Source organism: Nymphaea colorata, chromosome 6 (assembly GCF_008831285.2).
Source record: "Nymphaea colorata isolate Beijing-Zhang1983 chromosome 6, ASM883128v2, whole genome shotgun sequence".
Classification (NCBI taxonomy): domain Eukaryota; kingdom Viridiplantae; phylum Streptophyta; class Magnoliopsida; order Nymphaeales; family Nymphaeaceae; genus Nymphaea; species Nymphaea colorata.
The window spans coordinates 1913649-2027701 of NC_045143.1; the positions used below are offsets into that span (position 1 = coordinate 1913649).

General features: G+C 40.1%; 13 protein-coding genes across 27 annotated transcripts in view; 8 read left to right on the forward strand and 5 right to left on the reverse strand.

The window, feature by feature from the left end:
• Window positions 1-302, forward strand: part of LOC116256835 (protein NRT1/ PTR FAMILY 4.6-like) — a 5111-nt gene extending 4809 nt beyond the window's left edge. The window contains exon 5 of the mRNA XM_031633344.2: window positions 1-302. This exon is cut by the window's left edge and continues 914 nt beyond it. Within this exon, the coding sequence (XP_031489204.1) occupies window positions 1-76 (76 nt within the window). The 3' untranslated portion in view covers window positions 77-302.
• An 8999-nt stretch (window positions 303-9301) lies between these two features.
• Window positions 9302-13857, reverse strand: LOC116255501 (putative pentatricopeptide repeat-containing protein At5g40405). Of its 9 annotated transcripts, XM_050078151.1 has the most exons (5): window positions 13795-13857; window positions 10297-12947; window positions 9978-10137; window positions 9761-9872; window positions 9302-9656 (listed from the first exon to the last, which is right to left on the reverse strand). In XM_050078151.1, the coding sequence occupies exons 1-2, from the start codon at window positions 13816-13818 to the stop codon at window positions 11040-11042; spliced, it is 1932 nt and encodes a 643-aa protein (XP_049934108.1). In that variant the 5' UTR covers window positions 13819-13857; the 3' UTR covers window positions 9302-9656; window positions 9761-9872; window positions 9978-10137; window positions 10297-11039. The 9 variants fall into 9 exon arrangements, with proteins under 9 accessions (XP_049934108.1, XP_049934109.1, XP_049934107.1 ...); XM_050078152.1 differs by having other exon boundaries at window positions 9302-9900; XM_050078150.1 differs by having other exon boundaries at window positions 9761-10137.
• Window positions 13858-20525: 6668 nt separating this feature from the next.
• LOC116256065 (serine/threonine-protein kinase PBL34-like) lies at window positions 20526-26658 on the forward strand. The gene is made up of 6 exons (XM_031632219.2): window positions 20526-21712; window positions 22351-22688; window positions 22781-22916; window positions 23655-23791; window positions 24996-25119; window positions 25913-26658. Exons 1-6 carry the CDS (start codon window positions 21526-21528, stop codon window positions 26398-26400), a joined length of 1410 nt encoding a protein of 469 aa, XP_031488079.1. The 5' UTR covers window positions 20526-21525; the 3' UTR covers window positions 26401-26658.
• A 305-nt stretch (window positions 26659-26963) lies between these two features.
• Window positions 26964-32877, reverse strand: LOC116256066 (uncharacterized). Its single transcript, XM_031632220.2, has 7 exons — window positions 32379-32877; window positions 30978-31127; window positions 30630-30845; window positions 29231-29352; window positions 28885-29048; window positions 27767-27921; window positions 26964-27474 (listed from the first exon to the last, which is right to left on the reverse strand). The coding sequence occupies exons 1-7, from the start codon at window positions 32595-32597 to the stop codon at window positions 27376-27378; spliced, it is 1125 nt and encodes a 374-aa protein (XP_031488080.1). The 5' UTR covers window positions 32598-32877; the 3' UTR covers window positions 26964-27375.
• A 1830-nt stretch (window positions 32878-34707) lies between these two features.
• Window positions 34708-39749, forward strand: LOC116256192 (hypersensitive-induced response protein 1-like). 4 transcript variants are annotated; one of them, XM_031632470.2, is made up of 7 exons: window positions 35052-35295; window positions 35372-35592; window positions 37058-37280; window positions 37657-37777; window positions 38458-38549; window positions 38639-38735; window positions 39076-39749. In XM_031632470.2, the coding sequence occupies exons 3-7, from the start codon at window positions 37092-37094 to the stop codon at window positions 39429-39431; spliced, it is 855 nt and encodes a 284-aa protein (XP_031488330.1). In that variant the 5' UTR covers window positions 35052-35295; window positions 35372-35592; window positions 37058-37091; the 3' UTR covers window positions 39432-39749. The 4 variants fall into 4 exon arrangements, with proteins under 4 accessions (XP_031488331.1, XP_031488332.1, XP_031488330.1 ...); XM_031632471.2 differs by lacking the exons at window positions 35052-35295; window positions 35372-35592 and adding an exon at window positions 34708-34838; XM_031632472.2 differs by lacking the exon at window positions 35372-35592 and having other exon boundaries at window positions 35046-35125.
• A 3459-nt stretch (window positions 39750-43208) lies between these two features.
• Window positions 43209-47471, forward strand: LOC116256499 (mitochondrial outer membrane protein porin of 36 kDa-like). The gene is made up of 6 exons (XM_031632881.2): window positions 43209-43367; window positions 43443-43510; window positions 45025-45135; window positions 45495-45581; window positions 45774-45982; window positions 46845-47471. The coding sequence occupies exons 1-6, from the start codon at window positions 43319-43321 to the stop codon at window positions 47149-47151; spliced, it is 831 nt and encodes a 276-aa protein (XP_031488741.1). The 5' UTR covers window positions 43209-43318; the 3' UTR covers window positions 47152-47471.
• A 6053-nt stretch (window positions 47472-53524) lies between these two features.
• On the reverse strand, window positions 53525-57305 carry LOC116256368 (protein QUIRKY). The gene has a single exon (XM_031632721.2). The coding sequence runs from the start codon at window positions 57124-57126 to the stop codon at window positions 54166-54168; it is 2961 nt and encodes a 986-aa protein (XP_031488581.1). The 5' UTR covers window positions 57127-57305; the 3' UTR covers window positions 53525-54165.
• A 6441-nt stretch (window positions 57306-63746) lies between these two features.
• LOC116256236 (pectate lyase-like) lies at window positions 63747-66686 on the forward strand. The gene is made up of 5 exons (XM_031632534.2): window positions 63747-64233; window positions 64467-65118; window positions 65405-65508; window positions 65737-65875; window positions 66020-66686. Exons 1-5 carry the CDS (start codon window positions 64037-64039, stop codon window positions 66239-66241), a joined length of 1314 nt encoding a protein of 437 aa, XP_031488394.1. The 5' UTR covers window positions 63747-64036; the 3' UTR covers window positions 66242-66686.
• Window positions 66687-67996: 1310 nt separating this feature from the next.
• Window positions 67997-78708, reverse strand: LOC116256748 (isochorismate synthase 1, chloroplastic). The gene is made up of 15 exons (XM_031633219.2): window positions 78571-78708; window positions 78263-78469; window positions 73403-73647; window positions 72842-72959; window positions 72606-72725; window positions 72336-72485; window positions 72009-72083; window positions 71847-71915; window positions 70962-71080; window positions 70317-70374; window positions 70119-70229; window positions 69763-69847; window positions 69339-69436; window positions 68526-68618; window positions 67997-68403 (listed from the first exon to the last, which is right to left on the reverse strand). The coding sequence occupies exons 1-15, from the start codon at window positions 78676-78678 to the stop codon at window positions 68329-68331; spliced, it is 1731 nt and encodes a 576-aa protein (XP_031489079.1). The 5' UTR covers window positions 78679-78708; the 3' UTR covers window positions 67997-68328.
• A 704-nt stretch (window positions 78709-79412) lies between these two features.
• LOC116256685 (uncharacterized) lies at window positions 79413-81523 on the forward strand. The gene is made up of 4 exons (XM_031633097.2): window positions 79413-79521; window positions 79939-80242; window positions 80533-80685; window positions 81144-81523. The coding sequence occupies exons 1-4, from the start codon at window positions 79462-79464 to the stop codon at window positions 81353-81355; spliced, it is 729 nt and encodes a 242-aa protein (XP_031488957.1). The 5' UTR covers window positions 79413-79461; the 3' UTR covers window positions 81356-81523.
• A 3358-nt stretch (window positions 81524-84881) lies between these two features.
• On the forward strand, window positions 84882-91119 carry LOC116256057 (zinc finger BED domain-containing protein RICESLEEPER 2-like). 3 transcript variants are annotated; one of them, XR_004173035.2, is made up of 4 exons: window positions 84882-85035; window positions 86900-88830; window positions 88942-89027; window positions 90387-91119. XR_004173035.2 is itself a non-coding variant. In XM_031632208.2 (3 exons), the coding sequence occupies exons 2-3, from the start codon at window positions 86904-86906 to the stop codon at window positions 88968-88970; spliced, it is 1956 nt and encodes a 651-aa protein (XP_031488068.1). In that variant the 5' UTR covers window positions 84882-85035; window positions 86900-86903; the 3' UTR covers window positions 88971-89301. The 3 variants fall into 3 exon arrangements, 1 of the variants encoding a protein (XP_031488068.1); XR_004173036.2 differs by lacking the exon at window positions 90387-91119 and adding an exon at window positions 89119-89301; XM_031632208.2 differs by lacking the exon at window positions 90387-91119 and having other exon boundaries at window positions 88942-89301.
• A 3962-nt stretch (window positions 91120-95081) lies between these two features.
• LOC116256820 (zinc finger BED domain-containing protein RICESLEEPER 2-like) lies at window positions 95082-99141 on the forward strand. The gene is made up of 4 exons (XM_031633316.2): window positions 95082-95260; window positions 96449-98575; window positions 98655-98713; window positions 98809-99141. The coding sequence occupies exons 2-3, from the start codon at window positions 96613-96615 to the stop codon at window positions 98711-98713; spliced, it is 2022 nt and encodes a 673-aa protein (XP_031489176.1). The 5' UTR covers window positions 95082-95260; window positions 96449-96612; the 3' UTR covers window positions 98809-99141.
• Window positions 99142-101328: 2187 nt separating this feature from the next.
• On the reverse strand, window positions 101329-113194 carry LOC116256245 (FACT complex subunit SSRP1-like). Of its 2 annotated transcripts, none has more exons than XM_031632545.2 (16): window positions 113066-113194; window positions 112162-112347; window positions 110962-111067; window positions 109390-109526; window positions 106656-106739; window positions 106405-106499; window positions 106102-106210; window positions 105869-105955; window positions 105657-105749; window positions 104123-104320; window positions 103877-104028; window positions 103643-103796; window positions 103459-103557; window positions 103103-103288; window positions 102769-102847; window positions 101329-101745 (listed from the first exon to the last, which is right to left on the reverse strand). In XM_031632545.2, the coding sequence occupies exons 1-16, from the start codon at window positions 113117-113119 to the stop codon at window positions 101621-101623; spliced, it is 1944 nt and encodes a 647-aa protein (XP_031488405.1). In that variant the 5' UTR covers window positions 113120-113194; the 3' UTR covers window positions 101329-101620. The 2 variants fall into 2 exon arrangements, with proteins under 2 accessions (XP_031488405.1, XP_031488406.1); XM_031632546.2 differs by lacking the exon at window positions 113066-113194 and adding an exon at window positions 112460-112603.
• Window positions 113195-114053: the final 859 nt, after the last annotated feature.

A 114053-nucleotide genomic window follows, 5' to 3' on the forward strand; every position in this document is an offset into this window, starting at 1 on the left:
CCTGCACTTCCTCTTCTGGGCAGTCCGCTACAGATACAAGCGCGCGATTCATCAGCGTAGTGGAGGAGGCAAATAAAATCAAAACTCATGAGTAAAGAGATCCAGAACTCCATGGAAATGGAAGCCGTTGGTGCTGTAGCTTCTGAACTTTGTTGCTTGGGGGAGGTTGCTTATTTTGTGATTTGTGGATCCTCTCAATGGGGTGAAGGCACCACATTCTCATGCTACATAGCAGCAGCAACTTATTAGCTAGTTTTGTAAAATTATTGATTTTATTAGAAATGATAATGGTTTTCGTACTACATAGCAGCAGCTAACAAGTTGAAATTTCTCTCTTTTGTTGTTTCTTGTTGCTTTGTGACTTCTTGTCACAATTTTTGCTATTGATTTTCTTAGTTGTTCTTTTTTTCTATTCACACTTTTTATTGTGGGTATTGTATATTTTGTCTTTTTGTTTTTGTTTTTGCGGCTTATTTTTGTATCTAGGAGACTTTTTGTTTTCAAATTTTGTTATATATTTTCTATTTTATCGGCTATATATATATATATATATATATATATATATATATGTGTGTGGAGTGCGTGTTAGAGAGAGAGCACGTACGAGTGCATCTGATGAGTGATGAGGCCAAGGTGCTCGACTAATTTGGTATGATATTAGAGGTGCTGTCGAAATGCAGGACCCTTGCGCTTTTGGGACCATTAACATGTGAACTTTCCATGTTAAAAAGCTGCTCACGCGTTGAAAGCAAGCCACTAATTGTTGAAAATTTTATAAGAATGAACGGCGTAGATCACATCTGCATAGATGAATTTACTGAAAAAACGACGGGAGAGAGAGAGCCCATCAAATGGGAATATGTATTAAGCCAAAAAGTTGGGTGACAAGTTGTCACCAATTTTACAAAATCTGTCCAAGGAAACATAAAAAGAAGAGGATAAAGAAAGGTTAGTCGGCAGCGGGGGGCATTCAATCTTGAGGGCAAGGTAGACATCGTCTCTGTGTCATAAAAGAGAGAGAGAGAGAGATGGTAGCTCTAGGATGAGATTTTTATCAGCTTTTTCTACTTTTGCTAGTTGCAAAAGACAATTTGGTTAATTAGGTGTGTACTTTGGTACACGAAAGTGAGAGTTCCATAGCTCCCATCTTTTACCAGGGAAGCCTACATAGTTGCCACCTACCTGCCGATATTAATGGATTAAATACATTTGACTACAACCCCAATATGAAATGGTTGATCCGCATGCGTCTGGTACGGTAACTAAATCTCATTACCTGTAGAATTCAGATCAAATATGCAATTTCACAAGCGAGTTGAGATTCAAGTCTAATAACCGACTGGATATATGTACGTCAGATGTGTTGTTAGGCAAATGTCAATTTTATTTTAAAGAATCTGAATTTGAGTTTGAATCTGATTATGATTAAGTTAAATTCATTAATTGTTGGTTGGGCTGGAAGAATATTTGATTTTACTGCCTCGAAACCCCCACTCTTTTCCTCATCTTTCAAGGTATCAAACTGCTTTCAGTGTCTTAAGGTGACACCCTGTTATGTTATTTAAATTGATGCTTGCTGCATTGCACCAACCTCCTTGAAGATAAAGCCAGTAATTATTGAACCCATACTCAAAAACAAGCCATTGCATCCCCAACTTCATGACAAATGAAATCAACTTTATGACATATAAGTCACTCCTGCCAGACTAGCCAAAACCATGGCAGACATCAATAAATAGCCATTTGAGAAGTTTTGACGCATGGATCACAAACCCCCAACTGTTCATCTACTTATGTCAAAAACAGTATCCCAATTATATATATAAATGGCCCTCACTTTCAGCACCATATATGCTCCCCACTCCCACCATGTCCAACATAATCCCATTCATGCACCAAGTTAAGGCTTCCACCTGCCTCCTTACAATGAGTATGGTCGCCACAAACAGTGTTTGAATTCAATGTACGCCAAAAAGGAAATGATCAACAGAATCTTCCTGCTCAATCAATCTCTCTTTTATTTGAGATTCGAGATCTGATGCGCCATACCGGCGGTCCACGCCCCAACAATGTAAAACTGCACAGGCGGCCTCCTCGACCGCCATGGAAAGCAACAGGCTCCTTTGCCTGTTCATAGATTAATGACGAATCAAAGTTATGAAAGATCAGTTGGGGTGCCAATTCGATGATTTCGATCAATTATATATCCTGAAAGAGAGAACGCACCAATGGCCGAACCAGAATCGCTCGGTGACGGGAAAACTTTTCTGCTTTAAACAAAAGAAAAAGTGAGAGTTTAAGCTAAGAACGAAAGGTGTGATAAGAACTGCGAGAAAGGAGCAAGGAAATCGTTTTATGCCACTAATTCATGAAAAGTCGCAACTTTTGATCCTAGGAAACTAGTGATGTTACCTTAAAGACCGACTATAGTACCATTTGCTTTGGCCAATTATTGGGCTTCGGGCAACCGCATTTTTTTGTTGCTGAATCAACTGATCACATGTAGGCAATGCCCATTGTGCAATCAGCTGGAATGGAACCTTTCAATTACAGGTAACATGTCTCTTGGCTAGCTCAGCTCCTCAAGTGGATGCTTACATACATACATGCATGCATATATACATAAGTATGTGGCAAATGCATGCCTAGCTACACAAGCATATGCACACTTGCTTGCATTTCAGCACATGTAAAAGGAACTGCAACAGTTTGTGCCTGTTGGGAGGACGCATGGGTGGTTTTCTGAGTTGAGGTCGCCTGATATTTTATGAAACTTCATATATGGATTCTATTTAAGCACTTACCCAACATTAGTGTTGTGGTAATCGATATCCTGACAAAGAAATGAATGGTATATGCCCTTGTATCAATGAAAAATGAAGGCGTTAAGAACGACCGGACCTACAATCCTTGTATCTTCCATATAGTGATAGGTCGCGTCCAAGTACAGAGTTTTGATGACAAGGTTTCCACCGACGACTGGATCGAACACTTTGTCAAAGATACAAGAGATATGGGGCATAAAGTGGCATAGTCCTTTGTGCTGAAAAGGAACCATCGATGTGGAAATGATCGAGGATTGAAATTGTTTTTTATATGGTTTTTCTAACATTTACCAATTTTTGTGTATGTGTATGTGTGTGGAGAATTGCGGCTCTCATCACCCAACTTACTTTGATGAGGGTCATTTGGTCCATCTTAATGGGTGGTTGAGAGAGGAGGAAAAGATGATGGATGTTTTTGTCATTTAATATTAATTCATATCTTTTTTTCATTGTTTTTTTCATTGCTCCTCCTTATGAATGAACGGGTGATTGTAGATAGCAAGAATCACCATTCAATCACTTGCATATATATATATATATATATATATATATATATATATATATATATATATATATATATATATATATATATAGCAATGGTTATATGTCAAATCAACAAACGCTGGATGCTGGAGATGCCATGGCGTAACATTTAAGAGCTTATGTATCATTCTCTAGTTAATAGTGAAAAGGACAAGAATCGACTCTTCTATTAAGGTACCCCTCTGCGTGAGGGTATCTGCAGACCAGGGTTAGAAGGTTGCGTCTTGGACCTGCGCACCTAAGGCATATGTGTAGCTAAATGGCACCGAGAAGGGAAAACCTGGTCGCTGGAAACGTCATCTTCATGAGGGAAACTGCTTCCTGGAAAAGTATGTCGTAGACCGGAACCTGTTTCTCATCACTTAAGAAACTTCATTTCCACATTCGTTAAGAAGGTTTTACTTGCAATAACGGTATTCTGATAAGTTTTGCAAAAGTGGTAACATTGTTCTTTTCCCAAGTTTTCCAATGTGAATGTGCTGCTTTGTTTGTCGCATCTACTTTGCTTAGAGTCATCAACCGCAGAGTCCACCAGTTTGTGACTCTCTAGCATACGTATTCAAGGGATCTTCAAGGCATACGTATTCAAGGGATCTTCAAGGAATGAAGTTAATCTTCTTTAGTTAAATTTGCATTTTTCTGTTTAGTTTTCCTGGTTTCTGCAAAGGTAATAGATTTCGGATTCTAAAACGTGCCGCATCATCGGCCTATATTATACACTATAAAGAAAAGGTTTAAGAGACAGAAAACTAAAGCCATTTATTATTACTATTTCATTTCACAACGTGTGGGTGACACATGGGCCAATACTCCTAAGAGGCTACTTAGTAGTTTCCTGTATGAGAGCCGAAGCCCGTATCGGGCCGACTAGGGAGACTATATCTTTGACTCGGTACTGCACTCCCCACCCTTAACTCAAGAGCATAATGACCATTGGAATCAAAGTGGCAATGCGGGTACGACTCCCCGCCAATCTGCTGAGCCCCTTAATGGGGCTAAGAGGCTACTTAATAAGAAGAATATTGTGTTCTGAGAAGAAGACATGTTCTTAAGTAACACGCATTCAAAGGACACAATGTTTTTGTTTTAGAAGAAAACATGGTACGCTTATGTTAATTGTTTTACTGGCTTATGTTAATTGTTTTACTGGTAAATCTAAAAGTAACAATTGTAATATTAACATTATGCAATTGTAATATTAACATTATGCTTTACATTATAAGAACATAGGATTATTGGATTGTATGTTCTAAGAACACAGAGCACTTCCTTATCAAATGTTTTCCAACAAAAATATGCATATCAGCCATCTCATACTTCGTTGGTGACACAATGGGATTGGAGGAAAGCCAGAACCTTCATGTCTTTTTAAAATTTGTGAACTAATACGAACTGCTGCCATTAAAATTTGTGAAGAGCGTAATCTTTTTTTCTCCTCCGCAGCTATATACAACTGATACGGCCGATAGACATTAGCTCTCTAAGCCACAAAAAATGAACGGACTGCAAGTTGGCAAGTTGGTAGCGTCAGCTTCTACTTCAACGGTGATCATATGACCAAACAAATGATATCTCTTCAACTTGGTAGCGTTTACGAGTGGCTTCTTCCAGATAAATAGAGGCAATATTGTGGAAAAGGAAGAGACTTAACCTAGATAATAATATCAGCCTACCTTTTTGGTGAATTACCTTTATTCGCGTATCGAAACCCGCACCTGCTCCATTTGCTGCTCCATGCAGCATTAGGATTTTGATGCCTCCCTATGGGCATGTGCCTTGTGGCGCAGAGTCACGCTGATGATCATGATCATGATGTGAACCACTAAAGATTAACATGGACATGAATCAACGGTGGGCTTGAGAAAGTCAGTTTATGATGACATGGACATGAAAAAGGTGAGATGGACCCATTGCAGTAGATGCATGCATGAAGGACAGCAGACTGTGTAGCATCACATCCCATAGGTAGGAGTGGGGTTAGGGTGTGTGTACCTTGTAAAGGGTATCATTTTGATTGTGCCCCTTGATACTTTGGAAGCCAAAAGTAACAGAGCCACTGTAGATAGGTATATACTTTTCTGACTAGTGCTCCAGCATCTGTCACTTTCATAACTAGTGATGAGTTACTAACTTCCAGGATTTGACATATTTTCTACATGCGGTATAGTTAAATCTATGTCAAAAAGATACGGGTATGATTTGATGTACAATTTGAGTTCGACATGCAGCATAAGTCCTTTTTCTCAAGAAATGACTATGTTTAGGTTTCTGCGCCAATCAAATGGTTTTTTTTTCCCTATGGCAAGATTGATGGGGTAGTTATTTCTTGTATTCTTCATTCTGAGATAGTGAAAACCCTATGGGACCGTAGATGTAAGAGGACCTTGGTTTCCAAACTACATAAAAATCCTTCGTGTACTTTTTCTTTTTCTTCTTCGTATCTCTTTATATCGTGAAGAGAGAGATGGGGCTTCATTTGTAACAGAGATGTGTACCAATATGATTAATCTAAAAAGTAAGTATTTCAGTAAACTAATTATCTGCAACGCGTGAAAATTGTGAGTATAGTTTCTTCGCACAAAATTTTGAGTATAGTTTCTTCGCACAGTTCTTCATGGTCCTCAAGAAAAGATTATCTCGCAATGATAATGTCCATGTTTCGCTCGTAAGTACTCCATGATGCGCTTCTTTTCCTGGTAATCAATTGTAGAAAGTATAGAGAGCTTGGTGACTGAATACAATGACAACTAGTCCAAAGTTGCAGTTACAATAGGCAATTTGAAGCAGAGCGAAAGTTTGCCGGAATAAAGAAACTTGTCACTGAAGAGATGACTCTCATCTTTCGATCTTAAGAGCTTCTACTCCAGAAATCCAGTTTTTAGTTTTCTGTTTTGCGTAAGTTATACCAAATTGTCCACACAAAACAACAACAACAAAAAAAGCTTCTTAGCTAAAATAATTGCTACAAAAACTGCATTAGTGAGAAACCTTTTTCGCTGAAAAAGATATCTGAACTATCAATGGCTGCCTCTCCTCGGGTCAGGACGAGGTTTTGTGGCTATGAGTTAACTGATCATCAAAAGGCGGTGGTGAGATGAAGGAAATTAAATAAATCACTTTCTTAAGATCAATCACTTGACAGCCTCATGATGTCCCACCTTGGCCTGGAATCACAAGATTTTAAGTGGCATTATAAAGTTTGTTGCTTATCTTGCTTTAGTAATGAAACAGACTCATCGACAAATGAACTTGTGTTGTATATGTAGCCATCTAGCTTGGTTTTGGCCTCAAAACTGCATTTAAGTGGACTAATTTTCCATTACGGGACAATTGGTGCAAATCAATCACAAGACTAAACTTCATACCAGCTTGAGCTGCTTAGGTAATTGAGAACCAGGATGATTGGTGGTATAGAAGAAATCGAACTTGAATCACCTTGGAAACTGCGCTCTCACAGGTTGGTCTACCGTGTTTGCCACTAAAAATATCAGGGTAATAAGATCGTAAAAATTCATTTAGCAAAACCTGGACATCTATGTAACTCCTCCCCTTAGGAATTTTTTTGGCAGGCTGTCATTATCAAATCGTATGTAATTTTGATGTTGTACAAACAAAAGTGAAGAAGGGGACCATGCACAACTACTGTGGCGCCCATAGTACACCATGAAAGAGGTGAGGCCAACAGCTTAATTGAGCTGGAGGCCCACGTTCTATAATTTCGGATCTACAGCATGTAAGTAGCAAAAGTTTCTCGCCAGTTGGGCTGAGATATTTTCTGCATATGTATTTGAAAATGACTCTCTATTCTGTTGTGAAGCTGTTGTATATAGCTATGGTTCCAAAACCTCCACCTTGCTCTGAACCTGTGAAGTAATGAATGGCCGCTCTGGTGTCATTATACAAACAATAATAACTTGATCAGGAACAAAGATTCTCTATGTCGAAGCGCTCGGTAGGAGGCAAAGCAGAAACATGTCACAGATACGGACAAGAAATGTGAACCAATATGGTTTTAAGATGTGAGCTTGCAAATAGTTTTTGGAAAATAATGAAAGTTTTACTAAATTATAAAACTTACTAAAGAGAAAACAATGCAACCAAGTGCAGCTTTCAAGGACAGGTCACGCATTGTCCGCTTTGCTGTGTGCTGCTAGTGGACATAGTCCAAACTCAAAGAAATGCGACTCTATGGCATGCCAAAAAACTTCTGCTGCACTCTTCATTAAGATTCCTTTCAAAGTTGTTTTGTGTATGTAAAAGAGTAAAAGAAACCATTTCATTTCATTAGTAAGGTTTTGAAGTTCTAAAAGAGAAAAATGTAATAAGCATCTTTGCTCTCTCAACTAGTGGATGTCTATAAATGGGGTGACATAATCACCAAAATAGTCTTCACATGGGAGCACCTTCTGTATCATGAACACAAAAACGATTCTGTTCGCACATGATGAAATGAGGTCAAGAATTGATGACTTCAATTCCTTTTCCTCTTGGCTTTCACTGATCTGGTGGAGGAACCTTAATCTAAGGGAGAAAGAGGAGTTATACCATCTTAGTAAAGCGATGCTTGGGCAAGTTGTGTAGAAGCCCTCCATCCACATCACTGTGCATGACACTGCAAGTACCGTGAGTGACTTCCAACAAGGCAATCCAATAAAAACTTCATCAAAGACTAGCCACTCTACTCCCACTTGCACAACTGGACTGTGCAGCATGTGGAAGATGCTGAAACAAATAGAATCAAGCTTTCACAGAATCCCCTTAACTTGCTGTTCTTTATATTGTGATCAGCTTGATCTTCTTTTCCTTTTTGTTTTTTGGGAAAGGAGACAAGGAGAAGCCTACATGCAGTTAACTGCACATTGGTATGTCTTTGTTCGATAACCCTTGGGTGTTGCGTCTCCTGAGCCCACCAAAGAGTAGTCAGTTTTCATGCTTTAGGAAAGGCAAGCTATCCTGATCACTTTGCCCTTCAAAACCATGGCCATATTGTAGGGCATGAAAAAAAAAAAGAGCAGCTAACTGATTTGCTAGATTTATTTAACTCGTATAGGACTTGATTGTCGTTGGCTCATCTTAAGGAACTGAGCATGAGTTTATCCACATGAGAAAATAAGTCAAGTCTGAACATAAGATCTCCACATAGCTTGTATGAGCCTAAATCTGTATGTGTATGTGTGCCTGTTATCCACTCGATGCAAGTTCAGATTATCATTTGAGATCTATATTTTACTTGAAGTAAAGTTTGGTGAATGAGAAAGTGGTTTTCTTTCATGTGACACGCACTATTCTAAAGGAAATGGGAACGGGTTCTTGTTAAAGACAAATAAAAGAGGGTTAGTAGTTCACGTGATGTATGTCCAAGTCCGACGAAAGAATTAATCATTTGGGTAGAACAACTTTCGCTGAATACAAAATACCAACATGATTTCAGTTGCTCTGATTGGCTCTTTCGCATGTATTCAGTTTCACATGGTAAAGAAACGAATTTCACATACCTTCTAGAAGCTAAGTTGTAGGCACACCCTTAAAAGAATAGCGGTAAAAGCTTGATTTACACCCAGCTTCGGCTTAAGCAGCGAGGAGCACCCCGTAGAAATCAAACCCTGGTCTAAGGATGTTGAATGAGTCGAGTGCCGAGATCGAGCTGGCTCAACTCAACTCGAACTCCATCACTAACTCGGGTCATGTACAATCCTACCCTGGTCTGCTTGCCTTGACACCACGTAAAACGTCTTTTAGGTGTAAACATATTCAACAGAACCTTTTTCCCAGACTAATTTAAGAAGAAGTGTTACTAAATGCTTAGCCAAACATGGTACATTCTTACTCGTGCTTTCATCGTAACAAATTTTTCAAACTTAAAAGGCAGAAGCGGTGCCTGCCAGGAAATTGTTGGGCTCTTAGACAGATAGATATTAGTTACATCTCTCAAATGAAAACCCAAAAAGAGAATTTGATTCAACTCGTGTCATAATATTTGAATGAAACAACTACTACTTGGCCATAGAAGATAATGAAATTTCACTTCCCTATTTCCGTATGTGCTGACGCATCAGTTGTCAAGATCACTTTCACTGGCTTCAATTCTTTCTTGATGCGCAGTTTGAACCCTGACTGCACTTGGGCATGGATTCTTCAAGCCAGTTCCAGCCTTCTACTAAACAAGGATGCCAACGAACAGGATTCAGATCAGCTATCTGACTTGCCAACCACGATCTATCAGAACTAGTGGTGTCAATGCATGTACCATCAGCAGACCCTACTCAGTTTCATGATTTACGTCTGTATCTGCATGCGACCAGTTCAAATCGTCGTACGTTTGATTCAGTAAAGCCAACATCTTGAACACCCCATACTAGAAAGCAAAAAAAAAAAAAAGGAAAGAAAAAAACCAGAGAACACCGGGAGCAAGCCGGTCTGGTGTCATTCTACAAACAATTACTTGATCAGGAACAAAGATTATCCATGTTGAAAGCAGCGATTGGTAGGAGGCAAAGCCGAAACCTATGTCACAGATAACAAGAAGCGTGACCTAATAAGGTGCTAAGACGTGAGCTTGCATATATTTTTCGGAAAATAATGAAAGTTTTACTAAAGTGTAAAACATACTAAAGAGAAAACAATGCAACCAAGTGTAGCTTTCATGGACAGGTCATTGTCTCCCTTGCCGTGTCCTGCTAGTGGACATAGTCCAAAGAAATGCGGCTCCATGACATGCCAAGAAAACTTCTGCTGCACTCTTCGTTAAGATTCCTTCGGCAGTTGTTTCCTGTATGTAAAAGAGTAAAAGAAATCATTCCATTTCATTAGCAAGGTTTTGAAGTTCCAAAAGAGAAAATGCAATAAGCATCTTTGCTCTCCCAACTAGTGGATGTCTGTCCATAAATGGGCTGACATAATCACCAAAATGATCTTCATATGGGAGTACCTTCTGTATCATGAACACGGAAAGATCCTGCTCCCATATGATGCAATGAGATCAAGAATTGATGAGTTCCAATCCCTTTTCCTCTTGGCTGTCACTGATCTAGTCAAGGAACCTAATATTTGGCTGACCCACTCAAGAGGCACGGTAACGACTTGAGAAGGTGTACATCTCGAAGGCAGTTTTTGCTACCATTGACTCACGATTTTATCTACGCTTAAAGTGACGATGGTAAAGGATCATGAACCACTGACGGAATGCCCTTGTGCTTAACTCTTGTATATGATCACTGAATCACTAATAGCACAAATTTTCTGAATGGTTGTTTAAATTGAGTAGGTGGAAGTACTAGGGTGCAAAATCTCCCGAAGAAGCTGCGCTTCTGCAATTCCATTTTTTCATAACGATTGCTGTCCAGATTTTGTTTTTAAGCATACTTGTTCCCGCTAGTTCCAGTTGGTCTTTTCCTTTACGAACCAATAGCCTTGCAGGAGTCCCCCTCTCATTTCAATTTGTCGTAACCAGACAGAGGAAAAATAAGTTCAAACAGGAGATCACATGATCAAGTTTTCAGCACCAACAGTTACCAAACTAGTGTTCAAGCTTTTCCCCTGCTGGATCCTCAGAAAATATGGAAGAGGATAGTTTGAGGTTAGGATTTTTTTTCTTTCTCTGTAGCACTGCTACCATTGCATTCTTGCAGATACGTGTTCACATTGGATTATTGGCTCTTCCAGTAGCCACTATCACCAGTAATCCATGCAAGAACATGATCCATCCTTGAAATGGTGAAACCTGTTTCGATCCCTCACAATTATTTCCCTACTGAACACCTTAGAGATAAGCTTAAAGACATCGTGACAATCATTACATATTCTAAGATTCTTCACAATCCTTATGGGCATACCCTCTTTCAAACTAATAAAGCCAAATGCTATGGCCAACCTTTCACTGTGTCTACACAACGCATTTTGCTTCTCTTCCTCCTCGATATCAAAGAGCACTTCTTCTGTGTTCGGCACATAGCCCTCTAACGTCAGTCTGCTGGAAATCTCTTCCAACTTCATCTCAATCTCCAAGTGTTTGGGGTGTAACTTGTCACCAACAAAAAATTCATGAACAACTCCATCGACCTCAATGACACTACAACCAGGCACCTTTTTTACACCATTTCTCTTCATCAGCTCCCTCACATTACCAACTCCATCCCATGTATTCGTTGATGCATATGTATTAGACAAAAGCACATACGCTCCGTCGTTCTTCGCTTCCAGTTCTACTATTTTTCTCAGTGCATACTGTGCGACGTCTGTTCTTTTATAGAGCCTGCAAGCGTTGAGCAGTGCACCCCACACACCAACATGAGGTACCACAGGCATGCTGTTTATGAAATCAATGGCCTCATCCAAGCGTCCGGCTCGACCAAGTATATCAACCATGCATCCATAATGCTCTGCTATGGGCTCTAGGCCATCTGTATGTATCATAGATTGAAAATGCAGCTGCCCCTTCTCTACCAAACCAGCTACACTGCATGCACGCAAAACAGCAACGTAGGTGATCTCGTTTGGCACAAGCCCAGACCAACGCATTGAATCAAACAGCTCAAGACATTCCCTGCCAAGACCGTGCATTGCAAGTCCGTTCATTGCCGTTGTCCAAGTCAAGACATTCTTCTCACTCATCTTGTTAAAGACTTCCATAGCTCTTGTTATTTCCCCGCACTTTGCATACATGTCAATCAAAGAGGTTCCAAGATTCACGTTCAATCTCAACTTGTTCTTCTCAATGTAAACGTGAACCCACTTGCCCTGATCCAATGCGCCAAGATGCCCACATGCTGACAGCACTGAAACCATTGTCGCTTCATTAGCTTTCACCCCAGCCATCTGCATCTCATGAAACATACTTAGAGCAGCAATGGAAGATCCACCCTGCGCATACCCGGTAATCATGGCATTCCACGCCACAACATCCCTCTCGGGCATATGATCAAACAAATTCCTCGCATAATCCAATTCTCCAGCCTTAGCCCATGCCCCAACCAACGCCGTCCAAGCAACAACATCTGGCTGAAGACTTTTGATGAACAGTTGGTGCGCGGCGCCAACACAGCCAAACGAGGAGTACATATGAATCAATGCCGATTCGACATGGCTATCTGACTCAAACCCACGTAAAAAAGCAGCAGAGTGGGCAGATTCTCCGAGCTCTAGAGAGTGAAGCTGCGTGCAGGAGCGGACCAAGAAGGTGAACGTGAAGTTGTCGGGTTCGAGGAGCCGGTGGAGGGCGTGCCTGAACAAAAGCAAGCCTTGGTCGGGCTGGTGGCTCTTAGAGTATGCCCTGATCATCGTGTTGACAGCAAAAATCGTGGGGTTCTCAGAATGGTCGAGGATCAACCGGGCGTAATTCACGTCGGAGGTGCCGTCGGCAGAGAGGGCGGACAAGGAGATAAGCTTGCCGAGGAAGCGAGGGTGGTGGGAGAGGCCACTGGTGATCATCTGGGCGTGAATCTGCATCACTTCATTCATGGAGGAAGGGTTGATGGAGGAATCGAAGAGCGCCAGGGCAGTGGGAGTTGGGTGCTTCGTCAGTGACCTCAACGCATTCAGCATGCTGTAAGAACCCGTCCAGAGAGAGAGACGGCCGATAAACTGGAACATAATACAATGACAAGCAAACCATAGATAAACAAACAATCAAAACGTAAAGAAAAACAAAGAACAAAAACGCGCGCGAGAGAGATGGGGATGCAGCTAGTTAGGTGCATATCCAAATCAATGAATTGTAAAGTGTCCAATGAATCTACTCTATTCTCTATTTTTTAAGGCAGATTTATAAGATAGTAAGATCGCCAAACATCCTCAAAGAACTATTTTCTTAACATAATGGTCCTCAAACAAACTTTAAACCCTGGGGTTAAGAGGAGAGGGGGGCTAAGACCTCTTGTGGTGGGCAGGCTTAAAAACTCTCAGTTCACACAAAAAAGAAAAGAAAAAGATTCACATTGGCAATTGCTCGCATAAGCTTACTTCTGCCTCTTCGAATGCCGAAGAAAAATACACTTTCTTCCACTTATTATATGTAAGCTGCAAATGAACCAATACTTTGTTCAGCTGTCATGCTCAAAGATGATGCAAGTAAACTCGTTCCAATCGGCCTAAACCAAGCCTGTCCATACAAAAATACAATACTAAAATACTTTTTTTTTTCAGAAAACTTTCATCTTATCCAAGTTGCCAACAAACATTGGAAAAGAAAATTTAGTTCAAATGTAGAAACTGAACATATTCCATGCTATCCCCCAAAAGATAGCTGATGCCCAATCTTTTTCTACACCAACCCTGCTTTGCACAGGCATTTTTGAATAGCATGGAAGAATGTGTCATTCAACCCTTCACTCTCACCTGTATCATGTCAGCGTTCTTCTGAGCTGAGAAAAGGAAAGAACATTCTTTTCCCTTTAGACGAGAAAAAAGGAGAGATTAAAGCAGGAGTTACCAGAAAAATGTGTAGTTCCTTCATACTTCCCTAAGCCTATGATGATTCCCTTGCAGCTTTTACTCAATCTCATGATTATGGCATCTACCTTGCGTGCTACTTAAAAAAGAGAAGGCCTTGGACTCTCCGATTTCTGAGCAGAGATCATTTTATCGAACCTTCTTGTTGATCCGCTGATGCAAGAAAAGAGACACTGGTTTTTGAACTGCCTCGAAGAGACCGATCGTATTCATTTTTTAAGGTCCTTTCTTCGTGTTCTTCCCCGTGAAAAGACAATGACTTGGAATCGAAGGCAATGTAGAACGTGTAGTCATGGATTTGCACATCAACACGTACACTTTTCGTAGTCGCTGTACGTCGATATCTGCCTCCTCGGGACCGAGAAATTTCATTTGACCAGTTGATTTTAAGACCATGTATCAATGTTCCATGTATATGTATTCTTGCCTTTTGGGTTTTTTTTTATAATTGTTATATATATATATATATATATATAAGCAATCTATCTAAATGTTGGAGGCTTTCACCCACTTATATCATATCATTGTTTATATCATATCATTGTGGCCAATACATGCCTAAATTTTTATATGCTAAATCAATGAAAGTGCACATTGGTTGGGCCAGTACTGATATTGACAACATTGATATCTTCCCATATTTTCTACATCCGATGAGGTCCAAGTATTCATGCGGCTTTCATGGAAGAGAATTCATACCGAAGAATGAGTCATATATTTGAAAACATTGTTCAATATACAAAGAAGGCATTAAATTACGTTAGGAATTAAGGTAGCTGTATTCGACTAGCCATCAAGCTAGTCGACAAGACTTTCCTTTCTGGTAGGCATGAAGAAAAATGAAGACTTCCTTTTATTGTTAGGGACAGCCGACTGGCGATGTGGGAGGGGATGAAAGAAAGGAAGTGATGAAAAATCTCATCCCGTCTCTCACAGGGGTTAGTCAATCGGGCTGAGTGTCATGAAGGTGCGATTTGATCACTCTACATCCCTGAGATCTACAAACACGAGACCAAGCGACCTCTGCCCCTTCGTTTCACTTCCATTCAAACGAAAGGTGTTGGCGATCAGGGATTCCTCATTTGAGGCTCAAAGATTTGAAATCCATAACACCAACAATCCTGAGTTTTTTCGTGGAAGAATGCCTGGTCAAGATCCGAGGAATTCAAAGTTCAAAACCAAACTGTGATTTCTTTTCAATGCCAAGTTTGACCGCCTTTCTACACAAAATTTTAAAAAAAAAACGGTGAGCTATAAAGATCCACCACAATCAAGCAAGCTTTAAATAATCTAGAAGGTAGCTGCTAGGATACCTAATATCAAGACTTCTTTCTACATGAGCATCGAGACATTGTGGACATGGCATTAGGTGTCTCAATTTTAAGAAATGGATGATTTCTTCATCAATCGTATCATAAATAAGTTAACACTTGGTGTCACATTGGCCCTTGGTCTCTGATCCTGCATTTTCAAACTGATTTACATAATATCATCATTGGAGAATTTTCCTGCCAACACCAAAAAACACTCCCAGTTGGAAATGCACTTTCAATTTGGTGTTTATCTAAATCTATTCAATTTTCTTATTTTGAGTGAGCAGAAGGATTAATCCTACCACCCAGGTGAAAGCCGAAACTCTTCTTTCTTTCCGAATGATTAATCCTACCACCCACGTGAAAGCCGAACCTCTCCTTTCTTTCCCTTGCCCTCGAAGTCCGGTGAGACATGTACTTCAATACTCTTATGCTACATATACAGGAACATAGCCCCTCATAAGTCGAACCAGAGACATACAATATGCCCTAAATTTGCCCATTTGAACTATGCTCCTCGAAGGAGTTGAGTTTACTTATTTCTAAGACCAAATTTTTGAGCATGTTATTAGTCTTCCTCTAAATTTACCATGAGCAAAATTAGCGTTTGAATGGATGGGATGCCTCAAGATGTACTGTTGAGACATTCAATCTTGAAAGTACACCAACACAAACACAAGACCAAGATAAGCACCGGTCCTTTTATTTCTAAGTAACACCTAAAGCAATCACACCCCTACGCGTATGGCTTAGAGGAAGAGGGAGAGAGAGAGAGCCTACTCAGTGCTCACGACTGGCATGTCCAAAATAAGTAGCATCAAACACAATGTCAATTATAAGGGCTCAAACCCGGCCAGAAAGGTAGAAGTAAAGTTTCACGTGTTTGATTAAGACTTTTTTAAGGCGAAAACCACCGAATGTGGTGTGAAACTTATCGGAAAGACTTTTTTTCACCTATTCAAACGGCTACACTTTGATGACATCGACCCCAAATCAACCGATCCAATGTGGCAGCGTGTTGCTCAGGTGCTGCGAAATCATGGGTTGGATCAGATTTCAGGTCTGACAACATCCGATACTTCAGCTCTTGTCTCTTTGTGAAGGGTCTGATTCAGAGAGAGTTAAGACTTAATGTCAGATCCTGAGGGCCCGACCCCAAATACTCCGATTTCAGATCCCGGGAATTCAAACGCCCTCATAAATTCTCAGCAAATTAAGCGTCAGGTTAGAGATTTGAACGCCGCTGAAGACACCCCAAGTCAATAATGTGATGTAATGTCTACAAACAGGTCAAGCAAGCACCACATTAACTAGCCAACCTACTATCTAGAATCATATGTCATATTCATTATATGTTCCACAGCCAATCAATATTGAATTCCCCACTTAGCACACCATTTTTCTTTTCTATAGGCCATGCTAAAGTTAGGCAGATCATTATTAGGTATTCAACTCTTCGCTCACCCTAGTCCCCTTTGTCTACTTGTCATCACTTTTGCTTCTACATCTCCCTCTTCTATCTTTTTCATCTTCTCTATGCATATTCTTTCATTTTCTCACTTGGTTTATATATATATATATATATATATATATATATGTGTGTGCGCGCGCATTGGAATTTAGAGATGAATATTTTTATGAAACTAGCAGCCTGTAATTGGTAGGCCCATCTCATCATTTAATGTTCAAGCACATCTTTTGCTGGGCCTAGTGGTAGAGCGTGAGGGTTAGGTGAAGCCTATCTTGAATGATCTTTTGGCAGCACACCGGGTCATGGGCTGCCGTATGAAATTAACATGAACTTGAGCTGACAATATAAATTTGGCACATGCAAACGGCTCGCTTGATTTGGTAAGTAAATAATGCACTTACGTGTACAATATCATGCCTAACCATATACGTTTTTATCTGCTTGACAGCGCTTCGATTACTTCAAATCAAGCATAATGTGGATCATAGACTTAATCTTGAGGGGGAAAACTGCCTAAGCTAGAATGCGAAGCAGGTGTAATCCTCTGCACACACAGTTAGAATTGGAAACACTTTGAATTAGGGGTGGTTTAAGTATCGAGAGGATTGGCGCAATGAATAAGATGAGAGCTGACACGCGAGCAGCTTTTGTTTAATCTATTCAAATGGAACATAAGCTTTCAACCCGAATCTAAAAATATGTATTGTGGCAACCAGAGGAGTAAGTGTTGGGAGACCAGGTGAAGATGAAGTATTTCAGTCTACCGTCCAACAAGAAGGTCAAAACCCTCCACTCAACCCCACATCCTTCAAAGGTCCACGCTTGCTTTTGATGCTTTAAGAAAAGCACTCTCGTATGCTTTAATTTGCACATCAATGTCATTCTTTTGTAGCTCAGATATCAATGATTCAAAATGAAAATTGGCCGCCTACAGCTTCGCCCCACTGAATGTGCCAACGTCCATGAGGATTGCTGGAACATGTGGCAATAACCAACAAGAACGGCGCAGTTCTGGTTAGGCAAATTACATGAAATAATGTGTTTTATTGCCGTGTTTATGTATGGATCTGGTTTTTGACCCAATATCAATGGTCCACCTATGGCTATGACCCCAGAAAAGGGGGACGACGGCGCGGGATTCAATTGACCAACTTGAGGTCGCAACTCCTAAGCGATAAGGCCTGGGACCCACAACTGCCACCTTTCGTAGACCAACATAGCTTCGGATGGAACTCAAAAGAGAAAGCTAAATAATTTCACTTGCAAGTGTAAGTTATAACTTAAAAAGAAAATTTAATTGTAAATTGATTTTTAGGTTTCCAAATATAAAAATCTTGTTAAGGCACTTGGATTTGTGAAAAAAAAAAAAAGGCAACTTGTTAGAAAAGAGACTTAGAAGAGTGTATTGCACACAAAGCGTATCAAATCACTTTCCAATGACATGTACATGCTTCAAAACAACAACTAAACACATGGAGAGAGAGACACATTGGGACGTAATCATCATGGTAGTTTATCATGTTCATTGATTTTGGGTAACTAATTAACACACATATATACACACACACAAAGAAAGAGGGAGAGGTGGCAAAAGCCCTGCCAAGTAGCCCGGCAATCCTCAACTCAAATCAACACTCCTGTGTTCCTCAATGTTATAAAGATTATGTGCTCCAAACTGAGGATGTGGGTTTACATTCCATTAGTTCGACCAATTACACTACTTATCATGTGTGGGGATGAGAGAGAGAGAGAGAGAGAAAGCTGATAAAATCCGAATGCATAATACTCAGACTTAATGTCACACACGCGGACACCTATGCTTTAAGGAGGGTAGATTTTAACACCCAAAAAAATTAGAGAGAGAAAGAGAGTCCAGTAAACTAATAAAATCTCATGTACCCAATTATAGCTTCTAAAAAGCAGCAAAATGTCATGCAGCTAAAATAAATGCAGAATACATAAGAAAAAACATTGAGTTATTGACATTTTTTTTAGACGTTTATTTACGGAAAACCACTTGTAGCATAAAACTCTCAAGTTCATACCCAAATGACTCTAAGATTTTAACTTGCTTTGGGCCTTATGTGGACCTATGATACACCTTTCAACTTCAATGTCGCACAATGCTACCATTTACAACTTAGAGGAATAATACACCAAAACATGACAAGGATTACGATATTCAAACCGCAGATCCCTGCAATGTGAACAGTTTTACTGCTCAGCTGCACTCTATGCCCTATGATGCGAGCTACCAACATTTGTTTCTCTTTCTTTCTTTTGCTTCGAGTTCAGAAGTCATAACTTTTTTTGTTTTTGGAACTCTTTTCTAAGAAAAGGAAACTGAATAAGTCATGGCACAAATTCATGATTGCCAAACGAAATCGAATTTTTATGCGAAAACCATCGAACCTAAAGTGCATAAACCAGACAACTTCAAAGTAGGTCTGTCCTTATATGGCCTATGTGCCATTGCTTTTTGGATCATGATCAAGGTAGATGACACTGGAGAGGCCAACGCTAGTCTCGCATGGATTTTGCTAGATAACCATTGCCTTCGTCCAGTCCCAATCTCACTCAGCACGCCGCTATAGTGATTTGACTTCAGTGGTGGAGCTAGAAATTTAAATAAGAGCGAACAGTAAGGACAGACACTGCACACCATGGGTTGGCCAAGTGGCTATATGTCAAAAGCCGAGCATGTCTCATTCTGACTGACTGCCAGTGACACAGTTAGAAATTTTTTGTTGTGGGGCACTAAATGACGACTTAAGAAAGAGCAGCAAAGTTTATCTTCAGCGGCCAAAGACGTGGCCAAAATGCTCACAATCAATGTTTGATTGAACAAGAACTCGGAGGCATAGGATCTTAGATTCTTGAATTTAAGGTCGGACCCTCCTCCCTAAAATCTGACGTTAAATCTATGTTTTTTAACATGTAGATTAAAGATCCACAACGGAGGATCTCCCAAAGCACAACTTTTAATGGAGGATCAGATCTAAAATCCAAAGCTATCGAATGCAATCCTTAAGGGTGTGTTCTGATGGTTGAATCTAAATGAAAAACAAAACACAAGCCATCCAAATTTAGATTGTTTTTAAAGCTTAATTGACCAAATAAGATGAAATTTGTTGCAGTTAAAAGAACAAAACCCGAGGAAGACCGACAAGTTTACCCTCATTATTTCTTTCCGTTTTTAAGAGAGTCTTAAACAGCCATAAACCCTAAATAAAGAGAAAGATGCATTTTCTCCTCAGTAAGTGGCAGGAAGAGCGTATGCATTTTCTTATGAATCCGCAAGCGAAATTAGAGAAGGATGAAAGTGAGGGAGCCGGTGAGACGAGTTTGTGAGGAAAAAAGAAGAAAGAGAAGATCACGCATCATCTGCGTGGGGCTCCACCTGTAAGAGAGACCCCACAGTCATGTTCAGTCAAAATTTGGTCAGTCAAAAAAAAAAAACTGCAAGGAGTCCAACACTAATCATGAATCATGATTGGCAGCAATCGGATACACAGCGCAAATGGCCAAGTTTTTATATATAAATATATATATATATATATAAAGAGAGAGAGAGAGAGAGAATAAATGGTGAAAAAGAATCTGTGAAGTAAAGTTGTTTAAGACAATCAGAATAAGCAAAATGACAAGACGTTCCAGACAATTGTGACAGTTGAAAGTCACACAAATTCCTAAAGTCACTAACAAGATGAAGACCAAACCACCCGAAGCACACTGATATTGGATGTAGATATACACGAGAGAGAGAAGAGAGAACCAAATGGAAAGAAGAGAGAGAGGGAGGAGTCTTCCGGATCATAAATACTTGTACACAAGTGTAGATGGAGAAACATTAAAAATTGAAGTGATAAGAAGTATGTCTGCGTGTTTCTCTTTTTTTAAAGATCGAGCAAAAAGTAGAGAGGGAGAGAGAGGGAGAATAAAAAAGAAAAGGATCGAAAGAAGGAAGAGAGAAAAAAAGGGGAGCGCTCTCTTCCCGCACCCGACCCCGCTGGTCCATGGTCCCCCTGCCAGAGATCCGGTCTGCTAATTCTCCTTTTTTCTGCCCTTACTGCCCGACCCTTCTCCTGCTCGTAGTCTCTCTCCTTCTCTCTCACTTGCCCGCTGCCTGTTTTGCTCACTCCACCACCTTCCCCCTCTCTCTCTCATGGTGTGAGCTCTTCAATGGAAGAAGAGATGAAGGGTGGCGCTGTGGGGTCTGTGGGAAGATAAAAAAAAAAAAAACTCACTTGCACCCGTGGTCCTTCTCCTTCCCCCGTTTCCCCCGGGCAGATTCATCTCTGTCTCTCTCTCCTGTGACTCACTGACCCTTTGAAGAGTCTGAGTCTGACTAATCTTCTTCTTCTTTTTCAGTTGATTGGTGAATGTGGGGACGACACAAAGACGTCTCCGGTGGAGGGGGAGAGAGAAGAGAGAGAAACGGAGTGAAGGGCTCTTCTTCTCCTTATCTTTGAGAAAAAGTTAGGGATTTCCTGGTCCATCGTTTTCTTTCCTTCCTCCGGTTTGTTGGGCGTGCTGTCTCCCTCCTCTTTCGTCTTCTTCTTTTTCCCTTCTTTCCATGATCTTCTTGGATTGAGAAATCTCAGTGGTGGATTTGGAGATTGGCCTTGATTTGCAGGCTTGGTTTGGAAGAGGCTTGGAGGCTTAAGATTTCTGGATGCATTTTTGCCTGCTCCACTTTTCTTGAGACTCCGTCTCACCTGACTCTGTAGGGGGATCATCTACTTGTAGGATTTTGTTGGCTACATGCATTGTCTTCATTGAGGAATTTTTTTCCCTTTTTCTATTTGTCCTTTAAGGATTTTTCCATTTTCATCAAATAACGACCACGTGGAGTTTGTGAAAGGGGAGTTCTGTAGAATGGTGGTATTCCTGTTGTTCTTTTAGCATCCAGATTGTCAAAAAGGGGATGGGTCTGGGACCTGGAACTGTTCAGGTGGAGGCGTGGGAGCATGTGGGGAAGTCAAGAGGAAGGAAGAAGAAGGATGGTGTGGAGGATCCTGGATGCTGGAATTTTAAGATTAGGTTTATGGGTAGTTGCATCTCTTCTAGATCTAAGGTGGATAGCTCTATCAGCAGCACCAGCACTTATTACGGTAACCCGTCATTTTCTTTTTTGCCTTGCATTTTTTTTTTCATTCTTTAGAACTTGTCTCTTGAAGTTGTTTTTCCGCCATTCCCTTATGTTTTTCTTTGAGTAAGTAGCTAATGGCACTTCTTTATTTATTTCCGATCTTAGCGATCGATGAATAATGTTATTTATTTTATTTTCATGATTAATAGTCTTTTGCGAATTTCACGAGGGTAGAATAGTTCTGTTTTGCTGCTTATAAAGGGTTTTATCTTCTCATCACTGGTCACTTTGCTGAGCGTGAAAGATTTGCTATCCTGTTTGTTGTCTATGCAAGATAAAGGTAGTGAGGTAATAGTTATGAGCGGAAAAAGCTGTTGAACTTGGGAAAAAAGATATACAATTGTGGGCAGACTTGGCGCATTGATGTTTTCTGTTAGTGTTACATATCTTTGTCGCCATGAATCTTTTGATATGTATTTTTGGTTTTTCACTAAAACTTATGTAGCTATCACCATGTGGTTGGAATACGACTTTTGTGAAAGTACTAAATTGAGCTATTGAAGCTTGACCTGGTGATATTCGTTAACTTTCTTTTAGGGCTTGTCTTAACGCATCTTTAATTTCTTTAAGGCTAACTATTTCTGTTGGTCCTTGATTCAGCGGAAAGTAAATCAACAAATGAAGGTAGTAGAGACCAGCCTACTGTGCCTGCTGGGTCCTCCACAACCACCAGCAATCCCGAAAGCAGTATATCAACACCCAATGTTGGTGAAGATTTTAAAGTTGCTTCGCAGCTTAGGAAGTTTGCCTTTAATGATCTCAAATATGCAACAAGAAACTTCAGACCAGAAAGTTTACTTGGTGAAGGAGGATTTGGTTGTGTCTTTAAAGGTTGGATTGAAGAGAATGGGACGGCACCCATGAAGCCAGGAACTGGACTTACAGTTGCTGTTAAGACGCTCAATCATGATGGGCTTCAGGGTCACAAAGAGTGGCTGGTAATTGTTGTCATTTACTTAAAATAACATACTCGTGTTTTAAATGTTTGTACTCATGGATGCTTGAGCATATCTGTTTGTTCATTTTGCAGGCTGAAGTCAACTTTTTAGGTGACTTAGTCCATCCTAATTTGGTCAAGCTAATTGGATACTGCATTGAAGATGATCAAAGGTTGCTCGTATATGAGTTTATGCCCCGAGGAAGCTTGGAAAATCATCTTTTCAGAAGTATGTGATTCTTGCTTTTCTAACCTCTAGGAACTTGGCACTTCTATTTCAGTTATTTAGGGAACTCTGCTGGAAATTTCCTTTTCCATGAAAGGGATGGGCTGGAGAACAAGCTGAGCCACTTTGGTCTGGCTTGTATTTGGTTATTAAGAGCTCGTTCAATTTTTTGAACAGATTTTGCAAATGAAACACAAAGATAGGTGGTTTGGCTCGTTAAGCTTGCTGAAATTAGTGTATGTGTTCTCAACATAATTGACATGGCATAGGTAAATACGAGACAGATGGTTGAAGTAGTTTGTCCTTATCAGAACACTCTTAGGGTTACAGTTTTCTTGCTTCTATTTCAAAAATACACGCCTTTTTTGTCTTTCCTTTCTGGTGTCTGTGTTTTTTCATGTCACACATATTTAGGTGCCATTGTAGTTTACATGCTAAACCTTTTTCCATTTTTTTTATTGCACTTGAGTAGGAAAAATACGTATTAAGCCTGTAGTAATGCATTAGTTTTTCTTTCACCTTTTTTATTTCTTCTAAGCTCGTAGTAAATATGCTAGTTTCTGTTGCTCCGTTCTGTTTCTGGGGAAACAAGAAATAAAAATATTTGGATCTTTAATGCACCATTATCATTATTAATTACAGATGTCATGATTTTGTTGTTTTCACTTTCTTTCCTCTTCCAGTTTTGTTATGCAGCCCTCTATTCCAAAAGATACTGATAACCAGTTCTGCTTTTGTTAGGGTCTCTGCCACTTCCGTGGAACATCAGAATGAAGATTGCCCTTGGTGCTGCCAAAGGCCTTGCTTTTCTTCATGAAGAAGCTGAAAGGCCAGTAATCTATCGGGACTTCAAGACGTCGAACATCCTGTTAGATGCGGTATGTCTAACATACTAGTAGATTCTGATTCTATTCATTGGATGCATTGTACCTATAAAAACCCATATGGTTTTAGTTCACTATTCTTCTTTTGATGTTAAGTTATTTGACTCCTTTAGTAATTGCAACCCTGACATGGACTTAACAATGAAGAGGTGCTTATGTCTTTACATTACTGGTGTTAGTCTGCTATCAAATGACATAATAGTCTATGCATATTTATTTTTGTATGAACACGATAAGGATTAATCTCTATTTTCACTTTCATTTTCATTTTTATTTTCTTTGTTTGTAGCCTTTAGATAAAGGTTGCACTAGCAGCACTACCTGCTTTTATTTTTTCACCAATTCTTTTGATATGTAAAATTGTCTTTAGTTGAAGGACAAAGAAATTGAACATTTTTTCCTCTAGTGCAGTCCATTTCTAGATTCAACTTCCCCTTTTGTTCCTATTTCTCATGTAACATCTAAATGAGGCTTAGCTGCATATGAGAAAAAAAGTCATTCTTTCACCCTTATTTTTGAAAAAGCTAGCTGGCAGCTTTGATGTTTTCAAGTAACAAGGAAGTATGAATCTAACACCATTTCATTGTCTTATTTAAATGTCCAAAATAGACAAACGGAAAATATTTCATATACACATAATGAAAAACATTATATATATATATATATATATATGTATGTATGTATATGTGTATATATATATACAGAGAGAGCGAGTGTGGTAGGTGCTGGACAGTTAGATGTTAGATGGATGAGGAACAGGTAGCTATCAGACCTTTATATATCAGATTTGATAGGAATAATCTGGACCCTTGATTTCAAGAAAACCCGACAGTAGAGATTAAATTGCAAATGTGGAAGTCAAGTTGTTTTTGAAGAGTCCGAAATGCCCCTCAAAAGTGATAAAGGGTTTCGTTTAAGGAAACTCATTTGTTTCCTTCTTATTTTCTCTCTTTCCTCATTTTCAGGGTATTTTGGACTCTTGTAAAAAGTTAGCTCCTGTATTTGCAACTTAATCTCCACCATTTGATCTCTTTGTAATCGATGGTGTAGAATATTCCTATCAAAGTCTGGTATACGACAGACTGGTAGCTACTTGTTTCCCTATATTGCAACTTCTGTGTGAACACTCTTTTGTGGTTGTCTTTATTTGCTGTTGGCTTTCCGGTTCACAACTCATTTGCAAAATACCTTCCTTTAGGAATACAATGCCAAGCTCTCTGATTTTGGTCTGGCGAAAGATGGTCCTGAAGGTGATAAGACTCATGTTTCAACTCGAGTCATGGGAACTTATGGCTATGCAGCCCCTGAATATGTAATGACTGGTGAGTTTTAACCTTTTGTGCTTTCATGCTTCGACTTTATATTGCCCTTTTCTTTCTTTTGCCTACTTATTGTTTTCTAGAAACATATCTAAGCTTCTATTTCTATTTAAATTATTTGCTTTTAAGGTTGTTATCCTGCTTGGTGTTTGTTTCTTCTTGATGCTTGAAAATTCTGCTGCTAGGTTAATTTCTGAGCATCTAGAATTTTGTACGAACATGCTTAAACTTTTCACTATCCAGCTGGTTGCTGCTTAGCATTGACTGCAGTCACATTTAAAGTGGTCTTTGAGGGTCAAGGTTATTAGATAGGAGCTCATCATAGTTACCAATGTAGAATATTTTCTTATTTGTAGTTGAAGTCTTGAAATGAGTTATTAAATTCTTAGTTTGTATCCTCAAATTTCATTTGTTATATGGATATTGTGGTTTCCTTTGTACATATGATCATAATGATTTTTACCTTTCATTAAGAGGTTAATCGAGACTTGCAAACATCATGTAAAAATCAAGTTAGGAATCAATGGACAGACAATCCCAATGTCTATTCTTCGTGGACAAGGAGATAATTCATATGAAATTATGAGTTCCTCTTCAAAGTAATAATTTAGAGTTTGGGATTTGATTATCCATCCATTTCTTTGATTGGTGGTATTCCGGGAATTCAATTCTAGCTGATGGTCTATGTTCAAGTTTTCAACTCATGGTGAATTTGTTCATGTTCTGTTTGTCATGATAAGTCTGAAGCTAAGCCCTTTCCAATTTTTAAACCTTCTGATCGGATCTTCCTCTGCAGGGCATTTGACGTCCAAGAGTGATGTCTACAGTTTTGGTGTTGTCCTTCTGGAGATGTTAACTGGCCGAAGATCTATGGACAAGAGCAGACCCAATGGCGAACACAATCTTGTGGAGTGGGCACGGCCTTACCTTGGTGAAAGGCGCCGTTTTTATCGCCTCGTGGACCCCCGGTTGGAAGGTCATTTCTCCATTAAAGGTGCACAAAAAGCAGCACAACTAGCAGCTCACTGCCTTAGTCGAGATCCGAAAGCTAGGCCGCTGATGAGTGAAGTCGTCGACTCCCTCAAACCCCTTATAAACCTCAAGGACATGGCCAGTTCCTCCTACAACTTCCAAGCATTCCAAGCAGAGCGTATTAGTGCTCATCTGCATGCAAGAAGCTCTAAAGGCCAAACTCATGCTTCAAGGAATGGTCCAGTAAGGACTCTGTCGAATGGAGCCCATGCTTCTCCGCACATGCGCTCACCGAAGGGTAAACAGCAATAGAATCCTCCTTTTCTTCTTACAGGATCATATCTGTAGGCTTTGAGATTGAATGGTCTATGCCATAGAGTTATGCGAGCGTTGGACGGCGGCATTAGTTTTGCCCTTTAATGTGGTTTTAGTTGTCAATCTTTTCATGGAGGAGGAAGTCAAGGAGGGGAATTGGCATAGCCTTGTACGCGTTATTGTTTGTTCTAACTGTGAAAATCTGCTAGTGCTTCAACGGTCCTTTGTCCTAAAGCGAGTAATTGTTTGCATCTTGGTCCTGCGTCCATGCGTGTGGTCATGTTAATGAATGCCTGAGAGAGAGATGGGGGCAGAGGCTGGAAAAGATCATGATAAATTCTCAATGCGCTGGAAAGATCATGATAGATTCTCGGTAATGTATCCTGCAATTGATGTTGCATTGCTGGCGAGTTTTCTGCTATGATATACTATAAAATCCAGAAGAAGGTAAACCTCTCTCTGAATCTGCATATTATACAAAATCAAGCCTACCACTGGATCTTCTAACGTCTAAGATTGAAAGGGATCAGAATTAAACTTTTTATCTTTCGAGAAGCAACTTCGAAGAACTGAGATGACTTGAATAACAATATCCAACATGTAACATCGAAATCCACTGGAAACATCTGTTTTTATAGCAATGGCAGTTGGCACTGCCCTAGTGCGTGCGGTAATGTCTTTTGATATGCTATACAGCATAGCCTTTTCAATTATTCCTAAATTGCTGAGAGCAACTAGTCTTCTCCTGCATACCCCCTGTGCTGCTTCTGAAGATCCTTGCTGTTTCAAACGGCACGGTCGGGGCAACGATCATATAATTGGTTTACTTTTGCATATCGGAGAGGGGGCACACACTCAGCTTAGCTCCGGCAACATCTCTTGCTAGTTTGTCATGAAGTCTTTATTTCTCAAGGAGAATATACGAAGTCGTTGGAATTTTCAGCTTCATTTCAATCACAGATCAGTTGCCTTTTATACAGATTTTCGACTAAGCTGGCCCTTTGACGTGCTTTCAAAAATCTTGTCTGCATTGCCGACCTCAAAGCCATCGCGCCGGTGGAACTCCTTGATCTGTGTTAAAATACCATAAACACAACCATTAGATGAATCATGTCTGCAACTAATTGAAGCGCCTGTGGCCCCTATGTTGGTGAATAAGGACAAAATTAACGGTTGTATTATACTTTTATGCAAATCTGAAAGTAAATCTGGTAAGATAACTGTGGGACGAGTAGAAAAGAGAGGATGAAGAATTTCTCTGCATAACTTCTCAGCCTTCTTACCTCGAACAGAGGCATCTTATTTTAGCATAACCTTTGACAAATTTATGGGTGTTTTGACAACATGAAAAAAATGTACTGACCTCATCTTCAGGCAAGTCGCTGTACTGTGGAAGCACCAGACGTTCTGCAAATTCGATGTATGAACATGGAACAGATTCCATGATATTGTCAGCAAAATGGAAGGATGTCGAATCTGCTACTGTAGAACTTTGCAACAGAAGCCCATCGGGGCTCACTGCTTCCAATAACAGAACACGCGCCAGAAGTTGACAGTCAGAACTTGCATGCGAACATCAGTTGGTTCAAGAAATTAATTTTCACTAAGAGGCAAACAAGCCATTTCTACACTTCCATCCAGCAATTAGGTATCGAACCAAGAAAAAGTGAGCACTTGTAGCCAAGTACTGACAATATAAGAAGTTCAACGAAATTAAATACTAGTACTGGATTATTTCTGGATTCTAGTAGTTTTCCAATGTTTAAGTGACAGATGTCCACAATGGCTGACACATCCACAACATGAATAAAGAACTAATAAATCAAACAATGAAACCATGAACAGATGAGACCAGGGGTCCAACAAAAAAATGTATAATCAATCACATTCTGCAAAGTCATGCAGAATATTTTATTCGTATGTACCCCACAATGCTTAAAGCACAGCACTGTAAATGGAGATTTTGACAATGTCCAAAGTTTCCTGCAATCTCCCTTCTAAATTGGAAGCAATTTCAAGAGGCTTCGGTGCAGGGGTGAGGCTGGCGCATAAGTTGCTCCTTAGATAATGTGATTGTGTGGGGACTTTGTCGAAGCCTGCTTCCATGTCCAGAAGTGTACAGACAGGCACATCAGCAATTTAGGCTAGTTTAGGTGCTAGAGTTATAACAAAGAAACTGTTTGCTGAGCCTATCTCATCCATCTTCTCTCTTAGTTGTATCACAATGCAATGTCATTGCAAGAAGGATATAGATTGGTAAGCACTAGAATCATGTGGTTACAGAAACAGAATGATGTACCGTCACAAGCTAAAATATGGACAACAAGAAAAGGCAGACATTCCAAAAGATGTACGATATAAAAGCAAAATAGTCCTCATTGAAGTCAATTTTCGTACCGGTACAACATAAATATATGAACTCAAGCACTTGACTAGACATAAACAAAAAACAGCATACAGGGGAAAAAGTTGATGTACAACCTTTTAGAAGGCCACCCTCAGAGTTTAATTTGAATCCACTCTCTTCAATGAACTTGTTGAGGTTTGCAATGTCCCTAATACTTGATTTAAGTTGATGAGTAGAAACTGTGACGTGATTGAGTGCATAGCCATTGACGAGTGTCCATGCAGCATATTCACTTTCCCTGGGTACCATCAAGAAGTTGGTGATTGCATGCAGAAAGCCAACACATAAGCCTGTAAATAGGAAAGCTTACACTAGAAACAAGGAAAAGTACATAGCTCTTACAGAAAAGGGGAGACGAAGGTTTGGAGTTAATCTACAACTATTGGTGATGTACAACAATGTTATTGACATAAAGTGTACCTAGATAGTTGTTGATAGTCAGCATATGTGGGCTTCCCCCATGTCAAAGACCCAATGGAACTTGCGGTGGCTGCATATCTGTTTCCACAAGAGGATGCACTGGTGTATTTTCTTATTATATTCTGCACTTATCAAGGAAATATTGTTCAACAATTCCATTTTGATATGGGGCTCCAATATCACAACTACAATTGTCAAAAGATGAAGTGAGATGATTGTATGTAATGATTTGACAATATTGCTAAATGGAAACATAAGAATTGTAAAAAAGAAATCAGCAAGCTGAGGAATGTAGCGGCTTCAACAATCAGATCTTGACATGATTCTCAATATGTGAAAAACAATCAGACAACATGATTTCAAATTTAAGGTTTCAAAATGGGAAATGTAATGAATCCTGTACAAAAAATAGCAATGCATTTAAGACAACCATTTGCTTTCAAACCCAGGCATCATTTTCCACCTTTGTGTCCAAAAAGTTCAATGAGGAAAATGCTCGGTTAAATGCAATTAGATAAACTTTCACTATCCTCGAAATATCTAGCAAGATGCAATGACTATTCTGCTGAAAATGTGCGACCAAACTAGGAACCCAACCAACATGATCACAACATGCCTGGGCTACATGCTGAGATGATTGAATAATCCATTAATTCTACAGACCTGAGATGCATCTATGCTGTTAGGCAGAGATTTTGCACCATGACAGTCTAGAAGATAATGACATCATATCATCAGGGGATACTTCAAATGGCTATCAACCAGCAAAATCAGGAGCAGCAAACATAGTTTTGCCATGTAAGCATTTTCTTTCCTCTCCCTTTGTCACCCAAAAATGCATAGTGATCTTGTCACACTCGGATTTTCCAACACATGTGAAGGCACTCACAAGCATGTTTTAAAGCCATATATTAGGAAAATTTTCAGACTCGTAGCATATATGGACTACTGGCACAAATAAGTTTAGTTTCTGAACTGATACCTTTTGCACACTCAAATTATCAAGATTGGACAACGCAAGGATATTTTGGGACATAAAGAAACATGAAATCCATCTTCTTCATGATACCTTCATGCTATCCATGGCGCTAGCAGGAAACTGAAGCAGAACACACTTAAAACAGCCTATAATATATTCATCCCACAGTGTCCTCAAAATTAAATGACAGTGTTCATACTCATAACCTATGGCATGTGGTTCCTTTATGGAAGTTCGAATGATGGAGTTCAGAAGATAACCAAGTGAAGTTCTCCTTCACCGAAGATACTTGACAAAGGGAAACTTCAGAGCAATCCTCATTTACATCCATGAACGACAATTAGATAGTTCATCAGCAAATGAAAAAATAACTCGATCACATCATAATCCTTACACGGAATATATGCTTGTTAACCATACCTGAGCCTCCGAACTCATCTCGTCTACAAGAAGCTCTGAAATGAAGATTCTTGGCAATGGCCCCTCCACTCCATGAGTGTTAGGACGAACTGATGTATCAGGTGGAGAAAACCACAGTGCTCTCAACTTCTTTACGGGAAATTTCAATTCCTCACGGGGTTTGTAACCAAAATCAAGGAACAACCTTGCCATAGAATCAATGCCGTGGCCATCTACCTTCAAAGTGATAGGATATTCAAGCATTAAAAACATCACCCACTAATGGCGATGATAAAAGGTAAAGCCATGAAATGTAAGAACCAAAAAGTAGGAAGATAAACCTATGAAAGAGCAGAAACTAGTTCATACCCCAAAAGTCCTAAAAGCAAAGTGGTCATAACAAATGTTGTCACCAGAATATGAATGAACAAGTTCAAGAATAGCTTTTGCTGATGGATTCCGATTCAAGTAAACTCCCTCCATGCCTGCTAATACACTCCTAAAAAAGGGTTCGGAAATCTGCAATGTCAGACAGTTTAATTATTAGTATTCCATGAACTTCTAATCAAACCGTGCACCCAGATAACCTATAACGAAGCAGCTCTTGCTTCTAATGTATTTTCAACTATATGCAACCTGCTCCCCTTGTGCATGAACCACATTTACGTATATGGTGCTGTTCGCAGATATAAAAACTCATGACACTTGATAGTGAGGATAAGGAAGTAGAAAGGAAAAAGAGAAGTTATCCTTTGAACTAACAGCTGCATGTTGACTAGATGAAGGCCTATTTGGAGTTATGCAATTTTCCAAGCAAGATCCTCAGCATCCTGCGTTGGACCTGTGGTTCGCAATAGGGAAAAAAACATGTCATGTAAAAAAGGCTGGAATAGGATCTTTGAGGTCGTGTTTAGTAGGACAGGAACCTCCCTTGCTGCACATTTCATGCATGTTTTCTGCAAGGCATTTCAACTGTGGATAGCAAGTACAGACTGGATAAACTGATCTTTCTAATTGGTATAAGCGAAGTCGTACAACTACGTGTAGCAAGTGGGCACAGTTGACCTGTTGAAGCTGAGATGCACTACCCACTTACCGTTACTGCCTTCGCCTAAGGCTTTGTTTCAGAAGTTCTTACCCTTAACAAAGTGATACAAATAAATGCATAAGCATATAAATCTCAAAGCCTTAGTACTGTCCATATGTCCCAAGTGAATTAAAGCCTGGAGTAAGTGTCCTTCTTGCAAATGGTTGTTCAGGTCAACCACTTATCCAGAAAACCCCACCCTGTTAGGAACTTGCTCGGGTACAACATAATATCCCAATGTATGCCGATTTTCTGGATAATTAACCACCTTCCAAAATTCCGACAAGCTCACCAAATATACGACCGGGACGCAAATAAGCACAAAAGGGGCTTTACACGTGAGATAAGCTCATATAGCCGCACAATCCGAACAGAGTATATCTTCAGTACAGATTTGTAATGTACGTCACGAGTTCCAAGTGATGAACGGACCTCAATAATCTCATCTTTAATTCACATGATTTATACTAAATACCAACAATCTAATTAACCACTACCCTTTAGAAGGGGACGAAATCATTGAGATACTGCGAAAGACAGAAGACAGAACGATGACGGATTCACGGTACGATCAAACTTAAACTCAAAAAGTAGCCGAGCCGATGGAAGTAAGACGGGATGAACAAAAGGCAATCGCTGGCCCGGCCACTTGCTTGCGACGAGGGAGGTGATACCGTTCGCACCTTCTCGGAAGGAGGCGGAGACCGACCCGTCTCGGAGACGATCGAGAGGTTTCTCCTGCTCGCAGTCGCAGAGATCGAGGCCCGGGGTTTCTGAAGGAGGAGGAGTGATCTCGCGTCTCGGGAGGCAAGCGAGAGGGTCGGAGGAGTAGCCAGGACGCCCGTTTGCTTCCTGAGGCACGAACACAGAGAGAGGATCGTCGAAATCCTGGCCGACTCCATCGTAGACACAGAGATGGAGAGGTCGCGTCTTTCTTATTCTCGTCTTCTGCAGAGCGATGGATCCCTTCGTCCTCCTTCCGTCGTTTCACGAGGACGTCGCAGGCGAAGGCGCGAGAAGCAGAGCGCGCTGCGTTGGGAGTATAATGACAAAAAGGGTCGCCGAGATGGCCGGGCGTCCGAGCCGTGTGGATCTTTCTAACAGAAGTACAACAAATCCTCGACCGTCAGCGTCCGACACAGCAAAAGCATCGTTTTTGCCATGAAAAGATCGAGACGAGCGACGAAGCTGGAAAGCAGGCCCTCGTTGCCAAGTCTCGAGGAACAACACAACAAATCACAAAAAAGACGCCCAATGTTTTGCGTATTTACAATACGCTGTCTAAACTTTATAATTTTACGAAAGGCCCCTCATTCAATTTTAAAATGCGGGCTATTAGTATATCATAATGTGGTGTGGTTTAGATTCAGTTGTGCATGTAAAATGTTGTTTAGATTTGGTTGAGCATGTACAAGTCAGATTCAAATTGAGTAGGAGGCTCTCCCAGCAGGTTTGATGCGGAAGTCAGATTCAAATTGATACTTAAAAAATGAAATTTGGTCCTGATTAGATTTAGAAAATCGGATTTTGAATATGGTATTAGACTTTTTCTTTACTTGTGTTTGAATCTGACTTTAACGTAAATTAGCTCCGGGAAGCATAACTCAAACTAGCGAACTTTAGGTATTTCATGTGGGACTTCTTTAGTTCGACATATGGGAAACTATGTTCATGAACGGTATATGCAAGTTGAAACACTAAGAAATCTCACCACTTAACACGAAGACAACTCTAAACCTTAGAAGCAAGGAGAAAGAGGAGAATTCGGCTCTTACCAGATGGTGGGGATTAATCTTCCAACTTGAGTTGAGCCTCTATGAAATTTAATGTCAAAATGTATAAGTATATGGTAATCCAAACATTAAAAGAGCACCTCCACATCCCATTCAAGTCGGATCCATTGGAAGTACTGCTCTCATAACTGGGGAGAGAATGTCTAAGACAAGTACTTTCATTTCTGCATGCACCCGGGCCAAGCTGTTTCAAGATGCTTTGTCATGTGTAACAGATATGCTTTAAGAACATTTATGTGTTTGAATGAATGGATGGGGCGTCCCAGAATGTTCACTCTCTATCTCACGCACTTGAGGCAGAAAACGAACGCAGCGTTGAGCTTCATTTATCTCAAAGGAAATCCCGATAAATTTTGTGGCAACCATAGAATTCAACGGGAGAAAGGGGCGATGGCCAACCTCAAGACTAAGATTTGAGATAAGGCGTCTCACCACTCAAACACGCTATTAACCTTGTAGACGGCCAATCGACTTTTGACATGTTTTTTTAGTTAATTTAACTTCATAGACTAGACTAAGGCTGGGCACTGGCCAAGCCGCCAGCGAGTACCCAGTACCCGGCTCGACTCGGGTGTGAGTCCAAGCCTAGAAAAAAGGGCACAGGGCCAGATAAGCGATTTGATGAGAAAAGAGTAGACCCATCTATTTGATGGGGTTTTCTCAAGGGGAACATTATGTTTTTGAAATACATTCCGATTATAAATATTGTTTATAGATCCCACAATTTCCTAAAATAAGAAACATCTTTATGAAGCGTTTCTTATATAAGAATGAGCATTTTAATAACGCAATGTTCTTCTTACAAAACAACCTTTAAGAGATAAACTCCCATATTCAGAGAGAGTGAGCTCTGTTTACACCATAGTTCAAGAAAGCAAAAGGAGAAGAAAGAAAAACTTGAGCATGTTTTTTAACATTTCACTAATTTTCAAGATGTTTCATTTAACTACATAAAAATTTCCATTTAATCACATTTAATACAAAATAAAAAAAATATTATAGGATGACATCCGAACCGTTCACATCCCTACTAATGGCGCCCTCTTTCTCGTTCATTTTTTCAATATGAGGTGAGTTGTTGCTGTCTGACTTCATTAGACTCCGCTTTTTTTTAAGTGGAATAGTGTCACCATCTAACTTTTACAAATAAAAAAGGGGCATTGTTTTGGGGAAAAAACTCATTCATTTAATGTCTGAGACAACTTTTTTAAAATATTTATGCAAGATTTCTACAACTTTCAAGTCTGAGAAAATTTAACCTTATAAAATCCTTTTCGCATCTCCTGATCTAGGAGTGAATTTCTAGGTTTTAGATGATGGGGATCGGTGATCAGATTTGTGCGGCAACAGGTTTGGAATAACGTTTACATATTTGATTTTCCTTTTTATGTCTAATAGATAAGTTCTTTACATAAGAATTTGTACCTTACAAGTTGGAGATATTTTGTGGAATCCTACTCGGACGTCGTAATCTATGGATGTGACTCTTCTAAGGGTTTAATTTTAGAGTAATTGCACCAATTTTGAGCATTTATATTGCGCTGCTTTCTTGTTGGTGGGAAGGTTCATGGAGATTTTCTGCACGGTGGGTGCTGTCTTCCCTTCGAGATTGACGAAGTCCACTCCCCCTGCACTAGGTCGACTTCTTTTGTCCTTCTTCATAAGATCTTTCCGGGAAGGTCGATAAAAGAGAGCAATGAACTCCTTATCCGGTGCTTGACCTCGATTATTTTGTCGATAGATTCAACTGCTTTGCGGCTTCAAATATATCCACCCACTTCGGCGGTTTCTTGTTTATTGCTGACAGGTTCTTAAATTCCGTGACTTATCCAGCCTGTATCCACTGATCTTTCTCTAGTTCTTAAATTCCATCACTGATCCAGCCAGTGTCTACCGATCTTTCTCCATCCATCGTCAATCGAAGACAAAGACTGGAATGCTAATATTTTCGCTTCAGACACAAGATGGGGAGGGAACTTTCGTGGTCCTTTGTGTAGTCCGTGATTTGAAGCTTTCTATTACTAGGAAGGCGTTGCGCATATTGTGCCTACGAGACCCCCTTGCTTGAGTTCTTTCTTCAAGGGTCAGAAGCTTCAAGCTCAAGGTAGGTCTGAGTCTGGACTCTGGAAGGTCCAACAAATGCAGATTGCCTGCTTGATTTCTTTCTCAGTTTATTTGTTCATTGTTGGTATTCCTGCGGTACAAAATATCTGCCTCAATTTGTGAAATAAATCGCATCCTTTCATCCAACCCTCCTAACTTTCCGTTGTTTCAGCCTCGCATCTTTTCCTCTAATTTAGTTGCTTGTCTAGTTACTTTTCATCAGTTAAGTCCATCTTCAGTCATGATACAGTCATCCGCTCATCTATTATGAGTTCTATGGGCATCCATGTCCGACAGTTTTCCCGAGGGGCAGCTGCTTTGATTAAGGGAAGTGCAGTAGTTAGTGTGTCATTTTACGAGCAAAACTCTGCATTTTTGTAAAATGATAGTTTCTCCATACCTGCCTATTGAAAAAGGAAAAGACTTTCTCTGCATTTGATCTTTCATTTCCTTGTAAAGATTGGTTTAAGTTTACTTGGTAAAGTTTTCTCTTGATTCACTTTAGATGCAAAGCCACCAAGCCTTCCGAACGGTGACTATTTTACAATTATAAACATCGAGACGAACCAGAGGGGAAAGCCTTCATGCTAGCAACTATAATCGAAGCACTTTCTATATTCGTTTATTTTTTTCTGTTTTTCCGGCTTTTCAGTATTTCTCTCTTGCTTCTGTATAGTGGTGGACTTTCGAGCTCTGTTACTGCAGAGTAGAATTTTTAGATCTGAACTGGATTATGCTGGATGCTTAGTGTTTTTTATGTGATAATAAGAGAAAAGGTCGGGTTTTAACATGAATCCAGGGGAGAGTTTCTGGCTGCAATTCATGGTGTGTTTCCTGAACATCTCATATACTAATCTATTTCCTCTTGGCCCTTGGCCGCCAAACCAATCCACTCACTCCCCAACATATACACACTTCCATGAACGTACTTGCTCAAAAAAAAATTTATTCATATATTTCTCTTGCTGACCAAGAAGGACATGTATAATCACATATTTGCCTTGCTGACCATGATGTACATGGAATCTATTAGTTCTCTAGTAGTAGTTAATCTATTTCTCCTTTATTTCTTGGACAATATTTTTCCTAGAGTCTCTAGGCAACCCACTAGTTTCTTCCAGACGCTCATTAATCTCTTAGTAGTGAGTAGAAACCTTTAATAGGTAACTGAAAGGAGTTATAATTTCAAACCTTTTAGTTGATCAAGGTATCCGTAATTATTGCTCATACCGCACTTCAGATCTGCAAATAGACTGGAAAACACTGTTAATATTAGGCTGGAGGCCTGACATTTGCACTTTAGCACTCGATATTACTTACTTTCTATCTTTACGCCATTGAGGCTTAACATCTTTGGTGCTGCTGGACAATTTTACTTGCTCCAAATCGTGGAATCTCGTGCTGATGACTTCCTACTTGCTAAAGCAGGTATTATGCGTTACTTATTCTAGATGTGTTTCTTTCAGGTTGATTGCATCAATCACGTTTGACTAGGTAATCATGGGGCAATCACTTTGCTGTGTGCAAGTCGACCAGTCAAACGTCGCCATAAAAGAGACCTTTGGGAAGTTTCATGACGTGCTCAGCCCAGGATGTCATTGCCTTCCTTGGTGTTTCGGAAGCAAAATAGCAGGACATCTTTCCTTGCGAGTGCAGCAACTAGATGTTCATTGTGAAACAAAAACTAAGGTTCATCAGTTCTTTACAACTTATGTCTGTATCAGATTTTGCCCATCTTCTCTGTCCACGCCAAATTTGCCAAAAAAGTTATTATGATCATATATTACCTCTGCAGCATCTTCTTGCAAGAATGGTTGAAATTTATTTTTCCAATAAGGCAATGAAATTTCACTTCCAACTGTAATCCATTGTTGCCATGTTTACCACCAAATGGCTACCCCTTGGACATTGGTGCATGAATTATGCAATCCCCTGTTCAGATGAGATTGATTATTAGTCCAACTTGTGTTGTCCTCTGGGCCCAAAAGTTGGATCAGCTGTTTTAAGTCAATCTAATTAAAAACGTTTAGTAATTCAAGGTGATGTTTCTTTCTTCTTTTTGCAGGATAATGTGTTTGTTACGGTTGTTGCATCTGTGCAGTATCGTGCCCTGGCAGAAAAGGCAGCTGATGCCTTCTACAAGCTTAGCAACACAAGGGCACAGATACAAGCTTATGTTTTTGATGGTACATCAAACTATAAAGCCCATTGTATTTGAGATCGATGTGTCTAATTATGATCTTACTTTCTCTGGGTGGCTTGTCACCATGACTGTGGACTACCTAGATCCATGCACTGTTGGCCTCATTTTGTTTTATCAGCTTTCTAGAGAGAATATCTGTAGACAATTTCCTTTTATTATATTGCTTTCTGTTCCACATTGCTCGGAAGTAGAAAATTGTGTCTGGCTTGTTCGAATTTTTCCCTCTGCTACCATCAACTCATTTTCTTCACCTTCTCCGTAGAAGTTATGATTTACTGGTTTTGTGTGCAACATCTGAATTACTTTCATGGTCGCAGAAAGTTATAGTTCAAACTTTTGGGGTAAAGCATGAACATCCTATTTTTATCTCAACACTGAACGTGGTAAATGGCAATCCATGATGGTGATTGTTTATCCCCATTCATCAGAGCATGCATTAAGCAGAGCCGTAGTAACATCAGTAGGAACATGCGTCCTTACAAGGTGAGGCAACCTGTTGGGTGCAATCACTGTGATGCTACATGAGCATATTGGAACATGTTCATGGACCAAAAAGGAGAATATGCCTATCATTTGAATTACTGGGAGAAAAGGTTGACATTGAATAAGGAAAATATTGTTTGAAAAGGAAAATAATGAGTTGTCTTTTCCTTCTCATTGCAGTCATAAGAGCTAGTGTTCCAAAGCTGAACTTGGATGATGTGTTTGAGCAAAAGAATGAGATTGCAAAGTCAGTTGAAGATGAACTTGAGAAGGTAAGTTTTCATCCATCTACTGCTGGTCAGTCATTGTGCCATAATGATAATTCAGTTCAAACTGTATTTGTTTCTTTCCATATATGCAGGCCATGTCAGCATATGGATATGAAATTGTTCAGACACTAATAGTTGATATCCACCCAGATGAGCACGTTAAGAGGGCAATGAATGAAATAAATGCTGGTAAGCATTTAACCAGTATTGGGATGTTGTATACGTTTAACAAATGTTCCCTCACTATGTTAAAGAGTCCAAGAAATCTTTGAGAATTTGAACCTCTCAAGACAATGAATCATTCAACAGGAGACTATTACTACCTATGATGATATTTGGTTAACAATATTCACGAAACTCTTTCTTTGGTCGATCACAAGTAACTAAGTTTAATGTGCTAATCTGTACCTTCAACGTTATTCCTGTAATCCTGAAAACAACGGGGCTTTGAGCCTTTAAGTAGTACTTGGAAGTAATCTTTGAAACTGCATGAGTTTCTTACATGTACATCTTGCATGAATTTCTGCAGCTTCAAGACTAAGGGTTGCTGCTAATGAAAAGGCAGAAGCGGAGAAGATTTTGCAGATCAAGCGAGCTGAGGGAGAAGCTGAGGCAAAATACTTGGCAGGGCTTGGTATAGCCCGTCAGCGGCAGGCCATAGTTGATGGTCTGAGGGACAGTGTGCTTGCGTTCTCTGGTAATGTTCCTGGCACCAGTGCAAAGGATGTGATGGATATGGTGCTTGTCACTCAATACTTTGACACCATGAAGGAGATCGGTGCATCCTCCAAGTCATCTTCTGTCTTTATCCCACACGGTCCAGGTGTTGTAGCAGATATCGCTTCTCAGATTAGGGATGGCAGGCTTCAGGCTACACCTCCATAGCAAAGCTTGCAACTGGGCCAACTACTTGAATCATAAGTTGTCTCTGGTATTTGTTTTGATTCTTGCCTACGGGGCTTGTGTCCAGTGTGTTGCTTGTTAATAATCAAATGTACTCACTTGTGTAATTTGCATATTTATGGAAGTAGATATAGGAAATGGATATTCAAAGATCATTTCATTCCTATGTTCAGTACTTAGGGGTCAGCCTCTACTTCCCTATGGGCATTTCTTGTAACCCTCGACGGAAACTATTTGTATGTTCTGAGATGTGCTGGACTGGAAGAGGTACAAGTTGGTTGTTGATGTTCTTAGTGTTCATCAGTGTTTTCCCATTTATTGTTTTATGAACCGGCTTAAGAGAAATCTGAACTTGCACCCTCTTGGGAGCAGGGATACATCTTTTTTCGATCTTTGCAAACGGCTCTGCCCACAGCATTTGAACACGGCTGCTCATTTGACAACCACAGATAGGGCCACTGAAAAAGCTCGATGATTCTCTTTGCCTATCCTTCCTTTGCTCATGACTAAAGCCTCACCTGCACTTCAACTGTTTGATGTCAATGTATATTCGGGGTACCCATGTCAAAGACGCTCAAAATTATACATCATACAGTCATTGCCACAAAAATCGGATTGAATTTGTAGATTGGAATCGGATCGATGTAAGGGTGCTATTTGTAACGTCACGATTTTTTTAGTTACTTGTAGAATCAATTTTCCTTTAACTTAAAAAAGGTGAACACAATATTGCCACATTTTACCGATTGAAATTCCTATATACGTCTTAATTTTGTAAGCCTATAATATTAGCCTTGGATCTCAAATGCTAGGAAATCTTTTGTCTTATACTTTCCCCTTTTGTTTTTTTTTTTTTAAGGGTACGCGATGGATCCGAGTCTCCAACCTTGTGTCGTACATTTTGGATATGTAAATTTCATATATTTTGCATGATATCTGGGTCTCAGACCCATTCATTCGTATCAGTAAAATGAACTATGTTTTGCATCCAATCTTTTCTTTGTACATTCTCCAGTAAATATCTACATGACTTACTTTTAACCTTACCCATCGTGAACTGCTGAATGGCTCATAAGGCCCTAAGAGAACTGCTGATCGTAAAAATGACTCAAGACTAGCATTTCAATGAAAATCTACAAGCCTAGTAAGGAGAAGAATGAGACAGAATATCAACCTGTTCAATTTCAGGAAGCAGAAGAGTTTGATCCTTCAATCCTGGAGCTACCAGAATTTACGTATGCAAAAAAGCAGGACCAATCATGTTCACTGCAAACGATCCTACGAAGGAAATAAACTTTGGAACAAATGGAAGTCCAAAGATTCTACAAGTTGGACATCTCTGAGTGGAGATGAAGAAGCCAAACTTATTCAGTTAGTGAAAGACCATCAAGAGGTTCTTGTCCGGACCTATGAGGACATGCTCCGCCTTGACCCTAAACTGGTACAACACTGTCTAACCTTGAAACCAAATAGCAAACCAATAAAACAAAAGCTAAGGAAACTTAGCCCATTTCTGGAAGACAAGATCAAAGAGGGGTTAGAAAAGTTATTGAAAGCAGGTTTTATCAGATGGCTAGACAATACTGTGGCAGCCATGAAGAGAAATGGAAAAAAAAGTTAGATCTCTATTGATTTCATGGAGTATAATAAAACTATACCAAAAGATGATTTTCAGAGATTGGCCTTTAGTTGTCATGTTCTCTTTCATGGATGGCTACTCTGACTGCAATCATATCAAGGAGTGCCACTAATAATAGAGACATGTTAGTATTTTCCATTATCATATTCACAAGATAATGGATATTTATGTTGATGAAGTTTTGGTTAAATCTAAAACTTGGAAGGACCATATTGGAACTCTAGCCCAAGTCTTTGATAAACTATTTTAAAGACTATGCCAATGCACATTAGCCGATCATGGCACCAATGTAGCTTTAGACATTGGGGTCAGGAAGGGGGGAGGCAGTTATTGGCTGGCATTGAGATAGAATAAAATGCGTCTTATTGAAAAAAGGCGCATCTAATACGCCAAAACATAGTCAGCCATATAATACTCGTACAAAACGCGTTTTTTGTAAATAAAACGCTAGAAAATAAAAAAAAAGTGAAAAAATATGTATTATAGGCATGTTTTTGCTTCCTTTCATATTTTAATGTTTTTTTATAGTTTTCAGGATTTATAAATGTTTTAAATTTTTTAAAAATTTGCTGAGATTTTCTCATTTTATTTTCAAGATACACAAATTTACGGTATTATACTCGAGAAATTCCTCACCGTATAATACATGTACACATTTTTTGTGACAATAGACTTTGAGGTTAGGGAAAGGGGGAGGTTTTTTCGACTCGCATTGAAATAGAATAAAATGCTCCTTGTGTCTGCTCACCCTAGTATGACATGATATATTTGAGCATGTAATAAACTAGTTTTATGACATGATATATTTGAGCATGTAATAAACTAGTTTTATGCAGTTTGTGTTCTTTTCTTGAGTTATGGTTTTCCTAGAGTGACAAGTCCATTTCAAGGATAAAGCTGAGGGCACGTTTGCTAGTTATATCTTCCTCATGAACCTTACCTTTGGTTTATATCTTTCTCATGAACCAAGAAATCTAAAATTCGTTGGACGGCAAGCTCTTCTAGAACAATTTTTTTGGAGTTGGCTGCCTATAATAATTTCTTTTAAGAAACTCCCATGATTTGACTGTTCATTATCATATTCCCAACTTGAAATAATTATGAAAAAAATATGTGAAGCATGTTGGGCAGACAGGAAAGCTTTTATTTATTAAATCTTCATGTCTTTTTTTTTCTTTTTTTTACTGGCATGGGCCAACTCTTTGGGTTCAAAAGATGAGTCATGATGAGAATGACAATATTGGCCTTTTCTTTTCCATGAAAAAATGAAGACAGTACAAGCTTTGGCATCTTTCAAGACAGCGTGATTTTAACACAGGGTCCTTTTCTTCTTTATGTTATGCCCCTAAAAGTAAAGAGTTTATTTGAAAATTCAGATAAGTATAGCTTATATTTGAAAAAGTTAAAAACCGTAAGCCCGTAAACGGGAATGTAATTTTAATTTTCATTTTCATCTGTCCTGAAAAAATGCTCCTGTTAATAAAATAAAATAAATAAACAAACAATGTGACGGGTTGAATGGGAGATTTTAAATATGGATCCGAATTTTAGATTCGATATATTTTTATATCCGATCCGTCTTTTGGCCTTTTACAGTTTCACTTGGCCGCCTGAAAGCGTGTGTTGTAACACGGCACGGCAGCGCCTAGAGGCCGGAGAATATTCATGTATTTATGCCAAACCAAGAAAATGACTAAATTACCCTGCACGTCGTCCAACTTTCCGGTCATTATAAAAACAGGCTTGAAAACAACGCGATATGTTTGCGAACTCTTGGAAAATCTTCTCTTGGTTCAAATTTGTGGAGAATGTGTTTTTTAAAGTTTCTTAAGACAATTTTCACGTTGATTAGTTTGAAGTTATTTTTCTGCAAGTCACCGAAAAGTGCGAAAAGGCCGTGGCATTTTGGTCATTTGGCAAGTCAAACCAAATTTATCGGACGGGGAACAGCCCGTCGTCGTCCTTGACCACATCGCGCTACGCGCGGGAACACTCGCGCGCGGCCGTCGCCGACCCGAGACCCGCACAACGGATCCCTCGATCGACGGTCGGGAACGGAAATCGTGGGTCGGAAGCTCCATCCAACGGTGGAGGCCTCTCCTCTAACTTCTCGGAGCTCCTCACTCCACAGAAGTCTTAAAATAATCCTAGGGTTTGTTCTGTCTCGCTGTGAACCGGAGCTCATCTCTCTCTCTCCCTCTCTCTTGCTCTCTCGCTCTGCACGGCGACAATGGTGAAGGGTCCTGGTCTCTACTCCGATATCGGGAAGAAGGCCAGAGGTAATGTCTAGCTAAATTTTTAATGAAAAGTGTGTTCCATTTTTTCTTACTGTCGTCATTTTTGTTCTGTTTCAGATCTTCTTTACAAGGATTATAATAGCGATCTGAAGTTCACTCTCACTACCTACTCATCGACGGGCGTTGTGAGTTTCTTCTCTGGATTCTTTCCCGTGTTTCATTCGTTCGCGGGGGATATTTTTTGTGTGCCAGGCTTTGGTTCCGGAGTTTTGGGTTTTACGAGCTTCGGACGGTTTGGTTTTTTGGCTGATTGTAGTATTTCGCATGCAATAGATTGTGGCGTAGGATTGCTTCTTCCCCGTCTTTCTGTGAGGTTCGGCTAAGGCGCAGTTCTTTCTCATTCTAGATCGTTGCCTCCACGGATTAGTGTTGGTGCGCTCACGTGTGTTAGTTTCAAGCCTCGGTTTCCTTTTTCGATTCACGCGGTTTGGGTGTCCAACATGTGGAACAATAATTCGTATTAGTGGCTTTGCTCCGTAGGTATGCGGATTTCCCTGTGTTGGGAGTTTTGCTAGGTACTTCCGGTTTTTGTTCTGTTGATCTTTGCTTTCACGTGGTTTCATTTCTACATGCTCAATTCCTCATTTACCCTTTCAAAATCTGATCTGGGCCAAAACATGGTCTTCTTGAACTCGTTTTGTTACTCTTTCTTTCATGTGGTGGATTCATTTGAGTGGCCGATTCTGGTTTAAATGCTGTGGAAACCATTTCGAGGAAGCAGGATGGATATCGGGGTTATATATATTTCGGTTCCTGATTTATTTGTACGGTGATTTCAGCTCCACTAATTTGTAAATTTTTTATGAAGTATGGGTTTTCACGAGGGGTGTACCTTGATATTGTTTTTTTTTCCAATTTTTGGACCTACTTTAGATATTTTTCCATTCCTTTGGCTCCTTTTGTCACATTTCCCAGTCTTCTTGATCCATGCTTTCCGCATTCAGTTCTAGCTATTCCTGCTTCTAGCTACTGGCCTCCTTACAGTTGGCTAAACATTTTCATCCGTATCTTCAGATATGAACTAATTATGGTAGGATTGTTTTTGTGCTCTTGTAGCACGTAGTCCTTGCAGTCCTGTTTTCCTTTTTCCTCTATTTATGGTGCTTCTGTCTAACAATATCTAAATATGGAATTACGTTTGCCTTGTTTACTCATTCTGCAATTAGCGGAAAGTCCCACCTTATATCTGACAAGGTGTACTTAACAAAACATGAATGATCATATTTTAGGAATATGTGGTCGTTGATTTTTTAATATACCTGCGTTTTTATTTCTGTCTTCTAGTTTAGTTTTTGTTCACACTTTCCAAGCCTGAGTTCATTTCTCCCTGCTGTATGAAGTCACAGAATTTCCCTTTATTTTGCATTTTGGAGCTTTTGGGCCAACACCGTGATTCTATAACGGATTCTGATGCATACGGACCACGTTATTATGGTTCATCACACCCTGCAGCACTCAGTGCTATACGTACATTATGTCGCCATGGATGCAGTGGCTGTAAAGGATTCTAGTTTGGAAGTAAATGTGTGCTCTATTATTGCATAATATTTGGCTGTCTGGCGTAATTTTAGCTTATCCATGGCTTCCATTCATTTTTTTTTGTGGTGTGTGTGTACAACCTGATTTTCTCCTCTTGTAGGCAATTGCATCAACAGGGACAAAGAAAGGGGAATTATACTTGGCGGATATCAACACTCAGCTGAAGAATAAGAATGTCACAACTGATATCAAGGTGGATACAAGCTCGAAGGTAAGACAATAATTTAGTTTTTGCATGATACTGGATTTTGTTTCTGTTTGTACCTCTAAATGTGTCTTCCTGCTTGCTTATGCTATTCTTTCTGCATAAATTGAGCCATTTGTGGGATTAATGGTGCAAGGTCAGCCAGATTCAGTCTCATATGTTGAGTTTATGTAGAGTTAGATTTATGGGTTACACCTCTTTATCTCGTTTGTTTCTTCATAATTCATATGTATTGGTTCACATGTTCTGAGTAATTTTACGAAATTCATGATATATGATCATTATCTTATGTGGTCCTTGAAATTTATAGTTAATGGTCAGTTACTGTTATGCACGAACTGATCATGAATAATTCTTATCTTCAGCTTCATACAACTATAACTGTTGATGAACCGGCACCAGGTCTGAAGGCTATTTTTAGCTTTGTCGTTCCAGATCAGAAATCTGGCAAGGTACATAAACCTTTTTTTTTCATGCTTGTCATTTCCTAAGGTGGTGGTGTTCTATAATTTACTTTGTGCTCCAGTTGATGCTTGTTCTACATGAATTAGATTCATAGACAAGCCCAAGAGCATGTCATGCGTATATTGAAAAGCAGGTCTTGTCCGTGACTGATTTTCCTCTTTCAAACTTTGTATATACAGGTTGAACTCCAATACATGCATGAGTATGCAGGGATCAACACGAGCATTGGCTTGACTGCAAGTCCTCTTGTTAACTTTGCAGGAGTCATTGGAACGAATAATGTTGCCCTTGGAGCTGACCTTGCATTTGATAGTGCAACTGGGAACTTCACAAAGTATAATGCTGCGTTGAGCTACTCTAGTTCCGATCTCATTGCATCCTTGACTTTGTAAGTGATTTTGTTCTATTTTTTGTTTCTCTTACATTCCTCAAATCCTCTCCGCTTTATACTTGTGCATGAGAACGTAAATCTAGATGTGCATTAGCTATGAAGAGAATGGTTTCTTGTTATTTTTGGACCGCTATCAATCAAGATGGGAATATCAGTATTCTTTTTTTTGGAAAGATAGGGCATGAAAGCTTGGACATTGTTGGCTGGAAGCACTTATTTTTAGACTGAGAGTCTGAGACCCTGTAGGGATTGAGTGAATGGTGAATCAAACTCACATCAAGGAAAATAATGCTGCGCTATATCTCAAAATCTTTAACCACTATTTGGACCTACAGCCACTGAGCTGCGTATGTTGGTTAGCATGTTGCTAAGCACAAGCAAGCTCAATATATTGTGTGTATAATTGTGTGTACTGTTGAAGAGCAGCATATGGAAGTCAGTGTGTTATGACTTATGGTTCCATTGTAGAAAAATGAGGTAACCATACTTCAGCTTTGCTTTTGTGCCATGGCCATCTGCAGTTAAACATTGGTCGAAGAATGCAGCATACAGAATAAAAGAATAGATGATCTCAAAGTGTTTGGTATTGATTCTATTGAACCTTGCACATAGAATCGTGTATGTTAAACCTTTTTTCCATTTCTCTCATGGTTCACTGTTTCTTAGTGCCCGTCTCTTGTCTGGAGTATAGCACAAATGAGCTGGTTGAATGCCTGAAGATCGCCCGATTGCAGAACTATTTTTTCATGAGTTCGTGCATTATGATCCAGCTATTCCGTATCCTTGCTTTGGTCTTCATTTTTCTCGTTTTACTCAAGTTGGCTGATAACTGCCATGGTGATGGGTGATCATGTTACAGGACTGACAAGGGAGATACCTTGAACGCTTCCTATTGCCACACTGTGAACCCTCTAACAAGCACTGCAGTGGGAGCGGAGCTTTCTCACGTCATCTCCAACAATGTGAACACCCTGACAATCGGTGCTCAGCATGCGGTAGACCCACTAACACTGGTGAAGACCCGGTTGAACAACTATGGCAAAGCTAGCGTACTCGTCCAGCATGAGTGGAGGCCCAAGTCATTTTTCACAGTTTCCGGCGAGGTGGATGCGAGAGACCTTGAAAAGGGCACCAAGGTTGGTCTTTCCCTAGCTCTCAAACCATGAGCAGGAGGGTCACTGCTTGGGTCTCTTGCAGGGTAAAGCCAGAAATAAGGCAGAACTGGAACTCTGGTGTTTTAGCTCTGACGGCATTTTCTGGCAGTCCTATGTGATTTGCTGTTCCATTTCGAGGTTGTAAAAAATAATTCTGGCCATGTCAAGACCGGGGGACCCCAAGGTCTTTTGTTGTTCTTGAAGTCTTACTTTTTGATGTTCTGAGATCTTCATTCTGTGCATTGAGATTCAGAAGGCTCCGTCTGCTGTATGTTTCATTTCTGTAAGATACTCGTAATCAATTTGTGCGAGCGTGCTATTCGTTGCCTCTCTTCCAAGCTTCGGTCTTTACGACCTGTTGCTGCTGGTTTAACGGTTGCGGTGCCGGTATATTTCAAGACGCTCTGGTTTGGCGTATCTTCATTGTCATCGTATAGGCTCCTACACGATTCTGTGTAGGAGAACCCTCCAATACCCATCTGTAAATCCCAGAGCTTGTTTCTAAAAGCTGCGACTGATTTGGACAATTGGGCTCACAGAAGCAGGATCAGGCCACAAAGAACCCCTGTAAGTGCCTCCATTCTCTACACCGCTGGTGTGCAGGATAGACAGTAGACAGAAAAAGTCTTCAGCACCAAGCAGCTTGCTATCCACAACTTAATCTGTAATAGCTATTGGCCGGTACTTGGAATTACGTTGCCCGGCACATTCCTCCTTTGGGTGTTATTCGTACCTGCACAGGGGTAGGATACGCTGAGGAGTTGTCCAAAATTGCTTGCTTGATGGAAAAATTCGAGCGTTCTTCTCTCCGTATCTTGGAACACTTTCGTCCGTCCGACGTCCGTTCGATGGTGCTGTAATGAACGGTTCAGGTTCAGAATGTTACTTGACTAAAACAGTGTGAATATTGATGGAGCGACCTCTATCCCAGGTCCAAGCGTCCCATATGAATTTTGAATGTCAGGCCAAAATGAGCCTTCCAACTCCAGCTTCCCACTGACGACTTGAGAAGAAAATTTTTGTGATCGTTCCACACCATAGCTGGCGCTTCTGAAAGGATGTTGATGCCTTCATGTTTGCAGGTATACCACATTTTCTACATCTACCATATTGCAATGTGCAAACAGCTCTTCCAACATCTCTGAAGAATCTTACTTCTGAAGCTTTTTTGTGGCCACCATTGAACTTCAAAACTAAAGTAGTTCAGGTTCAGTTAAGCTAGAGCTCGTTGGTCTATTTTCAGGTCAAGTTTGTGGAGATGAACAGGTAGAAGGATATACGATGTTGAACCGGGAAAAAAAAAAAGTATCCACGATTTAGAAACCTGTTGTTTCAACTTTTGCACGAAGTGACACTCTCATGACAGTTGAAACAAATACTCGGGCAACGGTATTTAGCACCACCATTGCGTAGGGATGTGATCATAAAGGGCATTTAAAATTGAAATCTAGGATTGAACTCGAACCTCGTTATTTCCCCAACTAAGTTTGCAAGAAGTTATATTCCTAATCCTGGGATTGCCAAGGGTTCACTTCTCCAAAGTCTGATGCGTGAATGTGTCACCGAAAATATTATAAGTTCTTTCAAATAAGTATCCTGTGGCTAAGTCTCATATTTCAGAGTTTTCTGATATAAACTAGTAAAAGCGCATTTTGATGCTATATACCAGAAAGAAGCCTCCAGTTAAAGTATGGTAAGCTGAAAATTTGTGAAATTTGCGCTTCATAATGTTGTATCTTTAATTTTAAAGTGTTTTACGTTTTTCATTATAAAAGGAACAACAACTAAATTTGAAAGGTAGCGATGGCCATAGAATAGTATCAACTATCAAGAAGGTTAAAAGCTAGAGCTTATAACCAGCAGGTGCTCTCCTAAATTTGAAAAAGGGAAAATCCGAGAGAAAATGAATCAAGTAGCTGTTTTGGATTTACATTTTCGTGGACTTCCTGTTGCAGATTCGGTTGTTTCTCAGGTTTGCCAAATTGTCCGCTTTGACGTTCATGATTTCGACACCAACTGTTGACTTGGATCCGAACCGTCTGCATCCTTGGGTGTGCTAGAAACGCGAAGGGGGGCCTACAGAATTTGAAGCCCAATTAGACAAAAAGGAGAACTGCGAGGCAAGGCACACAGAGAGAGACAGACAGACAGAGATGGCCGAAGGCGAGAAAGAAGGGCAGGGTGGTTGGGAATCCGTCGGCTCCCCTCCAGCACTTCAATCCCCGAAGGACGTCATTAATCGCGTCTTCTCCCAGCTCGATTGCATCGATCTCCTCCATTGCTCTCTTGTCTGCAAGTAATCCTTTCTCTCTCTCTCTCTCTCTCGCTTTCTTGGATTTTCTTCCTTGAGTCAAATTAAGCTCTCCTGTATTATTCTCCGCTTAATATATAGTTTTTACGTCGATTTCGAGCTGTACCCCTCTTTTGCTTGCTTGTATATTTCGTTCGCGAAGTGAACCTGTCTGTTTTTTGCTTTGTTATTGCTTCAACCGGACACTGTTTTGCTCTAACCAACGGGTTTTGTGTGCAAATTTGAGTACCATGGATCCATAGGTTTAAGTTGGTTGGTGCTTTTCTTTTTTTCTTACTAGTTAAGTAAAGCTTGCTTTTTGCATTCATGATGGCTTTAATAACTGTTGCCTGTTCTCTTCTCTGTTCAAGTGAGGCCGGATTGTGGGTAGCTTGGGTGGGACTTTAGCTGCTAATATCCTTTAAGTGAAGCCACTATTTTCTCATGGTAATGCTAATTGATGTTGCATTTCAATTTTTATCACGTAGCTACTTGTTTCTTTAGTTGGCCTTCTCTTCCAATATTTTGTTGGGGGGAGAATTGAACTTATACTTTCTTTCATGCGCTTCCAAGAAGTATAAAGTTCCCAGCAGGAATGATGGTTTTGAAGGTTACTAGGGCCTCTGCAATTCTTCGATAGCAGGTTGAAGCTTTTCGCTGATTTGCAGTAAAGGGGAAACGATAATGTAAGAAGAAATCAAAGATGATGACATTTGTGGCAGGGTTTAAGCGAAAGCAACAATTTACACTTAGAGGTCATTTCATATCTCGTATTCCCTATTAGCTTCCCTATTAGCTTGATAGCTAGATGGTCTTAGATGAGCTGATAGACTTCGTTGGCTAAAGTTGACCAGAGAATCTTAAGAGACCTAACGGCAAACACGCGTGGGACTTTTTTTATCTAATGAATCATGATAGCACTGGTTAGTTTCGGTTTCCACTTCATGATTTCATAAGCTTAATATACCTAATTCTGGTCCTGTATAAAATTTTTACCTGAGGTCCTGACCGGAGGGCTAAGTGTTGGGATCATGTTGGATTTGAACTCCACCAGCCTTGACCTCATGATCGAATGTTAGTTTTAATTAGTCTTCCGATGTCATTGTTTTCTTACTCACATCTGCACTTGATTATGTAAGATTGACTAATTCTTTTGGTTGAATGGACCTTGCCTATTTGTGAGAAACATTCTGCCAAGTAGCTTGACATTCCTTATAGAAAGGTTTTCAAGTGACTCACCTGGATCACGTTGGGTATTTCAGCTTAAAACAGTTGCCCTTTTGTTGGTAGGACATCATATCTTGCAAAATTAACTTTCCTACATTTACAGCAAAGCTCATTAGAGGTTGGTGTTCTACACATGAAACCAACTGTGATGGTATATGAATATGCTGCACTACTCATGAATCGTCCCTCATACATCAGCCTCCAGTGCCACCAGGGAGTTCCATAGAGATGATGGACATCCTTATTTTGGCATCCGGATATAGTTCATGTCTCACTCAAATCTCAACCTTTCTGGACTTGTTTGTATTCTCTGGCTTGGCCTAAAATAGCAGTTCATAACTTCATTTGGAATTGAATTGAGATTAATGTACCTGTTCCTACTCACTGTCCTGGCAAACTTATTAATGATAGGTTACGATGTTGAATTGAATCTGAAGCCTATATTTGTTACGATTTTTAGTTTCAGTCCTTAAATGGAATTTTATAAGGTAGACGATGGAATATAATTCTTAGAATTGCATGACAACTGGAAAGTTTTAGATGTTTGAGAAGTATCAATTCAAAACATAGATGTCTATATGCATCATTGCAACAGACTTTCCAGTGTTGAATCTGGAAGACGGAGAAATTTCCAAGTTTCTGGGGATGTTTCTGAACCATCCTAAACTAGTATAAGCCGACCTCGGTTCCTGTTTGTAACAGGGATGAATTTTTGGGTGGTCCTCTGGTGATGGAAGAAAACTTGTCATTCGGTTAACAGTGTGCATCGCCATATCATGCTTCAATTTCTTGTCATGAATACCTGAGACTTGTAGATGTGCCCATGAACATGTAAGAATTGTCTTCATGTTCATGAAGAAACCTTTTTCTATTTATGTTTCAAATTTAGTGGTAATTATCTTCAGGCAAGTTCTTTGTTTTCATTTTTTGTCATAGACTGCTGCCAATGGAAAACCATTGTTTCCCTAATTTGTACATCATTTCCAGACAGTGGTACAGGGACTCAGCAGAGCTTAGGGAGGGCTGGAAGAATGAATATCTTGAAGCTTATATAGCGAGGGGATTGTCCATCAAAAGGGAGACTCATCCACCATCAGCATCATGTTCCATCAAGGGATTGCACAGCTGGTGCTTCTGATTTTTGATGCTGCCATGTTCAGGTTGAAATTACAATACCATTTACACGTTTGTTGGGCGTCAGCAAGTTGACTGGTGAATGACTGTAATATATATGGTTTATGATATCATGTCTGTTGTTTATACAGAAAGGTGATCAAATGTGTATACTGTTTGCTCACATTATTGATTTCTCAATCAGTAAACACTAATTTGCACCACGGTTTGTGAAGTTCCTCAACTGCAAGTGTGTCAAAACCTACAATGTTACTTCTCAGCCGCTACTTTGCTTTCCATGAATTTGTGATGAATTAAGTGTACATTGTTTCCTTTGGCAACATATTGTAAAAGCTGTACTACTATGATATTAGACTTGTGGAGCTAATGAGGATTCTTTTGGAGAACTTTCTACTAGCTATACCATGTCCATTGCTTGTATAATCACGAAACATCTAACGGACAGCAGGGATCTGCTAAGAGGAGTACCTCCGATGTTGATCTTTTGAGGTTCTTCAAACTTAAAGATATTAAGCTGGCCCCTCAACCTGGAGTGGGGACGGAGCTGTTGTAACTGGCTAACGAGAAAGGAAAATGGAGAACAGATCTGCGACACATTTTGCTCTCCCAGGGATGTCTTCACGTTTCCTCTGATTATGGACCTGAAGGTGACCCCTTTACTTGGGAGATATGATTAAAATGGTGCAGGTATTGATTGGCAACTCTATGTCAGATCTAATAATCTCATTGCATGCAGAAATGGATCCACTGCTGATTCGTTCTAAACTAAAATCATGGGTCATGTCCTATTAAGCCAGACTTAATAATGCTTATACCTAGCCTTAGACCAGGCCATCTGCCTTCTTGCCGTCACTATTTTCCCATGTTACATGGGCATGAAGGGCAGGTAAATGCAAAACGAGAATGATCTGTGAAAGGTATGGCACTTCAACTTCCAAGAATATGTGTGTCTGTGTATGTGTGTGTCATGAAATTTGTGAATTAAAAAATATAAGCATTATGTGGGCTGATTATGTAATCTGATAGCTTGATTGGTTGTTTCATATTGGGGCTTGCAAAGTGGTGTTTAGTGAGACGAAATGAATGATCCCTGATTAATGAAAAGAAATGTTTGTTAAGATGCTTCTAAAAAAAAGGGTAGTACTTTTGTGAAATAAAAGAAGCACCTTGAAAATAACGAAACTGTTTGAGCAGATCTCCACCACAAGTCTTTCAAGTAACCCTTAGAGTGGACACAGTCAACACTATTAAAGAGTTAATACAAACTAGATATTATACATGTGTGTGTGTGTGTGTGTATAATATAGGATTCCTCTGGCCATCTGTCCATCTGTGCATCATGCTGCTGTGTGAGAGATCCAGATGGTTGGATAGCCAGAGGATTGCTGCTTAAAATTAATATTTTTACAGAATAATCTATCCACCAAATAGGTTCTCTACTGTGAAGGGTAAGAGGCATGGACTGGTTAACTATAAATAATTATGGAGAACCGTAGCCAAAATTAAAGTTGGTCGAAATTAAAAACTAAAGCCACTCGTTTGAAGTAAAACAACTATTGGATTTTGATAGAGGTGGCCATATTTTAGCAATTGAAATCAAGATCCCACATGTTTGATCTAACAACTTGTACCACAGAAGTTGATTGTGTTAAAATTCTGTGTACTACTAAAAGAACACAACCAGGTGAAAGGGAGGCGACTTATTACAAGGACCTGAACTCTACTCTCATCTTATGCAGGGTGCTCCTTGTGCTGCTGCAAGCAAAGCAAGATTCCAGATTCTCGAATTGATTCTAATCGTCGAACTAAAACAGAGGAAAAGAAGTTTCTACATCAAGGTGTAGTCTCAAATCAAGGCGTAATAAACATGCAACTTCTATGTTGACAAGGTAAATGCATTAGCAAACTTAGAGCAGCCACTAAAACAATTTGAAGAGATTTTGTAAACCAGCTCTTCTGATTATTCGTTCACTCATCCTTCTTTGATTATTACAAAATTTCAGAAATATCCCTCCGTATTTCTCTCAACAGAACAAGTATATGCACTAATCTGAAAAAACAGAAGGCCGACTCTCTCTCTCTCTCTCTCTCTCTCTCTCCAGCTTATTCTTACCAAACGTTGCACTCGGCAGCCTGGTCTTCACACGAACATCAATGGCTTGCTGCTTCCCTTTCCTCATGCCTCGTATGCTCTACTTGTATACATAATCCTCATATTGGACTTCGTTCTGCATTCAATTCTCAAGGCACTACTTAAGATTGATACTGCTACTTCCATCCACCTTCCCAATTACACCACTTTAAGCTAATACGGAATTTAAACGATAAATTCTGTCATGACGATCTTCTTTGTGAACCATTCCCATGCCACCTTCTTACATCAAGCGCTCTGACAAGCTTGGCAACCGCCGGAAGAAGTTCAGGAAGGCTGGCGGCATGGGATCCCTGAACATTGGGTGTCTCAACAAGTAGAACCCTCCAGCTACAGCCACCATCTTTGCAGGGACTACGTAAAGCACAATTGCCACCAGCAGGCATATCCAAATGCAGAGTCTAGTTGCTCTTGGATCTCTCCAACTCAATAATGCCTGGAACCTCTCCCCTTGCGTAGCAAAATCCCCTAATACAGTCTGTATCCTTGCTGCCAATGTCCTGAGTCTATCATACCGGATTCTCACAATCTCCGGTGGCTTTGACGTAGGAACTCCATCAAACTCTTCATCGAGCTCATCAGGGTCGACGGCTTCTGCCTGGGATAGCCGGATATCCATACCGGCCGGAATTTTTGGCCTAAATCTGTAGTACCATGCCCCCATTAGGAAAACATAGAACAGCAATGTCGGTATCAACAGCTCCGGATACCAAACCAACACCAGGAACAAAACATGCACCAGAATGGTGGTCACCCGGTTCCTCCACCGGCAGATATCCTCCACCCACCTCGCCAATCCAACGACCCAGGTAAGCACATTCATGATCCTAAACCAGTTTGCCTTGCTTCTTCTAATACTCCAAACATGTGAATCAGTATCAAGCATGTACTGAACCACCTCTGGCCCCAGTGGTGGCTCTGACCTCCCAAACCACGCCGCCACCATCTTCATTGCTGCTCCTCTGAGCTGATCCTGCTGCGCCACGCCAATGGGGTAGAGATAGTGCATGCGGGGAAGCAGGGGTTGGCCATAAACAGAGCACATATCTATCAGAGATGGGCAGCAAAACCTCACTGCCAACTCTATCTCCCCCATCTTCTTCACTCCAGACCTCAGGAGGACCAACAGAGGATACGAATTGGTGTACACTCTGTTGCTCTCCAGCATGGACAGGCGAATTCGGACCTTGCCCATGCGGTAATCTGGCTTCCCTTCGGCCACCGAGTCGCCGAACATGCGCCAGTTATCGAATACGCCGAGAGTCAGCACCGTGCTAGGATCGTAGACTTCCCATGTGTATTGTTCGTTCCATCTCGGCTCGAAGCTGTCAGTAATCGTCCTAGTCCGAACCCATTTTCTCCCATACTTGGCCACGCAGTAAGCATCTGTCGATCCTTTGCGTCCGCCCTTCGTCTTCATGGGCAGCAGAGCTCGTGCGCCAAGGATCCCAAGTTCTAGCGTGCCGATGGGTGGCTTCCATAGCTGCTTGGCAGTCGGCCGGAAGTCACTGCAGAGGTGAGCGGCCTCGTCGAGCACGTGGTATCCTCCTTCGAGGCACAGGCGGAGATGAATTCGGCCACCAGCACCGTCGCTGCCGCCGTTGCTTTCGAGGTTGAACCATTTTGATGGAACAATCCGAGATTCATCGATCCTTTGCTCAATGGTTGTCAACGGAATACTAATATGGCCAAGAAGAGAAGCTTCTTTGGAGGAGCGATCTTCTACAAGAAGGATTATCGAATCTTCCAGCGGCTCTCCTGCGACCAGCATGAGATCTTCTCTCCACAAAATCGAGCTATGGGTGATCCTTCCCGGTCTGCTTCTCACTGACTGAAAGCCCAATTGGATTTTCACCCGAATTTCTTTTGGTGGTGGTGAAGAAGAAAGATTCAAATCATGAGCTTCAATGATGGCGACTCTGAGGTACCAGAGTTTGGGAGAGTGGTACACCTTTGATCGACTATGGTGAACAAATGGAGCGTCAGATTGCCAGGCTTCCGGAAAGGCGTCGTCGGCCTGCGTTCCGATCCACACGGCGAGCATGAGGTCGCCGGAGACCGTTTCGTTCCCATCTAGGCGGTACCACTGCGGCGCCAATGGACTATCAGGCGGAATGCGCAAGGGAACTTCGGATAAGTCGAAACAGACGCCGCCAAGGAAGACGCCAGCCGAGCTCCATATGGAGATCTCCAGCGTCGCCGCCGCGCTACCGGAGAGATCGAGCCGGTCGCGGTCGAAGGCGAACACCTGGTGCCATTCGGGCTGGCAGGAGACATCCCCTGCTTTGTTTGGCAATGCCCGTCCGATCCGCTCGCAGTGCCCGCCAGCCCTGATCTTTACGTGGGCATCAGCGGAGCCGCCGGCGATCCCACGAGCTTTCACGATTCTTACGAAGAGATACAGCATCGGCTCCACGAGGTCGTACGCCGGCATAAGCTCCTTTTCGGGCGGGAAAGCGGAGGATTTTCGTAGCACCTTTGGCGCGAATTCACCGTTCATCGCCATTGGCGCCCTCGCCGCCCGCATATGTACCGTTGTTGGAACCGGTTGTGGGGCTTCTGGTGCCGGCGGGGGTTGCTGGGGAGGGGGTCCAGGGGGACTTACCTCCCCAGGAGTTGTCTGATCAACTGGAACTGGATTCGGCGGCGGCGGTGCCTCCTCGGGTACCGCGTTCGCACTCGGCACCACATCCGGTTCCGCTGGTGGTGGCGGCGGATCTTGCTTCTCCGTATCCGCCGGTGGTGGTGGTGGGTTGTCAGGAGGTGCCGGCTCCGGATTGGGCTCGTCCACATAGTAAATCCTCAAGCCCAGCTCCCCCTTGATGGAGCTGAATAAACTCTTCCTCTCTAGCGGAAAGTAGACCAACGCCTCCTTCCCCTTCTCAACGAACTGGCTGCCGGGGATCCGGACACGTCCGAGGAAGTGATTTTTCCGCCCATTGCCTGTCTTCTTGTCATTGTAAACCTCGACCTCGAGGTCCTCGGCGGCCATGGAGGCCGGATCAGTGACGATGAACTCGAGGGTCTCATCCCATGTGGGATTGAGGTCGCGGAACTTGGTCTGTGTGCGCCTCCTCTGGCCGTCGAAGTCGGCGACGACGTAGGGGCTGGAGGTGCCGACGCCATCCTTCGGCAGCAGATCGTAGGCGCCGACCACGTCCACGATCAGCTTCCTGGTTGTCATATTCTTGACGTTTTCATGGAGATTGAGATTGAGAGAGAGAAGGCGCAGAGGAAGGTGACGATGCAGATGATGGAAGGGAAAGTGCAGGAGAGGAGAAAGGATCAAAGCCTTTTCTCAAGTGGGAAGTGACGAGATTACGAAGAAGAATCGGGAGGGAAAAAAGCGTCCCTCACTCTCTACTTATTCCTCTACCCCACGGCTACTTTTTGAAATGCGGAATTTACAAAAACGCTAACCAAACTCTTCATAATTCGATTTCATACCAAGAGAAACTATCAGTTCAATTGAATACCAACTTGTCAACCTGTCCATGGTTTGTGGGTGCACCTGTTTCTACTACTTTGCATAGAGGAATTTGCCCTCCAGGTGCATAAATAGTTCCAGGCATCTTATTATTGTTATGTATCTCCCAGGTGCCATGTCTTTGATGAAGATTGTGTTTTATGAGTTTCTCTATAATTAAATAATGACTGTAGCTTTTCATACAGTAATTTAATATAGTAATCTAACCAAGACCGTCTGATTCATTATATAGATAGTTGAAAGAAAAATAAGAAAAAAAAAGTGACAGTCATTTTCTTCATTTAGTCTTAGTCAATGTCTTTTTCTTCTTGTGTTTTCTCACAACCATCTATTTATCTGCTTCAAATAAACACTGACTATGGATAGATAAAATCATCATTCACTCGCTATATATATACACACCCTAAATAATTGTTGGACAACAGATTGGACTTGCCTAATGCTGACCCTGGATCCAACTCAGCTACCTTCTTGAATTTGACAAAGAGAAACATAGCCATGAAATTCAGATTCGAGTTCAGTTCAGGCCTTTGGTAGCTGAATCTTGTAGACATATCTAAAGCCCATTTAAGAACCTGATCGACGTCGAGATGAAGCAAATATTCATATACTTTAACAGTGTTTTCATATCCAAATGGAAAATCTGTGTCTGCCTTCACTTCTGTGGTGACTATGTTGTCCCCCATTTGTGAAGTCCATGGCGGCATTGTTATTCTCCTTGACAATCGGTCCTGTTCGTTATCCAGGAGTTCACTTTTCAGATGACCTCAGAAATGCGTAGCTGACCGCTTTTTTGGAAAAAAACGAAGAAAACCCAACCTGCCTTTGGTTTTCGCACCGACAAAGTCACCAACTATTCCACTTCCACTTTGAAGAAGAGAGCGGAGAGATTGCAAATTTACTTTTCGAACTAATTCGAGCTTAAATTTGGGTTTCAAGAAAACTTTTGCTCTTTCTTCCCTGCTGTAAGATTCCATGCGTGCATCCTACGCAAGCCCATGCATGGATCCAGATGTGCGAGCATCATACACGTGTCCAACGTTGATTCGTGGAAGTCGACATCATGCATACATGCATGCAATGAAATTTTGTTCATAAGGAAACAGTTTAAGTGCATATATAGTAATTGATTGCATGGAAGTGATGTTCATGGTGATCCATGTGTTTTTCATATCTAGATTTTGATAATCTAGATGTCTTTTTAAACATCCTCAATGGTGTTGGTTCTACCCAAAGGGTAGGAGTTGGTAGGCATTTAGTTTTAGTTTTGAATTTCCAATGCGTCAATGACGAGTAAGTTGAAGCATGTTGAGAGCGACACCAAAAGTAGGTCCTATACTGTAGGGGATGAGAGGTTTGAGTGGGAGCTTTATTCTTTGTCCACTTAAAAGTGTTTATTTGGAATTCAAATAAATATTTTAGTTGTTATTTAAAAATTGATAAGAGGTTCAAGAGTATAAAGGCCCTTCAAAAAATAGCAAAAAAATCTTATCCAAGTTAATTTAACATGTAAAATAGTAGACATAATTTGTTATGGGTATGTTTATTTAGACTTTGAATGTTCATAAATCGTCGGCATATGATGGTGGTGCACAAAAAAGGACACGAAAGCACCTTATAGGGTTGAAAGGGATAAAAAGTATGAGGAAAAATGTTGATTGAAGGGCAAATCTAAGTCGGTTGTTTTTTTATTGGTAGAAACATCATGCTCGAGGGGTTGACATAGTGGACGTAGTTAGGAGTGGAGCTAGAAATTTTTCATGAGGCAGATTGAATTAAAGTTTCTAAATTTTGACGCTGGTCGAAATACCATTTTTCAAAACTTTTATGTAAAACAAGTAATTTTTTTTTTTAAATGAGATGGGGTCAGGGCCCATGCGGACTCCCCTTGGTTTTGCCCTAAATGTAGTAGAGTTTGTAGACCACCAATATCCATTTCAAATTTTAAAAAACGGTCATCAACATGTAAGTTAAAGTATGGTAGGGGTCGATGCACTGAAACTCACACCCTACATTATAGGAAGCGAAAGGGTTGGATGAAAACTTTAGCCTTCAGTCGACAGTGCGTCTCCCCTGTTCAGTTCAGAATTGGCAGAAAGATCTCAAATAATGGATTAGAAGGTTGTCAACTACTCAAATACAAAAGCTTATATTCTTGAACACAACTGCATGCAACCGATTGTCCAACATATCTAAAGCCTATGTCTACAATGGCTGCGGAATCTTCCTATTTGAAAAGAGAGGAAAAACAAAAACAAAAACAAAACAGTAGTGTTGCCTCAAACCAATTTTAGTATTTATGCCACAAAATGTTTTTCGGTCTCTCCCTCTATCTCTCTGTACATCTATCTTTCTCACAAGATCTCTCTCCTTTAAGAGGCATAATATAGCTGATCAGACAGGGTTATGAGAAGAGTAATGTCTCTTGTTCAATTCATACGAATTGAGATCTTTTGAGATTGTCACTTTATTATGTGAGTGTTTCATGTATCTGCCCAACTTACGAAACCTTTACATAACGTCGCTAATGTCAAATGCCTTCCTGTGGCATTCAGATGGTGGAGGGAGGTTTCTTCACCCCAAACCATCCCCTAACCTCCTTCCTCTCTCTCTCTCTCACACGCGCGCGCACACTCACACACACAACTTGTACATAACTTTGAAATGGACGTTGTTGTGGCTTTTTTACTTTATCCACCAAAATCTAAATGCCAAGATGGTTGTAAAATGTAACTGAAAATTAAAAAAAAAACATCAAAATTCAACGCCCAAATAGAATTTTACCAGTCGACGAAGTTGAGCTTGTTAGTTCCAACACTATTATAAGATCTAAATAATGCAGCAAAATTTTATTCTCTTGAATATATATAAATCTGAACATTTTCCATTTATCAGCGTATTTAAATTAGCCAAAGACGACCAAAAATTGGTGAGATGGTTGGATCACCTTTGAGATGGTGCATCTCCATCAGTTACCTTCACAAAACAGAAGGCATTTTGAAAGGAAAGGTCAAAAGGGGTTGCCCCAAGTTTCTTCCCTTTTAATTCCCTTCCCACCACCAATGGAATAAAGCATTTATACCACCACTCTTACTCTACCAACTTGGAATAAAACTATACAACTAAGTGTGGATCTGGTTTTTTGCAAATGGGAGGTGACTGTATCAAAAGCAAGTGATGCCGACCCCAAGGCACATTATTCTCCACCTCCTTTTCTAAAGCAACCGCTCTTCATATAGCCAGCTTTTCATAAAAGCTATTTACCTACCTACTTGAATTCTTCTTCTTGAGTTCTTCATTCGTTATGCTCTTGAATTCTTCTTCCTTCTTTAGTTCTTCATTCCTTATGTTCTGAGAGAGTAGTGTACTTGGTTGAACTAGTGAGCCAGTAAAAATCTGATCATGAGTTTCATTTTCATGGGCATTACTCTTCTAATATGCAAATAGTAGAAGCACGACACTCGAATTAATGAGTATCTGCTCCTCGCTAGGCACCCGTAGACTCCGGGTGCAGAGGAAAAGAATAAAGGAACCCGGTATTCGGTCTTTATCTAAATATTCTCAGTGGCGGAGTTAGAAATTTTTTGCTATGAAGCATTGTTATAGAAATTCTTATTTTTTGAATGGACACAACATATATAAATAAATAAATAATTGTAAGGAATATATGTAAAAATAAATAAAAAAATTGTTGCTGGCGTGGCGTGGGCAACTGCCCACGCCAGCCTATATGTGGCTACACTACTGGATCTTCCCTACCCAGACCCGCTTACTACATTGATCAGCAGCTGGTATGGATCCACGCCAAGTTAATTAACAGTTTGTAGTGGCTTTGCTCTCTCCATGAGGCGCGGATCCGGGGAGGACCTAGAATTGGCTCATGATATCCAAACTCAATGCTTATGGATCGGGTGGCCGTCCCGAAACATAAAGCGTGATCCATGTACGATTCGGCATCTAGCGCTGCTTTGTTGCGTAATGTCCTATGGTCACATACGTCACGGCTCGGCCCGAGCAGAACCCTTTTGCTTTTTCCGGCCCACTAAGGATAAGTTGGGTACAGTCAGGCGTAAAAAATACATCTTTATATATATATATATATAGCTAAAAATCAGATTACAAAAACCAGACCTCTTAATTTTGAGCTAAAAATATTTTAAACAAATGTGAACCTCCTAACCTATTTAGAAACAGTAATTTAATGTCAATCATGTTTTAGTTCATGTTATTCTAAAAATTGGTCTTTTTACAATCAAAATTTGATGTTATAAGAGCTATTTTGCTTGCTAAAAAGACACTATTAATATAAAAAAAATTGCTAACTTAATACATATTTCTCACCAAATGATTTTTTTCTTATATTAGATGAGGGTTTCTTTCTTGAAAAGAAGACTTTCCACTTTCAAGCACAAAATAAGCTTTAGAAACGGTCTTTCTCTATAGTCTAGGTTTCAATTTGAACTTGAAATCCTACCTTGTTACATAAAATGTGGGCTACTGTAACCTAGCAAAGATGTGAATGTGTTAAACAATGGGTCTAAATCAAGGTAACAACTCGGTTATATTGACATGAAAGTGTTTGCTGTTTTGGTCGATCCCAACCCATTCTATTGACAGCTTCGTTTTACATTTAAAATTTCTATACACCAGGATTAGTACTGATAATGTAAGTACATAGCACACTGGTATATATAAACTCTTTGAGAAGACCAACTATAAGTTCTCTAGCATGGAACGACCACAAAGCACCCTCCTTAATGAACATGTAGTCTTCCTTGTTGGACGTCGGGTCTAACTGCTAACTTTGAATTCTGTCGTCAACCCAAGTATTTGAGCTTATAAGTCTCAATCCATTCCATGGCTACCTTCAATTCATATCCCAAAGAAGCTACGAACCAGAAGTAGAAATATGACGGCATAAATAGCAGCTATGACAAGTCCCTCAAAGTTTTTTCAGTTTCATTAATATAGTCAATTTCTCTTAGACACATTTGAGAGTATTTGTAAAGCTTCATGTTGAAAGTTTAGTCTCATATTTAAGATTATAAAGAATCTTATGAGACATATAATAAAGTTGTTAAGTGGTGGGTTTAGATTTGCTAAACCAAGGGTCCGAGCCCCCGATGTAAGAGTAGTTTAGGTTGTTACTGTGTTATCAAAGTCGTTTAACCCTCAGACTTGAGGTTCCACATGCATGAACGCATGTGCCTTGAGAAGGGTGGATTGTAATGCCTCACTTTGAAAAGTTTAATGGTGTATCTAAGGTTGTGAAAAAATTTAGAAGGCTTATATAAATGACGCTATTGAATGATTGTTGTCTACTTCTCAATCTTTTTTGGCTAAAACAAAAGCTGCTAAAGAGCAGATTAAGATCCAGTAGACTGGAAACCAAGCCCAATGTAAGAGCGAGTCAGACAACATTTGACAATATTAACAGTTTGCCCAAAAAAAAAATGCAACATTCCTGTTACCGAACACCCTCTATGTGCAAATACTATCAGAAATGGCCCATCACCATGACAGATTCAAATAGAATTGGATTTTAATTGAAACTGAGTGCAAACTTGATGGTTATAGCATTAACTTTTCCTAAAACCATCCATTCTCATTTTCAATTCTACTGCTCAAATATGAGAGAGAGAGAGAGAGAGAGAGAGAGAAAGAGATTTGTAATTGTGGCTGCAGCCTCTCAACTGCCCTTCCGTTTTGCTCTACACTTGCTCCCAATCATCAATGAAGAAAATTGAAATACCAACTCATGGCTGTCCCACTTTTGCCATTTGAATCCCACCACCTACGCCAAAAAAAAAAAATCTTTTTTCTACAATTAGCTAAAAATGGAAAATACGTGAGAATTTCATTTGAAGTCCAATTTCTGTTCCCTAATTCTTCAAACAGGTCTCACTTTTCTGAAATGTCTGAGACCAACCATATATTTTCAAGTAACCGCTAAGCATGCATGAGCCTTCTTAAAATTTTTCCGTCTGCTCCCTTGATACAGCAGAATCAAAAGATAATGGCAACCCACTTTGGTAGCTCTTAACAAAATTACAGTATGTGTCAACAAATTCAGAAAAGTGAGCTCCATTTATAAAATTAGATCTCTCCCTGGATATCTCTCTTCTCTCTCTCTAAACAATAGTAAGTGTTGTGGTAACTATAGAACGAGCTAAATATGAAACAAATTGAATGGTTAGCCTTTCTCCTCGTAGTTGGCTCTTTTTGAGGTGAGTGTTGCAAGAGAGAGAGAGAGACTTGGTCCTCTCTCTCTCTATTTCTTAAACACCAACTCAACTATAAAACCTCACCCTTCCACTGCAACCTTCCCTCCGTACCAGAGCAAGCGAAGGTGCTAGGATGGCCTCTTTGTAAAGTCCTCTAATTTCTTCCATTCGGTTCGGTCTGGATCTGGTCTTGAGCCGGCCTGCTCCTTTATCTTCTCTCCAGCCAGACCTTGCCAGCCCTTCACTGTACCACCATTACTTGTTTTAAAAAATTCCCCAAAAAAATTGTAAGCTTTTGGAGGAAAACCCAAAAAAAAACAAAACAAAGAGGGTGTTTTTTTTTCCAGATTATTTTTTCTCTCTTTTGTAAAATTTAGAGCACTATGGAAGGTTTGGTCCGCCAGATCGCCCTACCACTGATCTTGGTCGCAGTCATCGCGATATCAACAGCCGATGCCCACATCGCTCACCATGACGACTACTGGACCCAGCGAGCCGAGGAGGCCCGGCAAGCCGCGCTTGACACCTACCACGCTGAGCCCTTTAACATCACCGATCAGTTCAACGCGGCCGTCCACGAGTACTTTCTCTCTCTCTCTCTCTTTCTATACATGCAAAAACAAGCTTTAAACTTGGGTAAGAGCTTAGATTGGTAGGATGAAATACTCTTTGGATTGATCTTACAACATTATATATTCAATTTTTTTCTTGTTTTAAAATTGTATACACATTAGGCGTGTTTGTTTGGAATGCATGAAGCAACGATATTTTTTCTCGTGTTTGCGATCATGGGGATCGCGCGTTTGCGAACAGGCATGAGGAAGCTGAGAATAGCACGAGGCGGCACCTGGCAAAGTACACGGGTGAGTGCGTGGCCACGAACCCGATCGACCGGTGCTGGAGGTGCGACAAGTTCTGGCACCTGAACCGGAAGAAGCTCGCCAACTGCGCCCTAGGGTTCGGCCGGAAGGCGTTCGGCGGGAAGCGCGGAAAGATCTACGTCGTCACCGACCCGTCCGACGACGACCTGGTGAACCCCAAGCCCGGCACGCTCCGGTACGCCGCGATCCAAGACCGGCCGCTGTGGATCATTTTTGCCCGCGACATGATCATCCGTCTCAGCGAAGAACTCCTCATCAACAGCAACAAGACCATCGACGGCAGGGGCGCCAACGTGCACATCGCGTACGGCGCCGGCCTCACCATCCAGTTCGTCAAGCATGTCATCATCCATGGCCTCCACATCCATGACATCAAGGCCGGAAATGGCGGGATGATCAGGGACTCCGAGACCCATTTCGGGCTGAGGACGAGGAGCGACGGCGATGGCATCTCCATCTTTGGAGCTAGCAACGTTTGGATCGACCATAACTCCATGTCCAACTGCATGGATGGCCTTGTTGACGCCGTTGAAGGGTCCACGGGCATCACCATCTCCAACAATCACTTCACCAACCATAATGAGGTAATGAATTACCATCTCCCTCGTGATATCATCATGCTCCATGCATGCATCGAAAATATTAGGACCAATCATGTAGACAACTCGCATATTGGTGCTTGTGAATATGCAAAGTGCTGTCTCATGATGATTTTGATGATGATGGCTTTGATATTAATGATGCCCATCGTTGCATTGGAATCATCATGAGAAGAATGGTCGTCATGAAGGCTGAAGATGTAACTTTGTAAGAGTTATGATATAGGGTGTGATACATCATAACATATGAATGATGATGATGATGGTGCAGGTGAGTCTCATGGGTGCAAGTGACAGCTACTCACCAGATTCCATCATGCAAGTAACCTTTGCATTCAACCACTTCGGAAGAGGCCTTGTGCAGCGCATGCCCAGGTGAGCCAACCAGTGCCATCTCTACCATAACTAAGATCCAAAACCTCATCCGGGTTGGATCCAGATTTGCGTTTCTTTTTTTTTTCTAAAAGGATACTTTCAAACCAGAGCAGATTCAGGACTATATTTTGAATTGGATCAATTAATTTCATGTCTGAATAAGATTCAGATCTGATAAAGTCGAGCTTAAGCTCGGATCTAATATACCTAAATTTTGTTGGATGACAGGTGCCGGTGGGGATTCTTTCATGTGGTGAACAATGACTACACCCACTGGCAGATGTATGCAGTTGGTGGAAGCCAGCACCCAACAATCATAAGTGAAGGCAATCGCTACATTGCCCCAGAGCTTGATTATGCCAAGGAGGTAAAAATCCTTTCATGGCCATCTTCATATCAATGAATCTCTTGTGTAATGGCCATCTTCTAGTTGCTGTCTTTGGTTTTGAAATGGAGGAAAAGAACTGAGGGTTTAAAATCTGTTTGGTTTGAATGTGGCGGGTATGTATAGGTGACGAAGAGGGACTATGCTCCAGAGAACGTTTGGAGCAAGTGGATATGGAGCTCGCAGCAGGACTACTTTTTGAACGGAGCGTTCTTTAGGGCTTCAGGGCCGACGTTCAAGAACCGTTACTCCAAGGCTCAAAAGATCACGGCCAAGAACGGCACATTTGTCGGCAGGCTCACACGCTTCGCCGGCGCACTCAACTGCAAACCTATGGTGAAATGTTGATCACCAAAACCCCCTCGATCCGGAGGGGAGAGAGTGAGTGAGTGAGAAAGAGAGACAGCAAGCTGAGAGAGAGGGATAGAGAGAAGCAGAGAAGAGGCTGATTTCTAGAGTTCAGTTCTTTCATTGGTTGGTTGGTCGGTGGTGGTGTATGGTTATCTTAAGAAAATGACAATATTTAATACTTGCCCCATCCTTCTACCTTTTTTCCATTTCTTGTTCCTTCTTTTCCTCTCATTCGCCATAGACAAGTCGTTATATGTGGCATCAATGTTTCTCTCTTTCTCCTTGTAGCAAGTCGCAGTACCACGTATGATGTAGTGAATGGTGTCATGCTTTTCATGTTTATGAAAAGCTACTTGTGAGTCTTGTATGTGTCCAAAAAAGTAGACATGAAAACACTTCGGTTGTTATTGCATTATTTATATGAAAAAGAATTCCATTTTCACTTTTGTGGTTATCATGTTTATTTGTCGATTAAAAAGAACAAAGTTGTGAACCCCATACAGAGAACAAAGTTGTGAACCCCGTACACATTTAAAAGTAAGCATAGCATGCATGAAAAACGCAAAGGACAATTCTTCTCATAGATTGTACCTTGTGTATTATATTGTCCATAAATATAATATTTCAACAGATGTCCAACATTACATATGCATTTCTTTCTTTTCCTGAAAATCTAACCGGGAGGAACCCACGTTGTACGAATGTAGAAATTGAGGGGAAAAAACATGTCTAATGAGAAAATTAAACCTCGTAAGAGTTCAAGACTCAATAGTCACCAATTTTTTGACTCATAAAATATGGACTACATATACGTCTATGCTTTTGATCACATAAAACTCTATCCATATGGCTTGATTTATACAAGAAGGTACCTGTAAATAGATGCGCTCGTGCGATTTGAGTGAGAAATTATATACAGCGAACGTGTAACTAAAAGTGCCAGATGTTGAAATTCCCATGTTTGGGAATCTGACCTCAATCTAATAATTGAAATTCCTAATTCCCAGCAAGCTCTTTCTGGGTCACAAGAAATTGCATACTTTCGCTAAGAACTGGCATATTCACTTCGCCCGTTGTTGTTATACATATGGACATGGTCTATCCTTATAAATGAGCAGAATGCCCACCCTCTCATTTGGTTTCTTCTAGTTGGTTTCTCCAGCAGCACTTTGATCGACCTTTGGAAGATTTTCTTCCAAACCACCTTGACCTTTCTACGCTCTTCCTACTAGAGAGCAGAGCAGACCTCAAACCCATCAGCAAAGTACTATGACAACGACTGTGTATAATGTGTGCTCTGAAGATCCTGATCAATGAACTCCATAAATGCCGCGCTTGCCAGCCACGGTTTTCATGAAATGTTCAACCCAATGACACTTTTTTGAAATGCAGGATATGGCCAAGGCTACATGAATTTATTTCTTTTTGTTCACACCAACCATCGTCTTCAGTCACAGGGAAGGGATAGATCCAAATTCAGCTAGGTAACGCACAAAAGATGTCTAGCCCCCAAACCTCTGGAAGCTACTATTATTAAAAAGGAAAAGGTGAACTTACTATGATAATTCTATTTGCAGTTGTCGTGGACAGGAAAATGGAGATTATGGTCAATGGAATGAGAGTCAGTTGAAGCCACGAAAGGCAATGGAAGTTCATCACTAGGTAGCTACTGAAATCAAGAATATTATTAACATAAATTAACGTATCGATACAAAATTTTTGCACACCCATACGTAAAGTTGTGACACTGCATGGAGAAAAGTTTACACCTAAAGGACAAAATAGACAAGGACATATGATCATACAACCACCAAGCATATAGGAATGTAACTTACAATGTGCCCTTTTTTTGCATATACATAAAGCAGACCTACAGACTTGGTGTTCCTGGCATGCAATCGCAAACCAGTAATAAATGGAATGGCCAAAATGCTTATCACACTAATTTACACATGTGAATGAAGACAATCAGGAAAGCTTTCTGAGCATATCCCTGATTTTTGAGTTGCACGCCGAAACTCTAAATTGTCCATACAATGAAAGACCATCAAAGTACTAGAAGACACCCAAGCATACAAATTCACTTATGCTCTTCTAATGCCAATGTCCATTTTTTGGTAGCTAGTGGTCAAGGTGTTCACCCCAAGAAACTTCAAAAGCTATGAGCACAAAAGGAAAAAACAAATAAGAACACTAGGTGTGTGAGTTTGTGTGTAATGTGTATGCATGTGCTTGTGTGTGTATGTGTGCATGTGTGCGTGTGAAGAAGAGAGACAGACACCTGTGATGCCTTCAGTTCAAGTTCCTCCCACTCCATAGATGGAACTGTCCCTTTAACTATTCCAGCACCTGCATAAATTAATGCTCCCAGACCCTGGGAATTTGATAACAAGCAAATCACTCGGATAAGGTACTGAATGTCTATTCCACAAGTGAAAGACTGAGGTGCTTAAGATGAAGGTAGGCTGGCAGGAAAACCAAAGGCTTCCAGTGGGCTAAATTTTAATTCCTCAGCATAAGCAGAGCCTGCTTGACCAAGTGTGACCACATTCAACCAGCATTTTTTTTTTATACCTCCAAAGCCAAAGCCTTCTTTCACCAAAAGCAACAGTTCATCGATTTACTTGAATATGTGAGCATCATAGAACATGATGGATTAACTGTAATTGCATTATTTGCAATTTAGGACACGTTTATCCTTTTACTCAGACAAGAAGCCTTCTCCTTTATCCATGAAAATAGTGTGCCATTATATCGGAGCAAATCTTCTACACTGTTTTGCTTTTATTGACTGCTCGATAGTTCACCAGAATTTTATTATAAACCAAGAACATTATGGAATGTGGTGACTGAGGAATGTGGACATGCAATTTAATTTTCAAATTGGGGGTCAAACGTCCAGTGGATTTTGTCCAAACAGAACTCATTCCCATTTGCATAGCCAAATGCACTGCCGAAAGTTAAATAAATAAACAGGCACCCAGGAAATAGAAACAATGACGGGAACTGACCAAAACCACAAGATGAAAATCCCCTAAACAAATTAAATCACATACAGAGGCAACCCAGGTCAGAAGCATGAATTTTCACATACCTTGTCCACTAAGCCAGACCTAATTCCAACAGCAAACTCAGTTTCTCTTCCTCCAAACCACCCAACTGGCCCAGCATACATTCCCCGGTCAAATATTTCTAGCATAGAAATAACCACATGGTCAACAAGGTGCATGCATGCACATGCAGTCATGCAACAGACACATGCAAGGAAGCACATGCACAGGCACAACCTCATGCCTACAACACTCATACACACCCTTGCGACATGAAAGGATGCTAAGCATCCCTCCACCCATAAAAGTGCATATATATACAAATACAACTATACATGCTAATGTTTCTGTCTTCCTCACATGTTTATGCATCAATATGAGTGCTTGAACTCCAAGAAACTTGGGAAGATAAACAGTAAAAACTATCAGATAGTCTTGGAAAATGGGATACAAGAATGACAGAACTACCAGTTTCTTCTATAAATTGCCGTGCCTCATCTGTAGGAAATCCACATACAGCTGGAGTAGGATGAAGGTGAGAGAGGACATCAAACTGCAAAAGACATTGAATCCATTTTACTGTGAAAATTTACTTAAATATGATAGTGTAGTAACCATTCAGGTAAATATGTTGCTTGAATATGACAGTATTGTAGGCATTTGAGTAAATATATAGAATGACAGCAACAGTAAAAGTGCATTTGTAGAAAACTAAGAAGTACCAAGGGACAATAGTTTCAAAGTTGCTTGCTTAAATCCAAAAGCATATTAAGAAAGATGCTTGTGAAATGCAAACCGGAGCTTATACTGATGAAGAAACTTACTTCATCTTCTTCACTTCTTAGTTTACCCAGGATACGGGCACATAGATGCTGCACCCTCGGTAGTTTCAAGATCATTTTTTCTGGTTCAACTATGACTTGGTCGCATATCATCTGCATATCAATAAAATGTATTTAACAAGTAACCAGGAGAATAGAGGCACGTAAAAAAAAAGTCAAAGTTTATCACGTGGATTCTACCTCTAGCTTTCTTCTTATGGTCTCTCTGACTATCTCAAACTCGAGATGATCTTTTGGACTGAAAATGTGAGAATATATTAATTTCCGATTGAACCCAATCAGAACTTTGTTAACTCAAACAGAATTTCTTTGCAAAACAATGAAACATAGACAAAAACGAAATTAATTAAGCTGTTTGTGCATTCATCGCATGAAAATTGTTGGATCATGTAAACAATAAGATTGAAAGCATCAATAGAATGCTTAAACATGTCATACAGCACAAGAAAGACGAGTCAAACTCATGTAACCATTGGCTGATAACCTGTTCCCCTGTGTTCAGATATAAAAGTGGAAGTTGAAATTTGGTTTCCTTTTGGTGAAAAAATCGGACCTAGCGTAAATAAGATCAATATTTCCATATATCTTTTAAAGCTACATGTACAAACAAGTGGAAAGTGCTTTGGTGTTTCAGACTCAAATATAACCATCTAACTTGCAACTTGTTAACAAGTTAGACAAAATTTTAGTTTAAGCTTACTATGGGATACTTTTATTATATGGATGGCTCTGTAGAACAAAATACAAGAAGGTTAAAGTGTGAAACTTTCACTAGTAACAACACTATAACACCACCAATATACTTGCTATCAACCGATAGTGTACCTGAGAAGAAAATCATGTTCAATTTGAATGTCCTCTTCCAGAAATTTGCCCCTTGGCCGTGTTCCAGCAACAGCCTCACTTGAAACACTAAGATGAAGTCTGTGAAACAATTGTTCAGGCTGCAACATGATTTACAAAGTAAAGATCTAATCGGTTTACATGAAACATCACAAAATTAATGAGAAATACAAAATTAGAAAGTAACAGTGACAAGCTATTAGAGCCAAACAAAAAGAGGAAGGAACAAGTGTCTAGCTGATTTAAATACTAAAAGTCTAAAAACAATAATTTTCTACAACCTCGAACTTCTACAATTTATATGGGAAAAAAAAACACTTCGATTAAGTGCACAGTGCATTTCTTTTGTCAAGCTTGAGTCTCCTAAAATTGAAGACAAGGGTTTGCACCATGTTTCATATACAAAACACAATTATATATATGATCCTAAAGGAAGTGAGAAGGCTTCTCCTCTAGATTTGCAACAAGACTGAGCTGAGAGGGATGAAGAACAAATAGGCATGGTATTTGTTCACCAGATAAACTGAAAAGGATGCTTTGCCTGCATTCATGCAGCCAAAAATAATGACTAATCCGAGTCAAACAAAAGGATAATGTCATGCAAATTCTAACTTGTGAAATCCACTTTCGACTGTGGATTTACTCTAGACAAAGTCCACTCTTATTTATTTATATGAAATAACGGTTTAAGGAAAAAACCTATGAATAATGGCAGTTGTTATATGGTGAGATTATTGTATTTCCACAGGATTGAGTATAGTAGAAAAGCGAGCAATCCACAATTTTGAAATTCATCCAAGCAATATTGCTTTTAGGATCTGAATAGAAGACAAGTCATAGTTTGGTGCAAGGTCTTATCCAACATACCGTGTTTCCAATAAATGCTGGTGATTGAGGTGGCCGGATGCAGAACTGATAGAAATGTCGACCTTCTTTCTATTAAGATAAATAATGAAACAGCTTAAAAGCAATGCTTTTGGTTGTCGAGGCAAAGGAGGTGAAACAGCTTTTTGAAAAAGATAATAATACCTGCAGGCTAGCTAACAAATGCAAAGGGTCAATAGAAGCATTAGTATGAACCCTGCTACTCCTTGCAAGGACAACCTGCATCACAATTAAGCATTTCAGAACAAGCTCCAAAATTACATTATTGCTATGTAAGAATATCTGTATGCCATGAAGAAAACCATAATAAGACAGAACAGATGGAGAGAAGGAACTAAGAACATATTCCGAGCAGTACAAATGTCTTCCATATTCAATCCGCATAGTGGGTTTCAAAAAATTTACTTGGACACTGAAAAGAGCAATGCTTGCAGATCATATCTGGAGAATAAATTAGAAAGGAAAAAACACCTTATGAAGCTTGGAATTGAAGCCTGTACTGTTTATTGCTTTCAGTGCATTTCTAACAGCCACTTCCCAGGAAGCCTTATCCGGCATGTGATTTACGCCTAGGACAACAGCCGGCTCTTCTTTACCGAATTCTGAAATGGAAGATGAGATCTGCACCACGAGATAATACATATATCACAAGGAGTAGTATGACACCTAGAGCATTTGATTTGAGATATCATAAGTACCTGATACATAGTTTTTTATTTCTCATTTTTACAAGGCTAATACCTGGGACAAGGTTGCTTGAATGGAGCCCATGGCCTTCTCCCAAGACCAAAGAAGGGACTCATCCCATGCGATTGTGGTTGCCAAGATAGAACTGCCTTTGAGTTCATTGATCTCGACCTGCTATTCAGATAGAAATTAGTAGAGCAAAATAAATGACCAGATAAGAATGATGCATTTAAAAGAATTTATCTGTTTAAAGAAAATTGAAATGTAAAAGAACAAAGGATTTTCTGAACCTGTGGAATGATGAAGTAGAATGAACCAAAGGATTGCCACTCAAAAGACACATTCGTGGATGGATCAAACCGCATAGCTCCATAGGCACGAACTAAGGGGCACTCCTTGTAAAGGAACCTGCATCAACAACAGGCAGTAAAAATTACGGCAATAACCTGAACAATGAATACATGAATTCTACAGAGCTGAACAGAATAAAGATGGGAAAAGACAAAAAGCAGTCACATTCTGGAAAAATATTAATGATATTTTTCTAAAACATTTCCCAAAGGGAATAGGGTCCAGCTAGAAAGCAACGTGCAGGGAAAATCACACAAAAATCTGCCTCAAAATGTGCTTGAATGTGATCGTATTGAAAACTTCAATATTCGCTCAGAGAACAAGCCAAGAGTGCCATGAATGGCAAAAGCAAGAGCCAATATTTGTGGAAGATATGACAAGTGACTCTTTGAGAAGATACTAATTCATTTATCCAACAAATGATAAGTCAACAATATCTTTGTTTTACATATTAAAAAAGAAACTAAAAATTCTGCAGAGGAATGAAAGCTCTCAGTTACCTCCGTATGCACCACCAATCTTCCAATGAAAAAGGAGTTGGCTGTTGAAAGTAAACCGCGGAACCTACCCCAGCAACACTAATAATACTCTTTTCTCCAACGTTCTTATATTCACCATTAACTCCATTGTATACATCAAAAGCATTAATTTTATCCCTTGAACTCCTACCGGAGAAGTAAAAACAAGGAACCACAGGTTGTGAATGCAACCAGCTAACGGCATCTACCTGTTGTTGAATAGGCACCTGAGACCATAACCAAGAAAATATCAGAGAATCTCAAACTCAGGGAGCAACTAAGGATGATGAGGAGTCCCCAAAATTGTAGGTGAGGAATAACCAGCATGCGTGCAGGCGCACACCAGAAATAAAAATTGCCATTTTTGTTCCATAACTAAGATAAAGATCAGTCAAGTATCAGGTAAACGACATAACTTTCATTTTTATGCATCCTTTTCCCTTCAAGTATGACAATATTACACAATTCGGATGTTCATATAAGTTGAAGATGCATTCGGTAGATGAAATTACTTGAAGATCAGAAGGAATTCTATGGCGAGAATTTTCCGTCTCACACCTATCCTACTTTTCCAGATAAACTGGATTTCAAGCATCGTATTCATGAGGCGGTTTTTGCAAAACAGACACACCATTTGTCCGTATAAGCCAGGATATTTGCATTATGGTGTAGAACATCCCAACTCGACCTGTTTTTGGATAAGAGATCCAACAGAAAACAGATGATGATTGTAAAGAGGATACTAAGAAACATAAGGGGTATGATCCACTAACTATTCAATGCTTTTCATATGAAGCAGAGACTATATAAGGACGTTTGCCAGCAAATAGTGAACTGGGTACCTCCAGAAAAGCACGGAATTGTGAAAAGGCAAGTGAGGGAAGCCATGGCCTCTCCCTCTCCCTCTCTCGTGTGACTGCTGGCTTGTGTGCACTAGAAAGAATGCCTACTCCGAGGCTGTGCGAATCGGAAAACGCAGCGAGCTGATGTCGAAACTTCTCGGATTAGGCCGATGATCTTGTAAACGAATCGAGTCGAGTAAGACTTTGCGTTTGCGTGTCCCCATATCCGAGTTTACCCAACATATGCCTACCGATCGGCACAGTACAGGTAGATTAAGGTTTTAGGCTTAGGCTGACTCGGATTCAGTCAGACTCCATGAATTGGGAGTTGGCCCGATGTCCCTACGCGATCGGATCGCTTTAAGATCAGCTCTTTGGAACCAAGTCTCAGTGTTAATTTTCGCCAACCCTGCCACGCCACGCGTAGCTCAGAGTTCAAACTTAAGTCTGAAGGAATTGAAGATGGTACAAAGTTCTTTCTTTCCTTTCTCATGAAGAAGGTGAGGACAATGTCATGGAAGAGATAAGACAACGGGATGACAAGGTTAGGATATAGATTAGGACTTCATTCAAGGTCTTTAATTCAACACCCTTCCATTCTCCCTTTATCACCGGCAGCAGTCTAAAGTTGAAGAATCGTCGTCTCACATCGGCAGAATCTGGGCTGGCTAGTTAAGGAGTAATAATAACCATGTTCAAGACTAATGCCCGAGAACCAGAAGGAAGAACACGAGTTAGGTTTGTATTGAACCCACACAACAATCAAAAGTGCTGAAATACTCATACCAGATCTGCCAAAGTCATTTGTTCTCTAGGCATTTTGATTTAAGAAAGTGGAGTGCGTGTTCGCTATGTGTGTTCTAACAGGTCTACTTCATTGAGTTCACCCTTTTAGAACAATACATACATGTGCATGCCAAGTACCGAACTTTTGTATGCTTGGAGTGGTTCAGAGTTTAATCACATATTAAAAATTGTAAGAAATCTTAAAGGACTTAAAAAGATGGCTTTTAAGTGATTGGTTGTTTTGTCTCTTAATTTTTTTTGCGGTGAAACTGAAACTGGTAGAAGGCAAGTTGAAATCGACTAGCTAGGTCCTTACATGAAGAGCCTTCATCTGAAAATTTTAGTATCGATAAGGTGGCTAAAACTATGGCAGGTTAACAAGAAAGTCCACGCAGCATTTTCTACTTCAGTGGTTCAAAAAAATTGTTCGGGAATATATCTCAGAAGGGTTTCACACAGTTGACTAGGCATGTTAGCTTAAGGCCTTCAACTTGAAGCAAAACCAAGTTAGTGGGGAGTTCAACCTGGTGGAGAAAGGACGGATATCCGAGGGTTTCTGCAAGCAAAGCATAGACACATGAAACCAGTGATCTGCCGAAAAAACTTCAATTCCTATCCCAGCTTTGGAGTGCTAATAATCCGTGTACGCATGAACTATTTGCACGTTTTCATCATAAATTCAGTTCATTCTGTTCTACTTGGTGGCTAAAAAACTCGCTGATTCTTTTGCAACAAGGAAAAGAAAAAGACCATGGATTTTTGTGAGCAATGCAAAGTCATAAGTCAGGAAACTAGAGGTCATGAGTAAGATCACCTTGAGAATAGTACAAGAAGTTGTTTCGATTAGAACCGTCCACCGTGGTCATAGATCAAGACCGATAAACGTGTTTTGGCATATGCTCTGGGTATCACATACACTAAGCCTTCAAAGCGGATCCAAATTTTTTCCCTTCACCCTCTGAGAAATTTCCTTCACCAACATAAGCACTCATGCTTGTCTGTCCCGCAAGTTAAAGGTCCAAATATCTCAAAAATTTTCCTTCTCAAAATCCGGACCATACCAAAAGATGTCTCAATCCAGCCAAACAATTTTGCCTAATCAAGCAGGCAAGACCATGCTGCATGACATAGATCACTGAATTCACAGCTGAACTAAGTGTTTCTGCACAAAGAAAGATCAAAACCAAGCCTCAATATTTTGTTCCTATGCATGTAGTAAACGTACCTGCTAAAAATAGTTTATCTTCCCTTTGCAAGCACCTTAAGGAAGCTAAAGAAATCCTATCAGCAATAAGAAAAATTTATGTTGCATTCTCATGTTTGGCAGCTTTCAATTGGAGGCGCATTGTGTGTTTCCCTAGGTCCTTTGCTGTTTAGGAGCAACCTGCTGCAAATTTTCCCAGCATTCTGTTGTTTGAGAAAAGTAATGTTGCCCAAACACAAGTTCGGGATGGAGGGGCGACTCCATTACCATTACTGCGTTGAACACCAGGCAATAAAAGGATGCTGTTCACAGTCTCATTCCCAGTCCCTTCTCTATCCAGAAAACTTGCATTTGAATAGAAGCAAAGTTTTCATGTGTTTGTCAAGCTATATCTTTTCCAACGTTGTTGGGGGAAGCTATGATTACAAGGAAGTTGCTACAAGGCATTTTTTGAGGCTGAATACCAATTTTGGTATTGCGAACTCCATTCTCAACCTTGCATTCGAGCAATAAACTCTCGTTTGAACAATCGAATGCGGGAAAAATTGCAACAGGTTGCTCCCAGACAGCAAAGATTGCTAGGGAAACCACAACACACCTCCATCTCAAGGCTCCCAAACAAAGGCTTTGATGGTAATGTGCTCATTGTTCAGCAATTAGTAAACTGCACACGCAACTCCAACAATGAAAGAAACAGGCCCTATTCTACTCACAGAAATATGCCGCTCATGGGGTGTCAAACTGAATTAATTAGAACAGAAAGATATGACGTACATGACATATTGACGAAGGATCAAATTTTTATGTAAAAACATGAGCCTAGAAATCGTCAGGATCTTGTAAGAAAGAACGTGCGTCACCCTTTCTATATAGTGGCTTCTTAGTGCTCACACTGACTTTGGAAATACTTATTTGGTGGGTTCATGGAATATCAGTTACTAAAAATGCGACATCATCATAAGCCACATGATCTAATAGCGCACGAGTTATGACGTCCAAAACTACTATAATTGACGACAATTACCACTTTCAGCTAACAATCTTCATGATCGGATTTAAAAAAAAAAAAATCGCCAGATTTTTTTCAGTTAGCAATCCCTTTAATCATCTGATCTAATAAGATTGAATGTCTGGCATTATGTAAATAATTGATGGCCAAGATTGCATGGCTGGCATTATGTAAATAATTGATGGCCCCCAAACTGTTTCGAACATCCACTTAATTTTGTTTTAACAAAGTTCTAAACGAGACCGTAGTTGCTGCTTGTTACCGTTCTTTAGTTTCAAATGATTCTATAGTAAAAAGTACACTGGACCAAGCATGAGTCTTAAAATTCGTCGACATTTTTTCTTTTACTAAAGTAACTGTAACAATCATGTAATAAACTAACCAAAAAATGTATACTTTTTTGGATTAAACTTATTTCAGTATCCTTTTCACGAATGGAGATACCAATTTTGAGTCGGTTCCATAAGGAGGCATGCATGAAAATTTTTCTGCAGCTGAAACCAGGGCCAAGTTTATAGATCTATAAGAAGATTTCACCCCTCAAAGCTAGTAAAACGGGTGAAATTATTTCACGGTAAATTTCCCCTGCTTTTTATTCCACAGGTGGCCAAGTTTCATCAGGGGTGGAGCCAATGGTGACAAAGGCAGGATAGTGTCGCTTGAGATATCTCACCGCATACATTATTACATTGGTCTCAAGCAAGGGTGAACGGAGGTATGGTATCCATGGGGCCATTAAGGAAAATGTTAATTTGGTGTTGAAACTTAAGTGAACTTGTGTCCAGTTATATAGAGTAGTCTCACTAGATCCAGGTCACTGCCCCCATACTCAATTGAAAATTTGTTAACCATAGCCCCTGATCTCAAGTTGCCAACACAGCCCATGTTTTGAATGACACACTAGTCGCTTAGCCTCTTATGCGCCATTAACAGCGGTTTCTCATGTAACTTATTGATAAAAAAAGATTAATTGAAAATGAAGGAGTAGAAAACGAATGTACCTCGAGCCGGATGACGCCGGAAGGGGAGGACGGAGGATTGGAGCTCAGCTCCAGAACCACCGCTCTCAGCTGCTCCAGGGCCTCTGCTGGAGTGCGCACCGCCCGAAAGGTGCGAGTCTGCCGTATGTCTACCGGAATTCTGCAATCCCTGCCGGACCCTGCCGCCTTCGAGCCGTTCATACAGAGGGACCACCGGGAGAAACTCCTCTGAAATCCCATCAATGTAAAAACAAGGAGAAAAAGCGATGAGGCCGGTTGTATCAGTTGAAACAGACTGACATTCTTGAGCGGTAAAGGATCGTGCTTACTATCGTAGTTGGAATGGAATTCCGGCGAAGGGCCGCGGCCGGCGAGGCATGGAGGCGGCGGGAGCCGGGGCGGGGAATCGCAGGAGATGAAATTTGGCGCGTGGCCATTGGACGAGAAGAGCGCTGAGAGTCGAAAGCGATAAGAGAGCTCGAATGGGATTTTATAACGGGAAACCGATTTATTAAAACGCTGCAAATTGACTCAGCGGGTAACTGGACCTTTGGGAAGGCATCGCGCCGACCCGCGATCCGACCCGACCCGTTTCGATAGGCCCCGCTGCCCGGCTACCTAAGTTCTTGTGCCGTGCCTGTTAATTTCGGCACGATTACTGACGGATGTTCACATATTCGGATTCAAATAAGGATTAAGAAACTTATATATTATATTTGAATATAATTTTCAAATTCACAGTGTTAATGCAATATCACATTTGAATATTAATTCGGCTTATAAATGAACAATTGAATTTGAACCGCATTATGATATTAAAAAGCTGACTTTCACAACATCATGTAAATGATGCAAGCCTATCATATACAATCTAACAACTACCATTACAACTTCTTGGAAACAAGCTCACGAATTAGACCATGAGCAGTTTCAATGCAAGCTGAGATAAGCTTAGAACTAGAACAAGTTGTTCTCCATCCATATCAAACATGGATGATACCAAATTACATTTAAAATGGATTTGGTCCAAGTGCGATCTGAATATCGGAAATATTCTCTCCGGGTACGATTTCAAAGAGCTCTTAGTTTGGCGGGAAATTTGAAAATGAAAGAGACCGCCAAAAAGATTTCCGGGAAACGAAAACCGCCGGAAATGACGCCAAATTCAGTGGTAACTCCTCTTTCTCTCTCATTCGCTCTCTCTCTCTCTCTAGACAGCCATGTCGCGTGGGCCTGCTGCTTTCATAGCCGTGCAGTGCTACCAATGCTCAACTATGCAGGTCAGTGAACAATCACCCCCTTGCTTTCTATTTATTTACTTTAGCGCCCATCATGTCTCCGCTTTTCGAAAATATAAAAATCGATTTCATAACGGCGAAACCCACAGATACTTTTCCGGGCGATAATTCATTGTTTCCAGTTATTCTTGCGAACAAAATATCGGCGTAGACAAGCATGCAATTGAAGTAGAATGGATCATATATGGGAACGTTACGAGAACATTTGTTTCATCTATAAATACAGACGGGTTGTGAAAATATCGTTACTGAAAGTATCGTCGTATTAAACTTTGTAGCCTGCCACCGAAATGTGGATTGCGTTTCTCCCCGGTAGTGGTCATATTTGACAATGGGAAGGGTAATTGCGACATTTTCTTTATTTTCCGATGGCGTTCCGGCGGGTTTTTCTGCTCACAGGTGAAGCAGGAGAAGAAGAGCAGCAACAAGTGGAGGTGCGTGATCTGCAACGAGAGGCAGTCGGTTAGGAAGGTCTTCGCGCGGTCGTTCCTCGCGAAGGACGTCCGAGGGTTCGTGCAGGTGGCGAACGCGGCTAGGCAGCGGTCGGAATCCGCATCCTTCTGGCCGGAAAGCGACTCTCAGGCTTCTGCTGTAGTTGGTGAGCGCATCTCTCTGGAGCGTACTTTGCCGGGGAAGACGAGGAAGCGGAATGACTGGTCTGAGTACCTTGAACCCGAAGAAGATGACGACGACGCCAACGGAGGTTTGTTCCCGTCGTCACGTCTCCGTGTATCGGTATTTTCTCCGCCTTAAATTATTCTTCCTGGAAAAAAGTGGGCACATTCAGAAAATTCAAAAGGTTCAATAACTAACATTATCAAGAAAATATCTGATAATGGAGAAACATGAATCGCGGATAGCGATTTCAGAAATAATGAACCAAAATTTCACAGATTGTGTTGCAGGGACGCTCCAATTTCCCCAACTCTGACAGAAAATCTATCCAAAAAAAAACAGAGGAATGATCACTCTCTCTGTCTGTCGAAACTACAGGTGGTATGTTAGAGCCAGGCTTTGTCACTGAGCTTCCAAAGGAGACGATGAGGAAGCCCAAGAGGAAATTTCCTTCTCCATTTTGTGGCGTAAAAGAAGATCATCCACCTTCCTCTTCAAGTGAAACTGGACGAAGACCTGCGACTCGCTATGGTGAGTATGCACACAGTAACTTGGTTTGTTATAGCCATAGGGACGATTAGAAACCTTAGGTACGAACTTTTTGGCTAAACTGGATTTGATTAGAATTGATATTTTCATGTGGTTAGTTGATTGGACAAAAGACAAGGGCCTTGGTTCAGGTCAGATTTAGTTTGTCATTTTCCTAAATTGAAGCTTCTTTCATCTTTTCACTTTTAGCTTCAGTCTGCAGTTCGATATTTGTTTATACTCTTATACCATGAGCAGATGCTGTCTCAGTGGTAACTGCCATTAAATCTCATCATGCATGATGACATAATTTTTTTGTTTTCAGTATCGGATTTAGTTTCATATAGAAATCCTGGAAAAAAATGATGCGCAGGATGTGCATCAGAATGTATCGCGCCGATGCTTTGATTTTTCCTTTGTTGGTAGATTCCAATGGTTCTTGGCATCTTGCAATGCTGCAGGTCGAGATGCACAGAATACTGAAGATGGTTTGAGCAAGACGAAGGATGCGTCTAAATGGAGCGAGTATTTGGACGTTGAAGAAGATTCAAATGATGGTAGTTCAGAAAAACTTTTGCCAAACCATGGTGGTGGGTGGAACTACGGAGGGGCTTTTGAAACTCACATTGATGGCGAGAAGGTTGAGGAAGACATTCACCCTGACTTCATGTGATTCATGAGCTTTAATCTTCCTTCTTGTTCCTGTTCTGCAGAGTCATCTGCCAAACTCAGTCTACTTTTTCAAGCTGTGGACCCTTTTTTTTTCTCATATACATAGATACATATACATGATCTTTTGGACATTGTAGATTCTTTATTTTTTAAAACATTTTCAGAAACCTTCGCATTTCCTACTAAATAAATAACATAGTTGGCATCCCATAGGGTTTAATTGCAGAACATCATATTAAGAACAAGAAAGAAAATTGAACTTCATCTCATTAGCTCCATGCGTTCATTAGTACCAGGTACTTTTATCCCTGTATTTATGCATTACCACTCAGCAAGTTCATCCTAATCAGATTTTGCATACTTTGTGTTATTGAAAAGTTGTTTTAGTGTTTTTGTCTTATGCGATTAAACAATATATTAACCACCAATTGGCTACCCTCAACTTAGACATCTGTGATCAAGACAACTTTCGCACTACAGGTTGTTGAAGAGGAAGACCGACGGTGTGAAAAACTTAACAAAACCTTCAAATTGGATCCGACCCATTTGCATCCTTATGAGGGTCCGCCTCATGGCATCGGATTCTCGCCCCATGTCGGGTGGTCAGGGCCACAAGTATGTGCTTCAAGCTTTAGAATTACCATTTTTGTGGCATTAGATATGAGGATCCACTCTTCAAATACGATACCCATATTTTAATACGGTAGTGTTTGCCCTATCTTTTCAGGAATCCAACTTTTTGTTTTTATTTTTATAGCCAAGTTGGAGTTAGGTAGATTCCAGAACTCTAAAAGACTTGATGCGATAGGTATGGTAATTGGTAGGTTAAATTATGGAGCAGCTTATAGGAGGGGAGGGGGCAGGAAGAGCGGTCGAGCTGGTTATATGCATAGGCATGAAAGAGAAGGGCATGAAAAGCGCCCCCCCGCCTCCTTCCCCTTCCATTGACATGAGTGTGGCCCTTGGTCTTGCCTCAAATTTAAAAAAAAAATACATGTAAATTTTAAAAAATTTCACTTGTTTTGTATAATTTTAAAAAATGATATTTCGGTTCTAGTTAAAATTTATAAACTTTAATTCGGTTCGCCTCACAAAAAATTTCTGGCTCCCTAGTGACTCTAGTACAAAGGCACCCTCGTTAAACTAATGCAACCAGTTCTCCCATAGTGGGTCTTTTGCTTTCACCAAAAGGAAAAAATAAGTTAGTTGTTCCTCGAGTATTATATGATCGATTTTCCTTATTTACTTGAAAGACTTAAGTTCAATTTGAAAATATCCGAAAGACAAGATGATCGATGCATAATCCCAATAATCGGATATGGAGTTTAGTAATTTATGGACTTGAAATGTTTGCTAAGAAGAACATTGTATGTTGATGCATGTTTCCATAACGGGCGTTTGAATATTACAGTGTTCCTGTTACCAAAAACATAATATGATATTATTTTAATGTTTCATTTAGTATTTATAATTGTATTATGTTTCATATAATAGGAAGACAGTGTTTTTACATTGCCAAGTTATAAGAACATGATGTGCATATTATTAGTTATTTTCTTAAAAGTGCAAATGGAGCATATTAGACTGTGGGCACAAGATGTTGTCAAACAATTAAAAATTAAAAATCTTTCACTAAAAAGGACAGTTGATGTATACGGTCTATTGTGCAAAAATGATTCATTTCGTGAAATAACAATTTATGGTGCTTTTAGTGACAAAATTTAAATTTTGTATCGACTGGTAGATTTGAATAATTTAATTTAGTTTTTTCTCTGTGAAAGTCCAATGCCAACTTTGACTCCAATACAATCCACCACTTTGCAGCTATCCTGAGGGCCTAAGCCATGTCTGCCTTCACCTATTATGTGGACGCAAGGATTTTGGGTTCTTGGTCTGTTTAGATCTAAAATTTTCCCCTTTTCAAAATATTTATAAATAGGCCTTCATAATTTCCAGATTTTCCTACTATTGAAAACCTAGATTATCCTGGATATGCATCTAAGCTGAATACCCATATACAGCTAGGCTTGCAAAACGATACCAAATTTGGATCTGAGGCAGATTTGGATCAGATTCGATACTGGCAACAATTAGAATTGCAACCGTGGATCCCGTCCTTTGGGATCCATACTTACAACCCAAGGGTCGTCAAAATATGGCCATTATTTATTTCAAGGATAAGTACAAAAGTCCGTAATAGTTGTCATGAGCAATGCCCCCTCCTGGCAGGTTTGGTAAGTTTGTCCGGTAAATTTGGATTGGATCTTCCAACCATGGATCCATTTTGAACGGAGATCGAGAGAGGGAGGGAGAACAGGTTCAAACCAAAGTTCACTTGAAGGAAAACAAAAAGAACGTAGGAAGAAAAAGTAAAGCTGAAACCCAGTCAGTTCAGTTGACCAAGACATGGCAGGTGAGATTCACATGGGCTCAGACCAAGTTTCGGACCCACCTCGAACCAAACCGAGCCCAAATCATGTACACCCCGCCAAGGGCTATGTGCCAAATTCTTCGTATTATTGACAACAGCATCCCGTTACACAACATATTGCTCTTAATTGTCGATGGTAATACAAACATTCCAAGTTTTTTTCTTTTAAATTTTGGTAACAAATAAAAAAAACTGTATTTTGTAAAAATCAAGTTTTTATTAAATATTGGTTTGTTAGTCAGTTTTTGATACTGAGTTTATGTGTTTAAGTGGCATGCCCAAGAAGACATTTTGCATGAGTTTAATTCATATCATACTTGTCAACACAGGCAGCCTTAAAGAATGCCAATTTAAAAATGAAATTTTAATTCTTCTTTAATTTGTAATGGAATCAAAATTCTAAGTTTCATTTTCTTAATTTTGAAAACAAAAAAAGCTCAATTTGTTTAATAATCTCAACTTCTTAAAAAATAAGTATTTTGGTTCTAAAATTCTATAATTCTGGGTAGAGCAAGCGCCCCTTTAAAGTCTAAGATCTTGTAATTCTTTTATTACATTTTTTGTAACTTATAAAAGAACATTAACGCAGACACACTTTTCAAAGGGAAAAAACTTTAGTGATGGCAGAAAAAATCACTTTATATTTGTGTTTTTCCACATTTCTAGAAAATCAGTTTTAGTTAATGAAAGCTTGAAAATTTGAAAAAGTCGTATTATTTTGAGATTTTTTTTTCAAGTGAATGTAAATTAAACATAATTGGAACCGAAGATTTGATTTGGATATAGAGGAGGCGGAGGGAGGGGCCCCACACTTCTACGGGGGGGTGAGTAGGTGTGGCCCCCACATCATAATGTCGGATCAGATGCCCCCACCGGATCTCGATCCGCCTGGGCACATCCCAGATGCGGACCCACACGCGTTTGACCTGATTCGACCCGCTTCCAGCCTTATCCAGATGCCTTCGCGGCCGTCAGATGCCCCCGATCTGAGGGTTCCCCTCACAAGCCCATCCCAACTACATGGGCGTCCAGCCCACGCAATCTGAACTCGAGAATACCAGATTATAAAACGCAGGTCGGGGCGGACTTCCTTTTTCCCCATTTCGTTCTCACAACCTAACCCTCCAAACCCTCGCCCGCTCCGTTTTCCGGTGATCTACAGAGGGGGGAATCAGGAGACTTTCGCGGTGGATTCCGGTCACTGCCGAGGAGGATTCCGGCAGGCCTACGTCCTCGAATGACTGCTCCGGGTACACTCTCTTCGACAGCTTCTCCTTCTAAGTTATTACCGGTTCTGCTTTGGTTTGATTCTCTCGGAGTTCCTCCTTTCTTCTTTCGAGTATTTTTTGAAGGATTTTTCGCGTTCTAGTTTGGAGTCGCTTCAAGCAAAATCGCCTTCCTGGTCCTCTTCGCGTGCTATGTGAACCCTGTGTTTTAGTGGATTTGGACCTTGCTGCTTTGGATTTTAGGGTTTCTCGAGATAAAGAAAAGCTAGGGTTTTTGGTGCTTCCTGGAGACCCGTGGTCCCGTGGATGCATTTCGTTGCGAGAACTCTCTTGGTGATTATTTGGCTCGTTTTAGGAAAGAATGATCAGTGCGGAAAGGGAGTATGAGCAGCAATTTTGGGCGCTAGCCGCGATTTTTGGGTCCTTAAGGAGGCAGTGGTTTGGATCTGGACTGCATCTTCGGCCGATCGTGATCTATCTTCACGGGGGTATGAAGCTTCTTGAATCTGGATCCTGACGGGTTGCATTTGGATCTGGGTAACCAAACTGGATCTCCGAATATCTGGATCCCAGAATTGGATCTTTAAAGAACTGGATCTATGTTTAGGATCTTGAAAGATCTGGATCTCTGGTACCTGGATGTTGTGAGCCTGGATTGTGAACCGGTTCGGAATTTGGGAACTTTGTTATTTGTTGTCTGAATCGGACCATATGTGCGCCTTCTTCTTCTTTCCTTGTATTACCGTGTTCGTCCCCTTGCTTTGGAGCTTTCTTAGATTCTGGTTCTTCTGGCTTTTCGTTGTTTGGTTCTGTTGTGCCCGTGGCAATGGTGCCGAAGTGGAAGTTCTCCAGTTGCCGATCTATTTGGACCTATAAGATTTAACCAGATGGACTTTCCTCGCGGCTCACCTGCTTCGAACAGATTTGCTTTATTCCTCTCTTTGCAATTTGCGAGGTCTGACAGCGTCGGATGCTCGATGACAACTGTTCTGGATCCAGACATGGACCCTAGGAACCCAGATTTGATTGTGCGCTCTTTGGTTCTGATATCGGTCCAAATTGATCCACAGATGTATAGCAATCAATAAGAATGACATTGACAGTTGGCAACGGGCTTTCCCGCCTAGACGCGCGAACCTATTGAGAGTCGTTAATTATCCAAGCTGGCCCTCCTATTCATCTTCTCCGTCCTAGGCACGGACGGATAGATGAAGACATTGGTTTACCGATGTACCTAAATTTTGGTGGAAAGCCCACTGTTTAATCTGAACATCCAACCAGTTTGGCAGCCTTTACGTCCAACTTGATTTGTTAGGTGTAATGATCTAAATCAGGTCTGCTTCTGGGTTTAATGTTCTGCTTCATACAGCCAGGCTCTTAATCTTTGGTCTCTGCTCTTCTGACTCATTTCGGTATTACCCGTTTTGACGTTATTCATGGTTACCACTAGTTCATTTTTCATGACAACATCGTTTTTGTTACAATAGAGGCTCTGGGATTGAAGTGGATGAGGGAAGAATAGAGGGAAACATGGTTCTTTTTTTTTTCCTTTTCACACGATTATATTTTCCTTTATCTTTTCAAAATTAGGTGTGCTTTTATCTCATTTTGGGGGACGAAAACAGGTCATGACTCAGAACTTTGCTCATATATAAGCATTATAAATCCAGCATAATAGTTTGGGATTTGAAGGTGGATAACGAACATGTTAAACTGTCCAGGTTCAATTAGCTGATGAGATATATTCTATTGCCTGTTGGACTCAGGCCTGTTCACTTATCTAGATTTTTTATTGTTTTACCGTAACATATTGAATTCATATTTGATTGGATATTCGACCTTGAATTGGTGTTTTGCCAACTTACATATTCACTTTTTAATTGTGCAGCAATATGGTAGAGATGTCGGACTTGGTTACTCGCAGAAAACCCAAGAGGCTGAGATCACTCGTTTGGAATGATTTTAAGAAGATAAAGAAGAATGGGAAAGATCTTGCCATGTGCAAAAACTGTAGCAAGGAATTTGTGGGCGGTGGCACAACTCATCTGAGAAAACACTTGTTAAGATGTGTCAAAAAACCTAGCACTGATGTTGCTAGTCAAGTAGTTGCTGTAAGTGACAATAACAAGGAAGAGACACCGCCACTTGCAACGCCTGAGCCTCCTAAGATTATAAGTAGTGTCAAATTTGATCAAGAACAGAGCCAGTTTGATCTTGCCCGGATGATCATTCTACACGATTATCCATTTTCCCTTGTTGAACATGTTGGTTTCAAAATATTTGTAAATAACCTCCAGCCGCAGTTCAAGATGGTGTCCCCCAATACTGTTAAGGCTGATTGTCTTACGATTTTTGAGCAAGAGAAGGAGAAACTTTATGATGTTTTAGACAAACTTCCTGGAAGGGTTAACCTGACAGCAAACATGTGGACATCTTACCAGAATGTTTCATACCTGTGTTTGACCGCACAGTACATTGATGAATCTTGGGCATTACAGAAGAAGATTCTTAATTTTGTGGTGGCGGAGCCTCCCTACACAGGAGAAGCAGTCTCCGAGCTTATTATGACCTGCCTAATGGATTGGAACATCTACCATAAATTGTTCGCAATCACGATGGAGACTTCTTCGACAAACGATACTGTAGTATCAAGAATTAGAGGTCTTCTTACAGAAAAGAGGATGCTTGTGGGTGGTGGCCTTTTCTTTCATGTGCAATGTGCTACACATTGCCTGAGTCTAATTGCTCAGGATGGGTTAGAGTTAATAAATGAGGTGGTCCATAAAATAAGGGAAAGTGTCAAGCTTGTCAAGAGTTCACAAGCAAGGGAACAAAAATTTAATGAGGTGGCTAATCAAGTTCGTGTGCATAGTCAGAGGAGCATGTGCCTTGATATTCCCGCACAGTGGAACTCCACTTATCTCATGATGGAAGTTGCTTTGGAATACAAGGAAGCATTTTCTTATTTGCAGAAACATGATCCCAGCTATGGTGTGGCACCAACTGACCGAGAGTGGGAAGTAGCAAGCCTGATTAGTAATCATTTGAAATTACTGTATGAAGTTGCTAAGGACTTTTTGGGGACTAAATATCCAACTTCAAACCTTTACTTTCCCGCATTATGTGCCATGAAGTTACAACTAACCGAATGGTCCAAGAGCATAAATAGTTTTATTTGTTCCATGGCTGCAAAGATGAAGGAAAACTTTGATAAGTACTGGAAATTCAGCAGCATGCTTCTGGCGGTGGCAGTTATTTTGGATCCACGTTTTAAAATGAAACTGGTAGAGTATTATTACCAGCGGATTTATGGCAATGGTGCTGCTGAACATGTCAAGGAAGTCTACGACAGTATTACAAATCTGTACAATGAATATGCAGGCCATTCAGCATCAAATGTGCCTTACCAAGAATATAGTGGCCAAGTTGGAAGTGTTCAGGGTAATGAATCTAATGGCAACCTCTTGCCTGATGTTACAAATGATATCAGGGACAACTTGAGGGGGTTCGACGAGTTCCTTAATGCTACTACAGAAACCCAACGAACAAAGTCAGATCTAGATCTCTACTTAGAAGAGGGTGTAGCCCCTAGAAGTCACGAGTTCAACATTTTAAGTTGGTGGAGGATCAATGCGCCCAAGTATCCAGTATTATCAAGAATGGCCCGTGATATTCTTGGTGTTCCTGTGTCAACTGTTGCATTTGAGTCAACATTTAACACAAGGGGGCGTGTACTGGATGCATATAAAAGCTCACTGGATCCACACACAGTGCAGGCTTTGATTTGCGCACAAGATTGGCTGCTGGATGAGTTTGATGGTAAGCACATCTATTATTATTTCTGTATTAACTGGCTGATTCTGATAATTTTTTTATCTATCTGTTGAAAAAACAACTCCCTTACCTGTTTTTCTTTACTATGGATGATAGGTTCTGCATTGTCCATGGAGCAAACTTGATCTGCATCACCAGTATGTCTAGCTTTTAGTGCATTAAAAGGGACTGCTATACATGTGGTATACGCTAATTTGTCTCTCTTTGGAAAGCTAGTTGTTTCTTAAACTTTAAATTATTTGAAGCAACACGTAGTACTTTCAATGTTGCCAGGGGAACCATTCGAGTTGGATTTGCACAGCATGGATAAAGTAATGTGGTCGCTTTTCATTTAACGACTGCCAGTGCCCATTGCTGGCGATGTCTATTGTTCTGATGTTTAATGTATTCTTAATTGTCTAAAACTAAATTTGCTCGTGCAGCTGAGAACCTCATGCAAGTTTTCAAATTCTCTTTAATGCTTTTAAACTTGTGCAGTAATCAACAAGTGGAGAGCACTAACAATGAACTGGGCTTGTCTTGCTTTTAGCTGCTGATATAGTTATTGGAGTTGAGCTGGCAAATTTTGTGTCCTTGTTCTATAGCTTTCTGACAGAACTATGGTCATATTTCGGAGTCTTTCTTTTCTTGTTTCCATGTGAGCATGTACATCAAATAAAAATAAATGGTATTAGTAATTATTCGTCTCATTCTCACCCAGTTATATCAAATGTGCTTATGCTATGCATATTTCTCCTTGCATTCGTCTTTAGGTTTGTCTGATGTATTCCTGAAGTAAGTTATATCATTGATTTCTTCAAATATATGTTCTTGTTAAGGCATACCGCATATGATGAACTCCACATTCTTCTATTTCATCCGCCTTTCTATTGGGTGTTCATTTTTGGAGACCTTGTGGCACTGGTAGATAAAATTTTTAATCTCCTTGTATGTTTTTGGTTAGTAGTCTTATGGCATGTTAATTTGACAATTTGCTTTTTTTATTTTGCTTTTCTGTTTAGAGAGGGAGCTTAGAGCTAATGATCCTGGTAGTTTTCTCATTGGTTATATTCCACCTAGTTAATTTACGATGCAACACTAGCTAACCTTGAGTTGTCTTCGGAATATGATAGGGAAGTTAGTGGGTCGTAACTCATCGAATGTAGATGGTGTAGGCCTTTGGCTGAAACTGTTCGATAATTGAATTCCTAACACGAGAGGGTTGTTTACTTAACCTTTTGTCTCCGTGTTTGGAAGCCGTTTCCTTAAAATGTGTAATGGTTTTGACAGCCAGGCAATTGATTATTTATACTAGTTTTGATCTGTCATCCGCTATCAGTATCTTCAAAATACTTTTACACGAAAGCAGGGGTTCTTGAATGCAATATTACTATATTAGTAAAAATCTTAAAATTTATTTCTTTTCATTATTCTGTATATGTCTTTTTCTATTTCTCTAGTTATATTTCTAAGGTTTTTATGTCCTGAATTTAACAAGAAACTGATGTTATTGGTGAATTTCACCTGCCTGAGAGGGATTGATATTTGTCTGTTTTTTACAGTGAGAATGTTGTTCTGAGTATTGAGTGATCATCCTTTACTTTTATGGATTTTATTGATGGATGAAAATGATCAGACTCCTTTCATTCTAAATCACATCATATGTGGATATGACAAGCTAGCTTGGATCAGGTCATGCAAGTGAAGTAATTTATGTCACAGTTCTTATTTGCCTAGTCCTCCATTCTGCAGTTGTCAATGCCTTTGGAACATCTGAATAGGTGGTAGTCTGGCGTGAAATCTGTGTGTTGAATTCAAAATATTGATGGTTAGAGATCACTTATAGTTGTCAGGTTCTCCACAGTCCACATGTAAAAAATTGTTAGTATATGGTCGTACCCGACCCATCTGTTGGGAAAGTTCTGAATCCCAAGGGCGGGTTAGTTAGTAGCTTTTTCAGACAGTCAGTCCTGTTCGATCAGAAGCATGTGGGACCGGCCTAGCTATTCTTGTGTGCAGCCATGTTTTGCGTAGTACGTTATTGGTAATATGTAAACAGAATGTGGCATAGAATGAAAACTCTCTCTCTCTCTCTCTCTCTCTCTGAAGAAGCGCGTCCACCTTACGTTAAGGTGGGGCATGCGATTTTGCCGTCTTCATGTGAAATTGTATAAAGAAAATTTTGTAGCTAGTTGGGCAGTGTTTTATTACTTGTTCCGTTTTAAATGCACACATATGGCCACACAATCTGTTTGTTATTAAATGTGAAACGGGTGGGCCATATGTATTTGGAGGCTCTGGGATTTTTCTTCTGAGGGGTCTAAAATTGGGTTAACTATGTATTAGTGCTTCTCAGTAGAAAATTTCAAGCTTGACCACTGATTCTTCTACTTTAATTATTACATTAACTGTTTACGTTGTCTCATTTGCTCGTTGATGTATAGCATGAAATCCATTAATTTTTTGTTTGAAAATGGTCCGCATCTTACATTAGCATTGATTTGTCTCTAGTGCTGCAACTCGGGCGGAGGGTCGGTCTCTGTTTTGGTTTTTATGGGTGTGGACCCTAGATCCGACATCTCTTGTAAGGCTGTTTCAGTTAATGCATATTGAATATCTCCACAGGTATACTTTCACCTTTCTCGCAACTTGTGCCCCGGTTCTCTAACTTTGCACGTCTCGGTCTCGCGTTAACCTCGATCCGGGACCGTTGTGGATGCTACCATTTGTCTTATTCGCTTAAAATTTTTCCCGCACGGCTCGGTCTCGCGTTAACCTGGATCCACTTGCGTTTTCATGGTTTCCAAATTCTCGCGTAAGAATTTGGAAATGCAAATTAGTTGGATGCCTGGGTCCAGTTCGGGCGGTGTGTGATGTTCGATGAAAACGGGCACGGTACGAAAACGATTTGAAGTATCCGTAATTGTATATCTCCTACTCTATTTCCTCTCAGATTGGGGGTCACCCTGTTCTGGATCTCGTCCAGACTGCTGCTACTGTATTTGAACTGAAAGAGGTTCTGGATATGGAGTCGCAGTTCAAGACTTGACTATTTTGATCAAATAACGTGCACCGGCGTCGACACTTAAGTGTTCCGACTCAGATGTGGTCGGAGAAGATGAAAGCAGAATTTGATTGGTCTAAAACATTTCTTTGGCGCAGCTCTAGTATCGATTGAAACCAGAAGAGTTTGTAGTTTGTGTCGCAAGCTGGGTTGAGCTACGGTATGTGATCTGATAGCTTGATAAGATCGCCATTGGTTTCCGCCACTAATTCTAAGCTTGTTCATCAATCGGTCTTGGTTTGAAATTTGATTTCCCAACTTGCTTATAACATCAACGACCCCCTTTTAGATTGAGCTTTTCGCTTCTTCAAATTGAGGATCTTAAATCGGTTCTCCTGGCGCGCGGAGCCCGTGTTGGCATTCGTTGATTGAATTTGCATGCTTGTAGAGCAATAAAGACTTTCAATAAATGTATGAATCTATATGAGGCATTTTCAAATTTGAAAAGGAGGCCGATCTCTTTCGCAAATGGATCCAGATATGGTGCGGCAGCAAATTTGGCTTCAAATAAACCATTAAAAATCCACCAAAATAAACCAGATATGGGGCCGATCTCTTATGCTCATTAAAAATCCACCAAAAAAACAAAATTCCATTCGCCCAGTTCCATCATTTCGGATTTCAGATCCAAGGTGACATGATTTGAAAACCATGGATCTCAAACCTGTGGTTTTTCAATGTAAAAGGAAAAATCCTCTTCTTGTTTAAGCGATGGTCCTTTTGAGCGTGGATAAAGAGCCGAGGCTAGGAAAACGATTCTACAGTGAGAATGCATTGAGATCACCTGTTTCCTGGTACATGCTACATGAACATGAAGACATATTTAAAATAATAAATAAGAACCAGAGCATATGGTTGAAGTTCCACAGCGACCAACCATTGATAATGGCAAAAAGTATTCAAGATCTGGATGAAGACTTGTATTAAATAAACCAACAATTTGAATCCAACCACATGGTCTTATCTACTTGAAAATGTCCAAGTGGGTTGCCTTCTGCTCATTGATACGATACAAACAACGCTTACCAAATAGACCATACGGGCTGTTGTTGAGAAGAATACGTTTTAGCTCGGAACTTTGTTCAGCGTTAGGAGCCACATGTTGCTCATATCAGGGTGGCGGCACTCGCCAACCTTCAACCACTATGGCCTTTCTCTCTCTCTCTCTCTTCACTCTATGCCTACTCTCAGGGCCGGATCTACATGTGGGGAAGTGTGGACAGTTGCCCACACGGGTTAGTGAAACAGCAAATTCTCTCAGCAGAGGTGCCGTTTTCCCGAACAGAATTGGCCGCCGATTCACCAAATCGGCGGCCAATTCAGCGGAATCAGTTGTGAATCGGACAAATACCGATTCTTAAACTAATTTAAAATTTAGTTAAACCGACACATAGGTGCACCTCAATCAGCCATTTAATCGAATCAGTTTGTCACCGATCAATTTGAATCAGCCAATTCAAATCGATCACGGCGACCCGGAAAAAAAAAATGTATGAGATGGTAGACATAGGACATGGCATTGGTGAATCTTAGACCTAAATTTCTAGAGGGAGCACTTTGACATACAAATACAAGTAGTTGGGTCCGGCCAAAAACCTATTCTATAGAACCAAACTCTTAAATCTTGGTATAGAGCTTATCTACATGTTTGATTTTTTAAAGGCCAAGATTCCCAAAATCTGACCTGTTTACTTACATGTACTTGATCCACAACATGTTTGGAGCATAGTCACAAATAACGTTTTGGAATTTTAAATGGCAAGGTTTTTCTTCGTTATAATATGGTGATCTTAAAAAAAACGAAAAGATACGATAAATTTTTAAAAATTAAAAGATATAAATGATAAATGAGGCATGAAAAGTCTTCCGCCAGTGCCACAAATACCAACGCTTGGGGAAAATATCTAGGAAAGAAACTGAAAACACTCCCAAGAAGGTAAACCATAATAAGAAAAAAAAAATTAAAGAGGGTAACAAAGATAATTAGCATTTCATTCAATAAAGGGATATTATAGTAAGTAGATCACTTGAAAATGCAAAGTTCTATATATTTCCTTGAAAATGAATATCCTTGCATGGAAATTTCTGGAGAAAAGAGGGATAAACTTCAACGATGGATATCCTAGATTATCATAGATTTGAGACCTTTGTGTAAAAATAACTCAGTTTGATATACAGATCCCAATTTTCTCCATCCTTTTTTAATACCAAGAAGAGCTACCTAGTTAGGGAGCCAACTTAAGACTTCGTATGTAAGGTTGGGCATTGGGTCCGGCTGAGCAAGGCCAGCCCAAGGCTCGGGCTAGCCAAAGCATCCCCCCCACCTAGATTTAGTTATCACGTCAATATATATATATATATATATATATCGAGTTGGGTCGGGCCCCAGTACTCAAACCGGGCCAGTCCAACCCGATAAGTTTCTTTTATCGAGTCAGCCTAAATGTCAAATAACCAGTCAAAGCTCTGCCCATCACGGGCCGAGTACTGGACTACCTATCGAGTATCAGGTTGGTAGGCAGCCAATTTTCATTTCGACTACACTATGCTGCAAACGGGAGATTATCTAACATGCAAGTAGAGGCATAGGACTGCTTAACTATCGAAAGCAGACGACCATATGTTGTCTGGGGCATACTCTTCTCAGAAGCCCAATTGAAAACATAAATCGAGCGACCAAAGTTAAGAGTTGGGTCAGATAATTGATAATCCAAAGGCCTGCTCTCAACTTTACTTGAAGATCCAATGTTTGTTTGATAATAGCACACCAGACTCGGATCGGAAGTCTAATTAAATCTGCCTCCAGTACCAGAGCATGATGGATGTGAGTTCCTCGTGCTTTCTTCTTAAGACAGAAGGGATACTTTCCGATTTGGTTGCCCTGACCTCCAGAGCGGACCCATATAATATCCTGGATCAGACAGATCCAAAATCCATGGGCCAGTCAGAGAGGGTCCATGCCCATTGCAGATCAAAATATCAGGCGAGACCTATGCACCGGTAATTTTTGAATTTGGAAATCTGGAGGATAAAGGCCTGACCCAGTCTGGTTCTGGATACGGATAAGAAGTGGTCCCGGATACCCGGACCGGAATATGGGGCCTTTAACATCCGACCCGAAAAACAACTTTATAGTTACGAGCAGTGGGTCCCACCCTAAGGTGGCGTTATCTCGGGCGATTATCCCAAATTGGAGCCGAGGCAGCAACTTGGGTTGGCTTCTTATTCGGGTTCCCAGTTCCCACCCGAAACCCTAAACTCTGAACTCCCAAGGACCACCGCCTCTGCCCGCGCTTATCCCCCACCGTTCTCCGGCTGCCGCGGCGAAGGATTCCGGCGACCACGTCCCGCTCCTTCCATACTTCTTGAAAGGTGGGTTCTTCTTATTCTTCTTCCTCTTGCTTAATAGTATCAGAAGAAGATATACTCTTTGATTGAATGCATTTGTGTGGTGCCTCTTCAATCTTCTCTCTGTGTTGCTTCCGTGGAAGTTTGTTTCTCTCCAAGTAGTTCGTCGATTGTTGGTGTTTCTGGGGCATGTGGGTTTCTGCTGGTTTACTTATATGTCGACGGAAAACTTGGTGTTCTGGTCTTTCTTCCTCTCTTCATTGGGCAGAAAGATATTCGGTGTGCTCTAAGAAGTTGCTTCTGTGTGTGTGTGTGTTGGGGAGAGAGAGATGCCCAGAGGTTTCGGCTGAGGCCGGTCTCGGTTATATCTTTTGGACGTAAACGGGTCGTGTGGACCTAGGTTTTGCCAAAACTCAGTGCCTATGAGCCACTTTCAAGTTTTCTGGTTGGCTTGGCATTGGTTTCAGACCTGAGGTTGGAGATGCAGGACTCAATCCGGTCTCATCTGCTTTGTCCATGTACTGACCCAGAATTTTCATTAGACGGGTTGGGTTGGGTTGGGTTGGGTTGGATTTGGATCTATGAGTATCCGAATCCAACAGAACCTGATCACGATTCACGCCTTCTATGGTTGGATTCAGGTTCGGGGTCCAGTTTCACGTTGGATATCTAACCAAGTCCGAGTTTGTTTAATGGCATGCAGTAGAATAAGTCGTGTCCCACCAATGACTAGTCCCGATCTTGCACGGAGTACTGCGTTGAATCCAAATCCCGTACTTCAATCGGTCCAAATAAGTGCAAAGACAGGAATACTGGTTCTTGTTCATCGAATTATCATGTTCAGATTCTTTTCTAGTGCGAAAACCGCATGAATTTGATTCTGCCGAATCTGGTCGGGTTGGCCTTTACGTTGTTTGCGTGTGAACTCAATCCAATCCTTGCCACGTTCCCATCATGCTTGATCGTGTTTGTCCAAATTTCTTGGTACATTCCGTCTGGCCTTATCATGCTCCGTTTCACTCCACGCGTAGTTTAGCAATTGGAGATGACCCCATTGTAACAAGTTTGATTCTCTATTCTATTCAGTTTCTTCACTTACCTGCTAGCTGTCAGCATCTTTGGCATTTTGAATTTGAAGTTTCTATTCAGTCGGCAATGGCATTATGGCAGAAACCAGTTCTAACTAGATTGTGTATATTTTCAATCTGGCAGGAAAGATTCTGGTTAGGTCTATGTAAGCAGATAGTGCATCAGATCAAATATGATTCAAGCATCTTCTGGAAATTGACTGTGCATCCTACCAGCACACTTTTGTTTGTTGAAGTTGGTGAAAGTATATTTAAGTGTTCAGGTTTTGGTGACATACCATCTGCACCATGTCTATTATCCCTACCACCCCTACTCAGACTGCTAGTGAAGAAAATGATAGCAATATGGTACAGATGTCAAAATCCATAACTCAAAAACGGCCAAGTAGGTTGAGGTCTGCTGTGTGGAATGATTTTGAAAGAATTAAGAAGAATGGCAAGGACATGGCTGTCTGCAATCTATGTAAGAAGGAATTTGTGGGAGGGACTAGCAGCGGTACGTCACATTTGAAAAAACATCTAGAGAGATGCCCCAGAAGAGCCAATGCTGATGACAGCCAGCAATTGCTTTCGGTACGAAAGAAGAGAAGAGAGAGAACTGTCACTGTAAGCAATGTTAAATTTAGCCAAGAAAGAAGTCGACTTGACCTTGCACATATGATCATTTTACATGGATATCCATTTTCGATGGTTGAGCATATTGGGTTCAGGGTGTTTGTGAACAATCTTCAACCTGCATTTAACATGGTATCACTTGACACTGTCAAGGCAGATTGCTTGGCAATTTATGAGAAAGAGAATGAGAAACTGAAGCAAATCTTGGCAAATATTTCTGGTAAGGTTAGTCTTACGACAGAGATGTGGACTTCTTGTGAGAATGTGGCCTACTTGTGCTTGGTGGGACATTTTATAGATGATGGGTGGGAACTGCAGAGAAAGATTCTCAATTTTGTAATGGTAGGATCCCCTCATACTGGTGAAGCACTTTCTGAGATCCTTGAATCGTGTCTAATGGAGTGGAATATTCCTCATAAAGTGTTTGCAATAACGTTAGATGATTCGCTTGAAAATGGAAATCTCGTCACTAGAATCAGAGAGTCACTCTACCAAAAAAGATTGCTTATGACTGATGCACAGCCATTTCACATGCGATGTGCTGCACACGTTCTCAATATGGTCGTTCAAGATGGCTTAACAGCAGTACATGATGTGATCCACAAGATTCGTGAGACTATAAAGTATATCAAAAGCTCACAAGCAAGAGAGCAAAAGTTCAATGAATCAGTTCATCAGGCTCGAGTTCATAGTCAAAGGAGCTTGTGTCTTGATATCCCAACTCAATGGAGTTCTACATATCTCATGATCGAAGGCGCTTTAGAATACAAGGATGCATTGTTTCGTATGCAAAAGCTTGATGCTAGCTACACTTTTTCTCCAACAGCTCGAGAATGGGAAATGGCAAGTAGCATTAACATTATCCTGAAGCCATTTGTTGAGGTTACCCATATTTTCTCAGGGACTAAATTCCCAACTTCAAATCTCTTTTTCCCATCAATTTGCTCGATTATGTTTCAACTGAATCAGTGGGGTAGCAGTGGAGATGCCTTTGTGCATTCTGTGGCATTGAAGATGAAAGAAACTTTTGATACATATTGGGCTACCTGCAGCTTGATTTTGGCAGTTGCTGTTATCTTAGATCCTCGATTCAAGATGAAGTTAGTAGAGTATTATTATCCACAAATATATGGTATAAACGCTGCAGATCAAATCAAAGATACCTATGATGGAATTTTGAGCCTTTACAATGAGTATGCTACCCGTTCAAACTCGACTTTGCCTTCTCAAGACAACAGACGGACAGGAAACGGTAACAGAAATGATTCTGGTGTTAACTTATCGATGAACCTTACCAATGATCCAAGAGATATGTTGAAAGGATTTGATGAATACCTCTCTGAAACTTCACAAAGCCACCAGTCAAAGACGGATTTGGATCTCTATTTAGAAGAAGCAGTATTTCCACGGAATGTGGAGTTTAACATTTTAAATTGGTGGAAAGTCAATACGCCTAAGTATCCTATTTTGGCTAGGATGGCTCGTGATGTTTTAGCCATCCCTGTTTCAACTGTAGAATTGGATTCAACTTTCAACACTGGAAGCAAGATGCTCGACACTTATCGGAGTTCGCTAGATCTGCAGACACTGCAAGCTCTGATGTGTGCACAAGATTGGTTGCAAGAAAAATTGGATGGTACTCTTGTCTGTCATATTCAAATTTATAACTGAATTTTGTTTGAATTTTTTACTGACTTTTTCTGCTTGTGTTTTAGTTCTACCACTGTCCACAAGCTATTCCGAATCTGCTCTCACTGTTCTCAACCATGTTTAGGTGCAACTGTTGCTCCAGTTCTTGCATGTTTTTTGGATTTTGACCATCCTTCCTCTTAATGGTTTAGCTAACATGCCTTATTTTCATGTTTCCAGGTGGAAAACTGGATTCTGGGTGCATGTTACAAGCCTATCCGATGGCTTTAACTTCTGTTAATATATGATTTAGATTCAGTTAATTCAGAAGATCGGGTTTAGATAGTGCGGCTTTGCATCATGTCAAGTTCTCAGCCTCTAACATTGTAGAGATCTCTGGAGTTCTTAGCCCTTAACATTGTAGAATGATGAGCGGTTTTCCTTTTTCCTTTTCCCTTTTTTTCGGGACATGTTTCCCTTGCAGTTTGTTGTATGTACCGCTAGCTGCTGGAAAATATGTGGAACTTCAACTTTTCAATGGAAAATCTCAAAAGCGTGATCAGTTTAATTCCACTTTTTAGCTTCCATCCCAGCTAGTTGAGTTGGTGAATTTTGATGATGTTTCTTTGAAAGTTGCCCGATTATACGATTATGTGTCAATCGTGGCACATGCATGTCAGCGTGTGTCTCCTTCTCTCCTGTCTTACCCAGTTTCCCATGTTTTTTATGCTAGCTTATTTTGATGTTGGCACTGCAAGCCTAAGCATCATGTGCATTAGACCTTTTTCTTTGTTTATGACGCGGAGAACTTATCTAAAATGCATGTCTCGGTAACCAGTCGTGAGTGTGCTTTCCAGGCGTGACGTTGGTGCTTCCATAATTTTTTTGCCTGTTTATTTGTTATCGAAGTATTGTGGCCATCGTTGCATGAGGTTACCTACCTGTTTATTTTGCCGAATGCGTGTCTTTTTCGAATGATTCTTTTTTTTTTTTTCTCAAGTGATTGGAGAGAACTTTAGGGGCAGCGATGCAAGTTGCTGAAATGACATGATGCTCGACAAACTAGTAAATGTATATTATGTACCGGTTAGACATCTGGTTGAAATAGTTCCTCTGCTTGAAAGAAATTAGGACGAGCACTCCAAGAAACCCGAATACTGGCCATTTAAATTGCCGCCGAAATCTGGACATGTGGCGAAAGTTCTTGAGAGTGCTAAAGGGCCTTTCACAAATATGAACTGTTTTCGAGCTCTTTTTTTTTTCCCGTAAGTTCAACGAGTAACCTTGGACCGTCTTACAAGCAACGGTGCTAGCCGTAGGATACTTTCATGAACTTTATATTATTTACTCTTACAACATGGAGGCTGACATGGGTGTTAAGAACCCCAAATTACTCGAGCATCTGAACTCCATATACTCAGTGGTTGCATGGCCTTTCTAGATAGATTCACCTTGGCTTTCGACTTGATGTGCATGCTCGAATAATGCCGATAAGTCTAGCCCACTCTGTTCTACTGCTGAAGGAGACACTCAACACAGCTGTAAGCCCATGGAACACCCTTCATCTTGTGGATCTTGGAGAAATATGACGCGGCTGCCAAAGCTTGGTATGGTTGTTTCTTGGCACCTTGTCACGAACATCTTGCAGAAAATGTCATGAGTCAAGTAGGAGGTAAAGAGCTTTACGTTATGAAACGAGATTGAGCAAGTTCGTAATCCAAGCAAAGCGGGCACCTGATGTTAGTAAAAGCAAACATGCATAGCTCTTTTGGTTTGTGAACACGTTTCACATAAAATGTCAATAATACACAACTTGACTCTTTTTTTAGTGACAGCAGATCATGGCTTGTACAACTAAAAGATTTGGAGAGTTCGAAACCTAACAGGTTCCTCAAAAGGATAGGGTGTGTCGACTTTTTGTAGGTTTACTTGGACTGCTGATATATATATATATATATATATATATATATATATATATATATAGAGAGAGAGAGAGAGAGAGAGAGAGAATCTGGAGAAAGAAACGTTTAACCTTTCACAGTGCACTGCCCAATACAAGCATGCCCACCCAATACCAATACATTACATTAAACAGGCATGATTTAACCAAACTCCAAAAGGTTGGAGGATGTAACTTTCCTTTCACTTCTGTGTATATAAGTGAACTATGGTTCAAAGCCAACCAGTTCGCTTAAATGAATTGTTAAAAACATATATATATAATAATAAGTACCTAAATGCTCATAATTTTCTTCTCTTTATTTTTTTTCTCCACTTATAGATTAAAAACCCTCATGAATGAGCTGCATGACTCTTTGATAACCAAAGTTAGAATTTATGAATTTTTTCATCTACATTGGACGAAAAAAATCTTTCGGTCCTTCACATAACACAAACCGATACATTGCATCAGGCCGTATGTTCCAAGGGAGATCAATGACCTACGTGATTAGATGGAACTTATGATGGCCGGAAGATTTCAATACACATGGTTGGGTCGACCCTAACCTAAACCTCGAAACCTAACCCCACATTAACCCGGTACCACTCCCAAATTCCGTACATTGCCCTCACTTGAACCGTCCTCTAGCAGTTTCCAACTTTCTACTTGTCTGGACCAAGGATGCACACCCGTCAAGCAGTTGCAACCAGGTATCCTCCTCGACCTCCAAATATTTTAAGCAAACATCCAACCGATAACGTCGTCTGGACCGCTTCATTTTCATTAGCGGTGCTGTTTCTCTCGGCGACGACAGAACGTCACAGAAATGCGTTGATTTGTAAATGTAAGCGTTGTTACAACCGCAAAGAAACCAGCGGATGTACCATCCGTTCTTTGGCTGGACTGAGGTGAAAGTCCCCGCCCAAACAGCTATTCTGGACAGAAGTACAATTAGCAGCTGTTTCTCTGCATGACTATTCAGAATCAAGAACAAACATGACGAAACTACTACGGTCAGGAGGTCAGTGCGAAAGAGGACTGTACACCTACTAATCTATCAACAGTGCCGTCGCACAGAGCAACAGAGCTCTTCCCGTGAGTGGATGGGCACTAATCGCTGGCTGGCTCATCTTCAGAGTCGACATGGATAGGACCACTCTTATACCCAGCCATTTCATCCTTGTATCGCTTCTGATCTGCACGTGCCATCCCCTCATACTGCTCTTTCTCTTCTCCTGCATGAAGTCGGAACGTTAGCACCGGAAACCGCAGTTATTTTTTCTCGAAATGCTTGCTCCAATAAAACTTCAATCAGAGCAAAGGGAATTCAAAGATTTGAAACAAAGTGGTCCAGCAGACCTCCAAATACTACTCAAGACCCTAATGTTGCAGAGAGAAGAAACAAACTGATCCAGCAGGTCTCTGCAAAGTGCAACTTGGCAACTATCGCCATGCCTTACCTGGCATAGTTTTCATGGGACCCATTGAGAGTTCACCACCCATTTCAAGGAGAATTTTGTTTCAATGTATTCAAAGCAAGCAAGAGTGGGACGCCTTCTGAACCACCAAAAGGTTTGCACAATCTTACGAGATTTCTGCTCTCGGTCCAGCATTCATCTCAAGCAAACAGAAATATGGAAAAGCAGCAAAATTCCACAGAAAACTTGGAGGAGAAAACAGAGAGCCCATAAACATTTTCTCAAGGCAAAAGAACTTGTGTATTAACAAAAGGTTGCACGTGATCATACCCTAATCTGATTTGGTGGACTTTCACCAGGCAGAAAAGAGTGTAATAAAGAATAACCATAAGACAGAACCTTGAGTATTATGGAAAGGTTGCCATGCACGTAGTCTCATTCTATAAATAATTCTTGTTCATTAGGCAGGCAAGAATGTGTCAAAGAAGAGTCATGTCAACTTGGAGTAGCTATATGTTGGTACCCATAAATCTATTAATCCAGAATGCACAAGCATGTGCAGTTTAACTATGAAAAGTAGATCTGCTTTTGGATTACTAAAGTTAGAGAGGCTCCAAGAAACACAAATATGCAAACCATCATTTGCGTGCTGGTTCACCTGGACCAGCAAAAATAGATTAACATTGTGAAGGAAATTATTCCACAGATCCTGAACCCTTTTCTTATGATGCATGCTTTAATATCAACCTAGCTGATGAATAAAAGAGATGAGATCTTTAACTGATTTCGATAATCGATGTAGCTTGTGAGAAGGATATGAGATGAGAATAAAAAAAGTACCAGAAATTTTCTTCCATTTCTCCCCAAGGGCCCTCCCAACATCAGTAAAGGACAACCCAGGGTTGCTCCTCTTAACATTCTGCATATGCAACGAACAATTAAGCAGCAGACAAACATTGATGAAAAAAAAAGCATAAGCAAAACAATATTTTCAACATCTAAAGATAAATTCTGCATACTCAAACATAAGGAAATACAAATAAAAGTGCATTTTTTTCACCATCAAAAGACAATTATTTCATAGCCAACCAATCCTTCCTTCTAAGGAACTGCTTATTCGCAGAAGCAAAGCAGAGAAGCTTAGATGCATAAAAAGATAATGCAAACATCTTACTTCTCTTTCACTTGTTGAGAAAAACATAAACGCAGACATGGCTCTCTTTGGTGCATTTGGATCCTTTTTCTTCTTTGGCTGCTTTCTTTTTTTCGAACCATCATCACCCTCATCCCTTGACTTTTTTTTCCCAGGAGTAGATTTTGCAGTAACAGACTCTTTTTTAGCCTCTTTCCTTGCGGGCTTCTGATTTAGCGAATCAAAGTCATCAACAAAATAAAAAAGGAAATGAAGCTAACTTCATTTTTCAGTCTCAAACCAACTATAAGTATGATATCTGTTTGACAGAGGCGTATCCATAAACTAACCAACATGAAATCGAATGACAGAACCATGTGCTGAAAAAAAAGACTTACTTCCCTGTCTTCTGCACTTCCACTGGCATCTGAATCTTCTTCTTCTGAATCATCAGTAGGGGAACCACTATCATCTTTATCAACAACAAAATCTTCATCCTGAATAGTCCAACCAAAATAAGAAAAGGAGTTATGCTGAACCACAGAACCAGAACACCACAGAACAAATCAATTAATGAATTACCTCTTCATCGCTTTCTTCACCACCTTCATCGCGTTGATTTTTTATGCGCTCAAGATGAGGGTCAACAGCATCATCATCATCATCATTAAGAACATCTGCAACACCCCCTGTTGTCTGGGTGGCGCCGAGGTTCAAGATCTTCAAACCTTTTGAGCTGAGAGAATCATTTGTCAGAATTTAAAGCAGCCACAAAATCTAGACAAAGCAATAATTATGAATCAGAAGCTTAACAACCTTATAAAATCAAAGAGATTATGATATTCATTTCTCTGAATGTTCCTGAATTGATGCTCCTGTTCGCTTTTCAATTTTACTAACAGATCAAAGTAGTGAGATGACATAACCGCCCCTCCAGCTCCATGCCTCTCAAACTCAACATACTCAATCTGGTTATGAAGAAGACAACAATCCCTATTGAACAAGCAGAAAAGCACATGCAAGTGCAAACAATCACACAACCTTCAGATTGAGGACAAGTACCTCATCATGCAATATAAGTGTGGGGGGCTTGGGCAGAAAGAAAAAGCCCTTCTCAAGAGGATAGAGAATTCCATCTTCAGCTTTTAATGATGACTTTACTGCCAGGCCATCCTGAGCACTACGGAATTTCCCAGGTCGTGTTACTTTAGCACCAGATAATCCTCTCAATGTCTGAGTGAATACATCAGCTATCAAACCCTGGAAAATCTCAAAAGAAAAAAGGACCATATTTTAGTTACCTCATACAAATCAATGAGAATTCAGATAAGAAATACATAAAGTGCCCTGAACGAACCAAATATTTCAAAAGAAACCACCCAAGGAACAGATTTTGTCACGTCCTACCAAATTAATACAAGTAAATGCAGAATCTGTGCCCATTCCTTTTGCAGCAGAAATAGACATAAAAGTGGGCAGAGGAACCAGACAGCATAGGGTCCATTTCAGTAGATAGAAGACATAAAACTACATTTGTAACCGCAGATAACCAAAAGAAATTGTCAACTCCAACTGCTATGACGTCTTAAATAAATCACCACAGAAGGAACCCATTTCCAAACGTATCACCAATATCCATTTTAACACTGATCACCGGAAAGAAAGATACTAAAAAGAAAGAAAAGCAATGACATGCTCGTGCAAAACACAATTTCTTTATGGGAGCATTTAAATCCAAGTAAGCAACGTGAATTGAATTGAACTATGTAAAAAAAAACCAACCTCAATAACAAACTTGCCCTTTTACTCTTTGGAGCTGACATAAACAGCTGCTTCAAGCATATGCAAGGTTTAAAAGGTACCAGTCCAAAATACAAGCTAATTGTAAAAGAATTGAGCTGGTGGCATAGATTAACAGATGCATAATCATAACAATGGAAGTGATCCATATACATAACATACACAGGAACACATATTGTGTCTGTAATTTTGAAAACCTGCAGCTGAAAGAAAGATCTATCCTAAGAATTTTTCAATATGAGAACTATAAAATTACATTATTTACTAGAACATTCATGTTGATAACTTTCTTTCCAATAGAAACACCCAAAAACCGAACTCATGGTCAAGGGCAGGCCAATGGGGGGCTGGCAGAAGCCATCAGCCATGGCCCTTCCAGATACTCTGAAAAATTAAGAAGCAACCTGTTAAAATTTTAGATGTCTTATTTTGGCCATATAAGAATTTTGAAAAAGTATAGTGGTTCCTGTGAGTCTGTGACAATAGGTCTGACCTTTGAACTGTTTACCTCACTCCTCCCCCAACCTAAGAAACACACAAAATCCTGGCCCCGCCCTGCTTATGGTAGTTGGATAACCATCAACACGTTCTTCTTGGATGGATAAGGAACAATAATGACTATAAAGGTAGAAAAGACAAATCCCATGACATGGAAGCATCCATTTTTCCTAACACAAACCTGCTTGGACAGCAAGTACCATACTTTTACCACTTAATTGCAACTTGCAAGATTAAAAAGAAAAAGTAGCAGCTAACACTAGAACAGAAAAAAATAATAAAATAAGATATCAATAACCTTATGAGATGCTTCTAGCCTGTCCTTGTACTTTGTTTTCAAGAGATCTTCACTAATGGACAGCTTACTTTCAATGACTCTGTCCCGTTCAAACTAAAAAAGCAAAAAAAAAAAAAAAAGGAATGAAAGAACATATGTTAAAGATGGAAACAGAGCAAAGCCACCGTTGGACATGAGTTCCAGAACAAGAAACAGTATGTAACAGACTTTACCTGCATCACAATATGTGGATACAAAGTTTGCCCCTTCCGAATAGGCGGATCCAATGTAACAATAACAAAAATATGTGGTTGATTAGACTGCAAAAACGAGTGAAAATCAAGAAAAATATCTCAAGAAAATATGACTAAAGAAGATAGGGATGTCTAAGCATTCTAAATGATAATTTCCGAGCAAGAAAAGGACCATTTTAGACTTCAAGGATTAGCATGGATATTCATTAAACCTTAGGCAACTGAAAAAGACGAACTATGCTGCTGTACTGAATCTTGAAATCATTTGCTTGTCCTTGAAGCCGCAAAAATGACATATGAAGCTCAATATTGTAGCGTCCTCTGCATAAGTTAAGCATATGAGACTATGAGTACCTTTTCTGGAATTAAGACACTTCCACAACCCATAATCTTCAAGTACCTTTTCTGGAATTAAGACACCTCCACAACCTATAATCTTCAACATGCTAATTAACTACCAATGAACTACAACTGCATTACAGAAATACTTCATCGTTTGCGGAAAGCTTCCATACCTAGGAGTTAATATAGCAACCCCATCAAACATAGCAACAGCTTCCTCACCTGATGCACCAACGTCTGCCATGGACATCATTTTTTCTTGGAAAACCTATTATTCAGAATAAGAATTCATCAATAGTTCATCGCTCATCCAAGTGTTATGCCCATTGATTCCATTTCATCATCGTTTTCAGATTAACAAACTCAGCCCCTGTTTCAAAAATTTCTTTATACAATTTATAACTAAGCAAGCTCATAAACTCACCTGCGCTGGAGGCCGTGTTTCATCTCCAACAAAGGTTGTATTTGTATTAGGTACGTGGAAGGCCAATTCCATCAGTGAGTCCTTCTATAATCAGAAGCAGGAAAAGTAAGAAAAAGCAAGATACTGCATGTGTGTGACTTTCTAGACAAAACATTTTTAACACCATGATGTAGGATGAATCTCCAGCAGCTAATAGCACATAATACCTAAGTAACTATGTTGCTCCAACGCACAGCTTAGGGGCACACCTTTAAGTGGTCTAAACAAGCGGACGACCACCTAGGTGCCTAAAATTTGTTCAAACAAAAAAAAAATTATTGCTTCTCTCTATATTGGTACTTCCAATTTTTCATGATTGTATTCCAGGCCTTAGACGTCCAGTCAACAGCTGCGCCTCAATGCATTTCAGGGCTATGTCACATGGGTGCGGAGTGCAGGTGCTGGTGTGGGTGCCGATGCCGGGGTGGGATGCGGCAGTTTGTTATTTGTTATATAAGTAATTTTATTTATCTATAACTTTAAACTTTTATTATCAGGGTTAACTTGAATCGATATATCAATGAAAACTCGGCCAAAACATTTTTCAGAATGGTCAAAACTCATTTGACGCCATGTCGGTCAGCACCAGCACCCAATCGGTGCGGGTGCACCACCATAGTTCGCCGCACCCATGTGACTTAGTTTCAAAGAGCTAAGCAAGTGGAAAGTAGCCTAGGATACTAAAATTGGTTCAAACAAAAAGATTTAATTAATTGTGCCTCTCTATAAAACCATGTCTTATATTCTTCCAGCTTCTAAGATACTCTTTGGAGTCGATCCTCATCCCATCCCTCTTTTGTCTCCCTTTGCTTCTTTCCTTCCCACCTATGTCACACAGGTACTCCTCCTAGGAGGAGTACCCGCATGGTACCGGTACGACACTGGTACCGATACAGGTACGTTGGTGGGTACGCCAGAAGTGCGGCGTTGACCGCATCGGGTGCGGTCAACACACCCAGGGTCATATTCGACCATTTTCAGACTCGATCAAAGTTGACCGAGTCTAAAGTTGTCCATTTTCATTTTAACGTTTTTTAATATTTTCACGTTTTAAACCATTTTAACGTTAAATATATCAAAACCCTAAAACCTTTTTCGTTTCGTTCGTTTCTTCCTCTCTCACGCACAGCGTTCCTCTCTCACCGACGACCACGCACGGTAACGGGCAAAGGCAGGGGCAGAGACCGGCGGCTGCAGGCGACAAACAGCGACAGCAGACGATCTCCGACGGCGGCGGGCGACGGGCGGCGAACAGCGATGGTATTTGCTTTTTTTCATCGTTTTCTCATTTTCTGTCGATGGGCTGAGCCTTCCATCATCTCCGGTGCCAGCAAACGGCGCTTTTCACCGGCAGAGCCTTCCATCGTCTTATTTTTTCTGAATCCTTTTTCTATTTGTCGCCTGCAGAGGGTTTCTTCATTTTTGTTCATTGCCTGTAGTCGATTCCCTTTTCTTTGTTCCTTTTTTTTTTTTGTTCCGTGTTCCCTCTTTTGTTTGTTATGTTACTTATGTAAAAGTGTATGTTATTTTGTTTGTGCTTCTACTGTGATTGCCATTGCCATTGTCATAAGTTAATTTTTATAAACTTGTAGATGTTGTAGACACCTTTCCTTTGATGAAACTGATTGCTATGTAGTTCATGGATTGTTTTTCACTCCAAACTGAAAATTTTTACTGCTTGTAATAAGCACATTAAGGGAATTTATGCAGCCACTTGACTGTACTTCTTACTTTTGTTCAACTTCTGTATCTAGTTCCTTGTTGGCCCTTTGGTCTCTCGTCAATTCATTCCTCTTATTATTCAGGTGGTACTTTATGTGACTAAGGAGAATGAGAATCAAGACTGATAAATTTTGGATTATGAATTATGAATATGTTATTCTGTTTGTAATTTTTTAATATATATATGTGTGAATATGTTATTCTGTTTGAAATTTTTTGACATATATATGTATATGTGCATGTGTGTTACGGCCGTACCCCCGCACCCAAGTTTTTTAAAAATGGTCTGTACCCGTACCCGCAAATTGGGACCAATTGGTTTTGCCTAGGCACCAAGTATGCCTTTTCAAGCTCAGACAGTTCATGCAAGGAATTTGAAAACTTTGCCCCCTCCTCCCCCAACCTCCCGCGGGAAAAAAAAAGCTCTCTATTTTCTTCTTTCCTTCAACAGTGCCATTTAAGACCAACTAACTTTGCTCAGGTCCTTACTTCAGACCTTTATCTGCAGCTTAGCACTCTTGAGCACATAGCTAAAGATTTGTTTTTTCTGTCTTAAACTTGGTTAATTCTTCCAAATCCCATGGCCATAAAAATCATCCTCATATTTTTATCAGCAAGGTTTTCCAGGCATGTTTCAACAAAGTTGTGTCATTTAGGAAATTTCTGGTGTTTAAAAAAATAAAAAGTATTATAAGCATAACAAAATTATTAGCTATCTACTAATTTCTTACAAGAAAATCAATGAAGCTCCAAAGTAATCTCTATTATGGGGTCATTGCCGCATCACCATAAGATCCTCTTTCACTATTATTTCCAGTTTTAATTTACTGTTTAAATCGCAAAAGTTTTACCAAATTTCTGCTTGTAAATAATAATAGACAACCCAGGCAAATACTGCTAATGGGACCACATTAGCAATCTTACAGGCTATTGGCCAAAAATAAATAGCATACAACTGAAAATGATAACAGACCTCATTTGCACCAGTAGTATCATCCAAATGAAACTCCAACATAACATCATTCTTGCCTTGTAAATGTATCTGAGATACATCTGCTAAAGATACCTCCAAAGCTTGCTTTGAACCAACCAAGAAAGTCAACATATTTCCTGCCAGTTCAAGGTAGATTACAATGGTGATACTCCCAAATTAAAATCTCTACAAGACTAACAGGCTAAGTGGCTAGCCCATAAAACATAATAAGTACACTGTACAAGCCACACTTGTTGTAAACAGTACAGAAAACAAAGAAAAGGCAGCAGATCACATTATATGTTTTCCAAATTAAGCAGAAGGGTACTCAAACATCTTTTCCTTCCATATAGATCAGTTTAACTCATCACTCCCAATAGAGATGGATAAAAAGTTTGGACTCACATCAGTTTACCAAATTTGACTTAGTCAGACCTTCCTTGTCGGACTTAGACTCCGATTCAGACTTGAACCTCTGAAACCAAATCCACATCCAACAGCAGTAGCTGATAAGATCCGTGCTACACATATAATCAGCTCACATCCTAATCACATCTTGGGTTTGGATTTAGATTTAGACTCAGTCACCTGAACCATATATCAAGACTGAGTCCAACTAAAGTAAGACACTTTTCCTAATAAACAGATCCAGTGTTTTGATAAATCAAATATGCTGGCATCTATATTACTCAACAATCCAAATTTAGTTTGAAGTATGCCAACAACTCTTCTAGCCTGAAGTTATTAAAGAACTGCATAGTAACCACCCTGCAAATGGCCCAATTTTAGAAGTTGAAAATCTGTTTTAAAATCTAATGACTCAACACTTGACTCGTCCATTCTTTACTAGTGACTCAGGGCCAGGGGTGAACTTTGTGACCCTGGCCAAGTTCTGTTGATGACTGTTTTCCAAAGAAAATCAATATATAAACTGAGATTTATTGATTACATTTACAACTCAGAAATATGTCAACTTAACATCAAATAAAGTAATAACTAAGTTATATTTACTCATATGATAACAAGAGCCCAGACAATTAAACTGCTGTTTCTACTTTGCAGTGGGATACTTCAACATAATTTAGTAGCAAGTATCAACATGTCAATGAAAACAACTCAATCTTATCACCAAAATGCAAACTGAGTCAAACCGACCAAGCCGAGTCAACCCGAGTTTCAGTCATAAATGAGCCCTCCTAGACCCAATAAGGAGCTAAATTGAGCCAAATCAACAAGTTTTAATATCAGGTGGTCAGTCGAAATCTATGAGTTGACACAGTAAGTCTTAAAACATTGGAAAACATTACCCTTCAACTTTCTTGATCGATATAGTGGTGACCCTCAAAGTAGAATCCATCATAATAATACATTAGTTAGTTGACTAGGCATATTAAATCCCATTACATGGCACTAGCTTGACTAGCAATTTTTTCTTTTGCATTTTTAAAGATTAGACATGCTTTGTCTGCAACTTAAATTGTCAGTTCAATGCATAAACAAGGAAAATATAAATCAAATGACGGCTTGATTGAAAGAATGATTGTAAGTGAAACAGAAGTTGCGTCACTTTACCATTTAGATCTACTTCACCCCAATTTTGGCCACTAATTGACAGTTGTTTCTCCTCTGGTGTTATATCCACTTTATTTTGCATATAGCTTGTCAAATTGTTGACATCCTGCCAACAAGAGAATAAAACATAATAAAAACAACATAATTTTAAAAAATTGTGCAATTCATCATATTGTTGAGATCCTGGCAATGAAGGAATAGAAGACAGTGCATCAAGACGATAGAAGAAGGTAATGCATAACAATTAAGACAAGATCAAGGTGCCAACAGAACAAGTTCCCAACTCCCTTCCAAGAAGTCAAGAAAGTATTCAGTAAAGAAAATGACCATCCAATCAAAATGTCAGTGATGTTGATACAATAGCGAGAAACAAATCCCTTACAATTAAGAGCAAACTACATGCACACAACGAAAAACATGAAAAAGAAAAAACCTCCATCATTTAATTTAACTAATTAGATGCTGAGATGCCCACATGGCTGAAAGTCATTTGCCTCACAATAATATTTTTGACACCATGAGCCTCATACATGAGATAATCTTTCCCTCGTGTTTCACTTATCAAATCGATAACCGTAGGGGCTCAGATGGGATTCCTTTAAACCTTCCTTTTGAATAGAAAGTCCAATCAAACATGTTATTTTACCGTCAAGGACTATGTGTATAATGACACCCTATGGATGAGTCACCTAGTTCGTGCGTTCAGTCACAGAACTAGCACCCATTTGTTGATAAGTGTCCTAGACAAGAACTACGTGCAACCTTAGCTTCCAATCCTAGTCTCCTAGATCTTCTTATATTAAGAATATACCTAAGGAGTTGGAAGAATGACAAACCCACTTCCATTTTTTTTCAGATTTATTATAGTATCCAAAGAATGGGGAATAGCCTAATGGTGGTCTCATATTTAAGAGCTCAAACTTAGAAACGAAGTTGGCAAATTGGATGGGCTATTACAAATATAATTGCTTAACCACCCGCCCCAACATAAACAAACGATAAATAATTTCCAACATTGATGATAAACTATACACTTAAAAATAAACAAATCCTAAATGAATTTCATAAGAAAGACCAAGGGATGAGAAAGCTTCAAACATATACGAATCCTAAAGCAAGATAAATATCACCTTCACTTCCAATTCCGCTTCCTGGAGCATTTCAAATAAAACCGTGAGTCCATGAGAACCATGACAATACCTGCTCGCGGAAGCCTGTGAACTTGTAAACAAGTCCCGCTTTAATCCGTACACCAAGCTGATATGCTCTTGGAACTTTCATCCACATCAAACTCACTATGTCAGATTTATCAACTTCCACAGCCTTCCCACCACCCAGCTTGCGCCATACAATGCCTCCAGAATGGACCCTAAATTGTCCTGGGTTCTAAATTCAAAAAAATATATATATAAAATAAACTGTTTCAGAAACTCCATGGAACTTCCGACGACCAAAATCCATAAAAAAAACTGTTCTCAGAAGACTGAAAATATGTCACCTCTAGCTAAGTACGATCAAGATCAATTAACTCCCTAAGAATCGGAAGAATTCCTGGTAAAACAACCCAACGCTTCCTAAACCGTACTGGAGCCGCAGTTACGAAACCGTCACATCGCAAAGGGAAATCACAAAGAGACAACCCCCGTCTTAAAATCACAAGAGAAACCAGAATCACTTCAAAATTCAAAACTCAAAACAGAAAACTTCAAACACAGCAAAAATCAAAACAATGCCAAGGAAAAAAACACACAATGTATCAGAACCTGACCGTAAATCAAACCAGCAAAGGAAGTACAGTCCTTAAAACCTAGAAACGCAACAAAAAAAAATTAAAATATCGAAATAACAAATAAGAGTTGAAAGCCAGAAGATGAACAACATCAGATACGATCGTCACAGCCTGCAAGAGACAAAACAACTAAAAGAGAAAGACCATTTTCCATCTGAAAACCCTAACACAACTTTCTCAGTTAAGCCGAAAAGTACTTTGTTCCTCCGTAAGATTCTCTCTGTAAAGCCCATAAAACCCTAAAAAACCGTCCGCTTGAAAGCCAAACAAGAAAGAAAGAGAGAGAGAGAGAGAGAGAGAGAGAGAGAGAGTTACAGCGCCTCCTCGGCCTCCAAGGAGGATATTGTTGAAGAGGTGACCATCCGCCATTATTCACGTTCCCACAGAAGACCCGGGAGAGAGAGCGCCAGAACGAGAACGAGGGAAGCAACAACGCCAAAAATGGCGGTTTAATTCGGCTCCGATTTGCCGCCATTCAGCTTCACTTCAACACAAGCAAAATACCTATAATGCCCCTCATCCGTGGAAAATAATTGTTTTATTTTTATAGAAAAACGCACTTAATATTTCAGAAATAATAAAAATACGCAATATTTGGATACAGTTCAAGAAAGATTAATAAAATATTTGGATACCCATTTTCCACTTAATGTTGTTTTGGTTTGCAGCCAATTATGATTGATGTTTGGTGCATATTGAAAATAACAACGTTGTGAAAAAAAAAAGAGAGAGCTTTTACCGTCTTTATTTTATAAATTTAAACAAAACATAAATTTGATCTAATTAACAAAAAATAAAATAGAACAACATGTATTGTCCTCATACGTATCAATAAGAGGCAGATCGCAGCAAAATTCGATCGAAATGTACTTCTCATGGTCAATTATTGAATTTTGTCAAATCGATTGATAAGTTGGTAAAAATTACTATGTACAGTACATAATGAAAACTTACACTTCTAAAATACTCTTACGATTTTCTAAAAAATATTCACCAATCCAAGCTTGATATTTGTTGAAAAAACAGCATTGTTGGAGTAGCTTGCACGTTAATTACTAATATGATAAAAGAACCATCGCAAACTAATGAGCATAATCTATTTCATGTTCCAGTGTTTCAATCATTTTATATTGAAAACCCATTACAGTTTCCAAGAGGCAAAGCACCTCTCAAGGTCTAAGGATACTGTTTCAATGGTCTTAACTCTAGTATTGTATATGTCACTGTTAATATTGTATATGTCACTGTTTGTAGTACAAAGGATTAACACCTACAAAAAAAATTCAATTGAGGATGTTTGGTC

What these genes read in the sequence shown, in the direction of transcription:
- LOC116255501 (XM_050078151.1), bottom strand. Translation starts at nt 13,818, where the DNA reads ATGAAGGAACTACACATTTTTCTG. An exon ending in AGGAACTACACATTTTTCTG is followed by an intron (nt 12,948 to 13,794) that starts GTAACTCCTGCT and finishes ATTATGTTCCAG; the next exon opens with TTTATCGGCCGTCTCTCTCT.
- LOC116256065 (XM_031632219.2), top strand. Translation starts at nt 21,526, where the DNA reads ATGGGTCTGGGACCTGGAACTGTTCAGGTGGAGGCGTGGGAGCATGTG. An exon ending in GGAAAATCATCTTTTCAGAA is followed by an intron (nt 22,917 to 23,654) that starts GTATGTGATTCT and finishes TGCTTTTGTTAG; the next exon opens with GGTCTCTGCCACTTCCGTGG. An exon ending in CCCTGAATATGTAATGACTG is followed by an intron (nt 25,120 to 25,912) that starts GTGAGTTTTAAC and finishes CTTCCTCTGCAG; the next exon opens with GGCATTTGACGTCCAAGAGT.
- LOC116256066 (XM_031632220.2), bottom strand. Translation starts at nt 32,597, where the DNA reads ATGGAGTCGGCCAGGATTTCGACGATCCTCTCTCTGTGTTCGTGCCTC. An exon ending in TTGCTTTTAGGACTTTTGGG is followed by an intron (nt 30,846 to 30,977) that starts GTATGAACTAGT and finishes ATCACTTTGAAG; the next exon opens with GTAGATGGCCACGGCATTGA. An exon ending in GACTATCAACAACTATCTAG is followed by an intron (nt 29,049 to 29,230) that starts GTACACTTTATG and finishes GATGGTACCCAG; the next exon opens with GGAAAGTGAATATGCTGCAT.
- LOC116256192 (XM_031632471.2), top strand. Translation starts at nt 37,092, where the DNA reads ATGGGGCAATCACTTTGCTGTGTGCAAGTCGACCAGTCAAACGTCGCC. An exon ending in ATTGTGAAACAAAAACTAAG is followed by an intron (nt 37,281 to 37,656) that starts GTTCATCAGTTC and finishes TTCTTTTTGCAG; the next exon opens with GATAATGTGTTTGTTACGGT. An exon ending in ACAAGCTTATGTTTTTGATG is followed by an intron (nt 37,778 to 38,457) that starts GTACATCAAACT and finishes TTCTCATTGCAG; the next exon opens with TCATAAGAGCTAGTGTTCCA.
- LOC116256499 (XM_031632881.2), top strand. Translation starts at nt 43,319, where the DNA reads ATGGTGAAGGGTCCTGGTCTCTACTCCGATATCGGGAAGAAGGCCAGA. An exon ending in CCTACTCATCGACGGGCGTT is followed by an intron (nt 43,511 to 45,024) that starts GTGAGTTTCTTC and finishes CTCCTCTTGTAG; the next exon opens with GCAATTGCATCAACAGGGAC. An exon ending in CAGATCAGAAATCTGGCAAG is followed by an intron (nt 45,582 to 45,773) that starts GTACATAAACCT and finishes TTGTATATACAG; the next exon opens with GTTGAACTCCAATACATGCA.
- LOC116256368 (XM_031632721.2), bottom strand. Translation starts at nt 57,126, where the DNA reads ATGACAACCAGGAAGCTGATCGTGGACGTGGTCGGCGCCTACGATCTG.
- LOC116256236 (XM_031632534.2), top strand. Translation starts at nt 64,037, where the DNA reads ATGGAAGGTTTGGTCCGCCAGATCGCCCTACCACTGATCTTGGTCGCA. An exon ending in TTCAACGCGGCCGTCCACGA is followed by an intron (nt 64,234 to 64,466) that starts GTACTTTCTCTC and finishes GTTTGCGAACAG; the next exon opens with GCATGAGGAAGCTGAGAATA. An exon ending in ACTTCACCAACCATAATGAG is followed by an intron (nt 65,119 to 65,404) that starts GTAATGAATTAC and finishes ATGATGGTGCAG; the next exon opens with GTGAGTCTCATGGGTGCAAG.
- LOC116256748 (XM_031633219.2), bottom strand. Translation starts at nt 78,678, where the DNA reads ATGGCCACGCGCCAAATTTCATCTCCTGCGATTCCCCGCCCCGGCTCC. An exon ending in GATTGGTGGTGCATACGGAG is followed by an intron (nt 72,960 to 73,402) that starts GTAACTGAGAGC and finishes TTGTTGATGCAG; the next exon opens with GTTCCTTTACAAGGAGTGCC. An exon ending in GCAATTTATAGAAGAAACTG is followed by an intron (nt 69,437 to 69,762) that starts GTAGTTCTGTCA and finishes TTTCTATGCTAG; the next exon opens with AAATATTTGACCGGGGAATG.
- LOC116256685 (XM_031633097.2), top strand. Translation starts at nt 79,462, where the DNA reads ATGTCGCGTGGGCCTGCTGCTTTCATAGCCGTGCAGTGCTACCAATGC. An exon ending in TGACGACGACGCCAACGGAG is followed by an intron (nt 80,243 to 80,532) that starts GTTTGTTCCCGT and finishes TCGAAACTACAG; the next exon opens with GTGGTATGTTAGAGCCAGGC. An exon ending in AAGACCTGCGACTCGCTATG is followed by an intron (nt 80,686 to 81,143) that starts GTGAGTATGCAC and finishes GCAATGCTGCAG; the next exon opens with GTCGAGATGCACAGAATACT.
- LOC116256057 (XM_031632208.2), top strand. Translation starts at nt 86,904, where the DNA reads ATGGTAGAGATGTCGGACTTGGTTACTCGCAGAAAACCCAAGAGGCTG. An exon ending in GCTGCTGGATGAGTTTGATG is followed by an intron (nt 88,831 to 88,941) that starts GTAAGCACATCT and finishes TATGGATGATAG; the next exon opens with GTTCTGCATTGTCCATGGAG.
- LOC116256820 (XM_031633316.2), top strand. Translation starts at nt 96,613, where the DNA reads ATGTCTATTATCCCTACCACCCCTACTCAGACTGCTAGTGAAGAAAAT. An exon ending in GTTGCAAGAAAAATTGGATG is followed by an intron (nt 98,576 to 98,654) that starts GTACTCTTGTCT and finishes CTTGTGTTTTAG; the next exon opens with TTCTACCACTGTCCACAAGC.
- LOC116256245 (XM_031632545.2), bottom strand. Translation starts at nt 113,119, where the DNA reads ATGGCGGATGGTCACCTCTTCAACAATATCCTCCTTGGAGGCCGAGGA. An exon ending in GTTGCTATATTAACTCCTAG is followed by an intron (nt 106,211 to 106,404) that starts GTATGGAAGCTT and finishes TAACTTATGCAG; the next exon opens with AGGACGCTACAATATTGAGC. An exon ending in GTGAAGAAAGCGATGAAGAG is followed by an intron (nt 103,558 to 103,642) that starts GTAATTCATTAA and finishes TGGACTATTCAG; the next exon opens with GATGAAGATTTTGTTGTTGA.